Source organism: Podarcis melisellensis (genome assembly GCF_964234715.1).
Source record: "Podarcis melisellensis genome assembly, chromosome: 13".
NCBI lineage: Eukaryota > Metazoa > Chordata > Lepidosauria > Squamata > Lacertidae > Podarcis > Podarcis melisellensis.
This window is the reverse complement of record NC_138545.1, coordinates 13,611,885-13,726,851: the sequence shown is the minus strand read 5'-3', so window position 1 is coordinate 13,726,851 and position 114,967 is coordinate 13,611,885. Positions and strand designations below refer to the sequence as shown.

The 114,967-nt window shown below is 42.4% G+C and overlaps 12 protein-coding genes, 2 long non-coding RNA genes and 1 pseudogene across 15 annotated transcripts; 11 read left to right on the top strand and 4 right to left on the bottom strand.

Annotated features, from left to right (window-relative positions):
* Positions 1–8,280: 8,280 nt before the first annotated feature.
* Positions 8,281–14,275, bottom strand: LOC309354529 (vomeronasal type-2 receptor 26-like). The gene is made up of 4 exons (XM_081884715.1): positions 13,419–14,275; positions 12,445–12,672; positions 10,391–10,517; positions 8,281–9,893 (listed from the first exon to the last, which is right to left on the bottom strand). The coding sequence occupies exons 1-4, from the start codon at positions 14,253–14,255 to the stop codon at positions 8,992–8,994; spliced, it is 2,094 nt and encodes a 697-aa protein (XP_081740841.1). The 5' UTR covers positions 14,256–14,275; the 3' UTR covers positions 8,281–8,991.
* Positions 9,551–10,786, top strand: LOC309354536. Its single transcript, XR_014162347.1, has 2 exons — positions 9,551–9,673; positions 10,418–10,786. It is a non-coding gene; the product is annotated as an uncharacterized lncRNA (long non-coding RNA).
* A 4,237-nt stretch (positions 14,276–18,512) lies between the features above and the next one.
* Positions 18,513–22,626, bottom strand: LOC309354533 (vomeronasal type-2 receptor 26-like; annotated as a pseudogene). Its single transcript, XR_014173369.1, has 3 exons — positions 21,575–22,626; positions 20,578–20,743; positions 18,513–20,092 (listed from the first exon to the last, which is right to left on the bottom strand). The product of XR_014173369.1 is annotated as a vomeronasal type-2 receptor 26-like (transcript).
* A 4,780-nt stretch (positions 22,627–27,406) lies between these two features.
* LOC309354498 (vomeronasal type-2 receptor 26-like) lies at positions 27,407–33,814 on the bottom strand. The gene is made up of 4 exons (XM_081884668.1): positions 32,437–33,814; positions 31,600–31,827; positions 28,895–29,021; positions 27,407–28,409 (listed from the first exon to the last, which is right to left on the bottom strand). Exons 1-4 carry the CDS (start codon positions 33,271–33,273, stop codon positions 27,508–27,510), a joined length of 2,094 nt encoding a protein of 697 aa, XP_081740794.1. The 5' UTR covers positions 33,274–33,814; the 3' UTR covers positions 27,407–27,507.
* LOC309354537 lies at positions 28,154–29,288 on the top strand. The gene is made up of 2 exons (XR_014162348.1): positions 28,154–28,189; positions 28,922–29,288. It is a non-coding gene; the product is annotated as an uncharacterized lncRNA (long non-coding RNA).
* A 6,410-nt stretch (positions 33,815–40,224) lies between the features above and the next one.
* LOC309354724 (olfactory receptor 6B1-like) lies at positions 40,225–57,681 on the top strand (the record flags this gene model as incomplete). The annotated part of the gene is made up of 3 exons (XM_081884987.1): positions 40,225–40,266; positions 42,750–43,037; positions 57,007–57,681. The coding sequence occupies 3 exons, from the start codon at positions 40,225–40,227 to the stop codon at positions 57,679–57,681; spliced, it is 1,005 nt and encodes a 334-aa protein (XP_081741113.1).
* Positions 46,508–54,002, top strand: LOC309356046 (vomeronasal type-2 receptor 26-like; the record flags this gene model as incomplete). Its single annotated transcript, XM_081887228.1, has 5 exons — positions 46,508–46,798; positions 50,002–50,859; positions 51,371–51,598; positions 51,716–51,842; positions 53,101–54,002. 5 exons carry the CDS (start codon positions 46,508–46,510, stop codon positions 54,000–54,002), a joined length of 2,406 nt encoding a protein of 801 aa, XP_081743354.1.
* A 2,666-nt stretch (positions 57,682–60,347) lies between the features above and the next one.
* On the bottom strand, positions 60,348–62,158 carry LOC309354723 (olfactory receptor 11G2-like; the record flags this gene model as incomplete). The annotated part of the gene is made up of 2 exons (XM_081884986.1): positions 60,348–60,428; positions 61,232–62,158. The coding sequence occupies 2 exons, from the start codon at positions 62,156–62,158 to the stop codon at positions 60,348–60,350; spliced, it is 1,008 nt and encodes a 335-aa protein (XP_081741112.1).
* Positions 62,159–67,330: 5,172 nt separating this feature from the next.
* Positions 67,331–68,269, top strand: LOC309354673 (olfactory receptor 11G2-like; the record flags this gene model as incomplete). Its single annotated transcript, XM_081884937.1, has 1 exon — positions 67,331–68,269. The coding sequence occupies one exon, from the start codon at positions 67,331–67,333 to the stop codon at positions 68,267–68,269; it is 939 nt and encodes a 312-aa protein (XP_081741063.1).
* Positions 68,270–72,902: 4,633 nt separating this feature from the next.
* LOC309354666 (olfactory receptor 11G2-like) lies at positions 72,903–73,841 on the top strand (the record flags this gene model as incomplete). Its single annotated transcript, XM_081884932.1, has 1 exon — positions 72,903–73,841. One exon carries the CDS (start codon positions 72,903–72,905, stop codon positions 73,839–73,841), a length of 939 nt encoding a protein of 312 aa, XP_081741058.1.
* A 4,516-nt stretch (positions 73,842–78,357) lies between these two features.
* On the top strand, positions 78,358–82,211 carry LOC309354722 (olfactory receptor 11G2-like; the record flags this gene model as incomplete). The annotated part of the gene is made up of 2 exons (XM_081884985.1): positions 78,358–78,725; positions 81,581–82,211. The coding sequence occupies 2 exons, from the start codon at positions 78,358–78,360 to the stop codon at positions 82,209–82,211; spliced, it is 999 nt and encodes a 332-aa protein (XP_081741111.1).
* Positions 82,212–86,053: 3,842 nt separating this feature from the next.
* On the top strand, positions 86,054–86,998 carry LOC309354721 (olfactory receptor 11H6-like; the record flags this gene model as incomplete). Its single annotated transcript, XM_081884984.1, has 1 exon — positions 86,054–86,998. The coding sequence occupies exon 1, from the start codon at positions 86,144–86,146 to the stop codon at positions 86,996–86,998; it is 855 nt and encodes a 284-aa protein (XP_081741110.1). The 5' UTR covers positions 86,054–86,143.
* A 5,052-nt stretch (positions 86,999–92,050) lies between these two features.
* On the top strand, positions 92,051–92,974 carry LOC309354601 (olfactory receptor 4Q3-like; the record flags this gene model as incomplete). The annotated part of the gene is made up of 1 exon (XM_081884833.1): positions 92,051–92,974. The coding sequence occupies one exon, from the start codon at positions 92,051–92,053 to the stop codon at positions 92,972–92,974; it is 924 nt and encodes a 307-aa protein (XP_081740959.1).
* Positions 92,975–97,260: 4,286 nt separating this feature from the next.
* Positions 97,261–98,205, top strand: LOC309354720 (olfactory receptor 4Q3-like; the record flags this gene model as incomplete). The annotated part of the gene is made up of 1 exon (XM_081884983.1): positions 97,261–98,205. One exon carries the CDS (start codon positions 97,261–97,263, stop codon positions 98,203–98,205), a length of 945 nt encoding a protein of 314 aa, XP_081741109.1.
* A 12,397-nt stretch (positions 98,206–110,602) lies between these two features.
* Positions 110,603–111,592, top strand: LOC309354718 (olfactory receptor 4Q3-like; the record flags this gene model as incomplete). Its single annotated transcript, XM_081884981.1, has 1 exon — positions 110,603–111,592. One exon carries the CDS (start codon positions 110,603–110,605, stop codon positions 111,590–111,592), a length of 990 nt encoding a protein of 329 aa, XP_081741107.1.
* Positions 111,593–114,967: the final 3,375 nt, after the last annotated feature.

The window sequence follows — 114,967 nt, the reverse complement described above, 5'->3', positions numbered from 1 at the left end:
AAACTGGTTGGGCCATACGATGACATCCTCATTAATGATGAAGACATTGTCCTGCTGAACCATGGGCTCAATCTTTCCAACTTTGACCCTGAGGAAGGAGTGGTTTGGAAATGTGATCCAGTTTATAATGTCAAATCCAGCAAGCAATTCACCATTTTGATCAAAGGAAACTGTTTCCTCCACACTGTTGTTAAAAGAAATACTTCTGAGAACATGGTGGAGCTAATTTATGAGGGTGAAAAAATAGGAGGCTGTACTTAAAAGGTGCAAAGGATGGAAATACACATCAAGGTTATAATCTATCAGACATGAAGATTTTGGATTAAGGATGTATGTAGGCTAATCCTTTTAGAAAAGATAGTAAACCACCTAAAATGTCAGGAGATGCATTTATTTCCCACAGTGGCCCTGAGATAGTGCTTGATTGTGACATATGCCCCTTCCAAGTAAAGGTAAAGGACAGCTGGATGGTTAAGTAAAACTTGACTCATCTCAAGTTTTATCTCATCTCGCTCATCTCGCTTTAGACCGAGGGAGCCGGTCTTTGTCCACAGACAGTGGGTCATGTGGACAGCGTGACAAACCACTTCTGGCGCAATGGGACACCGTGCTACAGCACATGGAAATGCTGTTTACCTTCCTGCCACAGCAGCACCTATTTATCTACTTGCATTGGTATGCTTTTGAACTGCTAGGCTGGCAGGAGCTGGGACTGAGCAACAGGAGCTCACTTTGAGCTTTCCTCCTGGTTTTTAGACTTGAAGAGATAGTTTAAACTCATGAACATAGATACCATTGCTAGGTTAATCTGGAATGGCTGTGGCAAAAGAACCAGCACTGATGTCACAAGCAGCTGATGGGAAGATCAATAATCTGCTAAAGCATGGTTGGTGGAAGGGAAATGTTAGGTGGCACAGAAGGCCATGGTGCAAAAATAAAAAATAAAATAAAATAAAATAAAATAAAATAGTGCTGTGTCTAACTTTATTGTTGGAGGTGGCAAAATGTCTGGGGTTGCTGCCCCTAAGAAGCAGGAATGGAAGTGAGATAGTGCCATGGAGCAGTAGCCCATATAAAATTCCCCCCAGATGGGCATGTAGGACCTACAAAAGAGGAAATGTCTGGGAATTCCCGGTTGTGGTACAGAAATGAAATGAATAATCATCATCGTAATTTTGATGGGCCATTGGCCTGTTGGATTAATTTTGAAGTGAAACTCATCAAAGGAGGAGCAAGAAGCTGGTTCTTCATAGGATGTGGCATTTGTGTTCTGTGTTTGCTCCCTCAGTATGTTCACTCAACTCCCAGGAATACAAGGGGATACAACTGACAGGAATTAGAGAAAGGAAATGATACTTTTCGCTAGCTCTCACATCAGGTCTTTCCTCCCTTGTTCTACCACAGAGAAATTTTGAGTTAAACTGAAAAGAGATTTCTAAGTCTCACCTATCTCTGCTTGTCATAAAATCAGCAAATAGTTGCTAGAGGTCTTGGGATGCCGTGCGAGCACGCCATACTGACTGTACATGTGCCCCTCGCTGCCCCACAGCTGGGGGGAGGCAGTGGCCCATCTTGTCACCCCCCTTGGTGACCCGCCCCCTCTGCCCCCCTTCATACCCCACTGGTTGCACCTACAAATATGGGAGCATACCCCAATCTTTAAAAGTGTGAGCAGGACATTACCTGCCATGGTTGTTGGTCCAGTCTTACTCCATCTGCCATTGCTCTGTGTTTGACTTGGGCTGAATGCCTTGTACTGAATGCATGTGCCACTGCATAGACTGCATTGTAGATGCTGTAGCTATTTCCTGTCATAGACATTTCAAAAACAGATGAGGGAAGGGTCTCTAGCTTCTCCTCCCCAGTGCAGACTTTCTTGTTCATCTTGTCTACAAAAGAATTGGGGTATGTACAGCTGAATGATTCTTCCCAGAAGTCCTTTATGAAACCATCATTGTTTTCTGAGTAAGGGTTCCTATGTTGAATAAATTTATGGAATCCTGACACCTCCTTTGAGTGAATTGCAAGAGATATAGCACCATGGAGGAAATTTATGTCTGAACTTCTTTGGATCGGAAATGATGTGAAATCCATCTGAGCTGTCATAATCCAGACTTTTGTCTGGATGCTCATTGATATATTTGCAAAGTGTAAAAGCTGGTGCATTGATCTCATTGCCATTATACTCTGAATTTCTCCATATACAACCACCACTTTGGCAGTGCTTTCCATAACAACTTTGATAGATTTCAAGCCCTCTTCTAGCATGTCACCAAAATCACTGGAAGAAGTTTGTTTGGGGAATTTCTCTATGAAGTCAAAGCAGATGCCCTTTTTGGAAAACAATGGGAACATGTCCTCTTTAAACTTCTCTATAGTGTCATCATCCTGAGAAAGCATCCCAATCCATGTCCATGCGAAATGCAACAGTAAGTGGAGAATCCCTTTGTATAGGTGGTTCACATTTGGGAACATTTGGTAGAAGAAAATCCCTTCAGTTTTTTTATTCATGACTGGAGCAGAACCATATATGAGCTAAATAATATTTCAAAAATGTTAAAGGGATATGAAAGAAAGTGATTTGGGTTATATTTGAAAATCATGTGATTATATTAGCTTATATCCACTCCTAATATGAATTTACAAATGTGACACAGGGTTAGAAAATATGCCTTATAAGCAGGAGGCAATACAGTAAGTTTACTCAACATGGTGGATCACTTGTTGGAAATTTGTGATAAAGCTAAGCAGGCTGATAGGCATCGGGATAAAATAGCTGAGTGCTTTTGTTCTGGCCAGCCTTTCTACTGATATTCTGGTGCCTATTCATTGTGACAAAACCAAGTATGGTATGGAAGTCTGCAAATGTGCCTTTGCCGCAGATTGGATCCTTTCTGAGCTCGAAACATGGGTACCCCAACAAAATTTGGCTAAATATTTGGAAATCTTTAGAGTTTATTATGTATTGGTATAATTTGAAACTAATGTGATATGATTGTTCTGTTAATTGGAAATTTAATATTTTTTTTTTAAAGTGCTTTGTGCCATCCTCTCATCATCAGGAATCTGGTCTATGACATACTTGCCTCAAAGTTTTCTCAGTGAAATTAAGATCATAGAATCAGCTATGGAAGACATTCTCTAACCTTTCCTTGAAACAATATAGAATACACTGAATGCACACCTACTTATTCTTATACCCACCAAGCTTAAAGTACACACATTTCATATGAGGGGAATTCATATGTTGGGAATTCTCTTTAGATTCAAATTAGCTTGGTACATATCTTGGAATGGAGTATAGCTATGGGTTTTAATAGATTAAATTGTGTTAAACTCTCACTTTGCACACTACAGTTCTGTAGCACGAAACCTCTGTTCTACCAGGCCTTGGATATTGGCCCAACATGCCATCTTGGACAAGCCATAAGCACATTTCCAAGGTTTTACGTTATAGACTATATCAGGGATGGGAAAGTTGAAGAAGCTGCTTGAAACCACAAGATAAATATCAGGTGACAGATGAGCACCTCTGTCCCTATGAAGGTGGTCTATGGAATGGGGAAACTCAAGGTGTGACCCACCAGCTAGATCCTCTTCTCCACCCTCACTATGGATTTGTGATGTATACAAAAAATTGTAAAAGTATCATTAGCACACGTGTGAACCTATTGAAGTTACTCTAGATTGCATGGACAAACAATTAGTTTGTCAGAGAGAATGCTAGAGTGATTGTACGAAAAGCACTTTACTATGTTCAAAATGTTGGGAAAGAGACACATTCAAACACCTTCTTGTAAAATGGATATAGTCTAGGACAAGCATGACCATAATTTCTGTTGAATCTGTAAAAGTGTCTGTAGAATTGAAATCACTCTTTCGGTGTCCTGAAAGCATATGGATTCACTCTACAATTTGTATCTTTGGCTTTACATATTAAACAGGAATATTAGAAGACAAAATGTAACACAATAGCATAATGTCTGAAATGCAAGAGAAGTTCAAAATGTTTCTTAAACATTTGTATTTATCTTCCACATATAAATCTTACTTGTGGTATCTTGTAGGTACACAGGATGGGTGCCATTTGAGGTCCAATATAAGAGTTTGGTCCTCCAATGACTGCAACTGGAGTATTCTCAGCATCACACTTGTAGTTAGGGATGAATTTGGCCCTTCTTGAGAGAAGTTCTATTGAAGCTTGAAAGGTCCACTTTTCACTAAAATGGCTGTTATACATGTGGAATCCGAGAGTAGCATTGGGCAAGACCCAGGGATTACCATTGATCTCCTTTACAGCAAATGCCAAGGCCAGGATGTGTTGATAGAGCTGAGTCATCATCCTGTATTGAGATTTGAAGGGTACACCACAATATATTGTCATAAGATTAGAAGATTAGAGCTGGGGTATCTAATAATAATAATAATAATAATAATAATAATAATAATAATAATAATAATAATAATAATAAATACTCCACACTCCACCTATCTGTCTGGGTTGCCCCAGTCACTCTGGGCGGCTTCCAACACATGAAAACATAATAAAACATCAAACATTAATAGTAACAATCTGATCCTATATAAAAGTCACAATAACTTTAAAATAAACAATTTATATCAAACAAAGCAACATTCAACAATCCGTCGGAATCTAATAGGAAACAGTAAAATTAAACTTCAGTCAATAATAAATACAGTTTGCACATCAATCACAATAAAGAAATACCAATATATAATCAATAAAAATATGAGCCAGTCAAAATGCATAAAATACCCAAAACATACAAAATCATGTAAAAGGATCAATTGAGAAACAAAGACACAAAACATATGAAACTATTTTTTAAAAAATATATACCGTATCCCTGAACTCCTCTCTTCCCAGCTACTGCTGCTGTTCTCAAAATCATATTCTATGATAGGGTTTGTTGGGCAAGACACCTGTCACCTTGACTCTGACTGTCCCAGAGGCTTACTAGAGGCCAGACCCAACCTGGGGCAGTCTAGGGCTGCTTCCACCTAACTCAGTCAAAGTCCAGGTCCACCCAAATTTGCCTGATTCATTTCAAGATTCAAGCATTGTCTGAATCTGCTGCACAGCCCTAGCAACTCCTTCATGGTTTCTCTTTGTGTGTATTTGTGTGTTAGAGATGAAGCAATCTGTCATTTCTTTTTTCCTAATTTAATTTTCTGCATGATCACATCATATTGCATTTATCCTAAAAAATCATCATGAAAATTCAGCAGTGATAGACATATCTTTAGAAAAGCCATCTTGTCAGGCAGAATACTAGGGTGAAACTTCAAGGATAATCCTGCAGACTAGAGGGGGATGAACAAGGAACATCCATATGGCTTCATGTACTGGATGTATGCAGTGCCCTTTGAATTAAAATCACACTTTATGTTAAGATGTCTTGGAAAAAAATACCTATTTTGTTCTGAATTCTTATATCTTTGTTTACAGGCTTAATCAATATAGGATTTTTTTTTAAAAAATTTCAGAACCCCAAGTGAATCGTAAGATTTCTTTTTAAAGGTGCCGTTCAAAATGTGACTTCATATTGCAATCAAACCACTTTAAATCTGCCAGCAACATCAAAAATGGAAGAGAAATAAAAATGGCTTGTTAAACTCCCATGCTGCATGAATTCATTACTTACGCACGGTGTCTCATAGCAAAACAGGATGGCCATGTGCAGACAAATATTAGAACTACATGCATAAACACAAGATCAAATGGGGGTAGATTAAATGAATTGGTAGAACCACTGAAACTCCAATAATTAGCCAGCCCACTGGGTATATCCAGTGGAAGTCCAACTCCAAGGACAAGGTTGGCTGTGAATAGCATCATTTTAGAACATGGCTTTTAAAAATTCAACTACTTACATATGGTCATCTGAAAGTTCCTGAGCTGGGTATTTTTCAAAGGTCATGGTGTCTGAAAAGATATAGATCTGAGAAATAATACCAGCAACGATGAGGTCACCTGCCTGGTAATATTTGTGAACAATACGGACCGGCTCTCTGACAGAACACAGAGGAAGAGGAAGAAACTTGCACAAACCCTGTAGTGGCAGTAATACCACCTCCAATAAAAATACTACCATCTTGCAAGGGATTCTTTATTTCCGGCAAAAAAATTACTATTCTGCCATTGCTATTCAAATGATCCTGAGTAGCAAAGCCTGACTTGAATTTTCACTCCCTCAGATGATGCAAAGCCAGAATAGTACAATATATAAAAAGGGGTTACCACATTGATGAGTCTCTGTGTGTCTATATAACCAGCACTGAATAGTTATTAACGAGACCTTCCTTTGCATATGGCCAGGATAAGTCCTGAGGGTATGGGAAGGATGCTATTATGAATAATGGGATAATTACAGGTGAGGTAATTGCTTGACTTGTGTTCTAGATTCTTTGCAATATTACTAAAGAAAACATGTTGATTGCTTTTCAGCAAAAGTCTTCTCAGAGACATTCTGAACGGGAGACCAAGAGAGTGAAGACTTCTGGGAGCAAAGATGGTTGGCTAGTCATCTACTGCTGACACTGCATTGACAGATACAACTATGTGGTGGTTAAGGATGGTGATAAATTATGACATGTGATCAGTCTGCTAATTGGAAATTTCGCTTGGTATGTGAGGTGACAAGCTAGCTTAAGAAGAGGTCATTTTTAACAGGCTGAAAACAAAACAAAAAGCATTTTATTATTATTCCAACTAAGAAAGATTATTAATAGGGAAAGGTGTTCTGATTGTTAAGTTTTCATTTTGTATTATTTTTAACGCTTCATCCCTTTTGTGAAAGTGCTGGCTTCAAAGTGAAACTGAAATCTGTGCGAAACTGTGGGAAAGAATGTGCTCCTCTGATAAGGAGAGAGACACAAGTGTTCAAGGCAGAGACTGCTAGGGTGTTGAACATCCCCACTGAGTGTTGGCATCATGCAGCAATTATTGGATGAGCAAGTGAAGGAGCTCAGAGCTGAGATGCATAAAATGGTGAATAAATATGCATTAAATCTCCCATCTTCACCTTGAGATTTTCACAGAGTTAACTCTTATAAAATTAAACACCTTTATTTCCCACAGAGGAAACATGAAGTGGTAAAGTTACTTTCAATTTCTTGGCTACACTTTAACTGATAAAAAGAAGAAAATAAATTTTCTTAGCATACAGAACTCCTTTGTTTAAAACATTCCCTCTCCTTTTTTGCATTTTTTTTTTCAGTTACAAAAATCCAATGTAAGCTTTATTATATCAATACCAAATTACAATACCAATTCAAATACCAATCAATCAGATAGCCAGTTACACAATTTAGGTGGCCCCCCTCATTCTAGATTTCATGGTTTAATAATTCCCTTTAATTCTGCTTCCAAACTGTTATTCATTACAATCCAATCTTAATAATAATCCCTTATCCAAAACTACAATCTTTTTAACTTCAATTCGTGTTGACACATTTAATCATTTATGAATCTGCAAGTGAAGCTCTCCTTTATTCTTCTTGTGTGTGGTATTTATTTTAACCAAATTATTCCCCTTTGTCCTTGCCAAATCTTATGTCTATCTTGGTTATTCCTGATCCCCATCATGCCTTGTGGCATTGTTGTCTCGATGTCGCTCTAAAGAAATCTCTTATTTTTTCAACACCTCTGGATGTAGTAGCAAAGCTCTGTCACTGCTCTTCGCCATTTCTTTTCAGTCTAGGAAAAGGAGTAGCCTCCCTGCCAAAGCCCTGGCACATCTCCAGGTTCTCCCTCCTCCATCCAGCAAAAAAAAAACCATAGGTATTATTACCCACAGAAGAGTGATCTGGCAACCTGGCAAAGCCTTGGCAAGTCCTTAAGCTCCAATTTTTCTCCGCTCAGCCAGAGATAAAGTGAAAGTTAACTCCACCCAGTTGTTATGAATTCCCAGCCCTTTAAAAATTATTCCATTTTATTTTATTTAGTTCCGTTTGGAATTGTAATCCATATCTGTATTCCCGTTTCCCCTCATCTTCACTTGCTACATAGAAAAGTTTTTGGTATTCTTGGTGGGTTTGCTGAGTCATTTATGTAACAAAATAATCTCTAATGAACAGAAGAACCTCTGCTCCTTAATGGTGTCATAGGAGGGATACCAATAAGAAAGGGATACCTTTTGCACTCAGTGCCTCCCTGCCTCCCGCATTCCATGCTGGAGCGGGAGCCAGGTACCGAGATGATCTGCGAGTGAAGCCCATTTTCCCCATCCTGGGAGAGAGTTTGCAAGGTTAATTACTCTCAATCATCCTTGTTTCATCTTTGCCAATGATCTCCCATTATCGTGGGAGCTGGCTCCATCAAGGCAGCCGGATCCAGAAGCCTGTTTAAAACATTTTTAATTAGCGCATACATTTTATTCTGACTTCAGCCCATTCATGATCGACTTCTCTTCCCTTCTATTAAAAGCCAGAAAGCAGCTCAATCACAGAATGTAAATTTCCACCAGCAAAGATGAAAACTTATCTTAGTCATAAATTATAGCCACCTCAGAGATAATTACAAAAGGGAGGCTTTGGCAAACCCCATGCCCTCGGGGTTTTTATGTGTTTTGGGGGTGAGAAGTTGATTCTTCCAGTCATGTCACTTAACTTTGTCAGGATTCCTGGGACCTGACAGCTTCTTGGTCTCCCAATAATAATAATAATAATAATAATTTATTATTTAAACCCCATCCTTCTGGCTGAGTTTCCCCAGCCACTCTGGGCTGCTTCCAATCAAGTGTTAAAAACAATACAGCATTAAGGCAGCTTTTCCAGAGCATCAGAGGTTAATCCCCAGCTCACACTTTTCTCCGGCGTGAATGCAATATTCTATATTTATGAATGGCTATCAACAATCAACACGCCTAGAAAAAACCATATAAGGCAGCTGCTGAACATGTGTTTGCAAATCTACTGCTCACAAAGAAAAAAAATCACAAGATACAGCAAAGGACAGTTATTATTTCTTTAATTTTTCTTCCTTATTAGCTGTTCCCTATTGTTCAGCTCAGGCCTCAGAATGATTATATAACATTTTGGGGAAAAGATGCAGCCCAGCAGCCCACCACCAGAGGCTAAGATCGAGAAGATCTCCACAGCCACCATATATTTTCCCTTGGTGCTCAGGTAGGAAGGAATAAAGGACAGCCAAACACTGCAGAAGACCAACATGCTGAAAGTGATAAACTTGGCTTCGTTGAAACTGTCTGGTAACTTCCTGGCGAGGAACGCCACAACAAAACTCACAGTTGCCAGGCAACTCATGTAGATGAGGACACAGTAAAACATTGCCACACTCCCCTCATTACATTCGAGTATGATTTCTTCCATCAGAGAGTGAATGTCCACATCTGGGTATGGCGGAGAGGTTGTCAGCCACACAGTACATATGCCTACTTGGACTATGGAGCAGGAAAGGAGAATGGAGTGGCCTAGTCCTTTCCCCACCCATTTCCTCATCCTGGATTCTGGTTTTGTAGCCATGAAGGCCAAAACCACCGTGAAGGTTTTTGCCAGGACACAAGAGACAGCAGTTGAGAAGATGATACCAAAAGCTGTTTGTCGGAGGAGGCACGTGACCTTCTCAGGTTGGCCAATGAAGAGCAATGCACACAGGAAGCAGAGCAGGAGAGAGATGAGGAGAGCATACGTGAGATTTCGGTTGTTTGCAATGACAATGGGTGTGTCGTGGTGTTTTATAAATGTACCTAGAACCAGAGCTGTGATCAAGGAAAGGAAAAGAGAGGAACAGGCTAAACTGATGCCCAAAGGTTGTTCATAAGACAAGAAGCTGATATCCTTGGGTAGACATCCATCACGGTTCTTGCTTGGATATTCTTTGTCTGGGCATTTATTACAGTCATTCATATCTGGAAAAAAATAAGGAAATGACCTTTAGTTCATATCACGTCAGCTTCCTGAAATGTTGACTTTCTGTCTGAGAAGAAAAGATCTCTGTTCACATTCCAACACAAGTTTAATACTGTCTGATACTCTGTAACGTGGTATTGTTGCATTTAATCAGTTCAGAGATATTGGTCTGTAAATTGCAGAGCCAGGGCCATTCCTCCTCATGATTTTGGAACATATCATTACACTAGCCTGGGTGTAGCTTGTGTAAGTCAAAAGGAATGAAAAGCCCCTTCTAGATTTGATTTGAACCACATACCATCCAACTACTCTCAATGCATAGTCATTCTCATTAGATTAACATATTAAGGCTATCTGAAGGGCAATGATCACAAAGCAGCAGGATCTCACAAACAGTAGATCATCTCTTGTTTTGAAAATTAAATCAGCCGTCCTTACAGCAGCTTTCAATGCTAAGTACCGAGTCTGCATCTATTTAACTATCTATTTCTCTTACCATCCTGGTTTGCAATCTTCCCCTCAGCACATGGGATGCAATCGTAGCAGCAAGGTGGCTGTCCCTCCTTCACTTTCTTGCTGGATCCTGGAAGACATCTCTCAGTACAGAGAGAAAGAGGCTGAGTCTAATCCATAAATGAAACAGCAGAAGGTTCATCAAAAGACTAATGAATTTGGAACCCTTTTGGTTCTTGGTCCTTTCTCTATGTTACTAAGCTGACACAGCATTTCAGTAATATGTAATCACTATACAACGAGCCATTTCGTCTTTTCGTATTATTAATATTAATGTTTGAAATTATGTGATGTTCCCTCTATATTGCTCTAGGATGTGCAGTGCCCCATCTGTTTTCAGCAAATATTTTTCTGTCCATTAAAGTACACTTTGAAGTTACTCTAGTTTCCCTGTTTATTTCGTTATAATTGTTGCTTTTAAGTATTTTGTCCACTTGGTAGACAGCTCTAGAACTGATTTTGGTGCCAGTGGGTACATTTATTCTTGGACCCATCTCATTCCTGGGGAAGTGTTCCAAATCCACGTTGTAGCTTCATGGTCTCTGAGCATGTATACCCTCTTGTGCTGGGGAAATGTATACAGAGGCTCCATTTGACTGGAAGAAAACCTGCCCTTCTATATCCACGCCCTTTCAAAGAAAAACTGGTATTTGACCTAATGACCTACATTCAGATGATGAATTGTGTGATGCAAAAACCACATTTGCATGGATGCTCTTGTAGTTGGGTCTGTGAATGGGTGGGATTAGGGTGAGATAATCTATTTTTTGTTACAGTGGTACCTCGGGTTAAGAACTTAATTCGTTCTGGAGGTCCGTTCTTAACCCAAAACTGTTCTTAACCTGAAGCACCACTTTAGCTAATGGGGCCTCCCGCTGCTGCTGCGTGATTTCTGTTCTCATTCTGAAGCAAAGTTCTTAACCTAAGGTACTATTTCTGGGTTAGCAAAGTCTGTAACCTGAAGCGTCTGGAACCCAAGGTACCACTGTATTTCAATTTGAATTAGGATCCCCTAAGGCATCTGAGGGACGCGGGTGGCGCTGTGGGTTAAAGCCTCAGCGCCTAGGGCTTGCCGATCGAAAGGTCAGCGGTTCGAATCCCCGCGGCGGGGTGCGCTCCCGCTGCTCGGTCCCTGCGCCTGCCAACCTAGCAGTTCGAAAGCACCTCCGGGTGCAAGTAGATAAATAGGGACCGCTTTCTAGCGGGAAGGTAAACGGCGTTTCTGTGTGCAGCTCTGGCTCGCCAGAGCAGCGATGTCACGCTGGCCACGTGACCCAGAAGTGTCTTCGGACAGCGCTGGCCCCTGGCCTCTTGAGTGAGATGGGCGCACAACCCCAGAGTCTGGCAAGACTGGCCCGTACGGGCAGGGGTACCTTTACCTTTACCTTTACCTAAGGCATATTTACGGGATGCGGGTGGCGCTATGGGTAAAACCTCAGCGTCTAGGGCTTGCCGATCGTCAGGTTGGCGGTTCGAATCCCCCTGGCAGGGTGCGCTCCCGCTGCTCGGTCCCAGCGCCTGCTCACCTAGCAGTTCGAAAGCACCCTCGGGTGCAAGTAGATAAATAGGGACCGCTTACTAGCGGGAAGGTAAACGGCATTTCCGTGTGCTGCGCTGGCTCACCAGTTGCAGCTTGTCACGCTGGCCATGTGACCCGGAAGTGTCTCCAGACAGCGCTGGCCCCCGGCCTCTTAAGTTAGATGGGCGCACAACCCTCGAGTCTGGCAAGACTAGCCCGTACGGGCAGGGGTACCTTTACCTTTACCTAAGGCATATTTACACTGTTAGCCTTGCTTAACTGTATTTTGCAGTAAAAGGGTTCTTCTGTTTTGTAACCTCCTTAATAAAATATTTGCCTTTGATCCATGTGTGTCTTCTAGCTGTAAGATTTTGGCTCTTAATCTGGTACCTCATTGCTTTGGTCATAAACCACTCCTCAACTTGTGGCTCAAAAAACAGTGAGTACACCTGCAGGTTGATAATGATTGCTTATTCAAAACTGACTCTCTTTTGAATTAGCAAACAATGCAACCCTACCTGGTTAAACCAGCTGTGCCATGTGATAGCATCTTCATCAAGGAGTAATGATTGGTCTGGAGGAGCTTGTGGATCTATCCTCCCAACTCTCACTCGGTGCAAACTTTGGTTGGTGAATATGATCCAATTCACAATATCCAAGCTTGATACTGCTTCTCCATTCTGGTTGATGAAGACCACATCTCCTGCTGTATTGTTAAATGAGATGCTTCTCAGAAAGTGATGGAGCTAGATTGAAAGCAGAAAAGAAAGGGGTTTAGAAAAGACTGAAGTCTAATGCAGGGAGGAGCATTTTGTTTCTAGAGGAAGAACCTACAGCAAATGGTGGGGGTGATTTAGTCAATTGTCAGTGGATTCAGGCCCAAGCATGGAGAGAGTCAACCAATTTTCTTTCACACACATGCATCTCTCTCAATCTTCCTTACAATCATTCTTTCTCTGATTGTCCAAAAATTAAAAATGTTTAAGCAGCAATCTCTCTCTCTCTCTCTCTCCGTCCTTCCCTCCCTGAGCACGGCAGTGGTTTGTGACCACCAGCTCTAAGGAAGGATTTGGTTGATATGGGATAGAGGGAGTGCTGAACATCTCTCTCAACCATTACCACTGCTTCCAAACTATGAATGGCATGGGATCTCATTGGGTTGCAAAGCTTCCCTCATAACAAATGCTTTCTCCTCAAGCATGGGGCAATAACTGTTCAAAGAAGGACACAACCATCATTTCCCTTCCCTATAGATTCTACAGCCATTTGCAAGCAGAAAAATATATGGGGAAATCATCTAGGATACCATCATATCAGTGCCACCTCCTACTCTGTCTGCAGAATTATAATTTCCATTCTGGGTTCTTCTTCCACATACACTAGTGCAAATGCTTGAACTCTGAGGGGAAAGAGCAAGCTGATAGAATTTTGGGAACCCAAAAAGTGACAGGAAGTAGCAGGGATTTGCCAGTTGTGGAAGTTCAGCCTTTACCTGCCAAAACTCTTGATTTGGATTCTTCCCTCTCCCTCCATATGCAATTCCTCTGTGTCTGAGTCTGGATGTGGACATGGCATGTAAAGCATGGGCCATGGCATAGACAGCACTGTGGATGCTGTAACTGTGGCCTGTCATGCTCATTTCAAAAAGGGATCCGGGAAGGTTCTCCAGCTTCTCTTCTCCGGTGCAAATATTCCCCTCTGCCTTGTCTGCAGTGTTATCTGGGAATACACATTCAAAGGCCTGTTGCCAGAATTCCCTGATAAAACCGTCCTCATATGTGCTGGAAGGGTTTCTGTGCACAACATACTGATGAAATCCTGGTGGGTTTCTAAAGTGAACTTCAAAGGCTATAGCGCCACTGAATATTCCTGCATCCCAGTACCTTTGAAAGACGAATGTAGCAAACTCAACCTGGGCTGTTGTTATCCATACTTTACTTTTTACTTTCTTTGTCTTGTCATCATGTTTTGATATGTATGAAAGCACCATAAAAGTTGCCAGGGAGTAAGATTCCCCAGAGGCAACCACTACGTTAGCTTTGCTGAGAAAAATTTTCTGACTTATTGTTGCACCCTGTTGTAGCATGTCAGTAATTTCAGAAAGAAAACTAAAATTGGGGATTCTTTCTATGAATTCAAAGCAGACACCACTCTTGGTAAACATTGGGGAAATGGTTTGCACAAATCTTTCTCCATCGTTATTGTCTATTGCAATGACTCCAATCCACGTCCACCTGAAATGCAGAAGCAAAGAGAGAATTCCCTCATACTGAAGGGCTTCTGAGGCTGCCATCTGGTAGAAGGGAAGCCCTGGGCTTTTATCATTCATCACTGGAGCAGAGCCATAAATGAGCTAAAAAGTAAATGGAGGAAGAGAAGAGACAAAGTAATATTTACAGAGTTCTTTCAAACTACAGGGTCACAGACGCCTCAGGATAGAGACGCTTCAGGTTACAGACTGTGCTAACCCAGAAATAGTATGTCAGGTTAAGAACTTTGCTTCAGGATGAGAACAGAAATTGTGCGGCAGCAGCGGGAGGCCCCATTAGCTAAAGTGGTGCTTCAGGTTAAGAACAGTTTCAGGTTAAGAATGGACCTACGGAACGAATTAAGTTCTTAACCTGAGGTACCACTGTATTCATATACATTATTATGTGGTGAATCCTGTCAGTCAGACGTGCCCTTTGCCACCCACCAGGGGTTGCACGCCCTTTCTCATTTATACAAAAGACACACATGCAGATGGGCTGAAAACTGAGGTCATCTCTCATTGCTGTTTGTTAAACATTTGTTCTGTTGACCGGAGAGGGGCATTTTCCCTATTATATTCTTTTTTTTAAAAAAAAAAAAATAATATTCCCAATCTGTCAGGGTTAAACTGAATGGAGGGACACACAATGTCCTAAACAAAGGATTGCCTAACACTGTGTTAGACATTATTTACTGCAGCCACTTCAGAACTGCCACTTGGGTCAGATGCACATTTCTTCTCTGGAGCTTATTTTGTCTTCACAAAGCACATGCCCCAACACACAGCAGAACTGCCATTTCTGCTTTTTCTCCTTCAAGACTTCTCAGACTTCATCTATGAACATTTATTTCACTTTGGAACCAGCTGCTGAATACTACTGCTGTTCTCATGCAGATCTGGACTGTATCTGCAATTTGCCATAACTCCGGAGTGTGTTTAATTTGAAAGCCCTTTCCCCCTAAATATTGACATATTGGGTGTGGTGTCGTGAAGGCAAAAAATTATTGTACTTGGAAATACTTGTGAATTTTTATCCTAGAAGCAATTCCCCAGCTTCCCCTGCAACTCAATTCAGATACCCTTCTCGTTAAGCAGGAAATGCTGCAAATCCAAAAATGGCTGGTGAGGGTGGTGTGTATGGTTCTGCCCCCAATTTCATCCTCGCCCTGAACTGGTGATACACTCTGAACTGGTTTTGTGAATTCAGCCTCATTCTCAATGCAAGCTTAGAGAGGTATCATACATGGGTGTCTTACCTGTGGAATCTTATAGATATCCAAAACTGTTGCCACATAAAAGGAGATTACAGAATCAAGTCCCCCAATGACCCCAGCCAGATTATTTTCAACATCACATATATAGTTTGGGACAAATTTCTCCACCCTGGATAAAAGCAGCAGTGTGGCAAGATATGTGCTCCTTGCATTATTATAGCTGTCATACAAGTGAAAGCCCAAGGTGATATTGGGTAGGATGTGAGGGTCTTCATTGATCTCCTTGACTGCAAATGCCAAGGCCACGATGTGCTGGTAAAGCTTAGGCAACACCCTAGGATGAGATTTGCAAACAGTAACAGAAGGAACAGATTTGAATTACAATAGTTAATCCTATTGAGTTCAGTGGAGTTGTCTTCCTGTCCATTCCACTGCTGAACAGGTCTTATAATCAGCAAGTTCTTCCTCATGTTTACACAGAATCTCCTTTCTTGCAACTTGAATCCATTGGTTCGCGTACTACCCTCTGGAGCAAGAGAAAACAAGCTTGCTCCATCTTCCTGGTGACAGCCCTTGAGATATTTGAAAATGGCTATGCTATATCTCCTCAGTCTACTATTTTCATAGCTAAACATACCAAACACCCTCAACTTTTCCTCATAAGGTTTGGCTTCCAGACCCTTGATCATATGTGTCAACCTCTTCTGCACATGTTGTAGCTTGTCAGTATCCTTCTTAAATTGTGCTGAACACAACTGAACGCAATATATCAGGTGTGTTCTGTGCAGCGCAGAAGAGATCTCTTCCGTGGTTTTTTTTTTTATTGGGGTACTATGCTTCTGTTGATGCAGACTTTTCACACATAGCACTGGCAAACCAGGTGTTCCCCATCTTATATTTGTACAGCTGGTATTTCCTGCCTAAGTGCAGAACCTGACATTTGTACCTACTGAAATTCATTTTGTTTTGTCCCAGTAAAGGCCTGTTAAGGCCAATGGTATCTAGACCAGGGGATTGCTAATGTGGTGCCCATAGGAACATTGGAACCTCTGGGGTCTTTCCCTGAAACATCTGAAGTCTTTTCCTGACATTTACAAAGTGTCTGAGCTCTCTCCTGCAATGACCCCTTCCTTATTCATGATGCAGAGATGGTGGTTGTAATTCACACAATTCTCTACTTCATATTACAGTGGTACCTCAGGTAACATAAGCTTCAGGAAACATACGCTTCAGGTCACAGACTCCGCTAACCCAGAAATAGTACATCGGGTTAAGATCTTTGCTTCAGGATGAGAAGAGTAATCGTGCTCCGGCGGCACGGCGGCAGCAGGAGGCCCCATTAGCTAAAGTGGTGCTTCAGGTTAAGAACAGTTTCAGGTTAAGAATGGAACTCCAGAACGAATTAAGTACTTAACCCGAGGTACCACTGTATATGCCTTCATTGTGAAACAAACTTTAGCCTAAGATCAGGAAATGAAACAATAAGAGCATTCAGCTTCTGTAAAGTTTTTTTAAATTCATTCTCACTAACACTCCTGCTCAGATAAAGTCTATCAAAATCGGTTGTTCAAAAGGGCTAATAAATATATATACATTTCGATACAATTATATTCATTTCCCTATTGAGAAATGGGAACTTAGAGAGTATTCTCTTAACTCAGAAGACATTCTGACGTATTTTTACATCGGCATATGTCCCACTGAAATAAAAAGTGCTTATCCCTAGGTCAATGGGTAGAAGTTTGCAGCCTCAGCCATTATGCTGAGGCTGCAACTCTAGGTTTGATCATTCCTCTGCTGTAATGAATGAGTGGCTTAGTACTTACACAAGCTCTTCAGGCAGCGCTGGTGGGGGTTCCTCAGTCAATGTTGCTGCAGAGGAGAGGAAGCCACCATGGTAAACAATGCCACCAATGAGGAATTCTCCTGGCTGATGGTACGTTTGAAGTGGACGGTGTGGACTTTGAAGCCTGCATTTTCCTATGTGAGCCTGACACGCATTGTAAGAAATCAGTTTCAGCAGCAAGACCACTAAAACCACCATCTATGCAAGGGCAACTGTTTCTTCTACACAGAAACTATGATTTCTCTGGCAATAGTATAATCAGCTTCTCCATTTGAATGGTAGTTAAGTTTCCTAAGTGGATGCAATCTGGGTGTATCTCAGACACTATTTAAGTAATTCTGGTTAAGTTGCTGTATCCTTTGTGTTATGCTGCTAGTTGCCAGTGAAAATCCAGAGTGATTTTTTTTTGAGGAGCAGCAGGTTTAATTATAGCTCTGTTAATAACCAAGGAGGAAAGTAGGTATTCAGAGCTAGGGATTCCCTGTGGAACTGCTGAAGGAAATGTGTTTGTCACATATTCAGGACTGTTATTTTTAATTTCCTTTCATTAGATAATAAGGGGCCAGTGGTGTATTGGTAAAGTTAGAAGTTAGAAGTTCATCACAGAAGACCTTGGAACCAATGGAGATCCCAAAATGTAGTATGGTGTAGTCAGGATGAGCAGACCTGGATTCACACCAGCCATGTGGCGTGATTGCAACCCTACACATAGTAGTTACTTGGAACTATGCTTCCATGGTTTTTAAATCACTTGTAAAATATGATGAATTTTACAACAATATCTTTAGTAGTCTGAAATGCAACCCTTAGCTTTTAATTCATAATTTAAAATATTTGTACAGAAGTGTTCCTTTTTAAACTTTAGTATGAGGGAGAAAGAACATCAAATTCAGAGACGAATGAACTTGGAAGGATGGCTCTGCTATGGTTCATGCCCAAATAGCTGTCTGTGTTCCTTGATGGTATCACAATACTTTGTCAGGGGAAAGTCCAGTGAGACCAGCTACATGGGCTGCTGTATTGGCTTTAGGGAACAGTTTTGTCAAACAGACTTGTTCATGCTTTAATGCTTTCTTATGATAAGCTGTCCCCTGCTGTTTAACTCTGGCCTCAGCAAAATAATATAACATTTTTTGGGGGAAATGCAGCCCAGTAATCCAAAAATAGAAGTAATCCAAAACTTCCAGCCACAGTGGTAGGCATTTATCTTCTTGCACTGGAATGCTTTTAACTGCTAGGTTGGCAGAAGCTGGGACAGAGCAACGGGAGCTATAACCTGAACTGCAGTGATCATTACATATGGAAATGGGATATATCTGTTAGTAAGTGATAAAGTAGTTTTTATACATAAGTTGTGGAGCTTTAATTTCATAATTATTTCTCTGCAGTGAAGGAATGGGTTGATACTGTCATATGGAAATAATATGAATTATTGAGTGTACATCATATTTATGTGGTGAACTTCCCTATAACTGGAATCCTTCACCCACATTAAGAAAGGAAGAGACAAAATAGACATTATGACAGTGTCCATTGAATTCTGTACATTTGTCTTCATCATTCTAACAACCACTTCAAAATCAGGAGACAATGTGACTTTTTGAACATTGAGGAATTATTCAATACATCCCAAAATGAGGCAGGATGATGGTTCTTCTACTCATAAGTCTCTTAACTTTGTCAGGATTCCCGGGAGCTGACAGCTTCCTTGTTCCCCAACTCAGAAAATTGCTTTTTCAGAGCATCAGGGGTTAATCCGCTGTTCACTCTTTTTTCCATAGTGAATTCAATAGTCAATATCTATGATTGCCTAACATCAATCACCACAAGGAAAATCTAGAAAAAAATCTAGGAAAAACTATGTAAGGCAGCTGCTGAACAAGTGTTTGCAAATATTCAACTGGACACAAAGAAAAAAGCACAAGATACAGCAAAGTACAAGTTATTATTTGTTTACTTTCTCTTCCTTATTAGCTGTTCCCTATTATTCAGCTCAGGCCTCAGAATGATTATGTAACATTTGGGGGAAAAGATGCAGCCCAGCAAACCACCACCGGAGGCTAAGATGGAGAAGATCTCCACAGCCACCATATATTTTCCTTTGGTGCTCAGGTAGGAAGGAATAAAAGACAGCCAAACACTGCAGAAGACCAACATGCTAAAAGTGATAAACTTGGCTTCGTTGAAACTGTTTGGTAACTTCCTGGCAAGGAAAGCCACAGCAAAACTAACAGTTGCCAGGCAGCTCATGTAGATGAGGACACAGTAAAACATGGCCACAGACCCTTCATTACATTCTAGTATAATTTCTTCCATCACAGAGTGCATGTCCACATCTGGGTATGGGGGAGAGGTTGTCAGCCACACAGTACATATCCCTGCTTGGACTATGGAGCAGGAAAGGAGAATGGAGTGGCCTAGTCCTTTCCCCACCCATTTCCTCATCCTGGATTCTGGTTTTGTAGCCATGAAGGCCAAAACCACCATGAAGGTTTTTGCCAGGACACAAGAGACAGCGGTTGAGAAGATGATACCAAAAGCTGGTTGCCGGAGGAGGCACGTGACCTTCTCAGGTCGGCCAATGAAAAGCAATGCACAAAGGAAGCAGAGCAGGAGAGAGATGAGGAGAGCATAGGTGAGGTTTCGGTTGTTTGCAATGACAATGGGTGTGTCATGGTGTTTTATAAATGTACCTAGTACCAGAGCTGTGATCAAGGAAAGGAAAAGAGAGAAGCAGGCTAAACTGATGCCCAAAGGTTCTTCATAAGCCAAGAAGCTGATATCCTTGGGTAGACATCCATCACGGTTCTTGCTTGGATATTCTTTGTCTGGGCATTTATAACAGTCATTCATATCTGGAAAAAAAATAAGGAAATGACCTTTAGTTCATATCACATCAGCTTCCTGAAATGTGGACTTTCTGTCTGAGAAGAAAAGAGCTCTGCTCAAATTAAAACACATTTAATACTGCCTGATGCTTTGTAGTCTGGTATTGTTGCTTTTAATTGGTTCATAGATATTGGTCTGTAAATTGCAGAGCCAGGGCCCTTCCTCCTCATGATTTTAGAATGTATCATTACACTAGCCTGTGTAAGTCAAAAGTAATGAAAAGCCCCTTCTAGATTTGATTTGAACCACATATCATCCAACTATGTACACTGCATTGTCATTCTCATTTGATTAGCATATTTAGACTATCTGAAGGGCAATGATCACAAAGATGCAGGATCTCACACACAGTAGATCATCTCCTCTTTTGAAAATTAAGCCATCCATCCTTACAGCACCTTTCTGTGCTTAGTACTGAGTCTGGATCTATTTAACTATTTATTTCTCTTACCATCCTGGTTTGCAATCTTCCCCTCTGCACATGGGATGCAATCGTAGCAGCAAGGGGGCTGTCCCTCCTTCACTTTCTTGTTTGATCCTGGAAGACAACGCTCAGTACAGACAGAAAGAGGCTGAGTCTATTCCATAAATGAAACAGCAGAAGGTTCATCAAGAAACTAATGAGTTTGGAACCCTTTATGTTCTTGGGCCTTTCCCTATGTTACTAAACTGACACAGCCTTTCACTAATGTGTAATGGATATACGAAGAGCCATTGCTTCTTTTCTTATTTTATACTTAGGATTCTGGTTGAAGTCCTGCAGTGGGGGGGGGGGGGATAATCCATTTAATGAGTCCAATTTACCACTTGTGTGCACTTTTTGATGTAAGATTGCTTGAAGGTGAAAATGATCGTGAAGATGATAGCTTCATGGTCTCTGAGCATGTATACCCTCTTGTGATGAGGAAATGAACCCAGAGGCTCTATTTGACTGATAGAAAACCTTCCCTCCTGTCTCCAGGCCTTTTCATAGAAAAAATTGACCTGGACCTAATGACCCAAATTCAGATGATGAATTGTGTGATGCAAAAACCACATTTGCTTGGATGTAGCTTGTAGTGGGGTCTGTGAATGGTTGGGATTAGGGTGATAAAACCTAGCTTTTCTTATTTTCATCTGAACTAGGATCCTCCTAAAGTCTGTTCACACTGTTAGACTTGCTTAACTGTATTTTGTAGTAAAATGGTTCTTCTGTTTTGTAACCCCTTAATAAAATATTTGCCTTTATTCCTTGTGTGGCTTCTAGCAGTAAGCTTTCGGCTCTTAATCTGGTACCTGTATGCTTTGGGGATCTCATTGGGTTGCAAAGCTTCCCTCATAACAAATGCTTTCTCCTCAAGCATGGGGCAATAACTGTTCAAAGAAGGACACAACCATCATTTCCCTTCCCTATAGATTCTACAGCCATTTGCAAGCAGAAAAATATATGGGGAAATCATCTAGGATACCATCATATCAGTGCCACCTCCTACTCTGTCTGCAGAATTATAATTTCCATTCTGGGTTCTTCTTCCACATACACTAGTGCAAATGCTTGAACTCTGAGGGGAAAGAGCAAGCTGATAGAATTTTGGGAACCCAAAAAGTGACAGGAAGTAGCAGGGCTTTGCCAGTTGTGGAAGTTCAGCCTTTACCTGCCAAAACTCTTGATTTGGATTCTTCCCCCTCCCTCCATATGCAATTCCTCTGTGTCTGAGTCTGGATGTGGACATGGCATGTAAAGCATGGGCCATGGCATAGACAGCACTGTGGATGCTGTAACTGTGGCCTGTCATGCTCATTTCAAAAAGGGATCCGGGAAGGTTCTCCAGCTTCTCTTCTCCGGTGCAAATATTCCCCTCTGCCTTGTCTGCAGTGTTATCTGGGAATACACATTCAAAGGCCTGTTGCCAGAATTCCCTGATAAAACCGTCCTCATATGTGCTGGAAGGGTTTCTGTGCACAACATACTGATGAAATCCTGGTGGGTTTCTAAAGTGAACTTCAAAGGCTATAGCGCCACTGAATATTCCTGCATCCCAGTACCTTTGAAAGACGAATGTAGCAAACTCAACCTGGGCTGTTGTTATCCATACTTTACTTTTTATATTCTTTGTCTTGTCATCATGTTTTGATATGTATGAAAGCACCATAAAAGTTGCCATGGAGTAAGATTCCCCAGAGGCAACCACTACGTTAGCTTTGCTGAGAAAAATTTTCTGACTTATTGTTGCACCCTGTTGTAGCATGTCAGTAATTTCAGAAAGAAAACTAAAATTGGGGATTCTTTCTATGAATTCAAAGCAGACACCACTCTTGGTAAACATTGGGGAAATGGTTTGCACAAATCTTTCTCCATCGTTATTGTCTATTGCAATGACTCCAATCCACGTCCACCTGAAATGCAGAAGCAAAGAGAGAATTCCCTCATACTGAAGGGCTTCTGAGGCTGCCATCTGGTAGAAGGGAAGCCCTGGGCATTTATCATTCATCACTGGAGCAGAGCCATAAATGAGCTAAAAAGTAAATGGAGGAAGAGAAGAGACAAAGTAATATTTACAGAGTTGTTTCAAACTACAGGGTTACAGACGCTTCAGGTTAGAGACGCTTCAGGTTACAGACTGTGCTAACCCAGAAATAGTATGTCAGGTTAAGAACTTTGCTTCAGGATGAGAACAGAAATTGCGCGGCAGCAGCGGGAGGCCCCATTAGCTAAAGTGGTGCTTCAGGTTAAGAACAGTTTCAGGTTAAGAATGGACCTACGGAACGAATTAAGTTCTTAACCTGAGGTACCACTGTATTCATATACATTATTATGTGGTGAATCCTGTCAGTCAGACATGGCCTTTGCCACCCACCAGGGGTTGCATGCCCTTTCTCATTTATACAAAAGACACACATGCAGATGGGCTCAAAATTGAGGTCATCTCTCATTGCTGTTTGTTAAACATTTGTTCTGTTGACCGGAGAGGGGCATTTTCCCTATTATATTCTTTTTTTAATAATAATAATAATATTCCCAGTCTGTCAGGGTTAAACTGAATGGAGGGACACACAATGTCCTAAACAAAGGATTGCCTAACACTGTGTTAGACATTATTTACTGCAGCCACTTCAGAACTGCCACTTGGGTCAGATGCACATTTCTTCTCTGGAGCTTATTTTGTCTTCACAAAGCAAATGCCCCAACACACAGCAGAACTGCCATTTCTGCTTTTTCTCCTTCAAGACTTCTCAGACTTCATCTATGAACATTTATTTCACTTTGGAACCAGCTGCTGAATACTACTGCTGTTCTCATGCAGATCTGGACTGTATCTGCAATTTGCCATAACTCCGGAGTGTGTTTAATTTGAAAGCCCTTTCCCCCTAAATATTGACATATTGGGTGTGGTGTCGTGAAGGCAAATAATTATTGTACTTAGAAATACTTGTGAATTTTTATCCTAGAAGCAATTCCCCAGCTTCCCCTGCAACCCAATTCAGATACCCTTCTCGTTAAGCAGGAAATGCTGCAAATCCAAAAATGGCTGGTGAGGGTGGTGTGCATGGTTCTGCCCCCAATTTCATCCTCGCCCTGAACTGGTGATACACTCTGAACTGGTTTTGTGAATTCAGCCTCATTCTCAATGCAAGCTTAGAGAGGTATCATACATGGGTGTCTTACCTGTGGAATCTTATAGATATCCAAAACTGTTGCCACATAAAAGGAGATTACAGAATCAAGTCCCCCAATGACCCCAGCCAGATTATTTTCAACATCACATATATAGTTTGGGACAAATTTCTCCACCCTGGATAAAAGCAGCAGTGTGGCAAGATATGTGCTCCTTGCATTATTATAGCTGTCATACAAGTGAAAGCCCAAGGTGATATTGGGTAGGATGTGAGGGTCTTCATTGATCTCCTTGACTGCAAATGCCAAGGCCACGATGTGCTGGTAAAGCTTAGGCAACACCCTAGGATGAGATTTGCAAACAGTAATAGAAGGAACAGATTTGAATTACAATAGTTAATCCTATTGAGTTCAGTGGAGTTGTCTTCCTGTCCATTCCACTGCTGAACAGGTCTTATAATCAGCAAGTTCTTCCTCATGTTTACACAGAATCTCCTTTCTTGCAACTTGAATCCATTGGTTCGCGTACTACCCTCTGGAGCAAGAGAAAACAAGCTTGCTCCATCTTCCTGGTGACAGCCCTTGAGATATTTGAAAATGGCTATGCTATATCTCCTCAGTCTACTATTTTCATAGCTAAACATACCAAACACCCTCAACTTTTCCTCATAAGGTTTGGCTTCCAGACCCTTGATCATATGTGTCAACCTCCTCTGCACATGTTGTAGCTTGTCAGTATCCTTCTTAAATTGTGCTGAACACAACTGAACACAATATATCAGGTGTGTTCTGTGCAGCGCAGAAGAGATCTCTTCCGTGGTTTTTTTTTTTATTGCGGTACTATGCTTCTGTTTATGCAGACTTTTCACACATAGCACTGGCAAACCAGGTGTTCCCCATCTTATATTTGTACAGCTGGTATTTCCTGCCTAAGTGCAGAACCTGACATTTGTACCTACTGAAATTCATTTTGTTTTGTCCCAGTAAAGGTCTGTTAAGGCCAATGGTATCTAGACCAGGGGATTGCTAATGTGGTGCCCATAGGAACATTGGAACCCCTGGGGTCTTTCCCTGAAACATCTGAAGTCTTTTCCTAACATTTACAAAGTGTCTGAGCTCTATCTTGCAATGACCCCTTCCTTATTCATGACGCAGAGATGGTGGTTGTAATTCACACAATTCTCTACTTCATATTACAGTGGTACCTCAGGTAACATAAGCTTCAGGAAACATACGCTTCAGGTCACAGACTCCGCTAACCCAAAAATAGTACCTCGGGTTAAGATTTTTGCTTCAGGATGAGAACAGTAATCGTGCTCCGGCGGCACGGCGGCAGCAGGAGGCCCCATTAGCTAAAGTGGTGCTTCAGGTTAAGAACAGTTTCAGGTTAAGAATGGAACTCCAGAACGAATTAAGTACTTAACCCGAGGTACTACTGTATATGCCGTCATTGTGAAACAAACTTTAGCCTAAGATCAGGAAATGAAACAATAAGAGCATTCAGCTTCTGTAAAGTTTTTTTTTAATTCATTCTCACTAACACTCCTGCTCAGATAAAGTCTATCAAAATCGGTTGTTCAAAAGGGCTAATAAATATATATACATTTCGATACAATTATATTCATTTTCCTATTGAGAAATGGGAACTTAGAGAGTATTCTCTTAACTCAGAAGACATTCTGACGTATTTTTACATCGGCATATGTCCCACTGAAATAAAAAGTGCTTATCCCTAGGTCAATGGGTAGAAGTTTGCAGCCTCAGCCATTATGCTGAGGCTGCAACTCTAGGTTTGATCATTCCTCTGCTGTAATGAATGAGTGGCTTAGTTCTTACACAAGCTCTTCAGGCAGTGCTGGTGGGGGTTCCTCAGTCAATGTTGCTTCAGAGGAGAGGAAGCCACCATGGAAAACAATGCCACCAATGAGGAACTCTCCTGGCTGATGGTACATTTGACGTGGACGGTGTGGACTTTGAAGCCTGCATTTTCCTATGTGAGCCTGACACGCATTGTAAGAAATCAGTTTCAGCAGCAAGACCACTAAAACCACCATCTATGCAAGGGCAACTGTTTCTTCTACACAGAAACCATGATTTCTCTGGCAATAGTATAATCAGCTTCTTCATTTGAATGGTAGTTAAATTTCCTAAGAGGATGCTATCCGGGTGTATCCCAGACACCATTTAAGTAATTCTGGTTAAGTTGCTGTATCCTTTGTGTTATGCTGCTAGTTGCCAGTGAAAATCCAGAGTGATTTTTTTTTGAGGAGCAGCAGGTTTAATTATAGCTCTGTTAATAACCAAGGAGGAAAGTAGGTATTCAGAGCTAGGGATTCCCTGTGGAACTGCTGAAGGAAATGTGTTTGTCACATATTCAGGACTGTTATTTTTAATTTCCTTTCATTAGATAATAAGGGGCCAGTGGTGTATTGGTAAAGTTAGAAGTTAGAAGTTCATCACAGAAGACCTTGGAACCAATGGAGATCCCAAAATGTAGTATGGTGTAGTCAGGATGAGCAGACCTGGATTCATACCAGCCATGTGGCGTGACTGCAACCCTACACATAGTAGTTACTTGGAACTATGCTTCCATGGTTTTTAAATCACTTGTAAAATATGATGAATTTTACAACAATATCTTTAGTAGTCTGAAATGCAACCCTTAGCTTTTAATTCATAATTTAAAATATTTGTACAGAAGTGTTCCTTTTTAAACTTTAGTATGAGGGGGAAAGAACATCAAATTCAGAGACGAATGAACTTGGAAGGATGGCTCTGCTATGGTTCATGCTACACTGAGCTGTCTGTGTTCCTTGTTGGTATCAGAGTACTTTGTCAGGGGAAAGTCCAGGGAGAAGAGCTACATGGGATGCTCTATTGGATTTGGAGAACAGTTATGTCAAATAGACTTGTTCATGCTTTAATTCTTTCTTATGATAAGCTGTCCCCTGCTGCTTAACTCTGGCCTCAGCGAAATAATATAACATTTTTGGGGGGAAATGCAGCCCAGTAATCCAAAACTTCCAGCCACAGTGGTAGGCATTTATCTACTTGCACTGGAATGCTTTTAACTGCTAGGTTGGCAGAAGCTGGGACAGAGCAACGGGAGCTATAACCTGAACTGCAGTGATCATTACATATGGAAATGGGATATATCTGTTAGTAAGTGATAAAGTAGTTTTTATACATAGGTTGTGGAGCTTTAATTTCATAATTATTTCTCTGCAGTGAAGGAATGGGTTGATACTGTCATATGGAAATAATATGAATTATTGAGTGTACATCATATTTATGTGGTGAACTTCCCTATAACTGGAATCCTTCACCAACATTAAGAAAGGAAGAGACAAAATAGACATTATGACAGTGTCCCTTGAATTCTGTACATTTGTCTTCAGCATTCTAACATCCACTTCAAAATCAGGAGACAATGTGACTTTTTGAACATTATTCAATATATCCCAAAATGAGGCAGGATGATGGTTCTTCTACTCATAAGTCTCTTAACTTTGTCAGGATTCCCGGGAGCTGACAGCTTCCTGGTTCCCCAACTCAGAAAATTGCTTTTTCAGAGCATCAGGGGTTAATCCGCTGTTCACTCATTTTCCATAGTGAATTCAATAGTCAATATCTATGATTGCCTAACATCAATCACCACAAGGAAAATCTGGAAAAAAACATCTAGGAAAAACTATGTAAGGCAGCTGCTGAACAAGTGTTTGCAAATATTCAACTGGACACAAAGAAAAAAGCACAAGATACAGCAAAGTACAGGTTATTATTTGTTTACTTTCTCTTCCTTATTAGCTGTTCCCTATTGTTCAGCTCAGGCCTCAGAATGATTATGTAACATTTGGGGGAAAAGATGCAGCCCAGCAACCCACCACCGGAGGCTAAGATGGAGAAGATCTCCACAGCCACCATATATTTTCCCTTGGTGCTCAGGTAGGAAGGAATAAAAGACAGCCAAACACTGCAGAAGACCAACATGCTAAATGTGATAAACTTGGTTTCGTTGAAACTGTCTGGTAACTTCCTGGCAAGGAAAGCCACAACAAAACTAACAGTTGCCAGGCAGCTCATGTAGATGAGGACACAGTAAAACATTGTCACAGATCCTTCATTGCATTCTAGTATAATTTCTTCTGTCATTGAGTACATGTCCACATCTGGGTATGGGGGAGAGGTTGTCAGCCACACAGTACATATCCCTGCTTGGACTATGGAGCAGGAAAGAAGAATGGAGTGGCCAAGTCCTTTCCCCACCCATTTCCTCATCCTGGATTCTGGTTTTGTAGCCATGAAGGCCAAAACCACCATGAAGGTTTTTGCCAGGACACAAGAGACAGCGGTTGAGAAGATGATACCAAAAGCTGGTTGCCGGAGGAGACACGTGACCTTCTCAGGTCGGCCAATGAAAAGCAATGCACAAAGGAAGCAGAGCAGGAGAGAGATGAGGAGAGCATAGGTGAGGTTTCGGTTGTTTGCAATGACAATGGGTGTGTCGTGGTGTTTTATAAATGTACCTAGTACCAGAGCTGTGATCAAGGAAAGGGAAAGAGAGAAGCAGGCTAAACTGATACCCAAAGGTTCTTCATAAGACAAGAAGCTGATATCCTTGGGTAGACACCCATCACGGTTCTTGCTTGGATATTCTTTGTCTGGGCATTTATGACAGTCATTCATATCTGAAAAAAAAATAAGGAAATGACCTTTAGTTCATATCACATCAGCTTCCTGAAATGTGGACTTTCTGTCTGAGAAGAAAAGAGCTCTGCTCAAATTAAAACACATTTAATACTGCCTGATGCTTTGTAGTCTGGTATTGTTGCTTTTAATTGGTTCATAGATATTGGTCTGTAAATTGCAGAGCCAGGGCCATTCCTCCTCATGATTTTAGAATGTATCATTACACTAGCCTGTGTAAGTCAAAAGTAATGAAAAGCCCCTTCTAGATTTGATTTGAACCACATATCATCCAACTATGTTCACTGCATTGTCATTCTCATTTGATTAGCATATTTAGACTATCTGAAGGGCAATGATCACAAAGATGCAGGATCTCACACACAGTAGATCATCTCCTCTTTTGAAAATTAAGCCATCCATCCTTACAGCACCTTTCAGTGCTTAGTACTGAGTCTGGATCTATTTAACTATTTATTTCTCTTACCATCCTGGTTTGCAATCTTCCCCTCAGCACATGGGATGCAATCGTAGCAGCAAGGTGGCTGTCCCTCCTTCACTTTCTTGCTGGATCCTGGAAGACATCTCTCAGTACAGACAGAAAGAGGCTGAATCTAATCCATAAATGAAACAGCAGAAGGTTCATCAAGAGACTAATGAGTTTGGAACCCTTTATGTTCTTGGGCCTTTCTCTATGTTACTAAACTGACACAGCCTTTCAGTAATGTGTAATGGCTACACGAAGAGCCATTGCTTCTTTTCTTATTATTATTAGTAATGTTTGAAATTATGTTATATTCCCTCTATATTGCTCTAGGGTGTGCAGTGCCCCATCTGTTCTGCAAAGATTGCTTTGTCCATTAAGGTACACTTTGAAGTTATTCTAGTTTCCCTGTTAATTTTGTTATAATTGTTACTTTTGAGTATCTTGTCCACTTGGTAGACAGCTCTAGAACTGATTTTGGTGCCGGTGAGTACATCTATTCTTGGACCCATCAGATGCTGCCTGGAGAAGAGTTCCGAAAATGCTACCCAGAGTGGCTGGAAAACCACACTAAGATTGAGGGTGGTATTATAGTTGGTGTTGTTTTTAATTTTTGAGGAACACAATCTTCATGAATTCCAATACAAAAATATTCTGGGCAAATACATGAATTGGAAGGAAGCTATCAAAGCCCTAAGGCACTCCTTGGCATGCTGCAACACAATTCTGAGCATGTTAAGAAAAACATATGCTTTTGAATACATATTTTGAGATAATGCTCTGTCTTCTTGCTCTTCACAACTTTTGCTCTCATGTCGCTCCCTCACTCTCTCATTCTCCACCACTTCTCCTCCTTCCACCTCTTTCACTGGCACCCTGAGAAGATGAGGGTTCTCCTGCACCTGCTGCTGTCTATTCTCAGTTTCTTCCTCTGGTATTATTATGCATACTTTCCCCAATTTTTTAGCAGGAAAGACAATGTCCTGGGGTTTATAAATTCATACATCACTTTTCACTCAGTCAGAAATCAGTATTTAATAAGTGTAAAGCAATCCTAATTTCTTTGGTTTATTTTACAGTAGTTTTACTTTTATACTTAGGATTCTGGTTGAAGTCCTGCAGTGGGGGGGGGGATAATCCATTTAATGAGTCCAATTTACCACTTGTGTGCACTTTTTGATGTAAGGTTGCTTGAAGGTGAAAATGATAGTGAAGATGATAGCTTCATGGTCTCTGAGCATGTATACCCTCTTGTGATGAGGAAATGAACCCAGAGGCTCTATTTGACTGATAGAAAACCTTCCCTCCTGTCTCCAGGCCTTTTCATAGAAAAATTTGACCTGGACCTAATGACCCACATTCAGATGATGAATTGTGTGATGCAAAAACCACATTTACTTGAATGTAGCTTGTAGTGGGGTCTGTGAATGGTTGGGATTAGGATGAGAAAACCTAGCTTTTCTTATTTTCATCTGAACTAGGCTCCTCCTAAAGTCTGTTCACACTGTTAGACTTGCTTAACTGTATTTTGTAGTAAAATGGTTCTTCTGTTTTGTAACCCCTTAATAAAATATTTGCCTTTATTCCTTGTGTGGCTTCTAGCAGTAAGCTTTCGGCTCTTAATCTGGTACCTGTATGCTTTGGTCATACACCACTCCTCAACAGCAGCTCAGAAAAGAGTGAGAAAACATGCTGGTGGATAATGATTGCTTATTCAAAACTGACTCTCTTTTGAATTAGCAAACAATGCCAGCAAACATAATATTATGACCAATGTCTTGTGCCCACTTAATCATAGCTGATTTCACTGTTTCATCCTGCATATTCCATGGTAGGAAAAGTTGTGGACCACTGGTATGAAATTTACGGCATGTAATGCCCTAAGAGAAAAAATTATGAAAATGATTTACAGGTGGTACATGACCCCAGTCTAGCTTGCAAAAATTTGCCACTTGCCTGATAATAAATGTTGGAAATGTAAAGAAAATGAAGGTACTTTTTTCACCTTTGGTGGACGTGCCCTAGGATTAAGGCGTTCTGGGAAATGATATATAATGAATTGAAAAAGGTATTTAAATATACCTTTCTGAAGAAACCAGAGGCCTTTCTCTTGGGTATTGTCGGCCAAACGGTGCTAAAGAAGGATAGAACATTCTTTATGTATGCTACAACAGCAGCAAGAATACTCATCGCAAAGTATTGGAAGACACAAGACCTACCCACCTTGGAAGAATGGCAGATGAAGGGGATAGACTACATGGGCCTGGCAGAAACGACTGGCAGAATCCGAGACCAGGGGAGAGAGACAGCGGAAGAAGATTGGAAGAAATTTAAGGACTATCTCAAGAAATATTGCAAAATTAACGAATGCTAGAATGACGTTGGTTTAGAAAATATGTGGTTTCCAGCCGGATTGGATAAGTAGTAAGAAAAGAAGGGTTAAAAACTAAACGAAATCAAGGGAAAGATTTGCTGAATTAATAAAATAGAAATTGGAATACAGAATACAGAGAGGAGAGGTATGGGGAAGTCGGGAAAGTAAGGTATAAGAAAAAAAAGGGAATGAAATTATACTTGTTTTTTTCTTTTTTGTCTTGTTTTTCTCTGTTTGTTTTTTATTATTGTCTTGTTTTGTTTTTGTATAATTTTTGAAAAACTTAATAAAAATCTTTTTTTTAAAAATGAATTAGCAAACAATGCAACTCTACCTGGTTAAACCAGCTGTGCCATGTGATGGCATCTTCATCAAGGAGTAATGATTGGTCTGGAGGAGCCTGTGGATCTATCCTCCCAACTCTCATTCTGTGCAAACTTTGGTTGGCAAATATGATCCAGTTGACAATGTCCAAGCTAGATGCTGCCTCTCCATTCTGGTTGATGAAGACCACATCTCCTGCAGTATTGTTAAACGATTTACTTCTCAGAAAGTGATGGAGCTAGATTGAAAGCAGAAAAGGCAATTGTTTGGAAAAGACTGCAGTCTACTGCAGGGCGGAGAATATTTTTTTTCCTGTTGGAAGAACCTACAGGAAATGGTGGGGGTGATTCAGTCAACTGTCAGTGGATTCAGGTCCAAGCATGGAGAGAGTCAACCAATTTTCTTTCACACACAGGCATCTCTCTCAGTCTTCCTTACAATCCTTCTCAGAGTGTCCACAAGTTAAATAGGTGCAGGTAGTGAGGTTCCCCCACTCTCCCTCCATCCCTCTCCCTGAACATCACATAAGACACTGCAGTGGTGTGCTACCACCAGCTCTAATGAAGGATTTGTTTAATATGGGATAGAGGGGATGCTGAAAATCTCTCTCAACTGTTACCACAGCTTCCTATCTATCAGTGGCATGGGATCTCATTAAGCTGCAAAGCTTCTCTCATACAAATGCTTTATGCTCAAACACAGGGCAGTACCTGCTCAAAGAAGGACACAACCATCATTTCACTTCCCTATAGGGTCTACTGCCAATTGCAAGCTGCACAATATCACCAACTCTGTCTGCAGAATTATAAATGTTGTGTTTTGCCAGTTGAGGATGTTCAGCCTTTACCTGCCAAAACTGTGGATTTGGATTCTTCCCTCTCCCTCTGTACACCATTCCTCTGTGCCTGAGTCTGGATGTGGCCATGGCATGTAAAGCATGGGCCATGGCATAGACAGCACTGTGGATGCTGTAGCTGTGGCCTGTCATGCTCATTTCAAAAAGGGATCCAGGAAGGCTCTCCAGCTTCTCTTCTCCAGTGCAAATATTCTCCTCCACCTTGTCTGAAGTGATATCTGGGAATACACATTCAAAGGTCTGTTGCCAGAAGTCCCTAATAAAACCATCCCCATCTGTGCTGGAAGGGTTTCTGTGCAGAACATACTGATGAAATCCTGGTGGGTTTCTAAAATGAATTTCAAAGGCTATAGCACCATTGAATATTCCTGAATCCCAGTACCTTTGAAAGACAAATGAAGCGAACTCAACCTGGGCTGTTATTATCCATACTTTACTTTTTACATTATTTTTTATGTCATCATGTTCTGAAATGTATGGAAGCCATCTAAAAGTTGCCATGGAATAAGATTCTCCAGAGGCAACCACTACGTTAGCTTTGCTACTAAAAATTTTCTGGCTTATTATTGCCCCCTGACGTAGCATGTCATCAACTTCAGAAATAAAACTAAAATTGGGGATCCTTCCTATGAATGCAAAACAGACACCACTCTTGGTAAACATTGGGGAAATGGTTTGCACAAATCTTTCTCCATTGTCATTGTCTGTTGCAATGACTCCAATCCACATCCACCTGAAATGCAGAAGCAAAGAGAGAATTCCCTCATACTGAAGGGCTTCCGAAGCTGCCATCTGGTAGAAGGGAAGACCTGGACTTTTATCATTCATCACTGGAGCAGAGCCATAAATGAGCTAAAGAGGGAATGGAGGAAGAGATGAGACACTGTAATATTTGCATTGTTCTTTCAAACTATTAATATACATTTTGTGGTGAATCCTGTTAGTCAGACATGCCCTTTGTCACTCACCAGGGGTTGCATGCCCTCTCTCATTCATACAAATGACACAGGTGCAGATTGGGTGAAAATTGGAATCTTCTCCAATTCCTGCTTGTTAAGCATTTGTTCTGTTGAGCAGAGAGGAACAATGTTCCTATTTCATTAAAAAATAAAGCTTATTCATGCTTTACGAAGGATAAGACTGATTGAAGGGACACACCATGCCCTAAAGAGAGGATTGCCTAGCACTCCTTTAGATATTATTTACTGCAGCCACGTCAGAATTGCAACTTGGGTCAGAATTGCAACATTTCTTTTGTGCAGCTTCTGTCATCTTCACAAGCACATATCCCAGCACAAAGCAGAACTGCCATTTCTGCCTCCTCTTTTTAAACTTCTTAGACATCATATGAACATTTATTTCACATTGGAGCCAGCTGCTCAGTACTATTATATAACTGGATTATATCTGCAATTTTCATACCTCCAGAGTATGTTTAATTTGAAAGCCCTTTCCCCCTAAACATTAACATATGGTGTTATGGCTGGTGATGAAGAAACCCATTCTCCCATCATTGGTCTTTGGGATGTCCTTGAGGTTTGTGTTAGAGATTGGGGGTGTGGCATATTTTTTTCTGGTATTGCAGCCATTCTTATTTAGGTTATTTTATTTTAACTCTGTATCTCCTTTATTTTTCAATGATCTGAAGGTGGTGTACATGGTTCTGCTCCCCATTTTCTCCTCACCCTGAAATGTTGCTGTGAATTCAGCCTCTTTCTTTATGTAAGCTGATAGAGGTATTGTACATAGGTGTCCTACCTGTGGAATCTTATAGATATCCAAAACTGTTGCCACATAAAAGGAGATTTCAGAATCAAGTCCCCCAATGACCCCTGCCAGATTATTTTCAACATCATATATATAATTAGGAACAAATTTCTCTTCCATGGATAAAAGTACCAGTGTGGCAAGATATGTGCTCCTTGCATTGGAATAGCTGTCATATAAGTGAAAGCCCAAGGTGATATTGGGTAGGATGTGAGGGTCTTTGTTGATCTCCTTGACTGCAAATGCCAAGGACACGATGTGCTGGTAAACCTTAGGCACCACCCTAGAATGAGAGTTGCAAACAGATATCATAAGGAACTGATATATCCTTTTACATATCAACACAGTAGTTAATCATATCAAGTTAATCATATCAAGTTCAGTGGAGTTAACTCCCAGTCCAGTGTATTGCTGAACAGTTCTTATAACAAGCTAGTTTTTCTTGATGTTTGCACAGAATCTCTTTTCTTGCAACTTGAATACATTGGGTTGGGTTCTACCCTCTGGAGCAAGAGAAAACAAGCTTGCTCTATCTTCTTGGTGACAGCCCTTGAGATACTTGAAAATGGCTATCACAACTGAACACAATCCGCCAGGTGAGGTCTGAGCAAGGCAAAAGAGAGCTGCTCTATGATTTCTTTTGATTGGGGCGCTATACTTCTGTTGATGCATACTCCTTGATCCTTTTCACATGTTATCTTTGATCCTTTTCACATGTTATACTGGCATGCCAGGTGTTCCCCATTTTAGATTTGTGCAGCTGGTATTTCCTGCCAAAGTGCAGAAACTGACATTTGTCCCTATTGAAATTCATTTTGCTCATTTTGTCCCAGTTCTCCAATCTTAAGGCCAATGATATCTAGACCAGGGGTTGCTAATGTGGTGCCCATAGGAAACGTGGAACTCCTGAGCTCTTTCTCTGACACATCTAGGACTTTCCCTGACATTTACAAAGTTTCTGAGCTCTCTCCTTTCTTATTCATGAGGAAGTGACGGTGGTTGTAATTCACAGAATTCTATTCTTCATAATATATACCTTCAACGTGAAACAAACTTTAGCCTGAGTCAGAAAATGAAACGATATGAGCATTCAGGTTCAGTACAGGTGTTGCTGCTTTTTTAAATTCATTCTTACTAACACGTGTGTTCAAACCAAGTCTATCAAAACCAAGGCTGTTCAAAAGGGATATCCCAGACATACAAATATATATACATTTCAATACAGTTGTATCCATTTCCCTATCGAGAAATGGGAGCTTCTAGACTATTCTCTTAATTCAGAAGACATTCCTAGGTATTTTTACATCAGTATATGTCCCACTGAAATCAAAAGTGCTTATCCCTAGGTCAATGGGTAGAGGTTTGCAGCCTCAGTCATTATTCTGAGACTGCAACTCTAGGTTTGATCATTCCTGTGCTGTAATAAATGAGTGGCTTAGTTCTTACACAAGCTTTTCAGGCAGTGCTGGTGGGGGTTCCTCAGTGAATGTTGCTGGAGAAGACATGATGCCACCATGGTAAACAATGCCACCAATGAGGAACTCTCCTGGCTGATGATACGTGTGAAGTGGACGGTGTGGACCTTGGAGTCTGCATTTTGCTAGGTGAGCCTGACATACTTTGTAAGAAAACAGTTCCAGCAGCAAGACCACTAAAACCGCCATTCTCAATACAAAGGCAACTGTTTGTTCTACGCAGAAAAAAAGTTTTATCTTCTCCAAGAGAAATATTGTCTCATTTAAGTGGTAGTTTATTTTCTTGAGAAGACACAATCTGGGAGTATCTAAAATGTGACTTGTGGATCACAAGTCTGTTTAATTCTAATTAATTTTAGTATACGTTGCATTAGGTTTGCCAGTGGCTACTGTACCTGTAAGTCCACAGGGGTTTTTGAGAAACAGAAGCTCAAATTATAGCCCTGTTAATCATCATATGTAGTTAATCATTCAATGCTAAGGAATACCGCTGGAATTGCTGAAAAAAATGTTTTTGTCACATATTCAGAAATGTAATTTTAATTTCCCTTTCATTAGTTAATAAGGGATCAGTGGTGTAATGATGAAGTTAGAAGTTAGAACCTCATTAAAGAAGACCTTGTAACCCATGGAGTTTTTAAAATGTGTAGTCAGCATCTTGGAATTAGGGTCCCTTCCAGCTCTATGAGTCTAGGATACATGAACCACTGCTTCCCTTAATCAGAGTACTTTGTCAGGGGAAAGTCCAGGGAGAACAGCTACATGGGCTCCTCTGTTGGCTTTGGGGAACAGTTTTGTGAAATAGACTTGTTCATGCTTTAATTCTTTCTTATAATAAGCTTTCCCCTGCTGTTTAACTAGGGCCTCACCAAAACAATATAACATTTGGGGAAGAAGATGCAGCCCAGTAATCCAAAACTAGAGGCCAAAATAGAAAAGATCTCCACAGCCACCATGTACTTTCCCTTGGTACTCAGGTAGGTAGGAACAAAGGACAGCCACACACTGCAAAAGACCAACATGCTGAAAGTGATAAACTTGGCTTCATTAAAACTGTCTGGTAACTTCCTAGCTAGGAAAGCCACAGTGAAACTGACAAGGGCCAGCATTCCCATGAAGCCTAGGACACAGTAGAACATGGTGACTGATCCTTCATTACATTCCAGTACAATTTCTTTAGTCACCGAGTGCTTGTCTAAATCAGGGAGTGGGGGAGCAACTATCAGCCAGGCACTACAAATCATCATTTGAATGAGGAAACTGAAAAGAACAATGGAGATGGCCAGATTTCCCCTCACCCATCTCCTCATTCTGGAGCCTGGCTTGGTAGCCATGAAAGCTAGAACCACTATACTTGTTTTTGCTAAGATGCAAGACACTGCTACTGAGAAGATCACTGCAAAAGCAGTTTGTCGAAGGAGACAGGTTATTTTTGTGGGCTGGCCAATGAATAGCAAAGGACAAAGGAAGGAGAGAATGAGGGCTATGAGGAGAACGTAGGTGAGGGTCTGATTGTTGGCTTTAACTATGGGAGTCTCTCTGTGCTTGATGAAGTTCCTAAGCACCAAAGTTGTAGTGAGGGTCAATAAAAGAGCAAAAGTGACCAAACTGATTCCCAGAGGTTCATCATAAGACAGGAAGCTAATATCTTTTGGAAGACATATATCCTGGCCAATGTTTGAGTACTGATCTTCTGGACATTGAAAACAGTCATCCATGTCTCAAAATAAAACAAAAACATGTTTACTGAATATGTTTAGAGTCTAGTGGTGGTAAGGGGAAAGGCTTTTTTGTTTTATATCCCACTTCTTTACTCGACTCGTCAAAGCAGTCAACAACATTTAGAAAACACAGCAGATCACAAAGCAAAACTACCAGCCCCTTGAAACAGCAGCAGGCATCAGATGTTTCTTTCTTCAGTTAGCCCTGTCTTTAGCCAACTGAACCAGGCCCTGATGTGGTCTTTGCTTGTCTCTTTTGCTCTGTTATTCCTTTGCACAAGGCAAGTATCTGTTGGTCCATGTAGACTAGTCCACATTTCCCCTTCACATCTCTCATTCTGTGTCATATGTGCGGAAATAATGCAACTGATTCCCAGAGGTTCATCGTAAGACAGGAAGTTAATATTTTTGGAAGACATATATCCTGGCCAATGTTTGGGTACTGATCTTCAGGATATTGAAAACAATCATCCATGTCTGGGGAAAAAAATCAAAGAATATGTTTACTGAATATGTTTAGAGTTCAGTGGTGGTAGGGGAAGAGGCTTCCATAGCTTTTTGTTTTATATCCCATTTTTTACTTGACTCTTCAAGGCAGTCAACAACATTTAGAAAACACAGCAGATTAAAAGCAGAACTACCAGCCCCTGTAAGAGTTTTATGAACCAAATTCTTAGGAAGATTCTGTATAGAGTTTGGGAGAAATATAAAAACTGCTGGAAATAAAATCACCTTTATGGCTTTCTCCTATCAAGGCAATTACAATTAAAGAGTTAATATGGATAGACAATAAGTGACTTACAGGGAATTGCTGGATTTTACTGGGATGGGGGTGGGTGGGGTGTAACCCAAACTGAAACCAATTAAAAACCTGAGTAGTCAAGTTGCAGACTGGTTGCAATATCATCAGTTACATGATATGTTTAAATTAGACAGAAAGAACTGTTTTTTGGACCATAGCTCACAATTTAAAACAGAACTCTTGTAAAACAAAGATAATTTTTTGTCTAAAACACATTATCTTTTATTAAAATGGGAAACAAAAATGAGCTTGTTAAAGCTTCAATGACGCACTGGGCAATAGATAAAGGACACAATATAGATCTTAACCTCTGGGAGAAACTTTGGAAAAGTGACTTGAAAATTACAGCATCTTATTCTTTGAAAGAGAACTATTTGAAAATGATTCATAGATGTTATTTAACTTGAAGCAGGTTGGCTAAGATTTACAAGACAGAATCTAATAAGTGTTGGAAGTGTAAAGGTGTGGAGGGAACATTATTTCACATGTGGTGGGCATGTAAAAAGGTAAAAGAATATTGGGAAATGATTTATAATGAACTAAAAAAAATGTTTAATATTACTTTCCCCCTAAACCCAGAGTCCTTTCTGCTGGGGATAACCCAGACTGAAATTCCTAGTTATCAGAAATATTATTGATGTATTCAACATCTGCAGCTCATGTCTTGTTAGCCCCCAAAATGGAAAGTGAGTGGTGTTTCAACTAAAGAGGATTGGCAAACTAAGTTGACAGAATATGCACAACTGGCAGACTTAACATATAGAATAAAAGAGCAAGAAGAATATACGTTTAAGGAAGATTGGAAAAAGTTTATTGAGTATATGGAAAATAAGTGTGTATAGCTGAAAATGCTGGAAGCATGAAATTCAATCTTTATAATATCTAAATAATTCTTGAGGGATATAATACAGTGGTACCTCGGGTTAAGAACTTAATTCGTTCTGGAGGTCTGTTCTTAACCTGAAACTGTTCTTAACCTGAAGCACCACTTTAGCTAATGGGGCCTCCTGCTGCCACTGCGCGCCACTGCATGATTTCTGTTCTCATCCTGAAGCAAAGTTCTTAACCCAAGGTAATATTTCTGAGTTAGCGGAGTCTGTAACCTGAAGCGTATGTAACTTGAAGCGTATGTAACCCGAGGTACCACTGTAGTGGAAAACTGATTTGAATGGTTATAATAAAATGTGCAGGGATGTAAGATATGTAAAATGAACCATGGAAAGAGAAGAAGGGAAGTAATTTGGAAGTCTGTAATATGTTTATTTGATATTGTAAAACAGAGTTAGATAGATGATAGATAGAGGAAATCATTGACTCAGTAGATTTGTTCATTCTTAGATGTTCATGTAGATGTTTCAAAGGGGAGGGGGGAAAGAAAAGATAAAGACTAGCCTTCCTACCACGGTGTTGTCCCTCCTTTTAAAACCATTGCTTATTTATCTCTACCACCAGCAGCCCAAAAAGGAAAGGAAAGATGTTGAACCAAGGGTCTGTATCCACATGAGACTCCAGGAAGGGAGGCTCTTTCCCTCAGTCCCTTGTGACAATTTCTTTCTATGGGACGTGATTGGGATCAGAATACCCCTTCTGTCACAATTCCGGATGACCATGGAACCTCTCCCATAACACACTGTATCCATTTGGTTTGCTTCAACACGTCCATGCCTAGGAAGCTGAGCCCAGAAAAACAGCAATTATGTGCAGAGGTTCCCCAGTGCTTCAGTATGCCAGAGGGAGGCAATCAGTGTTTTGGTGGATACTAATGACATGGTTACTGAGGTACTCATTCCCATGAACCAATTAGATATGTGTCAGATGCATCAAAGCTATGATATGTGAGCAGGCCCACTTTTTCTTCCCTCCACGTTCCACTATAAGACACATAGGACAGCGAGCACACAAACACAACATTTATGAGATGTCTTCAGGGTGATGGTTCAATGTTTTGAATGTGATGGAGGCAAAGAATCAGTCAAAGGAGACTGAGGTAAGAATGAAAGAGAGGCGGGTCTGAATGGGTGCGGTGCCAAAATCGGTGGGCTGGGGTCGCTTGAAGGTAAGAATCCGATTTGCTATAATAAACATCTTCACTCGCTGTTCCAGGGATCTTCCTCTGATACCAGTTCACAGTTGTTCATATTTCATGAATTTGCTACTTCTTCATTCTGGTTTAGAAAGCTTTGTAGTTGTTTTCATATCATATGATGGAGAAACAGGAATGTCTCTTGGCTCATCCATACTGTTGTTTAATATGGATAGTAAGAACGTCCATTAATTCTCCATTGTCCATATGATGTCCTCATCTACATTGCTGCCTTCCCAAACTCTTCCCCTCCCTTAATCCAGATTTTCTCATACCTTCTTATGTTTGGAGTATTCTGGTATACAAAAATCTGGTTTGAGGAAGGGGAAGCGTGTGGGAAAGCACCAATTTGGAAGAGAGGGACATGGACTATGGAGAATAAATGGAAGTACAGGAAGAGTACTACTGAGAGCCAGTGTGGTGCAGTGGTTAAGAGCAGTGGACTCGTAATATGGTGAACCGGGTTTGATTCCCTGCTCCTCCACATGCAGCTGCTGGGTGATCTTGAACTAGTTACACATTTCTGAAGTCTCTCAGCCTCACTCACCTCAGAGGGTGTTTGTTGTGGGGAAGGAAATGAGATTGTTAGTCACTTTGAGACTCCTTAGTGTAGTGATAAAGTGGGATATCAAATCCAAACTCTTCTTCTTCTTTTCACATTAAATGACTGTATGGATGAGCTCTTCACATGGTAAAGCTGGTGGGGAGAAAGTGTTGCAGCAGTTGGGGCAAAAAGGGGTTTAGAGGCAAGTGGAGAGGTAGGAGAGAGAGAGTTTGCTGACATCTACAAAAGCAACCAGGAGAAATCACTGAAGGTTTGCTGTTTTGCACAGCGGGAATCTGAAAGAAAACAATACAATGAGTGTAGAGTGGTTACCACTCCTTTTTCCCTCCAACTGCACCCAATCCAATAGGCAGGAGTCTTAGAAAGGTCTACTCAGAAGGAAGCCCTATCTAGGACTCATGCACACTTCTGCTTGGTCTACCATTCCCCCCCCCCCCCAGGAAAACCAGCAGTTTACCACTGAATGGGATCAAATGTCAATCAGGATTTCTATGGATTTACGTTTGCTCTGATTTAGTGCTAAAGAGTGGGTTTTACAAGGGAAAGAATCTGGGCAAAGGCAAAACTGCTAGGACTCATACCTAAAAAGTATGATACAAGCAGAAAACGTTCTAGGCACAGGACCAGCAGAAGTGTGGATGATCCCTTAGTTCAGTAGGTCTCACTAAGAACGTTGCAGCTCCAAAGTAAGCACCACTTAATGCAGAGGAGCATGCATAGTTGGACTCCTAAGCACATTTAGAAAAGGTGCAGACCACACTTTTAAAACACATCCAATGCATATTTAAAGCACATAACTTTATTGTGTAATAAAGAATTCAGAAACGGGCTGTTTCTGAAGAGTAATAATAATAATAATAATAATAATAATAATAATAATAATATCTTTATTGTCATTGCCCCCTCTCAGGGACAACAAAATTACTTGGCTGCTCCATCCACCCAGATAGGGCACTCCACTCAAAATCAGAACAACTATAAAAACACTAATTAAAACAATATAATATAATACAGCAAGGAAGATTAGATGACTTTCAAAGTCCAGGTTTCCCATTCAGGGCCGAGATCGCTCTGGAGAAGAAGCTGTTCTTGAGATGGCTCGTTCTTGTCATCATCGTCCTGTATCTCCGTCCCGACGGCAGGAGGACAAAGAGACAGTGACCAGGATGCGATGGATCTTTTACTATGTCCAGTGCCTTCCTATGGCACCTTGTGGCATAAATCTGCTCTAAGGTGGAGAGTGGGCAGCCAACAATGCTCTCTGCTGCCTTAACAACTCTGCACAACGCCATCCTGTCCTGGGTAGTACAGCTTCCGTACCACACACATAAGCCATAAGTGAGCACGCTCTCAATGGCACAGTGATAGAAGGCAAGCAGCAGTTTCTGTGGAAGATGGTTTTTCCTTAGGATTCTTAAAAAGTACAGTCTCTGCTGTGCCTTCTTCACAAGCCCCCTTGTGTTGACACTCCAGGACAGATCCTCTTGTAATTCAATACCCAAAAATCTGAACGTTGTTACCCTCTCCACACAGACCCCATCAATCAAAAGTGGCTGGACATTGCTCTTCTGTCTCCTGAAGTCCACCACAAGCTCCTTTGTCTTCCTTGTATTTATGAGCAAGTTGTTCTGAATAATATATGGGTTCTGTTCTGTTTAGAGTATAACCAGTGAATTGAAGACGTTTCCTATGAACATAACTCTGCATGCATAAACCTGACTTACTGTAAGTCTGAAGCCAACACTAGGATCCAAAACACACATTGGGGGAGGAAAATGAATTAGTCTGTTAACACCACTCCCTTAAAGGGCAAACCTGCTTAGCCTATAGTCAAACGGACAAATGATACCTGCTCTTGAAATGCAAAGGTGTTTTTGTTCTGTAATTCCAGATGGAGATGGCCAATGGAACTGATGTCACAGAATTCATTTTGCTGGGATTTGCAGGAGGGCAAAAGAAACATTTGTCGTTGCTCCTTTTTTTGACTGTTCTTTATGTGGTCACCTTGGCTGAGAACATAATCATTATCATACTGGTGGTTCTAGACACCCACTTGTCACGAATTCCCATGTATTTCTTTCTGAGCAACTTCTCCTGGCTGGAGATGTGCTACGTATCCACCACTGTACCCCGCATGCTCTTTGATCTGGTGACCCGTCATGGGAAAATTTCCTTCCAGGCTTGTTTTCTCCAGTTCTACATCTTTTTCTCTCTTGGTGGAATGGAAGGTTTTTTCCTCTCAACTATGGCTTTCGATCGGTACTTGGCAATATGCCACCCACTACGTTACCCACAAATTATGTCCCAAAGTGCCTGCAATACCCTTGTGGCTGCTTGTTGGATTGTTGGCTTTCTGTGGTTTATTATACCAGTGAGTTTGATCTCCAAGTTGTCCTTCTGTGGACCAAATGTCATTGACCATTTGTTGTGCGATCCTGGGCCACTTCTGTCTCTGGCCTGCCCGCCACTAGGAAATGTTCCTTTCATCCATCAGATTTTTGTGAAAACGGTGGTTTTCATCAACTTATCCTGCATCGTGTTGTCCTATAGCATTGTGATTTTCACTCTGATGAAAACTGCTAACCAAGGCAGTTGTAGGAAGGCTTTCTCCACAGTATCATTTCACCTAGTGGTGGTGACTATTTTCTATGGTTCTGTAGCAGGTGTATACTTAGCTGATCTAGGTGGAGAAAGCCACTCAGAAAGCCAAGTCAGAAAGGCAGCAGCACTCTTTTACACTGCCATCACACCTTTCCTTAACCCCCTGGTCTACTGTCTGAGGAATGATCAGATGAAAGAGGCAGCAAGGAAGTTGTTCAAGAGAATGAAGAAATGATGGCGAACTGGAGAACACTGATGGTGAGAAGATGTTGGGAGAAGAAAATGAAGTGGAAGACCCAACCAGTCACCCAAAGAGATAAAACTCATATTCAATTTTTTGCTTTTCAAAAATTGTATTGATTAGTTACTTAAAAAGTGCAACATAGCAAAAAAATAAAAATAAACAAATAATACAATATGTAAACCATCATGCATCACAGGCTGGAAGGACAAAAGTACAAAGATACAACATTGCTTCAAGGGGATGATAAAGAAATAATTCATACAAAGATTTCCTTTTCAAATAATAAAGATTTAGAAAAATAGAAGTTTTCTCCAACTGTGAATTCTATTATTTTTAAGACTAAATGTTCTATATAGCCTTAAATGAACCAGCCATTTGCATATACTAAAGGCACTGAGTGACCATGTGCCTCAGTATTTGTATAAAAATATAGTCATGCCACACACACATACACACACACACACAAATTAAGTCAAACTCTGCCTTTTAGATACTTTTAGTTCAAGAAGGGCAACTTGACAAATCCTTGAATACCAACAATCCAAATGATTAAGATTAAAGGTCTTCCAGGATTTGGCAATAGAGCCCCGGACTGCTGTTAAGAAATGATAAGTATATTCTTTATTTTTCAAATCTCATTCTGTTACCGCATAGAGATACAAAAGTGCCAGGTGAAATTATTGGGTAATTGTTTGGTTGTCAAAGAGCTCTCAGTGAATACATTCAGCCTTCTTTGAGCAGTCCCACCACATGTACTTATATGTACCAACTATGTGGAAGGGCCCCCACCCCAAAAATGTCCCTAGTTGCCTGCTATGACTTGGTTGCTGCTTGTTGGATTGTTGGATTTTGTTGAGTTCTTATCCCAGTGTCTTTGATATCCAAGTTGACCTTCTGTGAACCCAATAAAGCCATGAGAATCAGTAACTTAACGTTAACAACAACAACATGTAAAATATTACGTGCCTGTTCCATAGCAAATCAAAGAAGGGCTTTCAGAATTTTCTTCCTCTGTTCTGATCTATGATGCACACCTGTTGCCTGTTCTTTCTGAAAACAGCTAAAAAGACAATAATATAAATGAATGAACAGACATGAATGCGTAAAATGTCTGTCAAATGCAGACTTCTCTTGTGATGCTCTTCTCTGAATATCTTATTATACGGAAACCCTTCATTCTTGATGTTAGTCAGCAGGAACCTAGGTATCTCTTGCCACCCAAGAGAACTTAACCATGCAATTATATATATATATATATATATATATATATATATATATATATATATATATATATATATATATATATATGAATGAATAACATGTCCACTTTTCAGACAAATGCAAACTTTTTCTGTGGTACTCTTTTCTTATGAATATCTCATTATACAGAAGGCCTTTTTTATGTGAATCAGTAGATGCCTCAATATCTCTTGCTATCTGGGGAGACAAAATGTCTGCAATGTCTCACAGAAATTGTAATTCTGAATAGGTGATTATCTCACTTATAATTATCTAATTAATTGTGATTACATGCTACTACTTCTTCCGGTCTCAAGGCAGCTGCAGTAACCAAGACGAAAACTACAAGATACAAGGATTCAATAACTATCCCCCATCCAGTTTGGTCTGAGGGCTTTGTAAATCAGATCATGGACATTTTAGAAGGCATAGTCTGAGCCACACATCATCCTGTGTGGGGCCATTCAAATCAGGCTGTGGGACTCAGCACAGAACCCAGTTAGGTATAATGTGGAGGCAACAGAATGGGTGTAGAGAAGGAATTCTTTCACAGAAGCTACTGCCATTGGCAGTCCTGTTCTTTTTGCCTCTGGTGGCATACAAGACACCTGACATCAAATGCAGTGTCAGCAACTCTCTTCCTATTCTTCACAAGTTTTATCAACCAGGAGACTTCATCATTGCCAGCATTACAGCTCAGATATATAGATTTTCGATTCCAATTAATTTCAGAAAACTGCCTTCTAATGACATCTTTGAAGGCACTGTGTAAGGCTTTGCTGTTTTTCTTTTTTAAAAAGTTCCTTTATAATGTCATTTTCTGTCCTAGCTATGCCACATTACCCTTCAGCATTTTGATGACCCTACTGTTTTCTGCTTAGGAGCGTTAAGTATTTAAGAATTTCCAGGTTGTAGTGAAGGAACTGTGAGAGAGCTGTGACTGGGGTTGAGGATTAATTTTTAAATTTTGGTCCTTTTTATTTTTGAGCAACTATGTTTACTGCTTTCTCTGGATTGTTACTTTAATATGGTCATATTTTCTGAGAAAGTATTGATAAGTGGAAATTGCTGTCATTCAAAGGTAGAGCATCATGGTACACAGGAGGTCACTTTTTCAATACCTGGCACCTTGAGATAGGGCAGGCAAAGTTTCTTTAATAGAAACGTCAGAGATCCACAGACAGCCAATGTAGACAATATGTCAGCTTCTTGGTTTCCTAAGTTGTATTTCATTTCATTTTATTTCTATCTGATCCCATTTTGAACAGCAACTCTATGGGTCATAGTCAACTAAAGCAATTGAAATCATGAAAATTGCGTTACTTTTTTCAGTTTATGTAATTAAACCTGGAAATTTCAAAGATCCAGACCCAGAATATCAGCATTGTGCAGGTGAAAACAAAATATAAAAGTACAGATGCATGTGACAATATTTCATAATGCATCTCTAGTTCAGAACCATTATACTATAATGTATTCAGTAATAATGCATTTAACTGAAGAGAAGCATATGTCACATTCTGAAAAAAATCCACTCTCACAGGGCAAGTAACTCTAATTACAGGATGATGACCCAGATCTATCAGCATAGCCTGGCCTTGATATTTGCTTTAAAAGAGATCAATGAAAATCCCCAGATTTTACCTAACGTCACCTTGGGCTTTCATATCTATAATAGCTACTTTGACACAAGATGGACCTATCAAGCATCACTGGAACTTTTCTCTACACTGGACAGATTCACCCCCAACTACAAATGTGATAGTCAGAACAATCTAGGAGCAGTCATTGGGGGACCTATCTCTGAAGTCTGTCTCTACATGGCAGATATCCTATGCATCTATAAAATTCCTCAGGTATGCAGACAGTAGGAAAGATAAACAAACCATTTGCTCATCTGTTTACTTGTAAAGGTTTTCCTTTTAACAGTTGTATTTGGAAGTGAGGCTTCCAGAAGTAAGACTATATGAAAAGTCCTACTGAATCAGGCCAGGAACCTACCTAGCCCTGAATTCTTTTTTCAAAGAGGCCAACAAAATACCTGGAGGAAGTCCACAAGCAGGACATGAGTGCAACATCACTGTCCACATTTGCCATACCCAGCAATTGGCATTCAGTATCTAATTCAAGATGCTGTATGCTTGTACAGTGGTACATTGGGTTAAGTACTTAATTCGTTCTGGAGGTCTGTTCTTAACCTGAAACTGTTCTTAACCTGAAGCACCACTTTAGCTAATGGAGCCTCCTGCTGCTGCCACCGTACCGCCAGAGCACAATTTCTGTTCTCATCCTGAAGCAAAGTTCTTAACCCGAGGTACTATTTCTGGGTTAGCGGAGTCTGTAACCTGCAGTGTATGTAACCTGAAGCGTATGTAACCCAAGGTATCACTGTACATAAGATCCCACAGTTAAGATGTATTCAATTTGATTGCCAAAACCTTTAACATTTCAAGGTATTACCTTGGAAAAACTCAGACATATAAAATATATAATTGAAAATGAGATCTGTCATGCAACACTATCAAATAAATAGCAAATCCCAATGTATAGTAAAAAAGGATTATCCAGATGATCAGCAAATATATTGCTTTCAGTAAAGTTGTGCCCAGTCAGGGTTCCAAGCATGCAAAAAATAAGAGAGAACATTAACAATGAACAATATGCAAAGGACCTTAAGCAGAGTCCTGGAATCCTGTAACATGACAATTAAATTGTGTTTTAGCCTGCAAAGGTGCAACACTAACTTGAAGAGGAGAAAGTGAATAATATATGAAAAATTATGAACTACACTTCCTCTGCATATTGGAAGTAAATCATATTATTTCTATGGATTGCATGAGGGATTAACTCTATTATATAAATAACTTTTTATTATAACTAAGCTATCAACCAAAAGTTGCTAATTGAATAAGAGCAGTGAGGAAGAGCACTTACTTTTTAGGTTTTGGAATTTAAGAAAGCTAATATTTAAATTGATGAGAGATAAGGAGAAAGAATTTTAATGCAGTGGAACGGTGTTTCTGGGCTCTTCTCTCATTTGCCAGATGTGAGGTTTACATTTCTTAGAAGAGGGTGACTTCCAACATACAACACTGAGTGGCTTCACAAGTTTTTGTTGCTGCTGCTGCTGCTGCTTCTTCTTTTCTTCTTCTTCTTCTTCTTCCTTCTTCTTCTTCTTCTTCTTCTTCTTCTTCTTCTTCTTCTTCTTCTTCTTCTTCTTCTTCTTCTTCTTCTTCTTCTTCTTCTTCTTCTTCTTCTTCTTCCTAATCCCCAATAATATTTGCCCCAATAATAATGTATTTGAGGTGTCTGTAATTTCTCTGTAGCAAAGTTCAGGGCCTGCCTTTCTCTCTCTCTTGCAGCAGCATTACTGTTTGATTACCTATTGGCCACTGTTTTCATGAATTTGTCCTTAATGAGAAATTTCTCAAAGCAAATAATAATAATATGATGGGAAAATACTGCATTTTTTGCTTGCAATGAACAATCTCTATGTCTGACTGTTATGAGGACTTCTAGAATTTTTCTTGCCCATCATGTTAGTAAGATTTATGTTTTTTTAAATAAATTCCTGCTGTATCTTCTGTAGTGTCTCAGAATATTAAATTTAAATTCTCCTCTTACATTTTAGAAAGATTAGATTTCCTCCCACACTCAGTTCTGTAGCTTCATTTGGAGTTATTTCTATTTTTGTGTGTGTGTGTTTTCTGACTTATTTTTGTAGATGATTTTTAACAGCATTAAAGGCTTTCCCCCACTCTGTAAATAAAGAGGCGTGTGGACTTTGTTCTTTGTCATTAACTGCTTCCACCATCACTGTTGCAGAAGTGATCTCTCTGTGTTCAGGTTTCTCCCCCTTCTTGGCCAGTTTGTGTACATTGTTCCTACCCCATTTCTCCATATAAGATTATAGGAAGATTATAGGAATAGGAGACTCATAGTTATGACGTTTGATGCATTTGTATGCAAGAACAAATAAATCCTTAAGAAGATGAACAATTCCATTTAAATTGATGAAATCAGTTATAAAAACAGGGGGCAGAGCCTCTTAGCCAAAGGCTAGATGTTCTAGATTTAAATTAAGGAGGAGAGAAAAGGAGAATAAGCTCTTTCCCCTTCAGACAGTTTGTTGTACATTAATATGCACCATTCAAGAACTCGGAATATAGAAGAGGATTTAAATCATGGCAAAACTAATTCCATAAAGAAAACATTTTTAAAAAAGGTAAAAGACCCCTGACAGTTAAGTCCAGTCACAAACGACTCTGGGGTTGCGGTGCTAATCTCGCTTTCCTGGCCGAGGGAGCCAACATTTGTGCACAAACAGTTCTTCCGGGTCATGTGGCCAGCATGACTAAGCTGCTTTGACATGCTTTTGAACTGCTAAGTTGGCAGGTGCTGGGACTGAGCAACAGGAGCTCACTCAGTCGCGGAGATTCGAATCTCTGACCTTCCGATCGGCCAGCCCTAGGCTCAGTGCTTTAGACCACAGTGCCACCCATGTCCCAAAGAGAGCATAGGGGGAAATTTTGTCATCTGATAGGGACAAAGCACAGGGCAAACTCTTCCCTCATTTGCAAAAGGCACTGCTTAAATTTGCAACTTCTGTTTTGACATCTGACATAGACTCCAATTCAAAGATGCTCTCAATTCTCATTGGGACCTGGCACCACTTCCCACCTGAACTCACCCGCCATGCATACATTAAAATAAATATTAAATAGCTGGACGGTAAGTGATAATATAAAAAAATGAAAATATTAAAGTATTTGCTAAACTCTAGGTCCACACTCTGTGGGCTGCTGAAGTAACAACCAGTAACAATCAGCAGAGTGCTCACCTAACCTCCCTGAACTTGAGTCATTGCAATGTTTCAGGTGAGGAGGCAGGTGGGAGTGTCATATTGACTTCATCAGTGTATCTGCACTGCACAAATCTTACTGCTGCTTCACCCTGCTACTCACCTTTCCAGAACATCACAGAATCTCTGAGCACACTTGTCCTACCCTGCTGGCCACTACAGGTCTCCTCACTTCTTAACTTTTTAAATTTCCATTAGATCATATATGGCTCTCCTGTGGTGATAGATAAGAAAACCCAAGCTGCTTTCTATCTCCAAATGTTCCCAAATTTGAAGCTTCAATATGAGACAATTCTCCACATACTGCTATATTTCAAGTGGACATGGATTGGAGTAATTTCTCGGCACGATGACAATGGAGAGAGGTTTGAACAGAATATTATCCCCATGTTTGCCCAGAAAGGTATCTGCTTTGATTTCATAGTAAGACTTCTCAAAGTGTCTTTTTCCAGTACTATTAATGATATGGTGGGAGATGTAATTGAGAAGACTGAAATCATTATGAAGAGCACTGTCATTGCATTGGTCATTCATGGTGAAATAGAGACCATGCTCATCCTGAGGATATTTTCTAAGGCTTCAGCATATGAGCATATATCAACAAAGAGAAATGGTAAAGTCTGGATAATGACAGCTGAGATGGAGTTCACTTCCATTCCTCTTCAAAGAGATTGGGACATAGACTTCCTACATGGTGCTATATCCTTTGCTGTTCACTCCAGTGAAGTTTTAGGATTCCAGAAATTTCTTCTGATGAGAAACCCCACTTCAGAGAAGGAAGATGGCTTCGTTAAGGTTTTCTGGGAGCAGGCATTTGGGTGTCTGTTCCCCAGAGCTATGGTAGACCTACAGAATGAAGAAATTTGCAGTGGAGAGGAGAAGTTGGAGACTCTTCCTGCATCTGTTTTTGAAATGAGCATGACTAGCCACAGCTACAGTGTCTACACAGCTGCCTTTGCAATAGCACATGCATTGCAGGCCATGGATTCATCTAGATACAAAGGCAGAACGATAGTAGATGGAGGAGTAAAGCTTCAGCATCAAGAATTATGGAAGGTAATGTCCCGAATACACCAAGAACAAAGGAAGGATCCCGCTCGATCAGTACAGAGCCTTCCTTTACCAGCCAACCAGATAGCAATAGTATTCTCCCACTGTTTTTCCCTAGGGCCTGGTTTTCAGATGCATGATGTCTCTGTTTCCTGAGAATGTATAAAAATAGATTTCCTGCTTCCTTCATGAATTTGTTGAAGCCCAAGGTCTCACCAGATTCAAAAGATTATAAAAATAATTGAAAATCTGTGTAAATTTCAAAAAGACATGATGATGAGCATGGTGTAGAGTATTGTTGTCCCTGCCTTCCACCACAGCAGGTGTGAGGGCTGCTGTGGATGCAGTGGTGGCTATTCCTCCCTGTCATATCCTGCTGCTGCCCTGCAGGGTTAAGATTGCTTTACTAATTACTACCTCAAGGTGGTATGTTTCAAGAGTTTGGAATAAAGTGGGAATGATCCACAGCCTTTGACATATCCATTGACTTTTTTTTCTTTATCCCCTCTTTCTTTAGCTTAACCACTTTGTTAAGAGAATAGTATTTAATAACACTGTTGGGGAAAAGGTTTCCTTCAATGAAAATGGAGAGCTAGAGGCTGGATTTGATATTATAAACTGGATCACATTTCCAAATCAGTCCTTTCAGAGAATCAAAGTGGGAAATATAGACTCCATGGCTCCCCAAGAAGAAGTGTTGAGGATTTGGGATGAAGACTTTGTGTGGCCCAGCAGTTTTAACCAGGTGCGGTCCATTCATATTTTGTACCATATCTATTACTTCCAGAGTTATTCAAAGTTCCCAATGTTGATATACAAGCTTGCAAAAGAGAAAACCTTCTCTTCTTTCATTTGTGGACAGGTGCAGCCCCTTTCTGTTTGTAATGATAAATGCCCTTTGGGTTACCATAAAGCAAAGAAGGAAGGAGAACCATTTTGCTGCTATGATTGCATTCTGTGTCCACAAGGGAAGTTTTCCAACCAGATGGGTAAGAGACATCATGTACACAGCCTATCAAATGTATTGTCATTCAGGTATTCAGACATTCATTTCCCTTAAATTGAGTTACAGATAGGTAGCCGTGTTGGTCTGCCATAGTCAAAACAAAATAAAAAAATTCCTTCCAGTAGCACCTTAAAGACCAACTAAGTTAGTTCTTGGTATGAGCTTTCGTGTGCATGCACACTTCTTCAGATACCATGTGTGCATGCACACGAAAGCTCATACCAAGAACTAACTTAGTTTTTTTTATTTTGTTTTGATTATGGCAGACCAACACAGCTACCTGTCTGTAACTGGAACTATGGAAGGCACCACATTGAGCCGCATGAAATGGTACCTTAAATTGAGAACATTCCTCAGAATTCAGTAAAGTTTATGGTTCCTCATATGAGGATACAGCCTGATAAACTTAGCAATAGCAGTCCCAAGTCATTCAGAGCTGGTCATTATGTACACCAAACAGGGAGGAGAGAAGAAAAAACCACCACTCATTCAGAAGAAGGAGGTATAATGTTTATTTTGGAAAAAGCATGATTGCAGAATTGGAACACAATTCTTTTTGACAAACCCTTTTCTTTAAAAAACACACACAAAGGGACTGAGCATGTTCAATGTCCAAAGAATGATCTGGTGAGAAGTCATGGAAAATAGAAAAAAAGAAAGAATTATAAATTTATATTGTTATATCAGAGCTTTTCAAGCTTTTCATATTGTTGACACACTTTAGACATGCATCATCATTTCATGACACAGGAATTCAGTTTTACTAGCAAACTGAAGATTAAACTAACCCATTATAAGATATAGAGACACATACATAAATTCTAATAATGAGATGTATGGGGACACAACATATCGCATGATCTGCCCACTTCGTTTCCAACCCCAGGAGGAGTGTGTGGAGCATTCACTTGACACACCTACACACTGCAGCTGACACACTAAAGTGTCACAACACACAGTTTGGAAAACTCTGCTGTATATTTAAAAAAAGTGATTGGACCCATATGTGGATGGGAATATAACTATATACTGTATTGGATTTTGCACATCTATAAATGTGCAACACAATCTTTTTAGGGATCTATTTAAACATTATTTAATCTACTTAGGGATCAATCTATTTCTAGCCAATGAAAGTTTGACATTTGTAAGTCTGATATTTCATATTATTACATCACAACAACACAAATTCTGCTGCAACATATAGAAACCTGATCATGCTGTTTGTTGTTTGTTTTCAGACATGGATGAATGCCTTCAGTGCCCACAAGATCAATACCCAAACATGGAACGGGATTCATGCATGCCAAAGGACATCAGTTTCTTGTCTTATGGAGAACCTTTGGGGATTGCTTTGGCAGTTCTTGCTCTTTCCCTTTCTTTCACCACAGCTTTGGTGCTTTGGGTCTTTATTAAACACAGAGACACTCCCATAGTTAGAGCCAACAACCGGAACCTCACCTATACTCTCCTCACCTCCCTCTTTCTCGCCTTCCTTTGTGCTTTGCTATTCATCGGTCGACCTGAGAAAGTGACGTGTCTCCTTCGACAAACAGCATTTGGCATCATCTTTTCAGTGGCAGTTTCTTGTGTGTTGGCCAAGACAATCATTGTGGTCCTTGCTTTCAGGGTCACCAAACCAGGTTCCAGGATGAGGAAATGGGTGGGGAAACAACAGGCCACCTCCATTGTTCTTTCCTGCTCCCTGATTCAAGCTGTTCTTTGTTGTGTATGGCTGGCAATGTCTTCCCCATTCCCAGATTTTGATATGCACTCTGTGACTAAAGAAATTGTTCTGGAATGTAATGAAGGCTCAGTCACCATGTTCTACAGTGTCTTGGGCTTTATGGGCTTGTTAGCAATTGTCAGCTTCACTGTAGCCTTCCTAGCTAGGAAGTTACCAGACAGTTTTAATGAAGCCAAGTTCATCACCTTCAGCATGCTGGTATTTTGCAGTGTGTGGCTGTCCTTTGTTCCCACCTATCTGAGCACAAGAGGAAAATATATGGTGGCTGTGGAGATCTTCTCCATCTTAGCCTCCAGTGCTGGCTTACTAAGCTGTATATTTTCCCCAAAATGTTATATTATTCTGGTGATGCCTCAGCTGAACAGCAGGGAGCAACTAAGAAGAAGAAAGGATTGACATATCTAACATTCTGTAGCCGTTATACATCTTAAATCAGCTGTGATAAAGCAATTGGATATTTGCAACTATTTTTATTCCCTCAATAAAATGTAAATGGAATGCAATCTGTATGCTTACTTGAGGAATAATTCTTTATAAATCTGTGATAATATTTTTGTTAAATTCCTGTATTCTAACATATCTGAGCATACAAGGATAATATACAGAATGGCTGCTGTGGAGATCTTGGCCTCCAGTGCTGGGTTACTTGGCCCCAGTCCCGGTGGCTTTTAAAATGCTGGCGGGCGGCAGCGAAGGCTTTGCTGCCGCCCGCCAGCATTTTAAGATCGCCCAGGGACAGCGAAGGACTTTTCCGCTGTCCAGGGCGATCTTAAAATGCTGGCGGGCGGCAGCGAAGGCTTTGCTGCCGCCCGCCAGCATTTTAAGATCGCCCAGGGACAGCGAAGGACTTTTCCGCTGTCCGGGGCGATCTTAAAATGCTGGCAGGCGGCAGCGAAGGCTTCGCTGCTGCCCGCCAGCATTTTAAGATCGCCCAGGGACAGCGAAGGACTTTCCCGATGATCCCTAACATGAAATTAATTCACAGCTGCCACACATGACTCCACAATTTCACCAAGATGTCTATTATTAAGCCAACATCTCTTTCCATGCTAGTTCACACCTAATTAGTGTGTATGTGAAGTTAGGATTTTTGGTTCCAATGTGCATCACTTGACTCTTATTTACACTGAGTTACATTTCTGCCCCTCCTCAATTTAATGCACATTTATGCAGTGGGGAAAGACTCTTTTGGAGCTCCTCACAATTCCCTTTTGTTTTTACCACCCTGAACAGTTGGGTGTCTTCAATTCAAAATAACAGACAATTGCCTGTGGAATTACCCATGTTTCACTATAGCAAATGAAGATGTTCCGTCCCAAAAGAGAGTTTGTTTTATTGGATAATGAGAACATTCCTTAGAGACACATCTCCAAGGGCTGCTGAATATTTAACACCAGCATTCAAGCATTAGTCCACAGACAAGTCTACCATCTCTTTCTAAAGGACACAGGAAACAACTATATATTTCTTTTCACAACCTGTGAACTCCGACACAGCCAAGGTGGTGAGCCTTCTGCTGGAGGGATTGACTCCTTACATGCTACTGAGGTACATAAATTGATAACTTTAACAAGGCAAAGGAGACTGTGGTAAGAGACCAGAGGGGATGTATTTCAATGGGTAGCCCTATTCAGAAAGATTATGGGCAAGGAAATGTTGACACACCAATATGGCGCATCATCTGAGACAAAGAGGAAAGTAGGAGAGAAAGATCTTTACTTACTTACTTATTTATACCATTTCTACCACACTCATAATCTAAAAAAGATCCCAGAGAAGCTTACAGAACAATGACAGCAGCAGCAGCAGCAGCAGCAACAACAACAACAACGACATTGACAACATCATCATCATAATGCAAGAGGGTCTCAGAGGGGGGGGAGGAGGAGGAGGAGGGAGGGGAGAGAGAGAGAGAGAGGGAGAGGGAGAGAGAGAGAGAGAGAGAGAGAGAGAGAGAGAGAGAGAGAGAGAAAGAAACAAGTACAGGGCTCTCAGATGAATTCCTCAGAGTTGTTATCCAACAGCATACAGCATGCTAAAACTTGTCCACCCCTGATTTCTTACTAAATCGGGATGCTTCACAACAACAAAAAATACAAAATAAGAACACAAAATACATAATACATAAACAAAGAAACAAACAATATACTAGCACTAGATTCCTACACACATAAAAAGAAATGACTATGTTGATGACAACAGATGCTTAAGGAAGCCCACTTCTATGGACTAAAAGGATGTTTCAAAGAAATAAGAACATAGGTAGTCAACAAGATGCACTTCCAGAGGATGATGGACTACAACTCCCATGATCCTGGACCATTGGCTATCTTGGCTGGAGCTGATGGGATTGGGGAGTCCAACATAATCTGGGAGGTGCCATTTAGATATTCCATGTTCTCACATACCAATCTGATAATGATATGGTGATGCACATTTTAGCGGTCATAGGTAAGTTTAGAATACTTGGGAAGGGTCATAGTTCAATGGTAGACCAACTGCTTTGCATACAGAGTATCTCTGGGGCACCTCACTGGAAACCTCACAAGCTGCTGCCCATCAGTGTGGACCATACTGAGGAAAAAGGAGCAATGGCCAACTTGGTATAAGGCAGCTTCCTATATTCTTCTGAAACTTTACATATTTTGGTCCTAAGAGGTATAATTCAGCTATAACTTAGCTACCTAGCTGTATATTTGCCTTTAAGTCTTTATCTATGTGCTATTGACTACTTTATTATGTTCATAATTTAGAGAATCTTCTGATTAAGTGGCCTATAATTTTTCCCTCAATAAATAAATAATTTAAATGGATGCAACACAATTACTTGTTATACCTCATAACTGATACGCATTCTCAAGAATAAGTATATGTAATCTAAAATGAAGGAGGCGGAATATTCTGCTGTCCTCCTTAAAAGCAGCATGCCTGGTTAGTCAATGAAAGCAGAGAGAGAGAGAGAATGGTTTGTGGTAGTGTTTTCCTCTCAGCGTAAGGATTTATTCCCTCAGCACACACTATACTCAAATGATAAGCTTGCTGAATCCACAGGCAGATAGGGAGATGATGCTCACTATTGGTATGTGACTGTGTTTCTGTTTTGTGATTGCAGATGGAGATGGCCAATGGGACTGATGTCACAGAATTCATTTTGCTAGGATTTGGAGGTGGGCCAAAGAAGCATTTGCTGCTCCTCATTTTTTTGACCACTTTTTATGTGCTGACTTTGGCTGAGAACATGACCATTATCACCTTGGTCGTTCTAGACTCCCACTTGTCACGACTTCCCATGTATCTCCTTCTGGGCAGCTTCTCCTGGCTGGAGATATGCTATGTGAGCACCACTATACCTCGCATGCTCTTTGACCTAATAACCCTTCATGGAAAGATCTCTTTCCAGGTTTGCTTCCTCCAGTTCTACATCTTTTTTTCTCTTGGTTGCACTGAGGACTTCTTCCTCTCTGCCATGGCTTTGGATCGGTATTTAGCCATATGCCACCCACTGCATTACCCACAAATTATGTCCCAGAATGCCTGCTATGCCCTGATGGCTACCTGTTGGATCCTTGGCTTCCTGTGGAACATTGTCCCAGTGACTTTGATCTCCAAGATGTCCTTCTGTGGACCAAACATCATTGACCATTTGTTGTGTGATCCTGGGCCACTTATGTCTCTGGCCTGCCCCCCACTAGGAAATGCTCCTTTTATCTATCAGATATTTGTGAATACAGTGATTTTGGGTAACTTATTGTGTGTCATCCTGTCCTATGGTGCAGTGATTCTCTCTCTGATGAAAACCTCTAGCCAAGGAAGTCGTAAGAAGGCTTTCTCCACCATATTCTTCCACCTAATGGTGGTGACGATTTTTTATGGTTCTGTGGCAGGGATATACTTAGCTGCTCCAGGTGAAGAAAGCAACTCAGAGGTCACAAAGGCAGCAACAGTCTTTTATGCTGCCGTCACACCTGTCCTCAACCCACTGATCTACTGTCTGAGGAATGATAAGATCAAAGAGGCAGCAGGGAGGTTGTTGAAGAGAATGGAGAAATGTTGGTGCCCTGGAGAATATCGATAGTGTAAAAAATTTGGAAGAAAAAAAGAAGGAGAAGAAGAACACCAGCCTTCCCCAATAAAAATTGTGGTAGGATGAGCTGTTGCACTTATTATAGCAGATGGGTGTATCACATTTCTGTAATATTATAATTTTAACATGAAATTCTTGCTGCTAGAAGTATGATGCATTGGCCAGTTTATACTAGCATGGTTTTGGTTTTGTCTTTGTTTTACTTAAGAGAATATTAAAAAATGGTATTTCCTGAATGTGTCACTACCATGTGCAGCTACCAGCAAGTGGCTCGGCACAAACAGTACAGAGACCGAGCAGGAGGGAGAGAAAGAGAATGCCAGCTGGTTTACCGTACTTTTCGCTCCATAAAACACACTTTCCCCCTCCTAAAATTAAGGGGAAATGTGTGTGCGTCTTATGGAGTGAATGCAGGGGGGAGGCAGGCAGGAAAAGCTCCCCAAAGCCGCACACAAGCTCCGTGCTGCTCTTGCGGGCTTTTCCTCAGGAGGGAGAAGGGACTCACGCAGCCAGTCAGTCCCTTCTCCCTCATCGTGCGTGGCTCCTGTGGGCTTTTGCAGGAGGTGGGGGTATTGCCATAGCCGTATGGCTGGAGAGGTCGTGCGCGGCAATGGCAGAAACCAAGACAGCGAGCAGGATGCATCCCGCTCGCTGTCTTGGGTTCTTTGCTCTTTGGGGTGGGGCGGGGGGAAACCCATGCTTCCCTGGCATCCCCGAGAAGCTCGCTGAGCAGCAAGAAGGCTGTGCGCCTTTCCGCTGCTCCCCGACCTGCTCTTTGGGGCTGGCGGTGGGCTTCCCCCCACCAGCCCCAAAGAGCAGGTCGAAAGGAACCCGAAGCCTCTGGAGCGCAGTGGGAACTCCCACTGCACTCCTGAGGCTTCGGGTTGCCTTCACTGAAGCCTAGTGAGCGAGAGGGGGAGAAGAAGGGAAAAAAAATCTCCCCCTCTCTGTGCAGTGCCTCCTGTTGCTTCGCGCCGAAGGAGCGCTGGGCAGAGAGGGGGAGAATTTTTTTTCTTGTTCTCCTCCTCTAAAACAAGGTGCGTCCTATGGTCGGGTGTGTCATATAGAGCGAAAAATGCGGTAAATAAAGCCCATCATTTTCTGATACTCCTGCCTGATTGTTATAAAAAGTGCATATAATGATAATTAGCACAACTCGAAATATTCTCTACCTTCAGTCTTGCTTTGAATATATTTACTTCAAGTGTTGAATTTGGGATGGGCTGTGCCAATTGTTTTGTAACCAAATCACACCCACCCCAATGAACAAAAGGGAGGTATCTGGATAATTGGCAAAGTATATAAAACTTAGGGGGTGGGGGGAGGATAAAAACTCCCTCCAAAACAAGAGGTGGGGTGGGGGCAGGGGGCTAAAGGTTAAAGTTTAATGTCCATAACATGTAATGTTTGTATGCATGCACTGAAGTTAAAACTTATGTAGAGATTTGCACCCTGGCGATCTTCAAAAGGACACCTGCCCATCCCAGCAGGCCTGGCCAGACTTGGAGGATACATCACACATGTGACATCATGTATGTGGGATGCCTGCCCCCCCCATGTTGTGCCCAACTTGGTGTGCCTGAGATGAAGGGAAGTATACAAATTTAAAATACTACTACTAATCATAATAATGTTATTAATGACTACCAGACACTGTGGCTACAGTCTCCCTACATTGTTGTGTTGCTGGAAGACACTGGTGGGGTGAATTGCTGTTGTGCTCACTTGTGTGTATACACATAGGCATCTGCTTGGTCCGTGAGAAGAGGATGCTAGTCTACATGGGCCCCTGGACTAATCCAGTTAAGTTCTTATGTTCTGTGCTGTTGAACATCTACAGTGTATGAAACCACTTATTGAGGTCATCTAAAGATATAGAGCAAATAGAAAAGAGTACTTGGCTACATTAACAAGGATATTAAATCTAAGGAATTAGTAAGATACATTTATTTGTTTGTTTGTTTGTTTCACCTCATGATCACTTAATGTCTGCATATCTTGAAGCTGTTTACAATAAAGAAACATTTTAAAATGTAATCCAAATCTATAAATATACAATGAGCACAATTTCAAATGATTTTTTTATTAAGAAAAATGCAAAATATTACACAATATACACAATTTTAAACTGTTCACGCTTATATTGCAGCCAGATGGATCACTTCACAACAATGAAAGGCCTAAGTTTGGATATGTGTATGTTTGTGTGTTGTGTATGTCTATAGAGTGGTACCTCGGGTTAAGAACTTAATTTGTTCTGGAGGTCCGTTCTTAACCTGAAACTGTTCTTAACCTGAGGTACCACTTTAGCTAATGGGACCTCCCACTGCCATCGTGCCACCACCGCACAATTTCTGTTCTCATCCTGAAGCAAATTTCTTAACCCGAAGTACTATTTCTGGGTTAGCAGAGTCTGTAACCTGAAGTGTCTGTAACCCGAGGTACCACTGTATCTATATAGGCTTATAGCCATTCCAGAACAGTTAACCCACCAAAATGATTTATTCAAGGGACAATCAATACCAGGCTTATTCTTAGTGTGGCATCACTTTACCCTTTATACAAATAAAAGAGACTCTGCAAAACACCCACCACAAATTACAGTATACACAGATTTGGAACAAAGACTAATAAAGACTAAACATAAGTGATAAGAACTAGAAATTGACAGAGGTTTTCTCATCCAATAACAGCTCACTAGGATGATGCAAAGCTTCTATCTCTGCTTCCTGTTGCACCTGTTAAGAAAATCAGTGACCTTGTCTGCTTTATGCCAACATCCTCACTGTTTCCATAAGCCCGCCTGGGAGATATTTACCAAAAATAATCATTTTACAATAACATATTTCTTTGTTATTAAAGTGAAAATAATTAGAATTTACTCCAAATGCAGGGTGGGGGTCCTCAGTCACACTCCTCTTCCCAAGTCACACTCTCACTAACCCTGCTTCACACCTCAAGTGTTTTTCCCTTGATGGAATGTTTCCTTGAACTTAGCTGATGCCTCTTGCTTGTTTGGCTGGAGAACAGAGAAGGTTGTATGAATGTTTATGGAAACTAACCCACAATACAAAGCTAGAATTCACATTCAGTGCTCTGCCTGCTTTCACCTCTGGCCCTGCCCACTCCCATATGCTCCTCTGGAAGACTGACAAGAAGGCAACACAGCCTTTGGTCTGAATAGGCTTCCCAACCCTGATGTTATCATGGGTGGTGAGATTCATTTCATTATAATTTAGCAACTGGCCATCAGACAAATTGTGAAAAATCCCAACAAATGGTTTCGGGTTTCTTCTTAAAGCTAAGAACTGAACTGCCTTGTCGGGGAATGTGGTCATTAGGTAACTATGAACTCATTCCTGATTTCTTATCATACCTTAGATTGTTTTGGTGTGCTGTGCAAAACACATCAGCAGAGAAAGTTGCTTCTCTCTATCCAGCTCTGTACATATCAGCTGTACATACTTGGGTGCTTTGCTTTGTTGTTGTTGCCTCCTCTCCCCACTTTTTAAGTTGTTTGCTTTCTCCCCAGTGACCTCACCTTTCTCCTCAGCAACCTGCCCACTGCCTCTTTCACCTGATCATTCCTCAAGCAGTAGATCAAAGGGTTGAGAAAGGGTGTGATGGCTGTGTAGAAGAGGGTCACTGCCTTGGTGACCTCTGATTGGCTTTCTCCACCTGGAATCAAGTACATCCCTGCAACTGAGCCGTAGAAAAGTGTGACCACCACAATGTGGAATGATATGGTGGAGAAGGCCTTCCTACGATTACCTTGGCTAGAGGTTTTCATCAGGGTGAGAATTACAGTGCTGTAGGACAGCACAACAAAGGAGACATTGCCTATAATCAGACCATTGAGGCAAATCTGGCTGAAGAGGGGAGCATTTCCGAGTGGCGGGCATGCCAGGGCCAGAATTGGTCCAGGATCGCACAAGAAGTGGTCAATGGTGTTAGATCCACAGAAGGACAACAGGGAGATCAAAACTGCTGGGACAAGGTACCACAGGAAACCAACAACCCAACATAGAGCTACCAGAGTGTAGCAGAAGTGTGGGGACATTATGTGTGGGTAGCGTAGTGGGCAGCAGATAGCCAAGTACCGGTCCAAGGCCATGGTTGAGAGGAAGAAGCATTCAGTACAACCAAGTGAAAAGAAAATGTAGAACTGGAGGAAGCACTCATGGAAAGAAATGACCCCTTGAGGGGAAGCTAGGTCAAAAAGCATGCGAGGCACAGTGGTGGATACGTAGCACATCTCTAACCAGGAGAAGTTGCTCAGTAGAATATACATGGGAAGTTGAGCCAAGTGGTTGTCTAGAAACACCAGTGTGATAATGGTGATGTTCTCCACCAAAGTGAGCATGTAGAGAATGGTGAAAAAAATGAGGAGCAGGAACCGTTTGTGCTGCCCAATTCCAAATCCCAGCAAAATGAATTCCTGGACAGAAGTCGTATTGTCCATCTCCATTTGGAACCAGATGGATGAATGATCACAGTAAACCGCATGGAGGTTATGTCTGCCTTCTTGTCTCTCTGTTACCACTGAAAGACAGAGGAAAAGTAAGGGAAAGTGATGCTTCCAACTTCTCTTTCAGATCACAGTTGATTATAAAAAGCAAACATGGTAAATGTATTCAGAATAGTTTGGCTTGGGTTAGTGTAATCTTGAACATATCCAAGGTTGACCCCTTGACCCCCTTATTGTGAATATTGTTCACAGTCTTAGAGAAGTATCGTCACTTGCCTCCTGGAACCTGAAATGAGGCATTTAATTCATTGAAATTAAATAGCTGCCCACCAGCCTTTCTCCTAATTTTGCAATGGTGCTTGTGTGTGTACACACACATGCACAATATCTACAAAATGTGAATATTGGGATAAATTATATTTAGAAATGCATCCTTTCATAAAGGATATATTTTAGAAATGTGTATTTTTCAAGAAAATCCATTCAAAAATGTTATTTTAAATGGGAGTTTTCTTGTAGCTATTAAAGTACAGTTTAATGCAGAATCAAGACTGAACAGACTTATGAATGAGCACCTGCAAAAGTGACATTAACTAGAAATACACTCATCTACCTACAATTTTATTCCTAGTCTATCCTCCCTGCACCACCACCTTTTGTTCTTTTGCAGATGGGTGACCCCTTCCCAAAAGCTTCTCAGCTCTTTCCTGAGACAAGGAGCAAACATAGACCTGTCAAGCACCTTGAATGAAAGTCATCCCATCTTACGTTACTAAACAATTTAATTGATACTTTTGGGTGAGATCTATTCTAAAATTCTATATTAGTGCAATACCTTTATTAGACCAACCAAAATGTCAAAAAATAACATGCAGGCCTTCATGTTCCCTAGAATTCTTCATCAGACTAGATGTCTAGCAAAGTTGTGGGGTAGGGTGCTGGGGAGAGGAGAAGAAACTTTGGGTGGTGGCAAAGCCATGAGCCTACACCTTGTACAAGAGCCTTAAGATGGAGCATAGGAAGGAGGAGAGATGTGACTAACACTCTTCTCCCATGTTCCATCGTAAGACTCTTGAGATGCAGATTCGTGGAACAGTCAACTCCTTCCTACAACCCTTTCATTGTGTACCATCAAGCCCAATGAAGCTTCCACTCTATTTTGTGACATTCCAGTTGACCTAATAAAACTATTGCCCATGTGATTTAGAGATTTTTTAAAAAAGGTCCAGTGAGGTTACTTTAAGTTAGTTAGTTAGTTAGTTAGTTAGTTAGTTAGTTAAGGTGGTGTCAATTTGCAAGATAAGAGGGTTTGTAGGCTCCAAATGAAGGCAGAGAACCAAATCCTTTGTTTTGATTGTTAAATAAAAATCAGGGATGCAGCTAGGAATCCCAGAGACATCTCACAGCCTTTCCCAAGTACTCATCTATGTCTCTCTGACCACACACTTCTATAATGATCTATCATATTTCCTTGAAGCAGCCTTCAACTCTTTCTAGAAGGTGGCATTCATTCAGATCTCATCCTCCCCATTTCCACTCCAGTCTCCATTTCTTTACCTCAGTAGTTTTCAATACATTCTTCCATCCAGCTGAAGGCTCATCACAAATGTTGTGTCAGGAATTGTAGATGGAAACATGTTGCTGTTCCCTCTGCCTTACACGGGTGTTCAGTTGTCATAGTCATGGGCTATATGAGAAGAATGAGTGAGTCTTTGTATCTACTATGGAAATCTTGAATGCTTCTGTTAAATATTAAGTGTCCCTTGGGAATGTATCCCTCAAGAACCAATGCCATTAGCTATTAAAAGCCAAGAGACAGGTTACTTCCTTCTACAACGGTGAAAACACAGATAATTTCCATTGTTAAAAACCTTTCTTTTCTTTCTGGCTAAAGAGGGACTGAATATTCTGATTGTGCTTTGTGTGAATTCATTCTACCCATTTTTGGCTCTGCTGCTGACTTGTATTTACCCCCAATTCATTGGACTCTGAGGCAATGTTTGGTTATTTTTAATCACCTTGGTTGAAGATTGTGGTGAAAAAAGTTACCTCAACAGGTATATCATTCTCTTACTATGTCTAAAGGGCACCAAATCAATGGTTAAACAGAGCTTTTTGGACATAGCTTCAATGACCTTCATGGGGACCCTGTTCCCCTCAGTCACTGGGGTTACCATGCCTCCCCTGTAAAGATGCGATACCATACTTGGGATACTTAACAATCCCTAAATATAGCAGGGTTTTCTCTCTGGTAAGGTTTAATGTTCTCCTTCCAATTTATTAGATGGCAGATACAATAAAACACGAATGAACAATGGATACTTCCCTTCTAGCGACACAAAGGTGGATTCTGTCATCCAAAATGCCCCATTACACAACCCCTCCCTGGCCACTCTTATGAGTCTCTTTGCTTCAGGACTCCAAGAAGTCACTCACAATGCAAGTGGCAATGTTATTGAATAAGACCATTGTTATCAGACCACTTATGATTCCTCTATCTCTTATGGTCATTGCATGCTTTCAGTTGTATTAATGTGCATTTTTATTAATGCTATTTATTGTTAATGTTTTAAAATGTTATAATGGTGTCTTTACTGCAAATAAATAAAAAGAAGAAGAGTAATCAGATGGGTGCATTGTGTCGTGGAACAGGTTCTGTGGTGGAATTTGGAATTTGGAGCAAGTTCTAAAGCCCCCACTCTCTGCTTCCTGGAATCTGAAGCAAAACTAGCTAAATGTGCAGTAATCAATTGTGACCGAAGTGATCTGAAGCACTGATTCAGACCAAGCCTTTGCCCAAATAATCCCACAAAAATAAAATCTCTATTACATTCACAATATTAAAATAGTAGCACAGTATGAACCCTGTTACCAGATAGGAATGAAATATTTAAGATGCTTTAATTGACTTTTTAGCTGAAATTTCTTGCACTGCAGGGGGTTGGACTAGATTATTTATTAAGTTTATATGCCTCCCTTCATCAAGCAATCCCAGGACAGTTCACAGAATAAAATAAAAGATAAAACACAATTAGATAATTAAACTGAAACAATCTTCTTCTTTGGCGATCACTCGTAGCCAAGTAAGATTGTCTTCCATAAACACGGTTTTAACAATGAGTTTGTAAAACTATAACCACCTCCTTCCCACAGATACATTTTAAAGGCTGTAGGATATTAATCAGCCAAAGGCCTGGTTGAAGAAGAACGTTTTTGCCTGGCGCCTGATATAATATAATATATTTATATTATGAAGGCGCCAGGCAAACCTTCCTGGGGAGCCAATTCCACAAACAGGGAGCCACTACAGAAAAGGCCCATCCTTGTGTTGCCACCCTGTGGACCTCACATGAAGGCGGCACATGAAAACTCCCTTCCCTTCCCTTCCCTTCCCCCTAAGCTTCATCAATGAACCAAAGCTTTACACACAGAGAACCCAAGTTGAAAAACAGGACCACAGTTTGGGCACAGGCCTTGCTCAGATTCTATATGTTGGCAATCTTATCAGTAAACCAGCTATCAAGCAGCAATGAGTCAGACCTAGCTCAGTATTTTTTATACTCACTTAATAGTGGAGTCCCAAACTGAATAAGATATGGGGGGGGGGTAGGTAAGGCCCGCCCCACACAATCACATGGCACGGTGCACTCACAGTATCTGAATGGCAATGCCCATCAAATTTGGGGGGCCGTGCTCCCCCCCAAAAATATTTTGTTGAGGGAGTCAAAGACCCCTCAGCCCTTAGGAGTTGGCTCCTATGCCCCAGGGCTTCAGCCGGGGTGTTCAGCCGTTTCCAGAGATGCCCTACCACTAACCTATGGCCCTTCCCCTAAAAAACTTCCAATTGGTTTATTTCTGAATATGATTTGGCCACATGGCACACCACCAAACTTCCTCAATAGTTTGTGAGTTCCTCCTTAGGTTCTTTTACTCAGGGGTCAGCAAACTTTTTCAGCAGGGGGCTGGTCCACTGTCCCTCAGACCTTGTGGGGGGGCCGGACTATATTTTGAAAAAGCATAATGAACGAATTCATATGCCCCACAAATAACCCAGAGATGCATTTTAAATAAAAGGACACATTCTGCTCATGTAAAAACACGCTGATTCCTGGACCGTCTGCGGGCCGGATTTAGAAGGCAATTGGGCTGGATCCGGCCCCCGGGCCTCAGTTTGCCTACCTATTCTCTAAGTGTTCCACAACCTTAACCATAGTAATACACAAAGGATTGTAATCGGTGACTTTTCTATTTCCTTTAGTTAGTGATCTTATTTTATTTGTGATGTGTGTTTTGCTGCTTGTATTTTAAAATTTATCTCAATATAGAAATCCATTTTTAATAAAGACAATAAAAAGAATGAGAAGCACCTTCCAATAACCCAATTTGGAGGGTTTGGGATGTTAGCAAACTAAGATATTATAAATTATAAGGTCTTCAGCAATCTCTGAGGAGCTCCTGCTTTGAAGAAAAACAGAATTACCCTTGATAGGGCAATTCCCAAGAGTGCTTCCTTTCTTCAATTAAAACCTATGCAAATCTTTTCAAATAATGCTCTGAGCTTAGCATGGTACCCACAACTAAGGTTTTCAGACACACCCTGCAGTGCAGTCCTCAGCCAGTTCTGAGCAGGTGCAATGACAAAATTAAACATCCATGGACTCTAAATGCTGAGACTTTATCTGCATCAGGTCTTTGGATGGTAGGATCAGCTTTCTGTGTGCTGTTGAGTTGAACGCTTTGTTGTCTTGGAGGACAATTTTTTTCTTGACCCAGATTCAAGTTGCTGTCATCTACTTGCCTGAAAGTTGCTATACATTCTTCAGAGATCCTCAATGTGAAGAGGTACTGAGACATTTCAAACACAGCAGTAGATGAAAAAGGGTTCCAAAGGAATAGATTTCTAAGGACTGATGTCAACCCACCCTGCCACCTCACCTATTGGCATAGAAACTTCTTTAACCCTCCCTTTCTCCACCCAGCACAGTAGTTCTACCTTACTGGTATTCTTCTTCTGCAAATTAACAGAAACCAGTCCTTATCTCAGAAAAAGCTTAATGCTGAGGACAACTCAGGCCACATCAACAGAGACTTCATCCATTCCAAACATCAGATTAACATTTTAACACTTGATAATTCGAGGCTAGCTTCCAGGCAGTTTTCTGTGTGATCCAGATGGAGGTGGCCAATGGGACCACGGTGCAGGAATTCATTCTGCTGGGCTTCCAAGTTGGACCACAGGGACGCCTGCTCCTTCTCATCTTCTTCACAGCAGTCTACACCCTCACGTTGGCTGAGAACTTCATCATCATCATGATAGTGGTTCATGATGCTCGCCTGGCTCGCCTGCCCATGTACATCTTGCTGAGCAACTTCTCCTGGCTGGAGATGTGTTATGTGACGTCCACTGCACCATGGATGCTCTTTGACTTGTCCTTCCCAGGTGGGGTCATCTCCTTCCATGCTTGCTTCCTCCAGTTTTACATCTATTTCTCCCTTGGTACTTCTGAATGCCTCTTCCTCTCAGCCATGGCCTTGGACCGGTTTTTGGCCATCTGCCACCCACTGCGCTACCCACAAATTATGTCTCCAGATTTCTGCTATGTCCTGGTGGCTGCATGTTGGATTGTGGGCTTCCTGTGCTACATTGTACCAGTGTTTTTGATCTCCAGGTTGTCCTTCTGTGGATCCAATATACTTGATCACTTTGTGTGTGACTCTGACCAACTCTTAGCAGTGGCCTGTCCTCCCCTGGGGTACCTCCCCCTCTTCTGCTTCATTGTCACCTCTTGTGTGATTATGGTCACCTTCCTTTTCATTGTGGTCTCCTACGCATGTGTAGTATTCACCCTGGCAAAAAGATCAAAGGAGAGCACTGGCATCAAGGGTTTTTCTACAGTGTCTTCCCACCTAGCAGTGGTGGCATTCTTTTATGGATCTGTGGCGGCTCTGTATATAGGGCACAGTGGAGAGAGTCACAGCGACAACACTAAAGTGATGACTCTATTTTATGCTTCTCTGGTCCCTATGCTCAACCCCCTCATCTACTGTCTCAGGAATAATCAGGTGAAAGAAGCATTGTTCCAGTTGTTGAGAACAAAGAGGGTGATGTAGGAAAGTGGAGGGGAAAGGGATGTATTTTATCTGGAGCAAAAGTGGGAGGGTGGGTGACTTGCAAGCAATTGTTTTGGGATCGGATAGGCAATAAAGGATATACCAAGTGTGTACTTCAACATGTTTTATTGGTAGATGAGAATATGAAGCAGAAAGCACAGAAAAGCAGATATAACATACCACCCTTTCAGTTGCTGGGAGATCATCTCCTGTGCAATGGTACAAAACTCCTGAGAGTGAAGTTACATCCTCTCAAGTCCTTCCTATTCTCAAGGTCTGTCTGACAATTTCACTCAGCTTTATATACAGTTTTCATGTCTTAAGATGAAGCTACCTCATCTTCTACCTTAATGGCTGCTAAGTGCAGAGCCTATGTGTGACTTTAAAGGACTGGCTGATAGCCAAGGAGAAAGCTCAATTTCCTGTGCTAACCCTATGCACTTAAGGTAACTGGCAGCTGTTCAGTGCTATAATTCAGTGGCCAGGAAGGAAAACCCACCACTGCTCTTCCTGGTCTTAACCAGAAACCCAGCAGCCCTTAATCATGAGCTAATACATTTCTATACCTTATTAACTCCTTAAAGGATACAGCCTAGAAGGATTTTAATATTAGTCACTAAGCAGTTTCATGCCCCTATATTGGTTCTACATAAGGCATCAAAGAAATAACTTGTTGGAAGCAATCCACCTCCTCATGATATCACTGTCCTTCTTTGAATTTCCAGTACGGTGGAGCCAGCTCTGTTTTCTTTAGCTTTGATTATTCATTTAGCTTCCATCACTGCTGAATACATTTTTGTTCCAGCAGACTTTCGTAGATGAATAAATGAGTCTTTACCATTAGTTAGGCTCCTCATCCTTTTTTAAATGTATTTGTTGTACTTCTGTTTTTAATGTCTTTTAACTCTCTTTAAATCACATTGAGATGGTGGTTTGAAAGACAAGTAATATATTAATTGTATTTATACGAATAGCAACAACAATTTTATGGTCTTGCCTATAGGAAATCCACATTATGGATTTGGTGAAGTGTTGTGGCTCAGTGGAAGAGTATTGACTGCGTACAGAAGGTTCTGGGTCCAATCAAAGGCATCTCCAGGCAATTGAGACATACACTTGCCTGAAATCCAGGAGAGCTACTGCCAAACATTGTAAACAGTACTTTGTTAGGTGGAAGAATGACCTGACTCAGTATAAGGCAGCTGCCTATGTTTCTATTGCTGCTGTTGTATAATTGAGGTGGGAGCTGGATAATTTGTCTGTTGATTTATGCTGCATTTTACTTCATTCATTGTATCCTGTCCTGAGAACTTTGGCTGAAGGGCCATCTAAATAAAACAATGAAATTAAGAGTAATTCCCAGGGTTTGTTTATTCCACTTTTCTTTTTTCTAGTTGTTAATTTCCCAAGCCCTTCACTATTGAGTCCCTGGGTAGCGCTCTGGGTGGGGTGGTTTCCTCCTGGGATTTTTGGATCTGTCTGTTTAGTCTGCATTCTATCACTATGCTTAGAGGTGAGTTAAGGGAATCATGTACCTGGGTCAAGGATAGGGGGAAGAGGGGAGAAGGGTTGCCACCCTTGTGATGGTACCGGTGATTGAAGGTATATGGGGGATGGGGCAAGAGGGCACTAGTTATATCAAAAACCTAGTCCCTTCTTCTTTACCCACTATATCTCAGAATGTGGGGGTGCTGGTCAGCTGACCCCCTAGTCAAGTATTGTTGCTTAATACCAAGTCTGCCCAGAAGGAAATATCTATCCAAAATTTGATAATTGATGAGGGAGGTAACTTGACCTCTACAACTGAGACCTGGTTGCCCTCTGCTACTCCAGCAGTGTCCACTCTTGTACTCAATGCAGCACCAACCACCTGATATCATACATAGCAATTCCATCTCCCTCACTATGAAAGTAATTTACACAGTGTCTGGGTCTGAGGGATTGTTTGGGATTGTGTTGGGCCAGAGAGACAGAATGAGGGCAGTGGCGTAGCGTGGGGGGTGCAGGGGGGGGGGCCCGGGCGCAACATCTGGGGGTTAGGGGGCGCAAATCCATGGGTTAGGGGGCGCAAATCCACGGGTTAGGGGGCGCAAATTACTTGCCTTGCCCCGGGTGCTGACAACCCATGCTACGCCACTGAATAAGGGTGTTGTTTGTCTTCCATTCACTCCACAGTACTATGACCTCCCTAACTGTGCTGGCAGAGGTGTCTTAGATGCCGTGTTGGATAACCCAATCACAGTAGTGTTGAGGGACTTCAATAGCCTTGGTGAGGCTGCCTCAAATGTGCAGTCTCATGACTTCATGGCCTCTATGACAAATATGGGGCTGCACAAATCCTTGATGTTGTATTTGCCACAAAGTGGGGTTGGGGAACATATTCCCAACTGAGCTTTGGGCTGAAAATGTCTACTTTGTGCTGTAGGAGTGGATCGATTCCTGAATTCTTTGAAGGTCTTTTCATATGACATGGCTGGTGCTCCTATTGGGGCTCATTTCACACTGTAGCTTGGTGAGATGGATCAAACCATGGACCCTATAGCTCCTGACTGCCCTCATCATTGCTGTGGAGTGGAGCAAGTTGATCTCTTTGGTAGTCTTGTGACCTGGTTACACATGAGATGAAACAGAATGGTTGACAGACAGAGTGCAGGTAGCATACATCTCAGCCTATATTTGACTGAACAGATATGAAATCACATTACTGTGCCTTTCACATGGATGGGGCATCAGTAAAGAAAGTATCTGTCCACCACTACTTGTTTCCACAAGTCTCGTAGTTTGTTAAGGGTGCTAGGAATTATAGCTCTGGGAAGTGTTAATTATGGTTCCCAGATTCTGTGGGGGAAGCCATGATTATTAAATTTCCATAGAATTTCTGTAAAATGTATGGTAGGGTGGAACTCAGAGTTCCCAGGGAGAGATCACTCAGAGTTCCCAGAGAGAGCAGCTCCTGTCTTCTGGAATTCCCTCCCCACAGAGCTGCATCACTATACAGCATTTGATGAATGCTGAAGAGACACCTACTTACCCTGGTTTCACTAGACTCACCCTTTTGCTTTGATTCCAATTTGGTTTAACTGTGTATACAACGTTAAATGGTTGTAAGCCACCCTGGGATTGGCTGGTGAATGCAGGATAATAAATTTGATGATGATGATGATGATGATATGCTGAATCAGACCTTTGGCTCATCTAGGCTGGTATTCTCTATACATACTTGACAGGGGCTCTTCAGAGCTTCTGCCAAGGGTCTTCAGCCCTGTCTGAAGATGCCAGGGACCGAACGTGGGACCCTTTGCATTCAAGCATGTACTCTACCTCTGAGCCTTGCCCCTTCACCTAAAAAACCCCCAAAACATTGTTTTCAGACTATGATCAGGCTACATAACTTACACAACCAAACATCCTCAATAGTTTGCAAATTCCTCCTTAGACTGTTTTACTCTAATTGTCCCTCAGGTTTCCACACAATTCTCTAAGGAGTCTAATCAGTGACTTTCTTATTTCCCTTAACCAGTGGTCTTGTTTTATTTGTTGTTCTACCCTTTTTGCTGTCTGTATTTTAAGCTATATTTAAACATAGAAATCCATTTTTACTTAAGAAAAAAGAAAAGAAAAAGAGAGCAAATACCAATAGTTCCAATGTGGAGGATTCAGCACGTAAGTAAACAAAGCTACTATACATTACAAGTTCTTCAGAAATCCCGAAGGAGACCTTGTTTTGAAGGGAAACGAAATTAGCCTTGCTAGGCAAGTTCCCAAGAGTCCTTCCTTTCTTGAATGAAAACTTCAGCAAACTTTTAAAATAAATGCAGTCTTTTCTTTCTCAACTACCAAAGTCAGCCCTGAGCTAAAGGATGAAGCATCTGAGCACCATGAATACTGGGACTTTATCTGCACCAGGTCTTTGGTTTGTTGGAGGAGGTTTCTGTGTGCTATTAAGGTACAGAAACATTGGGTTATTCCCAAACCAAGAAGGGGTGTGGTGGGAATTTTAGAAGGCTAGGTTTTTTAAGATGCAACCTGTGACAATTCCAGTACTTTTGATGCTTCAGAGGACAAAGCCAGCTGAAACAAATTCATATTGTTATATTCTATTTGCTTAACATACCATAAACAATGTTTAGGTAGAAAGAAGGCTGGGAGATTTTTGGTCAGTTTCACGTTGACCATCAGTGAGTGTTGATTACTAGGAGGTTTGTAAAGAATACTGGACCTGACTACTGATTCAGAAAGTTATTTATATTCTCAAGCAAAATTGCATTCTCAGGAGTGCCTGAAAGCTACTGTATAATTGTCCAGAGATCCTCGATGTGAACTTTGCCTGCTATATTTAAAGCATATTAGTAGACTAAAAAGGAATCTAAAGGAAAAAAGGATTCTAAAGTCAGCCCACCCCTGCCACCTCTATGTTTAAAGCATATTAGTAGATTAAAAAAGGATTTGAAAGGAATACATCACTCAGAACAAGTCAGCCCACACCTGCCACTTCAAATATAGTTAAACAAAATTGTTAACTTTCCCTTCGTCCACCCAGCACAAAGACTTTCTCCATTCCAAACATTAGATAGCCTTAGTTTACCACTGAAAATGCAAGACTAGCCTCCAGGCGGTTTTGTGTGTGATCCAGATGGAGCTGGCCAATGGGACCACGGTGCAGGAATTCATTCTGCTGGGCTTCCAAGTTGGACCACAGGGACGCCTGCTCCTTCTCATCTTCTTCACAGCAGTCTACACCCTCACGTTGGCTGAGAACTTCATCATCATCATGATAGTGGTTCATGATGCTCGCCTGGCTTGCCTGCCCATGTACATCTTGCTGAGCAACTTCTCCTGGCTGGAGATGTGTTATGTGACGTCCACTGCACCACGGATGCTCTTTGACTTGTCCTTCCCAGGTGGGGTCATCTCCTTCCATGCTTGCTTCCTCCAGTTTTACATCTATTTCTCCCTTGGTACTTCTGAATGCCTCTTCCTCTCAGCCATGGCCTTGGACCGGTTTTTGGCCATCTGCCACCCACTGCGCTACCCACAAATTATGTCTCCAGATTTCTGCTATGTCCTGGTGGCTGCATGTTGGATTTTGGGCTTCCTGTGCTACATTGTACCAGTGTTTTTGATCTCCAGGTTGTCTTTCTGTGGCTCCAATATACTTGATCACTTTGTGTGTGACTCTGGTCAACTCCTTGCTGTGGCCTGTCCTCCCCTGGGGCACCTCCCCCTCATCTGCTTCCTTGTCAGCTCTTCTGTGATTCTGGTTACTTTCCTGTTCATTGTGGTCTCCTATGCATGTGTAGTATTCACCCTGGCAAAAAGATCCAAGGAGAGCACTGGCATCAAGGGTTTTTCTACAGTGTCTTCCCACCTAGCAGTGGTGACACTCTTTTATGGATCTGTGGCAGCTATGTATATAGGGCACAGTGGAGAGAGTCACAGCGACAACGCTAAAGTGATGGCTCTCTTCTATACTGCTTTTGCCCCTATGCTCAACCCCCTCATCTATTGTCTCAGGAATGATCAGGTGAAGGAAGCATTGTACCGGTTGTTGAGAACAAAGAGGGTGATGTAGGAAAGTGGAGGGGAAATGGAGGTATTTTATCTGGAATAAAAGCCAAAGGTAGGAGGGTGGGCTTATTTGTTGCTTTGTGTTTATAACTGCTTTTAATTATCTCATGCATACAACGTTTCGAGACTGTGGTATAGAATTCAATATATAAATTAACTGTAACAAGATGAAGAACAATCATCTTATGGTCCATGTTATTTTATTACTACTACTTTGTTTGGGCGAAGGGTTCTAGCTTTTGCATGCAAAGTGATTCTGCCTTATTTCCTGGCATCTCCATGTAGCTGGGAGAGACGTTTGCCTGAAATGCTGGAGAGCTGCTGCCAGTCAATGGACTAGTTATCTGACTTAGTCTAAGGTAGCTTTAAATGTTCCTATTGCTGCTACTGTGTAATTGAGGTGGGAGTTGGGTAAATTTATTAGTCACTGCTACGCTGGTGGAGGGCAGAGTGCCATCTCCCTTGAAGGAAATGGCAATGTATCTCTTTCTTAAGCAAATCCTGGATCCACCATTGTCACTTGAGTACCAGGTACCACCAGCAGCTAGAAGTGCCTATCTACTGCTCCATCTAGTTCATCAGGTATGGGCCCTTTGGGACAGAAATGACTTGGTCATGATACTCCGTGCTCTGGTAATTTCTAAACTGGATTACAACAACAAAGCACTAAAGTAAGGCTGCCTTTGAAGACTTTGCAACTTCAGCTGGTTCAAAATCCAGTTGCCTTTAGAACTCATATGACTCTAAAACATTCTTGGATGTTAATATCAGTAGATGGGGCCCTCATTTTGGGGAAAAAATCCCATGAGTCCTCCTTTTTTGAATTAAAACTTGAGCAAACCTTTAAAATATAATGAAACCTCCTTGCACCAATGACTCTGCATCAGGTCATTGGTTGGCTGGAGCAACTTTCTGTGAGCCCTTGAGATACAGAAATATTGGATCATTCCCAAACCAATAAAGGATGAGGTAGACGTTTTAGAGGGCTAGGTGATGGACCACACCTTACATATCAATATCAGCATTTGCAAGGCTGTTATCCTTAAAATTAACACATTTTTTTGTATTTGACATGTAGGCAATTGGCTTTCCTCAACCCAGGCTCCTCTCCAATATGCTGGAGAGTGACAAATGATAGGCAACTACCTAAACATGTGGTGGCAATGCCCAGAAGTTGAAAAAATGGAAGAAAGTTTTTGCAGAAATCTCAATGTGGATCAAATGGATGGTGTTGTTTGTTTTGATTATAGGTTATAGAAAGTAATGAATGCTGTAAATGAAAGATTAATTTTATATATTATAGTAGATTGAATATTATGTTAAATAAGAAACTCTTAAATCTATGTGTATGTTACACTGAATTTTAAATAAATGTAATCTGAATCCTGGAATATTATTCATGGGGGTAATATATATTTACTTTTGTAATAAAGTTTGTTATTTAATATCAAAGTGGGGCAGAGAAAAAAAAATAAAACAATGAAAATTAGAATAAATAGAATGGTTTTCAGTGGTGTTTATGCCACTTTTTATTTTGTTGACTGCTTGTTTCCCAAGTCCTTCACTAGCAATTCTCTGGGAATCAGTGTGAATCTCCCTGGGTGAAGGAGTGAGGGAAGTGTTTGCAACAGTCTGCAGACCACAGTTTGGAAACACCTGCTATATGGCCCCTGGTACTCTCTGTAGGCCACACTCTTCTTTAGCCACAACCCTTACCCTCTGGGCTCACCCTACATCACCACTGCACAATAACAACAACAACAAGGCAGCTTCCAAAAGAATATTAAAAACACAATAAAATATCAAACATTAAAAACTTCCCTAAACAGGGCTGCCTTCAGATGTCTACTGAAAGTCAGGTAGTTGTTTATTTCCTTGACATCCGATAGAAGGGAGTTCCACAGGGCAGGTGCCGCCACCAAGAGGGCCCTCTGCCTGGTTCCCTGTAACTTCACTTCTCACTGGGAGGGAGCTGCCAGAAGGCCCTTGGAGATGGACCTCAGTGTCCGGGCAGAACGATGGGGGTGGAGACACTCCTTCAGGGATACTGGGCTGAGGCTGTTTAGGGCTTTAAAGGTCAACACCAACACTTTGAATTGTGCTTGGAAACATATTGGGGGCCAATGAAAGTCTTTCAGGACCGTTGTTATATTGTCTAATACCCTTCTTGAATGTTTTTGTCTGGCTAGAATGTATCCTTGGATTGCCAGCACAAGGGCATAACAGCCATAACAGGTGAAGAGAGGGCCAAAGGAATCAACACAGGAGACTGGTATTTGATTGAACTGGGTCAGAACTTTATTGGTCACGGAAAAGAATAGGTTTGGAAAAGGCATTGGGCATGTATCCAGCATCGAGGAGCCCACCTGATAGGAACCTGGTAGAGCTAACCTTGCACTGGGACGTGCAAGGTTATATTGACCCCCAATATAGACTAGATGTCACAACCCTGCACAGGCTGCCATTGGGAAAGTTGTATTGACCCATCGGTCCCCCAGTGGACCCCCAGACAGAAACAACCCTCCTGAATAAAGAGGTAAAAGCAAAGCACCCCCTAGACAGTTAAGTCCAGTCAAAGGCGACTATGGGGTTGCAGCGTTCATCTCACTTTCAGACTAAGGGAGCTGGTGTTTGTCCATGGACAGCTTTCTGGGTCATGTGGCCAGCATGACTAAACCACTTCTGGTACAACAGAATACTGTGATGGAAACCAGAGCGCATGGAAACACCATTAACTTCTTTCCCACCGCAGTGGTACCTCTTTGTCTACTTGCACTGGCGTGCTTTTTAACTGCTAGGCTGGCAGGAGCTGGGACAGAGCAATGGGAGCTTACCCCATCACAGGGATTCGAAATGCTGACCTTCTGATTGGCAAGCCCAAGAGGCTCAGTGGTTTAGACTACGGTGCCACCCACATCCCTTTCTAATGGGATACCCATGTGACTAAGGTTCCAACCCAATACCTTATCCAACAAAGTTGTGGAGGTTGCTGAGATACACAAAAGTGTACAAGCCAGCCAATTTACTTGCAGGAGAAAATTCCTCCCTGGCCCTGAATACAGCAACCAAGTAAACCATTGCAAGGGCTGTAGGCAACATGCCTGCTTGCCTTCATTTGTAAAGTAGACATTGCCAAAACATCATAATTGGTAGGGTTCTCTCCCCCAAAGGAAATGAGTCCCAGTCAAGATGCCTCTTTGCTTGGGTAAAGAGGAAGCAGACAACAACTTGAATTAACACAACTTAATATAGAACAAAGAAGAAACAGAGAAAAGAATCCATGCAACATAGTGAGGAGAGGGGGGAATAAGGTGGAATTGCATCTCCCAGAGATTCTTTGTTGAGAAATAGCTTAGTTCCTTAGAGAGATCTTCCCAAGGGTTGTGTCAGTCAGTGATTAAAAATAGAGCCAGAACTATTCAGTGGCATTGAAGCTTTGGTCTGCCTGCATGCCCAAGGACATGTATCTTGAATCTTTCTTTCACCAAACCATTATGTCTTTACATCCTTTGCTCCATCAATGCTGTAGATGAGTGTCAATAGTGTTCAGAGAGCAGCATTTCTCCCACAAGATTCCGACATCAGACTTAGGGTAAGCATTTTGCTGAACGGAGGAAACATGCTGCGACCAATGGAAGTTTAGATATGGGGCCTATTACCAAGATAATGGAAAGCTGGCTGGGAAGAAAGCTGATCCCTTCGTTTCCTTCAAAGGCACCAGGATTACCCCATTCTTAGTTGGCAGGGAAAGCTCTGCCTTATGCCTTCTTTTAGATATCCCTATGGATTTAAGGGAAGCAGATAGGAATGGGTGAAAAATTCAATTCAATGTACATTAAAAGGAGAACTTTTAATGAACCAAATTTTGCAGTTCAATCTGGACAAGTAATGTGTAGAAAAATACATATACTAGGGTAAAGTGCATATAAAATGGATATATTAGTGGAAATAAGATACAAACATGTATTATATTGGGGAAAATTGCTTTGCAAAAATGTGCATGCTAAGAAACAATTGATAGAAAGTATATATTAGGAAATATTAGCACTAAAATGCTGGTGATTTTTCACGAGGACTTAGAAATAATAATCACAAACTGGTGTGAAAATGTGGAAAACTGAATGTAAGTTTGAAAAAAAGAAACAGGGAGAAACCAAAATTGACAGTTTATCCCATCTACATTTTAAGGAATACAGTTAATATCTAGTTCCCATGGAAACACATCCCAGGTTCAAGGAGAATCTCTCTCAGAAATCTGATAGGAAATAGCTGAGTATTTTGTAAATTCATTCTTGGGAGTTAGACTTTTGATATAATTTAGAGTCAATCTGAAAAATAGTTGCTCTTGAGGAGTAATCACATAAGATCTGTACCACAAGTAGGTGGAGAAGGAACACCACACTGTGCTACCTGGTGACATGCCTGTTTAAGCCTTTGTCTTTCAGGAGAAACCAAAAGGGTACACATACTTTTAACACCTCCATACAGTATGTGACAATTCTTCTGTTGTGTGTTTCCAGATGGAGATAGCCAATGGAACCACAGTCCAAGAATTCATTTTGCTGGGATTTAGAGTTGAGTCGCAGAAACAATTTTTGCTCTTTGTGTTTTTCACCGTTCTCTACATGCTCACTTTGGCTGAAAATATCACCATTATCACAGTGGTGTTCCTAGATAACCACTTGGCCCAGCTTCCCATGTACATCCTGCTCAGCAACTTTTCCTGGATGGAGATGTGCTATGTATCTACCACTGTGCCCCGTATGCTCTTTGACCTGGCATCCCATTATGGGGTAATTTCTTTCCATGAGTGCTTCCTTCAGTTCTACTTCTTCTTCTCATTTGGCTGCACAGAAACCTTCTTCCTCTCAGCCATGGCTTTGGATCGGTATTTGGCCATCTGCCATCCTCTGCGCTACCCACAACTTATGTCCCGGCATTCCTGTTATGCCCTGGTGGGTTCATGTTGGACTGGAGGCTTCCTGGGCTACATCATTCCAGTTATTTTAATCTCAAAGTTGTCCTTCTGTGGTCCTAATGTTATTGACCATTTTATGTGTGATCTTGGTCCAATTCTATCCTTGGCCTGCCCTCCTCTTGGGAACATTTCTGTTGTCTGCAAAATTTTCATTAATACTCTTTTTTTAAGCAACATCTTCTTTGTTGTGCTATCCTATGCCTTTGTGATTCTTAATCTGATAAACACATCTAGCCAAGGCAGTCGAAGGAAGGCCTTCTCCACCATATCTTTTCATATAATGGTGGCAACACTTTTCTATGGCACAGTAGGAGCGATGTATTGTATTCCAGGTGGAGAAAGTCAGTCAGAGGTTGTGAAGGCAGTGACTGTCTTCTACACAGCTATTACACCCTTCCTTAACCCTCTAATCTACTGTCTGAGGAACAATCAGATGAAAGAGGCTATGGGCAGGTTGTGGAGGAGAAAGGTAATAAGGTGACGTGTTGAGACAAAAGTAGGACAAAACCAGTCTTTCAGAACTGTCTCTCCAAACTTAAGTATTTAGAGTTGAGTAAGACAGACACATCTCCTCCCCCATATTTTATATTGTCCAGTCAAGATTCAAGCCAGGAAACATCTCAGGGTTGCCTAGAATAAATTCTTCTGAGACTAGAAATCAAAATTAATTTTTATTTTACAAAGACTTGTCAACAAGGCCACAAGAAACTCCATTTCCCCTTTAGGAACCAGAGTGCTAGGCCTAAAACACTTGAGGTAACTATCAGAATTTAAAAAAAATTCCTAAAGCTAAAATAGATCTAAGATTGATGCCAGTATGAACTGATCTCCAAAATATCCTTTTATATACCTGACATAAATGACAATTTATGGTATGGTTGTGAGCCACTTCTGTCCTTGGCAAATATCAGCAAAGCAGCAACATTTATCCATGCTGTCAGCACACCTCTTCTTAACCCACTGATCTTCCTTTCTGAGGTGAAATAGGCACTGGTAAGGTTGTTGAGGCAAGACTTCTGAGGAGAAAGATCACAGTTAAGCTTAAACTGATCTGTTATGTAGCAGCAGTAGCAGGTACAGCCTGACCCTTGACTCTAGCTGTGCTGCAAGTTGCTGATTCACTTAAAGGTGCTCAATCTCCTCCAGTAATCTCCTGCTGTAACATCACATTTCGGTTTCTCGACAAAAGAGATATTTGAGTCAGAGGAACGCAGTGCTAAATCCTTCCTGTCCACAAGGTTCCTCTGATAGCAGTGCTTCTGCAGTTGCTCTGCTTCTTTCCTCCATTCCCGGGTGAATAGGAATCTGACTTCTGGTCTCTGACAGTTTGGCAACCACATGGCATGATACAGTGCAAGATTTAGGAAGGTTTGAGCAGTCTCCCCTCCCCCCAAAGGGCACTGAGCTGAGGGGGTACACAATTGAGAAGATACATAATTTAGAAGATCCATTTGGGAGCTCCAAGTTTTGGCCTTGGATGGGGTGCTATATTACAAAAATTTTCCAAAGTCTGTTCCTGCATGACAAAGAAGTTCACTTGACCTCTCTTTGAGGACTAAAATACAAAGCCTAACACTCAAGCTAAAATAATTTTCTACGTGTAATAAAAATGGATGTTCTAATATCATTAAATATGAGAGTCTTAGCTGTGTGATTTTTGTGTGCTCCAAAAAATGAAATATACATGCACTAAAAATAATTAGATTTGAACCTTAAATGCCATTTGTTTTTACATTTCCAATGATATTCAACTTAGGTGTGTACATGTCGAATATGTTTATATGTTTATGTGTCTGTGTATTTGACCATGAATTAGAATTCTTAATTACTTAGTGCAAATTTTCACCTTCCTTTGTTGCAATATTCTACTATTCTGCAATTTCAAGAACATTATATTAATTATCTTTTTATTTATTTGGAAGCTTTGGGCCTCTTGACTGTGGATTTTTGTTTGTTCCTTGCTTGTTTCTAAAGATGTAAACTTTCCTTTCACTGCATGGCTATGGAGACTGGCTGTAACATTGTGTTTGTCATCACACACATTTTTCAAGGTAGCACCAAAGTAGCAAAAAGGGGCAAGTTCGGTCCACTGAAAGGAGAAGGATTTTCCAACAGCTAGCCGTTATTCAGTATCATCACTGCAGTAAGAGAGGAAAACAAAGCCCAAGGTCTATGAGTGCATTCATTGCCATATTATAGTTCAGCATTGAGTTTCTTGGGGTGTTTGTGGACAATGCTTTCTCGCTTAACTATTCACTTGTGATCTGCTACAAATGGTGCAAGGAAGGAAAGGCCCTACTGCACTCCCTAAATTTCATAGCTGTTTGGAAGTGTTCCCTTTATCTGTTGGTGGAAACAGGCAGACAGGCCCATGGTAGGTGAAGAAACCGATACTTCTCTGAAGGTGTATGATACTGCTTCTGTTTTTGATTACAGATGGAGATAGTCAATAGTACCACAGTGCAGGAATTCATCTTGTTGGGATTTGGAGTTGAGAAGGAGAAGCGATTAGTGCTCCTCATTGTTTTTACCATCCTCTACATCGTCACTTTAGTTGAGAACATCACCATTATCACAGTGGTTTTCTTTGATGCACACTTAGCCCAGCTTCCCATGTACATCTTGCTGAGCAACTTCTCCTGGCTGGAGATATGCTACGTGACCACAACTCTGCCCCATATGCTCTTTGACCTGGTGTCTCCTCCTGGGCTCATCTCCTTCCATGCCTGCATCCTCCAATTCTACTTCTTATTCTCACTTGGTAGCACTGAATTCTTCTTCCTCTCAGCCATGGCTTTGGACCGATATTTGGCCATCTGCCACCCACTACGCTACCCACAAATTATGTCCCCAAATTCCTGCTATTCCTTGGTGGCCTCTTGTTGGGTCCTTGGCTTTCTGGCCTACATTGTCCCAGCTACTTTGATCTCCAAGCTAACCTTCTGCGGACCTAACATCATTGACCATTTTGTGTGTGACCCTGTGCCAATTCTGTCCTTGGCTTGTCCTCCTCTTGGAAGTGTTCCCTTTATATGCCAGGTCATCATACATGTTTTGTTTTCAGTCAATGTATTATTTGTTGTGTTATCATATGGCATAGTCATTTTTACCCTGATAAAGTCCTCTGACAAAGGTAGCCGTCAGAAGTCCTTCTCCACCGTATCTATGCACCTCTTAGTGGTGACCCTCTTTTATGGCACAGTGGGAGCTATGTATTTAATTCCACATGGGGAAAGCCAAGCAGGGGCCACAAAGGCAGCCACGCTCTTCTACACTGCTATTTCGCCTTTTCTGAACCCGCTGATTTACTGTCTGAGGAATGATCAGGTGAGGGAGGCTCTGGGCAAGTTGCTAAGGAGAATTTCACGACTGCTGATGACGAAGGGCATGGTATAAAAAATGCTGTGAGGAGGGGAAAATAAAGTTAAAACAAAGCAACATGCCCATTTGAAGAGATCATAGAATCATGGAGCTGGAAGGGACCTTGAGAGCCATTTTGACCAACCTCAGATCAAGTTAATTTATCCCAAGACATACAATTTATCCCAAGACGTACACATCCCTCTTTTAAGTTAAATCAATCAACATAGTAGTGTATGTAGAACATATCCTCTCAAATTGCTTAAGCCCTTTAAGGGTTTTGATGATGTTACAGGAAGTCCCTCTGTTAATGTTCCCACTCTGAAAGGATGAAGTGTAGGTGTGTAGGAGTGTGTGAAGAAATAGCAGCGGCAGAGAGAGATGCAGAAAGGTCCATCATGGAGGGAAGTGTAGGCTGAATGGTGCAGGGTGCCTCTCCCAGGGTTTCTGCTGCTTGCCTCAACTTATTCTTCACTTGCAAATATGGAAATAAAACAAATATTGCCAAAATAGCACAAATGTCTGATTTCCTCTCCTTCAAACAAAACTGATTCTGATTAAGGTATTTCTGGAATGAATAATTGTTTATGGAAAGGGGGACCACACCACGATTGTAGATGCATGAAAACTGACTCCTTTTTGGAAATAAAACATTGTCAAGGCCCATAAGTTTAATTAAAACTTTTAGTTGCAGAACATTCCTCATAACAAATCAGCTTGGCTGGCTTAGTGGATAGCAAATCTGTTAATATGACAAAAGGTTTTGATGGGCCATCTGAGAGGAACCCTTTGCCCTTTGAAGGAACAGGAAATGAGAGTCTTGAGCAGGGGTTGCTGAGAAGAAGAAGGGGGAAAAGAGACAGGGTAATATCTTAGTTGAAGGCTGGTTGCACTTCTGTGGGGGATAAGCTCCTCTTGAAATGAACTTGATATAAGACTTGGACTCCCTCCATGCAGACGGAAGGTGTAATTAGGTAAATAAACCATATTTCTTAAAGCTACGGCAGTCTCCCACCATGTCTCAATTCTCCAAAGCAACACAGATCCTGGGTGAGTGGCTGGAGCTCTATGGACTTGCTACCACTCCACAAACAGCGGAGGAGGAAGGTGGGTGTGGTAGAGGCAGGCTGCCCCAGGTGTCATCATGAGGGGGGTCCCCAAAAGAAAGCAGTGGCTTCAGGCAAACAATTCTGCCACGCTCCTTCTGCCGCCACCGGTTGCCTTGGCAGGAAAGGAGAAGCGGGGGGGGGGGGAGGCTGAGGGAGGGGGGAGAAGTCAGTGCGAGCCCAAACCTCCAGGACACCATCACCAACCCTTGAGCCTGGCCGTGGCTCTGCCTCCTCCTCTCCTCCTCAGGGAGGCCATGTGACAACCTGGCTGCACACGCGTCGCCTTGGACTGGAGGAAGGGTGAGAAGCTGGGATCTACATCGGATAGCTGCCTGCACAGCTGTCTTTCACAAGGGGGTAAAGGGAGGAAGGGGGAATTTCAATGTGAGGGGGGTGGCAAAAAATTTCTGCACCGGGTACCACCTGACCCTGCTACACCACTCTCCACAAAGAGAAGGAGATGCACCTAACTTTTGTAACAATATATACCAGATCCTCTTTGCAATATATGACACCCTAGAGTAATGGCCCAGGGGAGCTGGTTGTTCCATGGGAACTAAAAAGTTAGCTGATCGCAGTGCTTTTCTTTTAGAAAAAAGGTGCTGGTACTGTAACATGAAGTTGCTACAGCAAGTCCAATTACATAAATGTTTAGAACTGGTAACTGAGTTGGCCTGTTTACCTTTCCCCTCCCCATTCCATTTCCCCTTTTGTGTCACATCTTCTCAAATGGAAGCCTGTTGGCAGAGACAAAATTGTTTCCAATCAGTAAGCAGAATTTAGAAAATTATTGGCACTCTATAAATTAATGATCATAATATTAAGAACAATACACCACACCAGCTCTGGTTCATGTGCTCCGAGCTTTGGCCATTCAGTTTGTTCTTTAAGAACATTTTGAAGAGGTAGTGTTTTGGAAAAACAGGAGGCATGCATCATACCAAAGTGGAGGGAGGCAGCCTGTGGCATAACATTGCATCCCACTCCCAAAGGGTGCTGTTTTTTTTTAATTGTTCCTGGAGGAGATATTCCCAAGATTCATTTCAGTTTCTGATTAAAGCTGTAGTCGATACTGATCGGGGTATTTGAACTCTAGTCTGCATGTACATATATCTGGTGACTTTTAATTTCCTCCAGAACTGCAGTATGGTCCTTTATGTCCTTCACACCATCTGTCTGGAAGACAACTACCAGTTAAATGCACAGAGAAGACTAACCTCCACACCAGATTCTGTTGCTTTACTTCTGATGAGCCTTCTACTTTATGGGTCAATGTTTTAACTCCTATTGACAACCTTTCCCCCAAATCATGTCATGAACATCTAGTGAGTTTTTCCTGGATGACAGAGCAGCATTTTGACTCCTACTGAGGTATGGAGAGTGTTTTTGTAGTTGTGTTGTGCTTGTGGGCTTCCTATAGGCCACCTGCTGGACTAGGTGAGCCTTTGATGTGACCTAGTAAGGATCTTCTTATGGGAGTCATTGCCAGCAAAAAAGAAACTTGGGTGGGAAACTTGGGTGTGGATTTGAATGTCATTTCTCGTGGGGTGGCTTCCTCTAGGAATTTTGAGAAAAGATTGCAAAATGATTGTGGGGAGAATTTAGAGTAAGAGGAAAGGATCATGGGACATGCCAATGATTCTAAGCTACATCCTGGATTTTAGATCCCAGATTTTATTAAGTCAAAGGGTTTGAGCCAACTGTTTCCCTTCATGCAGACCCCCTCCACAACTTGCATGTGCATTGCTTAAATTATTGGCCGGAAACTCCCCTTTGTGTGACTGATAACTTGTGAATAGGTATAATAGGTGCACTTCTAATGGCTAGAACAGTGTTTCCCAACCTTGGGCCTCCAGCTGTTTTTGAACTACAATTCCCATCATCCCTGACCACTGGTCTTGCTAGCTAGGGATGATGGGAGTTGTAGGCCAAAAACATCTGGAGGCACAAGGTTGGGAAACACTGGGCTAGAAAATATCTCTTTCAGGAGGTAATATTATTTGTAGTTAGAGGGACATTGAGTAGAGTTGGAGTTTGAATTTAAGAAGCATTATTGTGGTTTAGTTGTCTTCTTCAGGAGACTTGAAGCAGGAGTTCCAGTTACTTTGCATTCTTACAGGACCCTATTTATTTCAATTCTGCTTTTATACTTGTAAATAAAGGAAATGTAGAAGCTGCAACTCAAATACCTGTTGTTCTCCCATCAAAAGGATGGGCAAGGCATTTGGGAATGCATAACAATAGAATGACATCTAACTTCTGTAAAACAGCAGCAGCATTGGTTCTAAGATATATTTCAAAGAACAAACTCTTTCCCATGTATATTGTACAATAAATCTCAAATATGTTATTTAAATCAAGGTTTTGTGCTGCACTTGCTTTATCATTTTAAAATCAAGTAAGCTGGGCACATTATCAGTTTGGTGTTATTTCTGAATTCAGTGGTGTGTGAGAGGAGAGAGACTTTTGCAGAACTGGGGATATGCAAAGCTCTAGGATATCAGAATTAAATGCCTCAAAGCACTATATTTTAAGTGCATTATGTTATTTCTATACTTAACCAGGAAAAACAGGTGCTTTGGGTGAATAATAACTTGTGAACTGTAACATAGGGTGGGCAGAAGAAATGCCCCACAGTGTTCTGAAATGGCAAGTCTGAACAACCTTTCCCTCCCCCCAATGTAAGCTAATGGTATTTAAACAACTGTATACCTCTTTATGCTGTGCAATAGTGATTATATTATTTGACTCCAGGTAGAGATGGCCAACGGAACTGTGGTGCAGGAATTCATTTTGCTTGGATTTGAAGTTGAACAGCAGAAACAATACTTGCTTTTTGTCTTCATTGCCATTCTCTACATGGTCACTATGGCTGAGAACATCACCATCATTGCAGTGGTCTTCCTAGATAACCACCTGGCTCAGCTCCCCATGTACATCTTGCTGAGCAACTTCTCCTGGATGGAGATGTGCTATGTGTCCACCACTGTGCCCCGACTGCTCTTTGACCTGGTGTCTCCTCCTGGGCTCATCTCTTTCCATGCCTGCTTCCTCCAGTTCTACATTTTCTTCTCACTTGGCAACACTGAATGCTTCTTCCTCTCAGCCATGGCTTTAGACCGGTACTTGGCCATCTGTCACCCACTTCGCTACCCACAAATTATGTCCCAATATTCCTGTTCTGCTCTGGTAGGTGCATGTTGGGTTGTTGGTTTCATGTGGTACCCTATCCCAGTGATTTTGATCTCCAAGTTGTCCTTCTGTGGACCTAACATCATTGACCATTTTTTGTGTGATCCTGGGCCCATTTTGTCCCTGGCCTGCCCCCCACTCGGAAATGTTCCCCTTGTCTGCCAGATATTTATGCATGCTCTGTTTTTAATCAATGTCTTATTTGTTCTACTATTCTATGGCATTGTGATTCTTACCCTGATGAAAACCTCTAACCAAGGTACTTGTAGGAAAGCTTTTGCTACCATATCTTTTCACCTAGTTGTGGTCACACTTTTTTATGGCTCAGTAGCAGCGATGTACTTGATTCCAAGTGGAAAAACTCATTCAGCAGTCACCAAGGCAGTCACACTCTTCTACACGGCAATTACACCCTTTCTTAACCCCTTGATCTACTGCCTGAGGAATGACCAGGTGAAAGAAGCCATGGGCAGGTTGCTGAGGAAAAAGGAAAGATGGTTGAGGAGAAAGATGGTAGTTTAATAAGGCTGAAGGAAACACGTGTCACAAAACACCCAAGCATGTGTTCAAATTTATTAAAATGAATGTATTTACAGTTGGAGTCCACAGGGTAGAATGCAACACTGAATGAATTGACATCTATTTGTATAGTGTGACTTAACCTTCCTCTCTTTCCCCTTGCATAACCCCCAAAATCTCCTCCAGAGGAACCGTCGAAAGCAGACTTTTAGGAGAAGAAGGTAAAGTCCAATTGTGCTAGCAGAAATCTGATCTGTTTTTGCACAGATAGCATTGGATACAACCCTTAATGACCAGTCAGGATGACCAGTATCTAAGCAGGATCAAGGAGGACCTCAGTGCTTGGCGCTCAGCATTCCAAAGATATCCAGCTATGCTTCTGGAATGCAGTTAAATTATAATTTCATTTTGGCAGAATCCATTGAAAATATGTCATAAAACAAAGTAAAACGAATAATCTGTTTTGCAAACTGACTGGAAATAGTACATTAAAAAGATTATCTGTGGGCATGTTTTTTCCCTCATAAAGTGATAAACTCACTAGTGTGATTTGTGTGTGTTTCTGAAATTTTATAAATACAATAAAAAATAATTCAATGGAAACCCCAAACAGCTGTGCTTATATAGGCAGTGTATGTGTGTGTTTTAGTAAAGGGTGAACACATCATCATTTACCATCTGAACACAAATGTAGCCTTTTAATAAACAAACTTGACTCCACTTTCCATGTTCTGCCATTTTCAGCTTTTTTCTGTGCAGAAAAAGCATCCTATACTCATACATAGTCAGAGTCAACAATGCTGTGTTGTTTTTAACACTCGATTGGGAGCTACCCAGAGTGGCTGGGGAAACTCAGCCAGATGGGCGGGGTATAAATAAATAAATTATTATTATTATTTGTAGATGGATATTATATCAGCTTCATTAAAGTGTGACCCCGAAATTCCAGACCCCTGCAAACTGAATTCCAACAACGTCATGTATGATAATCCATAAATGATGTATTTTCATTGGCCATCTGTGGAGATGGAAAGGGGAATGCATTCATTTTGCTCACATGATGAGGCAACACTCCCTGTCTTGCTATGGCAGTTGCATTGCGAATCTCAGCTTTAGGGCAAAACTTCCCTCCACATTCAGCTGAAGAGAATAGTTTCTTAGTCATGATTCATTGTAGACGAATGTGGATGGAGATAACAATCACACTGGAAGAAAAGCAATGTAGTTGTCTGGCAGCTGCATTATCCAATGCACATCTAGTTATTATCCATACACAGTGCTTTATTTTCAATAGAAATGATATTTGAAAGGACATTGAAGTGGGCTTTGCCCCAACTAGCTATCTATGCTTGATTTGATTGTCAACATCTTGGATTAATTGCCTTAGAAATACTTTTGTCCAACATCCACTCCTCTCCCCACAATTACACATCCTTTTACACAGTGCTTTTTTTCTTTAAGAATGTTTAGGGGTACTCTCATTTTGGTTACTCCCCCCAACCCCCAGACAAGGGACTCGAGGCAGCAGAGGTGCTGAGAGGACAGGAAGGCCCCTGGTGATGGTGATGGCAGGGTTGGCTTGAGCAAGGAGGGGTGAGCGCTCGCCAGCTGGCTCTAGCCTGGCAAGAGGAGGAGGGCCTTTTCCTCCACTGCAGCCACCCCAGACTCCCCTCCCTGGGCACTGACGGGGAGAATGAAGGAGCTCCAATCTGCACTGCTACTATGGAGATAGCTGTCATGTCGGTCAGTCCGTTGGGGCAACACAAATGTTTAGGGGTACCCCAGAAAAAAGCACTGCTTTTACAAAGGAATGAATGAAAGATGTAATAGAAAACCAGGAGCTTTGGCAGGGAAATTGGGTGACAAAATGTGCCCTCCATTTTGGTTCAACATTAAAATGACCTGTACTGGCATCTTAGTACACGTCCTGGGAAGGGATTGGACTCAAAGAAACATTAACCACAACTCACAAAATCCAGTGTGATGGGACTATATTGTTATTCCAGGTAAGATAGCACCACTGTAGTCATCTTATCAGGTAGTCTCTTTGGATTGTGATCTCAAACCTACATTTTCTTCCTAGTACACAAAACAAAAGGGACTCAAGATTTCTGTCTCCTAGCCTTACCTCTATGATCCAGCAATTATCTCTGTTGGCAAAGGCATCTGCATGGGAATCCGGGATCTACCTCTGTGACCCCTTTCCCCCAGGGCATAATCATAGGCCACTGAAATATTCCAGGTGTGTATCTTGGTTCACCGTAGAGAAAATGAGCACGTCACCAGTTTCCTTGGTAGAGAGGCAACAACAAAGATAACTGCTATGGGTGTTCTTGGTTCTCCAAAGAATAGTCTGTGTATTTTACCTACACCCCTGCATAATGAATCATCTGAGTTACTACCATGAGGAAGTATTTCTGATCTCTGACTCATGGCTCTAGAAATAAAGAGGGCATTGGAAATGATGGTAGGAATGATTAGGGACAAAGAAAGAAAATGCTGTGTTTGTTGACAGCTTTTGAAGGCATCTGCCTGCCCATTATTGTAAACAGGCTGCTCAGCGAGATGGACCTTTGGTTGAATCCAGGAAGACAGACCAATTCCTATGCTTTTGCTTAAGAGTGAACAGAAAAGCTGAGGATCAGGATTTCAACATTTCTGATTTGATTCTCTTGTGAGTGATATATTGCCTGCTCTTAAGCTCTGATGTTGTGGGAAAAAGCCCAAGAAGACCAGGAGCAGATGGACCATAGGAAGCAGACCTATACTAAATCAAACCATTGGTCTGTCTTTCTTAGTATTGTCCACTCTGACTCGCAGCTCCTCTCCAGGGTTTAAGACCAGGAGTCTTTCCCAGCCCTGTTTGGTTTTGCCAGGAATTGAACATGGGACCATCTGCATGAAAAGCTCTACAACTGAGCTATGGTTCTTCCCTCCAAAAGGACCTCTTTTCTCCTCACCTTTTCCTCCATGCTTAACACTTTTGCCCTGAATCCTTATTCCTCCCAGCAGTGCTATCTCAGGAGACAAACAACCCTGGAGAATATTCTAAGACAGATCGGTGCTGGTTAATGAAAAACAGTACATGGGAAATGGGAGGGAGACTTGAAGCCATGAAAGGTTTTCTTAAGTGGGCATCAGATGTTTGTGTATTGGGGCTGCAGGATCTTCTCAAGCTGCTGGAGATGGTGGAATCTTCATTTTGGGAGCGGGGCACTAGGCACTAGGGGGCACACCATTGATGTATGTCTTGACGTTAGTGAGAAGAAGGTATTGAGGGATAATGCTCACAGAAAATAAGATATTTGGAGCTGAGTGTGTTCAATGTCCCAGGGGTTGTTTGGGCAGTGTCACTGCATTCTTAGCTCTTGGCTGTGGTTGGGATGGCATATTGCTCTGAACCTGATAATGCTGACATGGGTTGTTAGGATGCGCTTGTAAAGAATATATTCTTCATGAAAAAGCTCCCAGGTTCTTTCTTTGGCATCTCAAGGTAAGGATGGGGGGGGGGAAGAATCCTATTTAAATTGCTGGTGAACCAATGCTTAGTGAACTAATGCCCTGACTTCGTATGGAACAGTTTCCTATGTTCCCATGTACATGAACCTGCCTCATTGAGCATCTGAATTACAACTTTCCCCAGCTTTCATTTTGACAAAATAACAATTGGCCAATTACGGAATATAAACAGTTTCTAATTTAATGTGCATTTACTGGTAGTAACTGACAATGAATTATTTATCCATCAGATAATCCAAGCTTCTATCCTATCCACACTGCTTGGGAGTAGGTCTTATTGAATATAATAGGATATATTTCTGTGTAGAGATGGAAAGGTTTGCAACAGTGCAAGACACTTGACTCAAATAATTACTTGCATCCAGTGCTATTTTTCTAGAAAAAGAGTTGCCGAAACTCACCATGAATGCCTCCCTTGTTCTCTTATCATGACAATGGCGCCCACCTGAGAGGTGCTAGAACTGAGTTTTAGTGAGCTCCCACTAGAAAAAGCCCTGCTTGCATCAGTCTCTTGAGGTGTGTAAATCTTGAGTCATATATTCACTCTTTAGCTGGTTCAGTAGCAAATGTATTTTGATGATAGCTTCAGGGATGAGTGAAACTTCATCTAGGGGCTGGTGGGCTGATATGGCTGATATGGGGGGGAGAGGGCGAAAAAAGATTAATTGAAGACTGAGTTTTAAATCTTCTGAGTTTTGAATCTTCCACTAATGTATAACTTGATGCTAGTGGATAGGGGAAATTAGCTATTATCATTCCCTGAACTTTAGGCTGAGTGTCATTCATTATATACTCAGATGACACCAGCCATGCACAAGAGGGATGGGAGAGCAGATGTAGGCATGAAATTGTAGAAGAAGAAAGAAGCTCCACAATGTGGTGGGAGGGATGCCCTAAACAACCCAAAGAGCATTGATGGTGTATAATGGTCATGTAAGGAAACAATGGCGAGAGGGAAATGGAATGGTTTAGCTAGAATTCTAAGTACCGGCACATGGCAACATTTTGATTCAGGTCTCCCTTGCAAAAGGAACTTCTCATTATGAAGTTATGCTAAAAAACAAAAACTGGAAATTGTGTTTGTAAGCATGAATGAAATTCTGTATATTTGTTTCCCCCCAAAGGACCACAGTGCATTGGGGATGATAATTCCACCTGCCTTTTTCTAATATTAGTTTCCTCATGGCTGGTTTGGCAGAAAAGACTTGACTGAATCTCCCTGATTTGCTTAGTGAAATAATATCCGTATAATCCAAGTAATATGTTGAGGGACTTTGAGGATGCCCTGTCTAATTGAGTTTGTATTCTAATACATTAAATAGATATGTTGTAATAATATGTCCCTGTGCAATGCAATAAAATGAATTAACTTTACTGAATATAATTATATGATGTTATTTTTTTATTGTAATACTTATAGATCACAATAGGAAGTTGTTCTGTTCTGTCTTTGAACAGTATGGAATAGATTGTCTAGAGCTGCCAATAGTAACTAACACCTTCTTGCCTCTCTCCCACCCAGGTCCAGCCATCTCCATGAATGCTTCCAGTGTCACTGAGTTTGTGCTCCTGGGTCTCTTCCATTCCCACTCCATCCAGCTCCTTCTCTTTGTCCTGGTCTTTGCCTGCTACACAGCAACCCTTGTGGGCAACCTCCTCATTGTGGTGACTGTACATGCAGAGCCCCGCCTCCTTCTGTCCCCCATGTACTTCTTCTTGTCTAATTTATCCATTCTTGATACTTCCTTGGCTTCTGTGGCTGTGCCTAAAATGCTGGCAGACCTGGTTAGCTATGGCCAGACCATTTCCTATGGAGGCTGCATGGCCCAAGTCTTCTTCCTTCACTTCTTTGGGGGTAGTGAGATGCTGCTTCTCACTCTCATGGCTTATGATCGTTATGTGGCCATCTGCCACCCACTGAGATATACAGCTACAATGAACCGCCAACGTTGCATGAGACTTCTCGCATCCTGCTGGATTGGAGGTCTTATCCATTCTGCCACCCAGCTCATCCTGGTCCTCCGACTCCCATTCTGTGGACCAAATGAACTGGACAATTTCTACTGTGATGTTCCGCAGGTGGTCAAATTGGCTTGTGTCAATACCTATGTCACTGAGATACTAATGGCAGCCAACAGTGGCCTCCTCTCCCTGGTTTGCTTCCTTATCTTGCTAATCTCCTATGGTGTCATCCTGGTCAGCCTACAAGGCCGCTTCAAGGAGAGTAGAGGGAAGGCTCTGTCGACCTGCAGTTCTCACTTGACTGTAGTCAGCCTCTTTTTTGTGCCCTGCCTCTTTGTCTATCTTGTACCCTTCTCCAACACCAGTGTGGACAAAATGGCCTCCACATTCTACACCGTAGTCACCCCTGCACTCAACCCTATTATATATACTCTCAGGAATCAGGACATGAAGAAGGCTATGGGCCAGTTGAAAAACCAGTGCATTTTCTCCCATTGATCCTTGATGGGAGAAAGCTGAACTCTCTCCCCAAAACTTGTATCTGTTAATAACTCCCAGACCTCTCCTGCTTTCTTGATGGGTGTGTGGTTGGTTGATAAGCTTTTCATAAAGCTCCAAGGGCCTTCTGGCAGTTCCCTTACTGCGAGAAGTGAGGTTACAGGGAACCAGGCAGAGGGTCTTCCTGGTAGTGGCAGGAATATTTGTGCTGTAAGCCACCCAGAGTGGCTGGGGAAACCAAGCCAGAAGGGTGGGGTATGAAATATAAAATAATAATAATAATAATAATAATAATAATAATAATAATAATAATAATTAACCTGTGGCTTTCCAGATGTTGTTGGACATGTGTCCAACCAGTGTAGCCCATGGTTACTGTGATTGGAATTGTAGTCCAACAATATTCAGAGGACCACTGCCTAGCCATTCTTACCTTATTGTTTGAACGCAATGGTATTTGAACTGTTGATATGACAAAAATGTTGTGCATATTTATGGTTTAAAAACATTATAAATGACATTATTTTATTTGTTTAATAAAGTTGTTTGTCTTCTTTGAAAAATTATATTGGTAAAGTTGTATTTTTCATTATATAACATTCAAAAGTAGAATTCAGTTTGCATTAGAGCACCAGGCTCACTGATGAACTAGGAACAGTGTAACTGCAATGGTCTGGAGCAAACAGACCTGAAATGTATTGTTGCACAATGTCCCAATCTCTGAGTGGGACCCTGGGTAACCCTTGCTCTGGTGATGCTCTGAGATCCACATATTTCTGCAACTAGGCAACAATGCATTGTTGTATTAGGCTAAGAATCATTGGTTCAATTGCCTTGGAGCTATCTTATTCCAACAAGACGCAGGAGCATCTTTGGTCTTTCCCAGAATTGATGAGTCTTGTTTTACAACAATGAGAAATTGAGCCTTTACAGTTATCAGCCCAGTCCTGTGGGACATCCTGCCAATAGAGATTCAGTCTTCTGCGCCAACTTTTTGATATTCCAGATAGCATAGCACCACTGTAAGTTTGTTGTTGCATAGTTATATTCATTGCATTAGGCAGTCTCTTTGGATTTTGGCCACCTTCCTAAATTTTCTGTGAAATACATGAGACAAAAGGGACTTGAGATTTTTGGCTCCTAGTGCTTCCTCTATGATTGATTCAGCAATAAACTCTTTTGGCAAAAGTCTCCGAAAGGGACCAGGGATCTGCCCCTTGCCCCCCAGAGTATAATCACAAGCTCCTGAAATATTATAGATGTGTTTCTACTCCCACTATAGAGAGAAACTGCAGGATACTTTGTTCCATATTTAGAGAGACTGCTGGGTGTCCAGTACTGGAAGCAGAAAAAGGCAACGAATGGTTACATCTAGTTCTCCAAATTACAGTCTGGAGGTTTTTCCAGTAGCCCTGGGTGAGGAATACTCTGAGCTGCTACAATGAACAGGCTTTGCTGATCTCTAGAATAGAGGGAAAGAAAAATAGGGTTTAAAATGAAATGGTAGGTTCAAACAAAGCTGAGAAACCCATTATGCTGTCCTTGAGCTTTTGAAGGCATCTGCCTGCCTATTGCTGTAAGAAGATTGGATGGTATATTGACCTTTGGTCTTATGCTTGTGTTTGGCAAAGGTTGGGAATCTAGATTCCTGAATTCTGTTTTGATAGTCCATACTTAACGCTTGTGTAAGGTAATTCATTCCTTGCCCTCAAGCCCTTATGTTGGCGATGTTATAAAGAAATCATAGAAAACTAGTAATATTTTTTTCCTTTTTTCCTCCTATTTCCCTTTAGCGTTAACGTTTTTCTTCTGAAACATTTTTCACCTTTGCAGTGCAATCTCTGGAGACCAATAACACAGGAGGGCACCCTAAAGCAGATCAGTGCTGACTGAGAACAAGGTATGTGAGAAAAGGAGTAGAATATTGAATGAAAGAAAGATACCATTGAGGTGGCACCAGAGGTTGGTGTATTGGGGTTCCAATATCTTCTCCAGCTGCTGGATATGAGGTGAAGGCTTCATTGTGGGAGCACTAGATCACTGAAGTACTGGATACGTTAACTTAGTGAGAAGACATATCTGCTTATTCCAAAATAGAGATTTGGATCTGAGTGTGCTCAGTAACCCAGACAGGCAGCATTGCTCTGGCGATGTGCTTGCATGCCTAAGTAACCGTACTTTTCTGTCTATAAGATGCCCCCATGGATGAGATGCCCCCTATTTTGAGAAAATCCACCCTCGGCACTATCCATGTATAAGACACCCCCTAATTTTTGACATTATTTTTTAGGGGGAAAGCCTAAAATACATGGAAAAATATGGTATATGTGTGGCTGTAAGAACATATTCCAATGAAGTTCGAACTCTGAAATAGCTTATTTGTTGCATTCAGAGAGGGTAAGAAGGGAGCGTCCTGGTCTCTGACCGTAATAAACTGATTGATTGGTTATTTGAGCTTCCATCAGCTTCACCAGAAGGTGAGAGGGAAAGACAGCAAGGAACATTGCATGGTACCAATGCACAGTAGTTCTGCTGATGCATCCTGGCAGTTCTGCTGGTTTGTTTGCACCACACTGACCCGCCAGGCCCCTCTCCCACTCTCCTCTTCCTCCCAGTAAGGTACAGTGATTCTAATGATGGAAAGTCAGGTAAGCGTTATCACCTTTTCCCATAAATTGCTACTGCTTGCATTGTTAGTTACACTAAAATGGGTTGATACTAGGCAGGGGTTGAAACTCAGGTGTAGAGTGCACATGTTGTATGTGAAAGTTTTCAGTTTCTATTCAAGATATTACTTGGAAACACTCCTGTATGAAAACACCTATATGAAAACCAGTCAGTGCTGGCGATATTGCAAATGGACTGACATGGCATGAAGCAATTGCCTGTGTGCATGAATCTACTGTATTAGTATCTGAATGAGGACTCCCCTCAACTTTTAAATTGGCAAAATAGTCACTGGCCACCAAACAGTTGCAGAATATAAATAGACAGGTTTTTGTGTAATGTGTGTCAATACTGACAGTCTTCTTTTTCTTCTTCTTTGGTGATCACTGGTAGCCAAGTAAGATTGTCTTCCATGAACACAGTTTTAAAAGTGAGTCTGAAAGTGACTGTGGAAGCCAAGTCTGGATCCACACGTCCTTCCACAGTGGGGACATAGGTTTCCAGGCAGGAGTTGATCATGGTGAGGGTTTGCCAAGCGTGCCTTCCTCCTAGCACGTTTCTCCCTTTCATCTTGAGTTTGAGTATAGACTGCAGGTTTTTAAGCCTACAATCTGATCCAAATTTCCTGGGAATACTGGACTCAATGGGACTTCTAAGTAGAAATGGATAGGAATACACACAGCAAGATACTTTGGTCAAATAATTTATTGCATTAATCACTTGGTTCTCGTATTTGCTCTTTGTCTGATGGCCAAGAGTAGCTCCTTGAGCAGCAAACAGGTTTTGATGATAGCTTCAGGGTCAAGTGAAGCACAGAAGACTAGGAGGCTGATAGTCCAAGCCATGATTGCATTTTTTTTCAGGGTAAGATATAATTTGTGAGATCTCAGAATCTCAGGATCAAAGCCAAAATGCTTTGTCAGTGTTAAGCAGTGTTTGGTTTGCATGGAAGCTGGCAATGTTAACATGGCTCTGAAACTCAGTTCTGGTACTCTTTTGATTGCATTCACTAGAGATGTTGAGCAAAATTAATAAAATAGTTTGAACAGAAGAAAGACTTAAACACCCATTTCTCTAAACTTATGCCTGAAAACACACTGAATATGAACTAAGACATGATTAGGTTTGTCAGGGGAAGAGAGGGGTGGCTGAAAGCATGGTGAAGGTGTTACTTGCTTTAGGGTGAGAAGGGAAGATTATCAGAACACAGAAAGGGGTTGGGTCCATGTGATTTATTTCCTTTCCTTTAAAAAAAATTCTTTATTGCTGGTGTGGCAGGAAAGACTACAGTGAATCTTCCTGACAATATGTTCCATAAAGTCATGCATTGTGGAACTTTGAGGATCCACTGCTTAGTTGTGTTAGTATTCTGCGTTCTATGCTAATAATTTAAACTAAGATATTGCAATAAAAACATGGTTTATCACTGTGTAATGTGATAAAATATATTAAGTCTACTGAATATCATTACCTGAGGTTAATCTTTCTTGTCATACTTATACGTAAATCCCAACAATAGGGTATTCTGTGATGTCTTTGAACAGTGAGGAAAAGATGGACAAAAGCTACTGACTCTTAACATGTCTTTGTCTCTTCTCTCTTCAGATCCAGCCACCTCTATGAATACTTCCAGTGTCACTGAGTTTGTCTTCCTAGGTCTCTCCCGCTCCCACTCCATCCAACTCCTTCTCTTTGTCCTGGTCTCAGTCTCCTACACAGCAATCCTACTGGGCAATCTCCTCATTGTGGTGACTGTGCATGCAGATTCCCATCTCCTCCAGACCCCCATGTACTTCTTCCTGGCTAACTTATCCATCATTGATACTTCTGTGGGCTCTGTGGTTATCCCCAAGATGTTGGCAGGCCGAGCAAATTATGGCCAGACAATCTCATTCGGTGGTTGTATGGCCCAGGTCTTCTTCCTTCACTTCTTTGGGGGTACTGAGATGCTCCTCCTCACCGTTATGGCCTATGATCGCTATGTGGCCATCTGCCACCCACTGACATACACAACCAGAATGAATCGCCCACGTTGCAGGAGGCTCCTGGCATCCTGTTGGGTTGGAGGCCTCATCCACACCGGAACACAGCTGGTCCTGGTTCTTCGACTGCCATTCTGTGGACCAAATAAACTGGACAATTTCTTTTGTGATGTCCCACAGGTGGTCAGATTGGCTTGTGCTGATACTTACAGCACTGAGATACTCATGGCAGCCAACAGTGGCCTGCTCTCCTTGGTTTGCTTCCTTATCTTGCTAATCTCCTATGGTGTCATCCTGGTCAGCCTTCAAGGCCACTTCAAGGAGAGTGGAGGGAAGGCTTTGTCCACCTGCAGCTCCCACTTGACCGTGGTCAGCCTCTTTTTTGTGCCCTGCCTCTTTGTGTACCTTGTACCCTTCTCCAGTTCTGGTGTGGACAAAATGGCTTCCATATTCTACACCGTAGTCACCCCTGCACTCAACCCTATGATATATACTCTAAGGAATAGGGAAATGAAGGAGGCTATGGTTCGGTTGAAAAATCACTGCATCTTCTTCCGTTCTTGTGTCCATGGACAAAAATGAGTTCTCCCCCAAAATATTATACCTACTACAGTTGCACATTCATCTCCTGATATATGAATGGCTTTGTTACTGAAGCAAATGGAAAACTTGCTCTCTGTATAATTAGAGGTCTTTGGCTGTGCATATTCTATGGCTAGTGTTCCAAGAGCTGCTGTGCAAAGCCCACATATGCACAGATAGAAAGAAATGTTCTCCTAGAATCCATGTGGTTGTAATGGTTAGATCTGAATTTTGAAGTGAATGCAAATGTTGCTTCCTTCCACAATTTTATCTTGCCTACCACAAAGTATAGGCAACGCTTAAACCACTGATGGTTAATTTGTTGCTCTGCATATGTTGTTGGATGCTAACTACCACCAACCGTGGCCAGCATGAACAATGGTCAGGACTGAAAGGAGTTGTAGACCAACAAGATTTGGAGGGCTAGAGGTTAGCCACCCCTGCCTAAATGTTTAGATAAAATTAACATTGAACTGTTGGTTCAATAGGTTGACAATATTTAAGTAACTATTTTATTTTATTTTTAAAGCAATGGCTTTCTTCGAATGAGACAAAATCACATGGACCAGTCTGCTGTATTGTCAGAAATGAACACATCTCAAAATCTCAGTCACCTCTCTGGCACAGATATAGAGAAATGTGTTGTCTGTCAGTCAATATCTCTGCTTTGCAGGATCTCCCATTTGGATATTACTTGGAATTCAGGGAGACTGTGTTTGTGCTATCATAAAGTGATACAAGTCATGAGTTCATCAGGCCTTTTGAGACTTTACATCAGGTTATCCACCCACCCACTGGGTGCAAGGGTGGAGAGAGGGGGAGCTTCCTTTCTGCATCATTGTGACCAATCAGGGTTACACTGCTGTTTACACTAGCAGTGGGGAAACGTTTTCAACCCAAGGGCCACACCCACTTTTTGGGAGCTGCGCACTTGCACTCCACGGCAAGACTTTCCTCCATATCCTGCTGAGGACATGCATTTCTTAGCAACAGATCATTGGCGCTGAATATGTGGATGGAGATGGGGCTATGGGTATCCATTGGTATGCTATCTCACATTGATAATGACACAATGTGATTGGATTACAGATTTGGGGACACCTGCATCACTGAATACTCATCCAATTATTATTAATAACTTTGTTAACTTCCATGAATGCCTCTTGACATCTGGGTCCCCAAATCTGCATATTACCCCAACTAGTCAATGCTGGGATTGAGATAAGGGACCATTGGCTAACTTGCCATGGAGAGGCCATCTTCCAACATTCACCTCACTTCCCACAGTTTCACGCCCTTCTTCTTGTTGTTGTTTAGTCATTTAGTCGTGTCCGACTCTTCATGACCCCATGGACCAGAGCACGCCAGGCACTCCTGTCTTCCACTGCCTCCTGCAGTTTGGTTTGTAGCTTCGAGAACACTGTCCAACAATCTCATCCTCTGTCATCCCCTTCTCCTTATGCCCTTGTACAAAGGGCAATGATTGTAAATGAGGGGCATGCCTGGTAGAGAAATCTGGTCACAAAATAGGCCCCCTAAACATTAAAAAGATTTCCATTTACAACTTGGATGGGTATACCTTAGTGCACTCCTTGGGATGGGATTGGAGTTGGACTCATAATTCTAAAACAGACCCCAAGACACCCAGTGTAACAGAAAAGCACTGATATTCTTCCTATAATTCCAAGTAAAATACAGTTGTAAGTTTTGTGGGCAAGGGGAAGCAGGTTAGGCTATATGATGCCCGAGTGCCTTCTAATTCCTGGATCTAATCCCTGGATCCAGTGTTAAAATCTAATGAAGGATCTTCTTATTGAATTAGCCAGGCAAGGGCCCCAAGTATGGGTCATTAGTATAATAAAAGAAGCTGCTCCATGCTAGAGGGCAACTGGGTGGGTCCCCCTCCCTCACCTGACTGCTAATGAGAAAGAAGATGCCAGAGTGCTGTGAGACAGTTGGTTTAGAAGCAGGCAGCAACTGGAGAGACAGAGCCATAGAATTGTAGGGTTTGAAAGGACTACAAAGGTAATCTAGTCCAACCCCCTGCAAAGCAGGAATCTTTTGCTCAACATGGGGCTTCAACCCACAACCCTGGTGTCAGGGTTTCTGGGAGAGAGGAGGAGATGACAGAGGAGACGGAGAGCGAGTGGGAGGAGGGGCAGAAGGATGAGGAAGAAGATGACGGAATTCTGAGGGAATCCACGAGTCTGAGCAGCGAGTCAGCGGATTCTCAAAAGGGGGTTACCTTAATCAAGCAAAGGGGAGGAGAAGGGAGAAGCGGAGAGGAGCCCAGTGGAAGACAGAGGAAGCAAGAGACGTCTCAGCCGGAACGGAGAAAAGGGGGTGGAGTCGTCAGCCTCTCGGAGGGAGCAGGATTAGGAGAGAACAGAGAGAGGGGGTTGGAGCTGGGTGTTCAGCCGGAAAGGGTGGAGAGCAGAGCAGGGGGTGGTGTAGCGGTCGAAAGAAAGGTCAGCAGCAACGTACGCGCGCCAAGTTCAAACGTAGAGGCGCGCGGAAGTGGAGAGAGCTCAGGGGAGGAGCCCGGCCCCAAAGCCAGAAAGAGGGGGGAAGAGGCGGCAGAGGATTCAGCCTCAGGCGAGTCACGGAGAGAGGCAACCCAGGGGGGCAGGAAGACCCTGCGGAAAAGAAAGGAGAGGAAGAGGTGGTCTAGAGCCAGGCTATTAAGTTGGTGCGGAAGAGGGGAGGAGTCAGAGGGGACTTCAGCGGTCTAACGTGGCAGACGTACGGCCACAATGCTGAACTGTATGAGAAGCAGAAATCTTCAATAAACTTTTCCTGTAAATAAGCTGCAACGGAGTGAGGTCTCTTGTGAGCTGGGACCAGACCTGGGTGGCCGTGACAGTAAGTCCCCTCTCCCAAAGCAAAATTTTTTTTTGCGAAGCTCACGAACGGGAGCAGCCATGAGCGCTGAGGAGCAGCTGGTTGCATTGCGGAATCAGGTTACCGCTCTCACATCGGCAGTCATTGCTTCGCAGAAGAAGAATGACGACTTGGAGAAGACGTGCCAGGATTTGCAGGCAAGGTGGGAGCGCGCGGACAAGGCGGGGGCCCCAGGATCCAGAGCGGAGGGCATTGCGCTTGGACGGAGGGGGGGTGCCCTAGTTCCGCATTTTAATGGCAACTTGCAAGACTATCCCAATTTCAGAGCGGACGTTGTATATGCACTGCACTTACTCCGTCACGATTTTAAAGATGAGGAGGAGAGAGTGGGGTTCATTGTTTCGCACCTGCATGGGGAGGCCAGGGCTTGGCTACGCAATTTGTGGCGCGAAGATGGACCGGCCCGTCGCGATTCAACTGCGTTCATCAAAGCGATGGATTCTTGTTTTCAATCCTCTGTGGATGTGGACATTGCGCGCCGTCAAATGCACGGGCTGAGGCAGGGGAAAGCGACTGTGCGCCAATACCACTCTAAATTTTTTGCATTGCTCACCGCCTTAGATTGGCCAAAGGACAGTAAACCGGTCAGAGATCTTTTTTGGGAGGGATTGAGCCCCCCCATCAAGGATGAGATCGCTAGGGGGGACAGACCCCAGACCCTAGAAGACGTGGTGCAACGGGCTTTAGCTCTTGGAATTCGACATGAGGGGCGTCCGTGGCATGAGGAGGACGGGCCCCAAGCGCGTGCGCAAGCAAGGACTCTCCCTTTTGTGCACAGGGACTTCAGCCGTGCGCACCCCTCGCCAATGGGGAAGGACAGAGAGGAGCCAATGGAGATTGGTGGTGCTAGGGCTCAGAAGCCATCCCACAGCCCTGTCCCTGGTGCAGCCAAAGCGAAGCCTCCTAGAGGAACCAGGAAGTGTTACATCTGTGACAGTGCGCACCATATGGCGAAAGAGTGCCCCCAGAGGCTCCAGAAGCACACTGCAGCGCTGGCAACTGTAACAGCAGAGGTGCAACCAGGGGAGCAGCTTCAGGGAAACGACAGTGCCTGGCTGGAAGCAGAGCTACTGGGGCTCAGCCAGGCGGATCTGTAGACAAGCCCCCAGCATCACTGCAGAGCGTGGACCCTTTGCCTCCCAAACCGGCAGTTCTGCTCACAGCAACACTCCAGTTGCCTGATGGGAGACTCCTCGAGGTTCCAATAACGATCGATTCGGGAAGCAACGCCGACTTCATGGGACTGCAGTTCGTTAAGCAGCACAACATGGCGCTCCTGCCTGCAACGACGCCTCTGAACGTGGTCACGGTGGACGGCAGGAAGTTGCTGGGGGGGCAAGTGGTGCAGCAAACCCCTCCCATGATGATGCAGATTGGCAACCATCGAGAGCTTATTAGTTTCAATGTCACCCACTTATCGGACACACCCATCGTGTTAGGCATGAGTTGGCTGGAGAGGCACAGTCCCGCGGTTGCGTGGTACCAGAGGCAGATCAACTTTTGTTCATCGTATTGTGCTCAGCATTGCTTTCAGACCGATCAGGGAGGAGAAGCTGAGCAGCCATTGCATCTGGGTATGGTGCAAACAGTGCCTCACAAGTACCAGGAATTCTTGGAGGTTTTCTGTGAGAAGGAAGCTGACAAGTTGCCGCCTCATAGACCTTACGACTGCGCGATTGATTTAGTGCCAGGGGCGCAATTGCCTGCTGCCAAGCTGTACTCCATGTCGGAGGACGAAATGCAAGAGCTTCGGGAGTTCATAGACCATAACCTCAAGCGCGGTTTCATCCAGGAATCTAAAGCAGCGGGTGGCAGCCCTGTTTTCTTTGTGAAGAAGAAGGACACGCCCCAAAAAAGGCTTATAGTGGATTACAGGTTCATCAACAGCTTGACTAAGCCCAAAGCTTTCCCCATGCCCAAGATTGACGACCTTTTAGCGACCGTCAGGAGGGGCAAGATTTTCACCAAGCTGGACCTACGTGGAGCTTACAATCTCATCCGCATCCGGAAAGGAGATGAGTGGAAGACCGCCATGTTCACCCCTCTGGGCACATACGAATACAGAGTCATGCCTTTCGGCCTCCAAAATGGCAGCCACGTTTTTCAAGCATTTATGCACCACGTGCTAGCAGGTCTCCTCTACAAGAAGTGTGTCTGCTTTCTCGACGATATCCTGATTTTCTCGGAATCGCCGGAGGATCACGATAAGGACGTGAGGGAGGTCCTGCAGAGGCTGAAGGAACACAGGCTGTACGCCAAGTTGGAAAAGTGCCAGTTTGATGTCAGAGAGGTTGATTTCCTTGGCTACAAGTTGTCCGACGAGGGACTGGCCATGGACAGGGCTAAGGTTCAAGCGCTGTTGGACTGGAAAAGCCCTCGAAATCGGAAAGAGGTCCAGAGGTTCATCGGCTTTGCCAATTTTTACCGCAAGTTTATTAAAGGTTTTGCGAACGCGACGGCGGCGATCACTGACACCCTCAGTTCCAAGAAGAAGAAGTTCGTCTGGACCGAACAAGCGGAGCGGTCCTTCCGGACGCTTAAGGGTCTTTTCGCCTCCGAAGAGCAGCTGCTCCACGTGAATCCCGGCAGACCCATGCGGGTAGAGACCGATGCGTCAGATAGAGCGGTTGGGGCCGTTCTTTTGCAAGAGGATTCACAAGGCAACTGGCGACCGGGTGCGTTCTACTCCCGGAAGCTCAGCAAGACGGAGCGCAATTATACCATATGGGACAGGGAGTTGTTGGCCATTCATGCAGCTTTCAAAGCGTGGCGACACTTCTTAATAGGAGCCAAGCACACGGTGCAGGTCCGCACGGATCACAAGAACTTAGAGTATTGGCGGACGGCTAAGTTGCAGACCCAGCGACACATGCGCTGGGCGGAGTTCTTTGCGGACTTCGACTTCAAAATAGAATACATCCCAGGAGACTCCAATGTTATTGCAGACGCGCTGTCCCGAAAGCCGCAATACTTGGAGGAAGCAGCTCCAATCGCAGCAAAGCACATTTTCGCACCGCAGGCGTGGACGTGCGCTACCATCGCAGTCGACCTGGACGCGGTGCGACGCGCGTTGCAAAGGGATCAGTTTGCACAGTCTAAGATGGAGGAGCTACGCGGAGGGTCGCGACACAACGATGAGTTTCAATTACAAGATGGACTTTTGACTCGTAAGGGTGCCCTTTACGTGCCCACCGACGATCTTCGAGCCAAGGTTCTGCAACAATTGCATGACGCCCCTAGTGCAGGCCATTTCGGCAAAGAAAAGACGATGGAGTTGGTGGCTAGAGACTTTTGGTGGCCCCAGATGAGAGGAGAGGTGGCGGACTACGTCGCCAGGTGTGATATCTGCCAGAGGTCCAAACCAGTGCACCAGAAGCAGGCGGGATTGCTAGAACCGCTGGAGACACCGCAGCAACCATGGGAGAGGGTAGCGTTGGACTTTGTTACAGACCTGCCCAGCTCCAGAGGTAAGACGGCGGTGTTAGTGGTGGTGGACTTGTTCACCAAGATGGCGCACTTCATCCCTTGTGCCAAGGTGGCGACGGCAGAACAGACCGCAAAGCTCTTCATCGATCACGTCTTCAGAGTGCATGGACTTCCGCAGTCCGTCTTGTCCGACAGGGGGCGCCAGTTTGTTTCCACTTTCTGGCGAAAGCTTCTGGGCATCTTGCACGTCAAAATCAACCTGACATCGGCGAGGCATCCACAAACCAACGGTCAAGCGGAGAGGGTCAACGCGATCATGCAGCAGTACCTGCGGTGCTACGCCAACCAGCGACCTGCGGCGTGGGTGGACTATCTGCCGATGGCTGAATTCGCCTACAACAACACGAAACACGCTTCCACCGGGGTGACGCCTTTCTTCGCGAACAATGGCCGTCATCCCAGAACCTTCCCGAGATTTGCGGCACCAGGAGGGGGGGGGCCTCAAGATGCCGACCAGTTTGCAGCGGAGTTGCAAGAGGTGCACGAGGAGCTGCGGAGACATTTGGAGCTGGCAAAACAGGCGTATAAGGTGCAGGCCGATAAGCACAGGAGGGCGGGAGAGGACATCCAGGTTGGGGACTGGGTGTGGTTAGCAGCCCACGCGATGCCGGCCAGGTCATTGGCCAAGAAGAAGTTAGGACACAGGCAGCTAGGGCCATATCAAGTTGAGGCTAAGATCAATCCGGTGGCTTTTCGTCTAGCCCTTCCGGAAGGTTCCAGGGTGCACCCGGTCTTTCATAGGTCGGTGCTCACTCCCTACAAAACCCCACACAGGTTTCAAGAGTCAGGAGCACCCCCAGAGCCACGTAGGAGGGCGCCTGAGAGGGGGGAATCGCCAAGACCAGAACCTCTTAACGAGGTCACAGAGATACTGGACTCGAGATGGGGGGAGGAGGGAGTTGAATATTTTCTCGCCAGGGAGGGCACACCAGCCGCTGCTAATAGTTGGGTGCCAGGCTACGAGTTAGACGAACCCCTTTTGAAAGAAGAGTTCCATGCACTTTTCCCACATAGACCCATGCCAGCTGGGTACTTTGATGACTGGCTTTTCACACCCACATTGTCAGATAGCACGTTCAGGGGTTTCTCTTCCCCCGAGGAAAGAACACCAGAATCAAGCCCGCCCAGGGGATCGTGCTCGGGGGTGGACACGGAAACCCCTTATTGGTGGGAGGAGCAGCCAGAGGAGGAATGGCGTAAGAGGTGGCTGATAGGTCCTTGGCGGGCAGCACCGGAGGAAGTAGCGATGGAAGCAGAGACTGAGAAGCATTTGGGGGAAGAACCCGACTTCGAATACACTTACACAGAACTGCCAGCAGAGAACATTGACGTAGACGACCTGTATCCTGAGCCTACCCCCGAAGAGCCGCAGTTTCCACAACCGGTCCCCGGCGAGCGGGAGGGGGGAAGGGGGGGCTTCGAGGGGGGGATGGATGTCAGGGTTTCTGGGAGAGAGGAGGAGATGACAGAGGAGACGGAGAGCGAGTGGGAGGAGGGGCAGAAGGATGAGGAAGAAGATGACGGAATTCTGAGGGAATCCACGAGTCTGAGCAGCGAGTCAGAGGATTCTCAAAAGGGGGTTACCTTAATCAAGCAAAGGGGAGGAGAAGGGAGAAGCGGAGAGGAGCCCAGTGGAAGACAGAGGAAGCAAGAGACGTCTCAGCCGGAACGGAGAAAAGGGGGTGGAGTCGTCAGCCTCTCGGAGGGAGCAGGATTAGGAGAGAACAGAGAGAGGGGGTTGGAGCTGGGTGTTCAGCCGGAAAGGGTGGAGAGCAGAGCAGGGGGTGGTGTAGCGGTCGAAAGAAAGGTCAGCAGCAACGTACGCGCGCCAAGTTCAAACGTAGAGGCGCGCGGAAGTGGAGAGAGCTCAGGGGAGGAGCCCGGCCCCAAAGCCAGAAAGAGGGGGGAAGAGGCGGCAGAGGATTCAGCCTCAGGCGAGTCACGGAGAGAGGCAACCCAGGGGGGCAGGAAGACCCTGCGGAAAAGAAAGGAGAGGAAGAGGTGGTCTAGAGCCAGGCTATTAAGTTGGTGCGGAAGAGGGGAGGAGTCAGAGGGGACTTCAGCGGTCTAACGTGGCAGACGTACGGCCACAATGCTGAACTGTATGAGAAGCAGAAATCTTCAATAAACTTTTCCTGTAAATAAGCTGCAACGGAGTGAGGTCTCTTGTGAGCTGGGACCAGACCTGGGTGGCCGTGACACCTGGGTTTAAGTCTCATGCTCTACTGACTGAGGGCCTTCTCGGTGGTGGTGCCCACCATGTGGAATGCCCTCCAATTAGATGTCAAGGAAATAAATAGCTATCTGACTTTTAGAAGACATCTGAAGGCACCCCTGTTTTAATGTTCACTGTTTGATGTTTTATTCTGTTTAATATTCTGTTGGGAGCCACCAGGAGTGGGCAGGTTATTATTATTATTATTATTATTATTATTATTATTATTATTATGAGCTACTATGCTTGATTTCTTCTTGAATCCAAGGTTGTGATGAGGGGAGAAGCAAGACCTTTGAGGTGGCGAGCACCTCCATTGTAGGCTCAGGTTGTATATGTGTGTAAATAAATCATATATAACACAAAGTCTGTGGTCTCTGCTGTTCCTCATTCCAAGGAAACTGATCCCTGGATAGACACCTGGAACCCCTGGTATCTTGGAGATTGGGGTGGCGTGCAACAGTGAATTGGCTGTGACTTTGTGGTTGTACCACTGTTACAATCATATTAACTGGACTTTCTGGATTTTGAGCACAGATGTACATTTTCTTTCTCATGCAGGAGACAAAAGGGACGAGAGTTCTGGCTCCTGTCCCAGCATCTATGAATCAACAATTATCTCTTTTGGCAAAAGTATCTGAATCGGGATCTGGGATTTGCCTTTCCCCCCAGGATGCAATCATGGGTTGCTGAAATATCTTAGATATATTCTTGGCTCACCATTGAGAGAAGGAGAAGGACTCATTCCCTTGCCAGACCCTGCTGGATCTTCTGGAATTGGAAGCAGAGCAAAGTAATGTATTTATGGCTACTGATGTTTTTCCAAAGAACCTCTAACCTTGGATGAGAAATAGACTGAGCCAATAGCATGGACAGGCACTGCTGATCTCTCACCCTGAGCTCTTGAAAGAGAATAGGGTTTCCTGAAGTGATGGTAGGTGTGGAGAAAGATGAGAAACCCATGATGTTGTGCTTGAGAGATTTTGAGCCTATTGGTGGGCCAGATGCACATTGGGTCTAAGCATAAGTGGTCTTATGTTTGTGCTTAAGAGTGAAAGGAAAGACTGGGCATCAGGATTTGTGAGTTCTATCTAGACCTTTCCTGCTGTTGTGAGTTCTTCAATGCTTGCTCTTAAGCCCTGGTGGTGCTCTTCTTACACAGAGATCTGAGAAGACTTTCCAAATTTCTTTATCACTTTTCCATCTCTTTCCTTTTGTGCTTAACACTTTCCCCCTGAATCTTTCTTTATCCTTGCAGTGCCATCTTGGGAGAACAGCGACCCCGGGGGATATATTAAGACAGATCAATGCTGGTTGAAAATAAGGTATGTGAAAAACGGAGCAGAGACTTGAATCCACAAATGGTAAGTAGGCATCAGAGATAGGTGTCATGGAAATCCAGGTTTTTCTCAAGTTGCTGAACATGAGGTGGGCTCATTATTGCAGATACACTAAGTCATTGATATATGTCTTGCTTCTAATGAGAAGAAGATATTGAGTGAAGGCAGTGTAGATGCTAAAAAGGGGGTGAAATCATTTGGATCTGAGTATATTCCATGTCCCAAGCATGCTTAATTGCTTTGACAGTATCATTGCATCTCTGGTTCTAGTTGTTGCGGGAGCCTATTCCTCTGAATCTGATAATATGGGGAAGTGTTCCTAGTTGCATTGTTAGTTATGCTGAAATGGATTTATAGTTGGGAGGGGCTGTAACTTAATGGTACATAGGAATCTGTCTTTTACCAAATCAGTCTCTTGTTCCATCCAGCTCAGTATTGTCTACATGGACAGGCTGTGTCTCCGCAGGGTTTCAGACCAGGTTTTATTGCTAGCCCTACTTCGAGATGCCAGGGATTAAATATGGAGTTTCTGCATACAAAACAGATCCTCTAACACTGTGCTATGGTCCATGCTTTAAACATTCTTTGGATAAGAAAAGGCTTAAGGTTCTGTCCCCCAGCATCTCAAAGTGGGGCTGGGGGAAATAAATCCTACCTGGAGCCTGGGAGTCTTTCCTTGGAGGTTTTAAAGAAGAGGTTGGATGGTCATCTTCCATGCATGCTTTAGCTAAGATTCCTGCATTGCAGGGGGCTAGGCAAGATGACCCTTGGGATCCATTCCAACACTACAGTGCTGTGATTCTATGCTTTAATCAGGCATTGCAGAAAAGAAAGATCCAAGGTTCTTTCCTCTGCATCTCAAGGTGGGGACAGGAAAAAAGAATCATACCTGCAGCACTGGAGAGTCACTGCCTGTCAGTATTGATTGTGCTGGCCTGGATGGACCAATGGTCTGGATTGGTATGTAGTAGTTTCTATACTGCTAAGTATGCTTGTCATCTGAATGAGTACTACCCAATGTTCTGAAGATGTGTGCATGCACACGAAAGCTTATACCAAGAACAAACTTAGTAGATCTCTAAGGTGCTACTGGACCATTTTTTAAATTTTTATATATATTTCGACTGTGTCAGACCAACACAGCTACCTACCTGAATCTACCCAATGAGACTTAGTTTTGCATAGAGATGGCAAAGATTGCCCAGGACCTCCATACACACTGCCCAGGCTTGTGCCCAGAGAGGTCACATCAGTGCTGCTAATGCAGACTTCACCCCCAGAGGCACACTCCATTCTTTCTGGAGACAGTCAGATGCTAAGCACTGTTAAGACATTCATGCATTGTCTACACCTTTGCTTTTTAAATTTAAAGCACATTGTGGCAAATACAAACCGATCTGCTTGTAGACTATAGAAGAGTCAGCCTATGGAAGAACTGAATCATACAGATATCTGCACCTTTCTTTCTCTCCAAAATATCTGCAATGCACTGAGGAATGCATCTGTTTCTTGGGGTGGGGAGGGGTAATAGTTTCCTTATTACTAGTTTGGCATAAAAGATTTGAATGAATATTTCTGACTGAATCTTTAATTCAATTCGTATCTTGTGAAAGTTTGACAATCCACTGGATAGTTAAGTTGGTACTCTGGGTTCTTTTCTAACGAATCACTGAAAGATTAAACAAAGATAATTATTTAAACAAAAAGTACAGTGTGATAACATGTCCTGCTAATAATATTGCTTGGATATATTAAATATATGATCTCTTATGAAGATTAAGAGATCTCCTTTTTTAAAAAAAGCATTTTTTTTTAATTAACAAGAGGAAAACTAGGACACATCAAGAACGGAGTGTGGGAAACCAATTTTTTTTTTGAAAAATTGTATTCATCTTGTCTTTGTGGCTGAGTTGGTAAAATTTGGAAGATCAATAAAAATGATTTGGCAAAAAAATGCATCAATACAATTTGTGTTGTTTTTTAATTACAGGGAGATCCCTCCTCCACAGTTCACAAATATTTTATTATCGGTGAGAAAAGAGAATTATGAATAATGAATGGATATTATAAAGATGTACATATGCATATATGTAACTCTCTGTCTCTCTCTCTCTATCACTTGATGGGTATTTTTTTTAAAAAAAACACACACAATTAAAGTCCTCAGGATCTTACATTCCTAATATTTTATATTTAGAATGATTTAGAACTACATCAAACAACAGAAAAATATTAAAACAATTGACAATAATTATAATTGTATGCTTCTAAATTATAAAGTCAATATCATATTAAGTTTAAAAGATGATATAACTTAACTGAATCTTATCTAAGGTTGCAATTACTAGTGTAGTAGTAGTAGTAGTAGTAGTAGTAGCTGACATATGAAAATATCACAATAGTTGATTTTTCTGTATTGTCTTTGAATAGTAGAATAGGTTGATGAAAATTGTTCATGGTAACACCCATTGTATCTCTCCCCTATTCAGGTCCATCCATCTCCATGAACATCTCCTGTGTCACTGAGTTTGTCTTCCTGGGTCTCTCCAATTCCCGTTCCATCCAGATATTTCTCTTTGTCCTGCTTTTCGCCTGTTACACTGTAATCCTATTGGGCAACCTCCTCATTGTGGTTACTGTACATGCAGAGCACCGCCTCCTCCAGTCCCCCATGTACTTCTTCCTGGCTTGCTTATCCATTCTTGATATTTCTGTGGGTTCTGTGGTTGTCCCCAAGATGGTAGCAGATCTGGCCAGCTCTGGCCAGACGATCTCATTTGGTGGCTGTATGACACAGATCTTCTTCCTTCACTTCTCTGGGGGCAGTGAGATGTTCCTCCTCACCCTCATGGCCTATGATCGCTATGTGGCCATCTGCCACCCACTGACATACACTACCAGAATGAACCGCCCACGTTGCACTAGGCTCCTCTTATTCTGTTTGGCTGGAGGCATCATCCACTCTGCCACCCAGTTTATCCTGGTTGTCCAACTCCCATTCTGTGGACCAAATGAACTTGACAATTTTTACTGTGATGTCCCACAGGTGGTGAGACTGGCGTGTGCCAATACCTACATCACTGAAATACTCATGGCAGCTAATAGTGGCCTCCTCTCCCTGGTTTGCTTCCTTATTTTACTACTCTCATATGGTGTCATTCTGGCCACCCTTCGAGGCCACTTCAAGGAGAGTGGATGGAAGGCTCTGTCTACCTGTAGCTCTCACTTGACAGTAGTCAGCCTCATTTTTGTGCCATGCCTCTTTGTATACCTTGTACCCTTCTCCAGCTCCAGTGTGGACAAAATGGCTTCCTTATTCTTCACCATTGTCACCCCTGCACTTAATCCTATCATATATACACTGAGAAACAGAGAAATGAAGGAGGCTATGGGGCGGTGGAAAAAACCACTGCATTTTCTTCCATTCTTGTGTAAAAATAGGTAGTGTACAAGTAGTTCTTCCCAGGAATGTTTTATCAACTGTGATAGTGCTTCAGACTTTTCCTGCTTTCTGAATATCCATGTGACTAGAGTCTACTAATAGTTTTCCATAGCCATGTTATGGGGTGAAATTTTAAAAGATGCCATCCTAGAATTTCCTATTTGAAAGAGAAAGTAGAAGGAGGGGAGAAAGCATTCTTGAATCAAGTGGAAGAGAGCGCACATGTCATAGCAGTTTGAATATTGTATAAGGACCTATGAAGTCTGTCTCCCTTCCATGTCCTCAAAGGGGAGCCCTGTATTGTAAGGCAAACCAGTTTTGAATCAGCAGGGACTTTCAAAAGAATTTTGTGGAGAATAGAGTGGGGACCATTGAGGTAATTGAAGTTTAAAAGTGTGTGGCTGTGTGTGTGTGTGTCAGCATTTTCTCAGGCATGTACAAAACACTGGATGCGTGTGTTATGCAGTAGATTGTCTATTGCGTGGACAGGCGGAGTCCCCAGATCCCGTGCGGTCCCCCCCGTCATGTGGAATAACGACTCAAGACAACATGCTATGGGATTAAATTGGCCACAACTTTATTAAATTTCAAATGTGGGTAGACCTTGGCTCAGGCACTGGGCGTTCTCCCTCCCTAGTCCCCAGCTGGGGACCTAGGGAGCACCAGGGTTATCCAGTGTGTATGTGGGGGGGGATGGGACAGCTCTGGAGAACATATGTTCAAGCAGAGATAGCCGCCCCGTTATGCCGCCGCCGCAGGGGAGAGCAATGACGACCTTTTGGCGTACGGTCAAAGCCTCCCTTCAGAAAATTCTTTAACGGGGAACCCTGGTATCGCCGCCACAAAGAGGAAGATGGACTAAAGGATTCCGCCCAAGGCCTGATACCGCCAAAGTTGTGACGTTTTGCTATGGGAAAGGCGAAACCTGCCCATGCAGGGAAATTCCTTTCCGGCCCTTTAACAGCGACCTTAACGTAGCAGCACCTGCATACCTGTGAAGAAAAGTTAACCTGCAAAACCTGTGAGGAAAAGTTAACCTGCAAAATAAGACATTAACTGAGGGTGGGTAGGGTGGGAGAAGCTCTGGAGCCAAGTGAGGATTCCCAGGTAAGATCCTCCCTCTATTGTGTGGGCAGGTAATCCCTCCCCTACCTGGCCTGGTCTCCTTGGCAACGCTTCCCCCAGGTGGGATTGGACAACTGACTGAGGTATGCTGTTGGAGCCGCTCCAGATCTAGGGGCTGCGCGCGTCCACGCAAAGGACACCCCCCGTTTTAAGTGGGGAGCGGTCATTTCCAGGGTCGCCTGCCATCTTTGCTTCAAAGAACAATTCTTAAAACACTCATTGCTTATTAAGAAGAAAATGTACAATGTATTTCTTAGCAGAACTTCAGACTGAGCAGGCGTGCCAACTTGAATAAAATATTGATCAATCACAAGATGTGGTGCATGCACACCATTTGAATGGCAATGCCCATCAACCTTTTTGTGGGAGGGGCAGCCCCTTCTAATATTTTACTGAGAGGGCAAGGGAGTTGGCTCCTATGTTTTTGAAAAATTATTTTAACAAGTAGAATCCGCAACAAAACAATAGTATTGAATGCTGATGATTAGGTACACAATTTCATTTATCTCCCTCCCCCCCCCTTCAAGTTTCCATCCATTGCCATGAATGACACCCAGAGCCTCAGCATCAGAATTAGAGGGAATGATAGTAGCCCAAGATCCCTATCTATTGGGGTAAAAGCAGACAGTTTAGTCAAATCAGAGCCTTGGAAAGGGTCAAGCACAAGGGAAGCATGTATGGGAAAGCTATAAATTGTCTTTGTAACCTATGCCCTGGGTCCACAATCTGCAAATAATTCCTTGGGACTATTTTATGCTTTCTGCAGACTACAATAAATCTTATCTCTTTCCACAATGCTTGTAAGTGTTTATTTGGCTAAAAGAACCAGCGTATCTCCAGACATCCTTTGCAGGGTAACATTTTTATAAAAGCCGCATTTCCAGATTTGGGGTATGTAAAAAATGAATCACTTCATCTCCTCTAATGTTTTGTGAGCAGCTAGCCTGAAATGTGTGAAGAGCTGCACTTCTGGAATTACCACTGAGGGACGCGGGTGGCGCTGTGGGTTGCGTGGCGATACCCGCCCCCTCCCACAAATGGAGTAAATAAAGACACCGGACACCAGAATTTAGGTTAATTGGGTGAAAATGGCCACAACTTTATTGATTACAGGTAAGAGCGGTATTGGCTTTTAGGCATTGGCCCTAACAGACTATCCGGTCTAAACAGGAAGGGTTAAGCACCAACAGGGGGAGCCCCCGAGATGCACATCCGTAGGTGCTCCCCAAGGAGTTACCGCTCGGGGCGCGCTTTAGGCCCTAGCCTCCGTAGGTTTCGGACGAGGCGACGCCCCCCGGAGTCCTTTAACGAACTACCCATCAAGATGGAATCATGGGACGAGTTATTAGGGACTGCGCTGCAGAACTAGCTGGTGTATTTACGGACATTTTTAACCTATCCCTGTTGCAGGGTTCTGTCCCTACCTGCCTGAAGACATCGATTATAGTGCCAGTCCCCAAGCAGTCAGTGGTGGTATCTCTCAATGACTATAGACCAATAGCCCTAACATCTGTCGTTATGAAATGTTTTGAGAGATTGGTGCTAGATCATATTAAGGCTGGTCTTCCATCCACTCTAGACCCGTTCCAGTTTGCATACAGAAGAAACAGATCTACTGATGATGCTATTTCCATCGCTGTCCATACTGTACTGAGTCATCTAGAACGACAGGGAACCTACGCAAGGCTGTTGTTTGTGGACTACAGTTCTGCCTTCAATACAATTCTGCCAGACAGGTTATTCCTTAAAATGACCAATTTGGGTATACATCAGAAGATCTGTCTGTGGGTAAGGAATTTACTGACTGATAGGCCGCAAACAGTGAGAATGGGACCTTACTATTCTTCTACTCTAGTATTAAGCACAGGAGCCCCTCAGGGATGTGTGCTAAGTCCCTTTCTCTATTCCCTGTACACATTTGACTGCACCCCACTGTATAAGTCCAACACAATCATCAAATTTGCGGATGATACAACAGTGGTGGGGCTCATTAGTGAGAACGATGAGACTGCTTATAGGAAAGAAGTACAGGGGTTAATTCAGTGGTGTAAGGAAAACAATCTTATGCTTAACACCAAAAAAACCAAAGAACTCATAATTGACTTTAGGAGAAAGAAAAGTGTATTTTTACCATTGCACATAAATGGCGAGGAGGTGGAGAGGGTTGGTAGTTTTAAATACCTGGGCATTTATATCTCTGAGGACCTCTCATGGACTGCAAATATTAATATGGTTGTGAGGAAGGTGCAGGGG

Coding starts and splice junctions, on each gene's coding strand:
- LOC309354529 (XM_081884715.1), bottom strand. CDS start 14,255: ATGAATGATAAAAGCCCAGGGCTTCCCTTCTACCAGATGGCAGCCTCA. Junction 12,673..13,418: donor CAAATCAAGAGTTTTGGCAG/GTAAAGGCTGAA, acceptor CTTTCAATCTAG/CTCCATCACTTTCTGAGAAG. Junction 9,894..10,390: donor GAAGATTGCAAACCAGGATG/GTAAGAGAAATA, acceptor ATTTTTTTCCAG/ATATGAATGACTGTAATAAA.
- LOC309354498 (XM_081884668.1), bottom strand. CDS start 33,273: ATGAATGATAAAAGTCCAGGTCTTCCCTTCTACCAGATGGCAGCTTCG. Junction 31,828..32,436: donor CAAATCCACAGTTTTGGCAG/GTAAAGGCTGAA, acceptor CTTTCAATCTAG/CTCCATCACTTTCTGAGAAG. Junction 28,410..28,894: donor GAAGATTGCAAACCAGGATG/GTAAGAGAAATA, acceptor TTTTTTTTTCAG/ATATGAATGACTGTCATAAA.